Here is a 121896-nt window from a genome sequence, read left to right as displayed (position 1 = left end):
AGTACAGGAAAAACAGCCCAAATTTGCCATTGCTATAAATCTGGCTGTACATCTGTTCATTTTGCTTAAAATAAGGTATAGTAAATTCTCCTAGCAGCCACCAGAAACTGTTCTCCCTTGGCAGGGTAGGAACCCAAATCCCTTTGCTCCAAGTCTGCCATCCCAGCTGGCCACGGGTAAATAAACAGAGTACACTGTGGGTGGGAAGGTGCAGGATGACCCTGTGTGAAAATTCTCCTTTGTGACAGACATAAGATGTTTCAGATCTACATTTGAGCTGCAATGCTAGGAGACACGATGAAGACTGGAGAAAATTTGAGAACTGGGCAGGATCCCATATGCTCAACATTGAGTGATGTGTTTTCATTTGCTAGAGATGGGCATGAAAATTTAAGCTTCCCCTGCTTCACCTTGTCCCCACCCCTATTACTGAACTAAAAGGACATGGTTTCTAGTCTCAGAATTATAGGCATCATGGCCACCTATGCACCTAGGGCATCTGCATTCTCTGTGGACCCCCACAGATCCCTGCACTACCCTCTCCCCTAAGCGGTGACAGCCAACATACCTCCCAACATTGGCTGCTCCCTGGCACTTGGGTCAGGAGCATAGAACAAGAATGTCATGTGGTATCACCAAAAAAGCAATTATTGTTTCAAGAGAAGAAAACAAACACCCTCCGTTCCTCCACTAACTTCTGCCTGTCTCCCTGAGTGTGTGTCAGGAGCCCATATTCTTCTTAGCCTGGTGCTGATGGAAAAGCTGGATCTATATGTCTGGACTGCCTCTCCTCCCTCAATATTAGGTCTAGGCCTATACCCAGGAGGCTTGTTAAAGCCAGCCAGGATGGAACCAAGCCAGTAAGTGACAGCCAGGTGTCCAGGTTCTTCCATCTAGCTGCTGATGCTTCTCGCCAGCACCATGACCTTCTTGAGCTCTATACAGGGCAGTGGGTGGGCTCCACTGTTCAGGTTCCACTCTGGGTACTCTACTTGAACCTGGACCTTCAGAACAACCCCCCACCAAATTTTACATAGGGCAACTTGGAAAGATTACTTTCCAGCCAGGAAGCTGGACCCTCACTACCATGGACAAACATGTGACACTCCTGGGGGGCATGGCATCCCTAGCTGTGGGAGACTGCTCCTGCAGTGTTAGCCCTTTTGTTAGCTTGTGTGTGCCCTGGCCAGATGCCAAGAGCCACTGGAACATGGCATCAAGCTCTGAGTCCTATTGTGTTAATATCTTAACTCTTTCTCATGATTCCTACCCTGAGTCCTGACCAGGTACGAGTTGGTAAGAGGATATCCACCCCTTTCCTTTTGCTGGCCATCTCCAGGACTTCCCAGGCTCCCGATAAGAACCTTGTTAGGCAGTGGCTACAGGACTGTAACCCCAGGGAGAAACAGAAGCCAGAGCTGGGGAGTCACTTCCATATTTTCCTGGATGGTCACCATTGGCCAGATTCCCAAACCTGCTTAACCATGGGTTCCCACCTGCAGAGGAAATGTAACAGCTTTGTCATTCATGTGGCATGCAGTCTTACATTAGAACCACACTGCCCTTTAAAAAGCATAGTCACTTCGAGGGGTGAGCAGGATGTTCCACCCTGGTTTTACAGGCAAGATAACACACACACCTATGGGAACATATATGTAACCCATCCTGACAGAAGCCCTCAGACAACCAGGCTTTTGGGCCTTGCTTGTCAAAGAAGGGTTAATTCTTTTTGGCGTCATGGGCAGTCACTGGCCCCAAGCCCGGGATGGACGCCAGCTGTCTCCACTATTTCCACTCCAATAAACATTGTCCAAACAGACCCTCATAGGAAAGCAGTAGTTACTAGCGAAGAGCAAGTGTCTGTGTTGTGCGTGTATGTTCATGTGAGTACATATGTGGAAGGGTGGAGTGGGGTTAGAATGGGGACTTGGGCTCCGCAAGGGTAAGAACTGTCTGGAGGCCTGGACTGCAGTCAGCATTTTTCCTTTTAGGGGACTTTTGTCCCTTGTGAAGACTGTTTTGCTAAGTAGGCCAGAGGCCAGAAGGGCCTGAGGTTGCAGAGCTGAGAAGCCCTGAACTAGCAGGGATCATGCCTGCTTTTACCTTCAACTCTCAAAGTGTGTACTCAGGACTGAGGTTGCCAGACCTTACACTGGCGGGGGCAATGCACTGAGGGTAGGTCCAGTGGACATGTTCCTATTGTCTAGCTGGACTCTATTGGCTCTATTGGGTCACCAGTTTGTGGAGAACCAATAAATCCTGTGGTTACCAGCCAACCGTCTCCTCTGCCACAAGGTGGACCCATGTCTTGAGGCAGTGTTGAGTGCAAACCTTACTGAGAGACAGACCTCAGTTGAATGGTGGAGGGAAGGTGCCCCACATCCATGCTTGCATTGAGAATGCTAACACCTAGACTCCAACAGAAAAGGCGCCAAGGTGACCAATCTGTGGAACATCTGGCACATCTCCTAAAAAGGATACTACCACAGGCCAGAAAGAGACTCATCCATGTCTCAACAGAGATTAGTGGCAAGAGCTTTGAGGTGTCCTGAGGACTGCATGCATCCCCGATGCTATGGCCAACTGCCTAGCACCATGGCTGACTCCCTCTGGCCATTCTGTTCCCCAGCGACACCCCTTGGGGTAGACAGTCTGGTGGGTGACCGCACAGACCTAGAACATCTTGCTCCTAATCCTAATCCAAGAGTGGATGGCTGACCTTGTCATTCTCAGCCTTCTGGGGGAAGATGTCCTTGCATGGTACTCACAGGGCCTTCCGTAGGACTGTGAACACTTGGCCCTGAAGCCCCAGCTCAGTTCTGCTCAGGCCCTTGCCTCCTGGTTGTCCAGCCTCTCGGGACAGATGGGGACAAGGACCAGAAACAGACACAGACGTTCAGCCATAGGTTCCCATCTTTCCTGGGCTCACTGAGGTGAATACCTGGGCAGGCAGCATTCAAGACTCTGCAGAAGAGACAACGATCACTACAAAAGTGCTGACTTTTGTTCACTGCTGTGCCATCCCCAGGCCTAACAGAGCTTGATACGACTTACGCCACACAAAGGGCTGGAGAAGCTGGGTACCAGTTGGCTTTAATATGCATCACTGTTCAGTGGGTGCTGACACACCTGCTTCTTTCAAACCCAGGATGCATGGGGCACAGATGACAACAGGGCTGACTGTCCTTCTGGCTCCAGTTTCTGCCCTGCTGGGTGCTCATCTCCCAGCTTGCTTCCTCGGTGTCAGCAGAAGCCAGGAAAGGCAGCAATCTGTGACAGGGGCGATTCTGTGTACATCTTGCACTCTGGCACGGAATGCTTCTGGCATCCACCTTCTGGGCCCAGTGAGCTCCTTTCTTACATCTCTTCTGTTTCTCTTATAGGGGTTTGCCCTGATCTTGCAGAATATCAATAGGATGGAGGTGTTATATGAAAATTGTGGGTCATACATCAGGAGAACTGGCAAGTGCACCAGTCCCTGGAGGGTTCTGGGCCACCAGTGTCTTGTCTTCCACAAACACCTGGTCTCTGCAGCTGGCCACTGCTATGCCCAGGGAAGACAGGCAGACCAGCCCCTCCCTCCTGAACAGAACCACCTTTTTATATTTTATGAGGGAAAACACGTAACACTGCATTTTAAAATAAAAGTATTTATTTTATCAAATAAGATAGCAGCTAACAGTTTAAGGAAGCTTGGGAATATATATGCAATTCAGAAAATATTTGGCTAAGTCAAAATTAGAGGTTTTAGTCTGTAAAGTGCTGAGAATTCTGTTTCTGGTGAATACTTGTGTTAGAATACTTGTGTTTTTCTCCTTGTCATACATCCAGTAAGTTAAGCAATGGTGTAGAAATACAGGTGGGGTGAACAGTTCAGTTACTCATGCCCCTCAGCACATGGAGCTGGCTCAACAAGTAAACTCCTTGCCTTCTGCAGGGCAGGCATGGGGACGGGCCACCACGCCAACAGCACCACAGCCTCTCAGAAGGAAAATCCAAATGTGGACAGCGTCCTGTCAGCAGGTGCACAGAATCATACAGGACACACTTTCCCCATGTTCTCTGCAAGACTACACCTATGTACTTCCCACACCAACATTAATATGACACACATGAGAAGGTGGGCACAATTTGGCATTGATGCTGAAGTCCAAATATTGATAGATTTTGAGCATTTTGGTCCAAAGCGAAGATTACCTGCGAAAGGCTATAGATAGCATTCACTAAAATATTAATTATAGCCATTAACTTTAATTAAAATGCAATATAAACATGTTATTTGTTAAGTGTACAGTACATACATCAGACCACTTTGGAAAGCCTGGCTCACTTCCAAACAAACCACCCTGAATGGGATGTGTGACCTGGCTTCCTAAGCTGTTATGAATCTTACTCTGGAATTAAAAAGTACAGGATATAAATAACAGCAGTGAATCTGAGTCAAGTAAAATGATTTTAAGAACTGTTAATAACCTCCTACCCTACTGGATGCTACATTTCCCCATCAATTCCCTAGGAAGACATGGTATTGAGCTGATGAGACAGCGTGCTTTGAATTTTGTGGGCGGGGGGGGGGCGACAGAACAGAGTGGCATCATCACTGGACTTCGCTCCATGACTCAAGAGCTGCAACCTTCCTCTGCTTCCTTAGTATCTCTGGCTGTGGCTGGGCAGGGATGGTCCGACAGGAAAGCTGGGCAGAATACTATGCCTTTCATCCCCAATCTCTATTTTCAGTTAGTCCAAACAACATGGACACAGCCCCGGCCACTCAGCCCACACCCTGCTGAGCATGATGCCTGTCTGCCATCCCAACATTGGGGGAGGCCTCTGGCTATGAGCTCAGCAGTGGGATCTGCCACACCATCACAGAGGACACCAGGTCTTCCTGGGGTGGCTGCCTCGCCTTCCTGTGCACACGCCGGTGGCCCTGGCCCCCGCACACCACCAGCGCCGAGCTGGCCTTAGCTCTCCTGCAGCGCTGAGCTCTGCTCCTTGAGGAGGCGCTGGGGTCCTTCAGAAGGTCACAGAGGCTGCTGTCCACCGACCTGTGCTCTAGCGAGCTGGAGCCATGGGACATGTTCAGCGACCCTGATGATGAAGACAGGTCACTCTTCTGCGCTGTCAGTCCCAGTGAGTCCCCCAACCAGACGGCTGTGTTGGAGTCACCCTGACTTGGACAGGATGTGCCCCCTTCACCAGATAGTGCGTCTTTGGGGTCTTCATCCTGGGACTCAGGGCCGGGAGGTGGGCTCTCCCTAGCTCTGTCCTTGTCACTCTTCTGCAAGGCTGTGGCCATGACAATGAACCTCACAGGCCCATTGTGTGCATGGTATGAGACCATGCCTCTTCCTGAGGGGAACAAATAAACATCTGTAAGAACAGATACTGCTGCAAGGAAACAGGAAGTGCAGGGTCTAGCACCACACCCCACCTAGGCAGCTGCTCTGCAAGCCACTCTAACACTGGGTGATGGTCAACACCAAAACACCTCTGGGTCACCCTCTTGTGGACTTTCAGCAGTCTGTCCTTCTCAGAATGCAGGTCTAGCACATACTGCACTTTTGAACTTTAAAAAAAAAGTTATTTTTCAGCTTTCTACATGAAATACCACCTCGATTATTCTAAGGAAATAAATATGTCTAGTTTTCCCAAGTTGTAATAAAGATAGCAAAGGCTAAAATGCATCTGTCTGAACAGCAAAATGTCTAGCTACCAGCAGTTTCTGTCAGTTCTCATTGAAAAAAAGTTTCTGGGGCTTGAAAAAGAATGAATTCTATAGATTCTATTAAAATTGGAACTTTCAGAGGCTGAAGAGATAGCACAGTTGGTGAAGTGCTTGCCCTGTCAGCATGAGGGCCTGAGTTCAACTCCCAGAACCCATACATGCAAAAGGCAGGCACAGTGGAACACTCTTGATCCCAGTGCTGTGCTGGGAGGTGGAGAGGGGTGGGACTCTGGGGCTCTGCCAACTAATCTAGCCTAATTGGTGAGCTCAGGCCAATGAAAAACCTTGTCTCAAAAAACAAAACAAAACAAAACAAAACAAAACAAAAAACAAAACAAAAACAAACAAACAAAAAAAAAAGGATTGTGTTCCTGAAGAAAGTCATGTTAGGTTTGGCCTCCACATGCATGTACATGTGTACCCACACATATGCAAACATGCACACACATATATGCATGGCACATATAAAACAATCAGGACATCCAAGTGGTGCAAGTCACTCATCATAGATGACAGAGACTCTTGGAGTGCTCCTGGCCTCAGAACCCCCAGTGTGCTACCTTCCATAATTTGGAAGCTCATGGGTGAGGGGTGATGACATATGTTTAGAAAATGACAGAAAGGAGCAGAAACAGGGCCAAGAGAACAATGTTGCTGAGGAAGATGCACATGACAGCCCCTTTGTAGATAAGTACAAAATTGGGAAATTAAAAACTTTCTGAGGTACAGCTTGGTAAAGAATACCAGAGAGGGCTGGAGAGATGGCTTAGCGGTTAAGCGCTTGCCTGTGAAGCCTAAGGACCCCGGTTCGAGGCTCGGTTCCCCAGGTCCCACGTTAGCCAGATGCACAAGGGGGCGCACGTGTCTGGAGTTCGTTTGCAGAGGCTGGAAGCCCTGGCGCGCCCATTCTCTCTCTCTCCCTCTATCTGTCTTTCTCTCTGTGTCTGTCGCTCTCAAATAAATAAATTAATTAATTAAAAAAAAAAAAAAAGAATACCAGAGAGTTTGACCAATGAAAAAAAGTCAATGAGAAGTTCTGTGTGCTGACTTCCTTCCTGTCCCTCCCTGCTAATCATTCTTCCCAGGTGGGCAGTGTAACAAACTTAGGTTCTCTTTTCACCACTCAACGTCTGCCATAGCTTTTCACCGCAACTCATCTCCAGGCTGCATTCTTTTCACAAGCAATAATTTTCTAAACATCTTCCTACCCCTCAGCTGAACATCTGGCTTATCTCCTGTTTCATACCATCCTTCAATCACACTGCTTCTGAATGGGGCTCTTTCCTGGGATGCCTCCTGGGGTGGAAATCCCAATTTTGCATTCCTTAGATTTGTGATCTTGAGCTGCTCCCCACAAGAGCCAACTCAGCATGAACTTCCAACAACCCAGAAGTAATGCACAACCGAGCAGGCTCCTACCAAACCTCCTTCTCTACATCCAAGAAAAACAAGAAAATAGTGCTTTAAGATGCTTAGCCATCCCGCGATGGGGCAGGTATGTGGCAGCATCCACTCACCAGTCACTTTGGGGATCCCTTGCAGACGAGGAACTGGCAGGGCTACAACAACCCCCAGGCTGGTACCCACCATTAGCAAGCCATGGCAGACGAGCAGGCTGGTCACAGACAGACGCTGGTGCCCTGGGTGAGAGAGGGAAGTGCGCTTGTGCCCTGCAGCTAGCTCAAGCAGCAGTGCTGGGTGGGCAGCAGAGCTCAGTGTGCTGTTTGAAAATGCACTGGACATCAAGGCCAGCTTCACACCAACACTGAACCTCCTAACAGGATGAGGGCCCAAAGGTGTTCATACCTGCTCTTTTGAGCCACCCTCCACCAGACAAGGAAGGTGAAGTTCTGGAGGTGTCCCGACTTAACAGCACACATGGCAGATCTGTTGTTGGCCTTGGCAGAGGGGAATCAACCCCCAAAGCATTCACTTAACCTATCTAGTTCTACATAGTGCAGCCAAACTCCCACATAACCACATATGCACAAGCCTATATGCAGGGATACACACATACACAGAGAGCCGTCCTTTACACATGAAAAGTGACCACCTATTGGCAAGGAAAGACTTCTGGGGAAAGTGGCTCTGGGTGGCACATTTCAAATGAGAGACGTTGCTTGTGAAAGAAGCTTCAAAACCTCTATGCAGAACAAGAGGGACAATCAGTCACCTCTGGTTTTCATTCCGACATTCATGTTAGTTCTTCTCCTTTTGAAGCTCCATCCTCTACATGCAGACAGTACATTCAGGAAAATTTCACTTTCACACCTACGTTATCTTAAATGCAGTAAGAATCTGGGCAACATTCCGTTGCCTTTGCAAAGACTCCCTCCCTTCAGAAGTAGATCTTTCCAGAAGAACGCACAGAACATGAAGCTCAGGGTCAGGGATGCCTGTGCCAAGAGGAGTGGCGGTCAGCATGTGGGAAGGACAGATGGCAAGGTGGGTGCTGAGAACTGCAGCTGCTTAGGTGAGTGCCCGCAGGGTCTCTCAGGGGCATCCTGTGAGCCCAAAAATGCTGACCTGAAGATGAGCCATGGGGGCTAAGAGAGAAAATTACTTTTTAAAGAATAATAAAAAGATAGTAACAGAAAGGATGGAAACAGGTGATGCCCAGATGCTACTGTTTTCTCTGCTTTGAAAATATTCATAAATGAAATAAAAACCAGCACTGGTGTCTAGCTCCTTTTTACATGGTTCCTCTTCATGTTCTGTCTCAGCCTCACTCCCCAGCAGCTGAGAGAGATGGTGAGGCCGAAGTACTGGGCCATGTGACTGCTTACCATGTTCCCTCATCTACATGTGGCCATGAGTCCAGCTCCTTATGACAAGATTCATGGTTCTTACGAGGGTCACACTGGGACTTTATTTATTTATTTATTTTTAATTAAAATTCTGGCCATCTTATTTGGCCACATCACAGAAGGGCTAAATGTGACCCACAACCTTTTAACCCTGTATCTCCTGTTTGGGGCATTTGGAATAAGACAGGAAACATCTGTGTGGGGACACTGATGCTTCTCAGGGTCTGGGGAAGTTGAGGGACATTCCCACTCTGCAGCCATGAGCTCATTCCTGTTTCCAGAGTCAAGTCCCTTCTCTAACAAATGCACCCTGTTCTACAAAGGCCCTCAACTTTGGTGTCTGCTACTGGGCCATAGTGCTTGGTGTAGTTTATGGGAGGGAGTCTGTGTAAATGGTCTCAGAACTGAATTCCAAGTGGAGGAAACAGTCCTGCTCCCCAGAAACAGATACACGCATTCCACAGGGAGACTCTGGGACCTCTGGGGAGAAGGGTAGTTTAATCACATTCTGCTGACTTTTATAAAAGCTGTGACTGCATTATCATTTCCTTTTAAAATTCTATTCATTTGGCCCAGTGTGTCTTTATCTGTAGGACCTACTGACATTTAACTCCAACAGCACAAAAAGATACCTCCATGTGTTATAGCCATACATGTGTGTGTATACCTGATACAGTACAAACACTCACCAGAGCATTTAAATTAAAACTTAAGGCAGTAATGCCTGCTGCATCTAAACACTGGCCTGAGACAGATGAGCAGACAAAGACAGAAGATGGAATGACCACTTTTTATTCTCTCTAAGGTACAGCATGTGATCCCACGCTGCACCATCCTGGGATCTCAGGAGTACTGCCAGAATATAACAAACAGAACCTGGTTCCTGGTGCAGCTGAACTTGTAAGTTACTCAGTGTGGTGGTTTGAATACAAAATGACCCTTATAGATTCTTGTGTTTGTGATTAAGCCTCATACTTAATTCCCAGCAGGTGGTGTCTTTGGGAGGTGGAATCTTGAGAAAAAAGCTGTGTCATTGCCCCCAAGGCCAACCCTGCTTGCCACACTTATCTCATTCTGTACTCTGCACCCCCCTAGCTGCACTGATGTGAAGATCTGACACCCAGCTGTCTGTTCCTGCTATGCTTTCCCTGCCAGGATCAAACGTTCCCTTAAAACTGTAAACTGACTGGGCAAGGTGGTGCAGGCCTTTAATCCCAGGCAAAGGTAGGAGGATCACCATGAGTTCAAAGCCATCCTGAGACTGCATAGTGAATTCCAGGTAAGCCTGGACTAGAGAAAGACCCTACCTCAAAAAAAAAAAAAAAAAACATACTGTAAGCTGAATACAAACACCTTCCTTTCATAAGCTCCTTCTGGTCTGGTGTTCTGTCCCAGCAATGAGAACATAACTGCTACAACACCAGGATTCCCCAGTGACCAGACCATGGGGTGGCACATCATCAACGCTACAAGAACACCAGGTATGGATGGAAGCGTGACATTATCTTCTCCAAGTTATTGGTGGGGAAGGTGTTTAAAATGTGGCATGCTGTACTACAGGTGTTCCAGTCCACTGTGGCCTGGCACACCTGACTATCCAGTAGGTCTAAGAAAGACTGAAGACATGCATAGGGCAAGATCAAGAGCCACACAGAGGAACTTGAGGCCATGCCCAGGATAGCCTGCATTAGTCGTCTGTGGCTATGACAAACTGACTGATAAACTGAATGAAGTGTCTTTTACAGGCTCATGTGTTTTGAATACTTGGTCCCCGGCTAGTGGTAATTTGGGAGAGTTGTGGAGTCTTTGGGAGATGGAGCTTTGCTGGAGGAGGTCGTTGCTGGGAAGGTTTTGGGGTATTCTAGCCCATTCCACTCTTGCCAGAGTGCACTCATTCTTGCTATTATCTCCTAGAAGATGTGACAAGATGTGATACCCATCCTCTGTTCTGCTCTGCTTTCCCTGCCATGGTGAAACTTCCCCTTGAGACTGTAAGTAAGCCAAAAGTAACCCCTTCCTATGAGCTGCTTTTGGTTGGATATTTTTTTTTCCTAGTAAAGAGATGGTAACTGCTTCCTTGACCTTACTAACTTAAAAGGATGATTTACTTTGGTAAATTTCAGAGGTTTAGGTCCAGAGTAAGACGACTCCATTGCTTTTAGGCCTGCAGAAAGGCAGATATGGTGGTGGAATGGCATAGTGGAGGAAAGGCAACTAGAAAGGAGAGGTCGGGGAGGAAGTAGAGAGGGAGAGAGAAAGGGCTGAGCACTGTGCATTCCATGGCTTGGTGCAGGGGATGGACATGCTGGAGGGTGTGAGTGCTGCTTATTGCTCTGTTCAGAGACTAGGTACCATTCCACCCTTCTCTGCTACAGGGACAAGTAAGGACAACAGCTGACAGCATAGACCAAAAGTAGCATACAGAATGCCTTTAAGTGCTGGGTAGACTTGGAGGCCACAGGGGTGAACAGTGGAGGGCCATGAGAGTTGACAGGCTAGGGAGCCCCGGGCCACCTGGTATTCCTCAGCATGGGGGGGGGGGAGGGGTGTTCATTGCTTGGTTTCAATTTACCATGCACAAAGATTATTTTTCATAAAAAATCTGAAACCCAAACTCCACACACACTTGCCAGCACCTCCCTTCTCCACTCTGTGACCGCAGGGTGATAAATATGAGGCAGACTAGGACCCCAGCCATAATTCCTGCTATGGCCAGATACATTCTTGTGGCTGGTCTCAGCATTCCAGATCCATGGTAACCACATCTGCCTCCCTAGAGACTGCAGGGCATAGGGTCCAGATTGGAGACCAGAGAGTTTTATCAGAGTAACATCCAGATACTAGTCCTTCACACATGGACAAAGGCTGCAGTACAGAGCACTCTGGCCAGATGCACGCAAGTGTTAGCAATCCATAAGTTTGACTTGGTTTCTACCCAAGGACGAGAAAAATTCCAATAGCAATCATCTGTCCTAGTGGCCAGTACTAGAGAGAAAAGCTTTCAGCTTGCTTTGGAGGGCAGATATAAGCAATTTTGGTTTTCTACACACACACACACACACACACACACACACACACACACTTTTTATTTTCTAAGTAAATAAAATACCCTACAATAAGCAATGACTTGCAACTAGCCTCATAGAACAAACCTAGCCTAGGCTCCAGATGCCTGCTTCCCCGGGTCTCAGTGTGCCACCTTTCTGCCTCAGCCTCCTCAATCCTCTACATATCAAAGGTTAGGTTCATGCATTTTATGCACTATGACCCCGAAAAGATTGTGTTTCTCTGATGCATCTAAAATGATAACTGCATTGGGTTGAAATGTTAGTATCTCCACAAACTCTCATTTTCATATTGTAGGGATGGATTAAGATATGGGGATTGAGGGAGGAGATGAGTTAGGTAAGGCCAGAGTAGGCATGGATGTGGTTCCATGATTGTCCATGAACAAGAAAGTGGTTCCTCCCAGGAACACAAGAAATCTTTATCTTGTAGCCTCCAAAATGGGGTAATTAGCATGTGCTGTCAGAAGCATCCCGCCCCAGCCAAGTTTACTGCACCAGCTGGAAGAGACTCCAGCAGCAGCTTCCCTTAGCACTTTCCCCTCCTCTGACACACCTCCACCAAGACCCAGTTTGGAACCTCCCACCAACCCCACTGTGGCATCAAGATACCTCTGAGGGACCATGTGGCTACCAGTGTGCAGGCTGACAGACACCTGTCCTGAGTTGATGTACAAATAATGCTATTTAACTCAACTCACGGCTTGAACATGGAGCTACATGGACCTTTTGGATTTCCTCTCCAAACTGCTGATCACAAGATATGAAGAGTGTCCAGCAGAGGACACCAACTGATTCTTGACCCTCTCATTCCACTAAACCTCACTCACTTTCCAAGACCATTCACTTTCTTTCTTCACTCTCTTTCCAGTAGCACATTCCTGGGCTCTACACTCCCACCTCTCTCACATTCTCTTTCCACTTCCAAGGTCAGGGCCATGAGGACATGGACACACCCTACCCAGGCCCCTCCCTGCAGTATCTTCCTCCCCAAATCTACTTCAAGCTACTGGCCCCTCTCTGTCCACAGTCTTCTGTGACTCCTGTGGGCAACACAGCTATAGTCAGGCATCACCACAGGCACCTTGGCTCTGGTATCTCCATCTGCTCTGCCATGCTCAGCATATAGGCTTCTTGTTCACAGACAGGTTATACATTTGTGCATTCAGGGTACATCATGCATGGTGCCTACACATTCATCAGCCAGCCATCTGTACATTCATCCACAGTAGCTGCACACCTACATAAATAAGGCAGAGGCGCACAGTCAGGCCATAGGCTTCACTGGCTATATGTGCTGTTCCTCCAACCTTTGTGGCAGCCCTTCCCCCATACCTGTCAGAACACTACTTAGGGGTTGTAATTCTGGGTCCTTCCATCCCATACCCGACAAACAGCACATGGTGCACAGGGGCAGTCCATCTGAGATCTCCCCTTCCCGCCCCATACCTGGCAGCATGCCATGCACTGGGGCAGCAATGTTGACATCCTGCAGGTGCTTCAGGGTTTCTGTGTGGAAGAGGCGAAGGGTGGACCCTGAGGTGAAGGCGATCCAAATGCCAACACCAGCCACAGCCATGTGGGAGATGACCATCCCTTCATCTTGGTGGGCCTCCAGCTGATTCTGGGGAGTCGGAAGGTTGCAAAGGGGCATCAGAGGTGCTGGTAGAGTTGACAACACCATATACAAGTATGCCGAGACCACACAGTAGGGCCTGGCTGAGCTCCTGAGGCCCACCAGTGTCAAGCTGTAACCCAACTCTGTGACTGTACAAGACAGAGGCCTCTGCTTCAGAATGTGGAATGACAGCCACTATCAGTGATTTCCCTGATCAAAGTGCTTCACAGAACTCAACACTATTTTCTCATCATGGAATCTTCAAGAACTGAAAAACCCGTAAATTCAAACAACATGGCCAGGGGTGGGGTGGGGAAGGGGCCGCTGAGGGACTGCCAAGCTGCTCCCCAAGGAACCACAAAGGAGAAGCCACAGCCCACTGGGAGGAGAAAGGGGGTAGGACACTGAGGCAGGATGCTCATCCTTCCCCTGCACTCCAGGTATAGACCATCTGCCTTCTTCAAATGACTCTGTGACAGTCCTGCAGCAACTGTCCTGGGGACCCCAGTGCCTGCAGCACCCTCACACCACCACACAGAATGGGACTGCCAGGACAGTTACTGCTTGGCTCTTAACTCAGCTGTCAACAAAAACCTACTCAGTTGTCCAGACCTAGAGGAGACCAGGAGGCCCAGGCTGAGTTGGCATAGCAGCACTCCAGAAGTTCAGATATCTCAGAGTCAACTTCAACCCTGTGCAGTTCTCTACATTGAAATAATTTAAAAGACTGCTGGGTAAAAAACAAAAATAAAACCAAAAACAACAACAACAACAAAAAAAACCAACAACTTCGATCTGTGTCCTTAGAGAACAAGGAGGCAGAGCAAAACTCTCCCGCACCACCAGACACCCACTGTGGAGACACTGGGCTTGCCAAGGTCACAGAGCCCCACAGCCCCCAAGGACGCCCCCAGAAGAGATGGCTGGGCAAAGCTCCACCCAGGCTCTTATTTCAATAGAAGATTTCCCTGGAAAGTGGCTGGGTCTGTATGCGGAGGGCAAAGCCAGATCAGGGGCTGTTTCCAGATGACACCCTAAAGTTGTCTCATTGGCCTCATTTCTGGCCAATGTGTGTTCTGCCGACACACAGAAGTTAAAATTGATTTGGTTTATCGATCTTGCATTCTGTGACCTTGCTGAATGTTTTAGTAATTCTGGCAGTGTTACTCTGGATTTCTTAGGGATTCTACTCAAGACCATCTCTGATTAGACAGAGGCAATTTACCTTCTTTCAACCTGCACGCTGCTCTGTGCTCCCCCAGGTGCCCCGGGAGAACATCATGCTCTGTGTGGGCCAGGAGTGGTGGGGACTGTGGCTCATGTTCTTACTCATGCTGCTACATGGACACTCCTCTTTTCTCTCCATGCCCTAAGATGCCAGTGCTGACCTCATCCTCAGCCTCCTCTACAGGCTCACGGTGAGCACAGCCTGTCCCCACTCCCACTCCCACACCACCTTCACAGGCTGTTTACTGGAGAACAAAGAGCCTGAGGGAATCAAAAAAGTCCCCACATAGAGAATGCTATGCATTGTTATTACTGACACACCACAGGTGTATTACTACAGACCACTTTGATCCAATTCAGACCACAAACTACAGGACTTTTCAGGACCTGAGGAATGAATATCACAAGTCTAGGATCCAAAAGCTATTCAGCACTTGAGACAGCTGGGGATGCCTTGGGCAGGAGCCAGCATCAGGGACTCTGGGAGGCAGCAGCTCTGAACATCATTGCCCCCACTTCATGAGATTCCACAAGGAGGTCCATGAGACCACGGTGTTAGAGGGAGGGTCTGATTGCTCTGGGTTACAGTTTTTATGGGGCAGTGAATGTTATACCTCCTGCTAGGCTGCCCAGAAACCAGTACCGACTTCTCACAGAGTAGCCTCTCTGCCAAGCCCTGGACCAGAGCAAAGTGCAGGATGTTTTCCCTCCCACAGCCTTGTTTCTCTAAGTGCAAAGGTGCTGCCTTCTGTGTAGCTCACCTTCTTCCTTCTCACTGGGCCCCACTCATGCCTGGGTATGGAATTGTCTGGAGGCAAAGGTGGCATGCTGCCCATTTGTGGCACAAGTCCATGCTACAACAGTCATTCCAGTGAGTATAGAGCCAAGCACTAACTGCCCTGGAAGTCTGTGATGACAAGCTAACGGATGGACGGCGTGTGGGACCCTGGTGTATTGAAGGGCAGGGCTGTGCTGGCTAACGTGTGTGATTCTTCTACACTGGGAAAGAGTTTAATTCTCAGTGTGGGGGAGGGGAGGACATAAACACTGGCAATCACTGTGCTGTTGCTGAGCTGTGTTCATGTCCTGAACATTCATTCTTTCTCTTTTGTGTTATTTTTCTTCTCTTTCCTTCCATCTATTTGTCTTTACTCAAACACACTGCATATTGTAGAAAATCAAGGGCAAGGAATAGCAAGTTTTATAGTTAAGTAGTTATAGTAATGAAGCCATAACCAAGGTCCATGGATCTAAGAAATGAACCTCTGATATCAATACTTGCCCAAAATCCAGAACAACTGGCCTTTTCCTAAATATCAATTACTTTAGATTCATATCAAGACTTGAAAACTTAAAAAGAAAAGGGAATTAAAGGCAAGGCAGAAAGCCATATGAGGTGGGAAAGGGAAAAGATGGTGAGCTCACCTCTGAAAGGTGAGAAGAAATGTTTCTTCATTATGTACCAATCGACTTTCCTACCTGTCCTTCATGCTTGGCAGAAGGCAGGGACACCACCTGGCAGGCAGTCTGCCCAGTGCTGTCCTAGGACACAGAATGCTCTGGCCTATGAATGGTCCTAGCCAGCCCCATAGTAGTACTTTGAGAACACCTGGGCTTCGAAGCCTGAGCGACCTCCTTCCAAAGTCCCTGGCACTCTATGTTCAACCAGGCCCAGGCATGTGCTCACAGCCTCCATGGATCTGCTCCACATGGTACAAGAAGCTGGCTCCTCTAGCAGCTGCGCCTCCGCCCCAGCTGTGAGCACTCACTGGGTCCTGGGCTGCACCCACACCTCAGCTGTGGCCTCCCACAAAACAGGAACTGAATGAATTTTATTTTCCCAGGAGAGAAGCATTTGTTTCTTTCTATAAATGTATTAAGTCATTTTGGTGCTAAAAAAAAATTAGAAAGGAGACTTTTACTTGGATCTGAATGTACTTACTCTGACCTCAGATTCCCAACGACAGACTCTCTGGAACATGACATCATAAAGCCATGATAGGGAGCTCTATGCTATCCTGGAAATATTTGGAGATGGCTATGGAGAACACCCCCCACAGTGCTCTTGGAATTAATTTATGATAAACATATGTATTTTCAGGGAGTGTCTTAAAGAAATATTATTACTTCTTGGTGGAAAAGAAATAAAATTAAAAATGTATCTTGTATTTATTACAGAAAAATCTGGTCTGATAATGACTGCTGTACTCACTCCCTTCCCACAGGGCATAGCACACAGCTCCCCCTATTCTTCCAATGGTCTTTCTTCTGTCAATCTGAAAGACAATACTTTGAAGACCCTAGTCACCACCCAGGGTTATGAAAAGAGAGATGAGGCAGTACAGGAGGGAGGGTTTTCAAGGAGATGAACTCATTATGTATGTTGCTGTGACAGAAATGTGTCATTACAACCTATGAACTGTACCACAGTAAAAGTAAAAGCTGGTGTGCACTATATACGGAATGAGGATAGAATGTCAATTTAAGTCCAATGATGAAAGCAAACACACCTGCTGTGGGGGTGCTGACTGTGGGGAAAGGCTATCCATTGGGGTGATGGGAGGATATTGTCAATCTCTGAATTTTCTACCCAATTCTACTGTGAACTGCTCTAAAAATTAAGTTATTAATAAAGCATGCATCATCAGTGAGGCTAAGGGTGTGTGTGAGTGTGAGAGTATGTAGCAATAAACCATGCAGTCGTCAATGAGGGTAAAGGTGTGTGTCCGTGTGGGTGCGCACACACTGCTTGTTTGTATTTCTGTTCCTGTAAACTGTCTTTCCAGGTCTTCTGAACACTTCCTGTTAGGTTGCTTGTTTCTTCCTTGAAGTTTAGTAAGAACTCTTGACGGATTAAGTACAAAACATTTTAAGTGACTCGGTGGATGGATTAAAATGTTTGCTGTAAGAACACTGGTACCTGAGTTCGGAGCCCCAAAACCCACTCAAAGTTTGTTGCTAAGCCGGGCGTGGTGGTGCATGCCTTTAATCCCAGCACTCGGGAGGCAGAGGTAGGAGGATCGCCATGAGTTCAAAGCCACCCTGAGACGACATAGTGAATTCCAGGTCAGCCTGGACTAGAGTGAGACCCTACCTCAAAAAAACAAAAACAAAACAAAATAAAAAGTTTGATGCTGTCCTGCATGCACCTGTAACCCCAGTACACCTACAGGGAGATGCAAAGGTGACTCAGAAGAATCCCCTGGAGCTCCTGGATAAGCTAGCCTGGCCAACACAGTGGCAACTCTGCCTCAACAAGGTTAAAGGTGAGAACTGACATTGGTCACTGTCCTCTGACCTCCCCACATGTGCTGTGGCACACGTGTGCTCTCACTCAAACACATGAACATTCACATACCCAAGTGAGTAAATAGATAAGTAAATAAACATTTTCATACAACTGGATATAAAAAGGACATTGCTTTACATTTTCTTTCTTTACTGGGACTTTTCTTCACATTGTTTTTTTCTTTATTAAAGCAACTTCTGTGTGTCTGGCATCCCAGAGAGGCTCCCTGCCCTGAAAATCATAAAACATTCTAACACCCCTGCTTTATGTCTTATTATGGTTTCTGTTGTGTTTAGAAGGTGAAGGTGGGCTGGTCTTGTGTATGGCTGGCTAGTCCTCTCCTGACCCCAGCACGATCCCCTGGCTCACTCATGTGAAGTGACACGTCAGTCAAGAGCTAATTTCCTACACGTCCCTGAGGATGGTAAACACCAAACGAGTTTTTTTTTTTTTTTTTTTTTTTTTTATTTTTATTTTTTTTTATTTTTATTAACATTTTCCATGATTATAAAATATATCCCATGGTAATTCCCTCCCTCCCCACCCCCACACTTTCCCGTTTGAAATTCCATTCTCAATCATATTACCTCCCCATTACAATCATTGTAATTACATATATACAATATCAACCTATTAAGTATCCTCCTCCCTTCCTTTCTCCACCCTTTATGTCTCCTTTTCAACTTACTGGCCTCTGCTACTAAGTATTTTCATTCTCACACAGAAGCCCAGTCATCTGTAGCTAGGATCCCCATATGAGGGAGAACATGTGGCGCTTGGCTTTCTGGGCCTGGGTTACCTGACTTAGTATAATACTTTCCAGGTCCATCCATTTTTCTGCAAATTTCATAACTTCATTTTTCTTTACCGCTGAGTAGAACTCCATTGTATAAATGTACCACATCTTCATTATCCACTCATCTGTTGAGGGACATCTAGGCTGGTTCCATTTCCCAGCTATTATAAATTGAGCAGCAATAAACATGGTTGAGCATGTACTTCTAAGGAAATGAGATGAGTCCTTTGGATATATGCCTAGGAGTGCTATAGCTGGGTCATATGGTAGATCAATCTCTAGCTGCTTTAGGAACCTCCACACTGTTTTCCACAATGGCTGGACCAGATTGCATTCCCACCAGCAGTGCAGAAGGGTTCCTTTTTTTCCACATCCCCGCCAACATTTATGATCATTTGTTTTCATGATGGTGGCCAATCTGACAGGAGTGAGATGGAATCTCAATGTAGTTTTAATCTGCATTTCCCTGATGACTAGTGAAGTAGAACATTTTTTTAGGTGCTTATATGCCATTCGTATTTCTTCCTTTGAGAACTCTCTATTTAGCTCCTTAGCCCATTTTTTGATTGGCCTGTTTGATTCCTTATTAGTTAACTTTTTGAGTTCTTTGTATATCCTAGATATTAATCCTTTATCAGATATATAGCTGGCGAAGATTTTTTCCCATTCTGTAGGTTGCCTCTTTGCTTTTTTCACTGTGTCCTTTGCGGTGCAAAATCTTTGTAATTTCATTAGGTCCCAGTGGTTAATCTGTGGTTTTATTGCCTGAGCAATTGGGGTTGTATTTAGAAAGTCTTTGCCAAGACCAATATGTTGGAGGGTTTCCCCTACTTTTTCCTCTAGCAGTTTCAAAGTTTCCGGTCTGATGTTAAGGTCTTTAATCCATTTGGACTTAATTCTTGTGCATGGCGAGAGAGAAGAATCTATTTTCATCCTTCTGCAGATATTTATCCAGTTTTCAAAACACCATTTGTTGAAGAGGCTGTCTCTTCTCCAATGAGTATTTTTGGCATTTTTATCGAATATCAGGTGGCTATAGCTACTTGGGCTTACATCTGGGTCCTCTATTCTGTTCCACTGATCTACATGTCTGTTTTTGTGCCAGTACCATGCTGTTTTTGTTACTATGGCTCTGTAGTATAGGTTAAAATCAGGTATGGTGATACCACCAGCCTCTTTTTTGTTGCTCAGTATTATTTTAGATATTCGAGGTTTTTTATGATTCCAAATGAATTTTTGGATTGTTTTTTCTATTTCCATGAAGAAAGCCTTTGGAATTTTGATAGGGATTGCATTAAATGTGTAGATTGCTTTAGGTAAGATTGCCATTTTCACGATATTGATTCTCCCAAGCCAGGAACAAGGGATGTTTCTCCACTTTCTAGTGTCTTCTGCAATTTCTCGCTTGAGTGTCTTAAAGTTCTCATTGTATAGATTCTTTACTTCCTTAGTTAGGTTTATTCCAAGGTATTTTATTTTTTTTGATGCAATTGTGAATGGGAGTGATTCTCTGATTTCATCCTCTGTGTGTTTGTTGTTAGCATATATGAAGGCTACTGATTTCTGTGTATTTATTTTGTATCCTGCTACATTGCTGTAGGTTTTGATTAGCTCTAACAGCTTGCTAGTAGAGTCTTTAGGGTCCTTTATGTATAGAATCATGTCATCTGCAAATAGTGATAACTTGATTTCTTCCTTTCCAATTTGTATCCCTTTTATGTGTGTCTCTTGCCTTATTGCTATGGCTAGGACTTCCAAAACTATATTAAATAGAAGTGGGGACAGTGGACACCCTTGTCTTGTTCCTGATTTTAGTGGAAAAGCTTCCAGTTTTTCCCCATTTAGTAATATGTTGGCTGTAGGCTTGTCATAAATAGCCTTTATTATATTGAGATATGTTCCTTCTATTCCCAGTCTCTGTAGGACTTTTATCATGAAGGGATGTTGGATTTTGTCAAATGCTTTCTCTGCATCTAATGAGATGATCATGTGATTTTTGTCCTTCAACCCATTTATGTAATGTATTATATTTATAGATTTGCGTATGTTGAACCATCCCTGCATCTCTGGGATAAAGCCTACTTGGTCAGGGTGAATGATCTTTTTGATATACTCTTGTATTCTGTTTGCCAATATTTTGTTGAGAATTTTTGCATCTATGTTCATGAGGGAGATTGGTCTGTAATTTTCTTTTTTTGTTCTATCTTTGCCTGGTTTTGGTATCAGGGTGATGCTGGCCTCATAGAAGGAGTTTGGTAGGATTCCTTCTTTTTCTATTTCCTGGAAAAGCTTAAGAAGCAATGGTGTTAGCTCTTCCTTAAAAGTCTGGTAAAATTCAGCAGTGAATCCATCCGGGCCTGGGCTTTTTTTAGTTGGGAGATTATTGATAACTGCTCGGATCTCCATGTTTGTTATAGGTCTATTTAAGTGATTAATCTCATTTTGATTTAATTTAGGTAGGTCATATAGATCAAGGAAATCATCCATTTCTTTCAGATTTTCATACTTTGTGGAGTATATGCTTTTATAGTATGTCCCTATAATTTTTTGAATTTCTCTGGAATCTGTTGTGATGTTACCTTGTTCATCTCTGATTTTATTAATTTGTGTCTCTTCTCTCTTTCTTTTGGTCAGATTTGCTAAGGGTTTATCAATCTTGTTTATCCTTTCAAAGAACCAACTCTTTGTTTCATTAATTCTTTGGATTGTTCTTTTTGTTTCTATTTCATTAATTTCTGCCCTAATCTTTATTATTTCTTCCCGTCTACTACTTTTTGGTTTGCCTTGTTCTTCTTTTTCCAAGGCTTTAAGGCGAAGCATTAGGTCGTTTACTTGCGACCTTTCTAATTTCTTAATATAGGCACTTAAGGCTATAAATTTACCTCTTAGAACTGCCTTCATTGTGTCCCAGAGATTTTGGTATGTTGTGTTCTCATTATCATTTGACTCTATAAATTTTTTGATTTCCTTTTTGGTTTCTTCATTGACCCACTCATCATTTAGTAGTGTATTGTTTAGCTTCCATGATTTTGTGTATGCTCTATAGCCTTTCTTGCTACTGATTTGTAGTTTAATTCCATTGTGGTCAGATAGAATGCAAGGAATTATTTCAATTTTCCTGAATTTGTTAAGATTTGCTTTGTGTCCTAATATATGGTCTATTTTAGAGAATGTTCCATGTGCTGCTGAAAAGAATGTATATTCTGCAGCCTTTGGATGAAATGTCCTGTATATATCTGTTAGGTCCATATCTTCTATGACCTCATTTAGTCCAGATGCCTCTCTGTTTATTCTTTCCCTGGATGACCTGTCAATTGATGAGAGTGGGGTGTTAAAGTCACCCACCACCACCGTGTTTGGTGTTATCTGTGACCTTAGTTCTAATAGTGTTTGTTTGACGAATTTGGGAGCCCCCATGTTAGGTGCATATATGTTTAGGATTGTAATGTCCTCCTGTTGGAGTGTGCCCTTAATCAAAATAAAGTGACCTTCCTTATCTTTTTTGACTAACTTCGGACTAAAGTCCACCCTGTCTGATATTAGGATAGCAACCCCTGCTTGTTTTCTAGGCCCATTTGCTTGAAACACCGTCTTCCAACCTTTCACCCTAAGATAATGTCTATCCTTTGTAGAAAGGTGAGTTTCTTGAAGACAACAAATTGTAGGATCCTGCTTTTTAACCCAGTCTGCAAATCTATGTCTTTTCGTTGGGGCATTGAGACCGTTGATATTAAGAGATATTATTGAAAGGTGTGTATTTATGTTTGCCATTTGTGTGTGTGTGTGTGTGTTACTTGTTCTACCTGTGCTCTCTTCTGTTAACTGGTATTTGAGTATGGCTGGTTTTTTCTAGGTTCCTTATATGTGTGCTTTTCCTTTTGTTCAGCATGGAGGATTCTATCAAGTATTTTCTGTAGAGCTGGTTTTGTCTTCAGATATTCCTTTAACCTGCTTTTGTCATGGAATGTCTTTATTTCTCCATCTATTTGGATGGATAACTTTGCAGGATAAAGTAACCTTGGTTGACAGTTGTTATCTTTCAGAACTTGGAATATATCACTCCAGGCCCTTCTGGCTTTAAAAGTTTGTGTTGAATAATCTGCTGTAATCCTGATGGGCTTGCTTTTGTAGGTAACTTGATTTTTCTCTCTAACTGCTTTCAATATTTTTTCTTTGGTTTGTGTGTTTGGAAGTTTGAGTATAATGTGGCGAGGAGAGTTTCTTTCTGGGTTTTGTCTGGCTGGGGTTCTAAAGGCTTCCTGTATCTGTATTGGCACCTCTTTCCCAATTTGGGGAAAATTTTCCTCTATGATTTTGTTGAAGATGCCTACTATGCCTCTGGAGTGGAATTCTTCTCCTTCTACTATGCCCTGAATTCTTATATTGGATCTTTTCATAGTGTCCCGAATATCTTGAAATTCCCACTCATACTTTTCTATAAGTTTGTCTTTCTCTTTGTTGGACTGCATTAGGTCTGCCACCTGATCTTCTAGCTTAGATATTCTGTCCTCTCCCTCATCCATCCTACTGGTGAGATTTTCTACAGAGTTTTTTATTTCATTAACTGTGTTCTTCATTGCTAATAATTCTGACTGGTTTTTCTTTATTATTTCTATTTCTCTATTTATGTCTTGTATTGCCTTCTTTATTTCATTAAATTGGTGTCCTGCCTCTTCTTTGATTCCTTTGATTTCCTCTTTGATTTCCTCTTTGATTTCTTCTTTGGTTGTATTCATGTGTTCTTTGACCTCTTTGAACATATTTATAATTATTCTTTTGAACTCTTTCTCAGGCATTTCCTCTAACTCTTTCTCACTGGAGGACATTTCTGATGCATTAATACTTTTAGGTGGATTTATATCGTCTTGCTTTTTAGTGTTTCTTGTGTTATAATGTATATATTTTTGCATCTTGGATTAAGTTAATGCTTGGATTTTCTAGCTAGCTGTGTATTCTTAGCTGTATCAATTGATTTGGTGTAAAATATTTTCAGGGTAGGACCTTAAGGTATTAGGTGTGGCTCTTAAGACTCTCAGAGTATCTACAAAGATGTTCTTAGGGGTTGAGTTTCCCTGCTATAGGAGTATTCAAGCAGGCTGAGTGGAATAATATACTGGTAGATTCTAAAATTTAGCTAAACACTGTACCCATTCCATCAACAACAGCCCCGAGTATGTATGCAAGAGTAGTTATTATAATGACCAGATCCTCTATCAACAAAGAGGTTTAGATTTCTGGTCTGTTGAGGTATCCAAGTCAGCTTGTGACCAGGTGAGACCCTTCCCTGGTGCAATCCCAGTTACCTTGGGTGATTGTGGTCTCAGTCAAGTTGCTGCCTGGGTCGTCGGGCTGCTGTTCTGGTTTCTGGAGCTGGGCACTGGCTTTTCCTACGGGGCAAACTGGGCCGCCTCTGCAGCTGTTGTAGGTGCCTCCGCCGGAGCCCCCACCACTGCTGAAGCTGCCGTTGTCGTGTCCACCGCTGCTGCTCACCCCGAAGCCGCTGCTGTCCTGGGTCCGCTGCTGCTGGGGCCACTGGTACCGGTGCTGGAGCCGCTGAAGTTGCTGCCAAATTCTGCTCCTGCTTGGGTCCCGCCGTCAGCCCAAGTTGGCGTGGCCGGGTCCCGGGCCGCTGCTGTGTTCGCTGGAGCTGGGTTCAGGCGGCAGGGGAGGGGAGGGAGCCGCGGCTGTTCTGGTTGTATCGTGTGCTTTTACCTCGCGGTCTGCTCCTCCCTCCGTTGCTCGCTGCCGCTCTCCCCTCACGTTTCCCGAGTTGCGGAGAGCGCGGTGTGAGGGGAAAATCCCACACCTGGCTTGTCCTGCGGCTCGAGTCGAGAGACCGGCGGTTTTCTGCCGCTCCGCGGTTGCGGCGGGTAGCCGAGCGGCCCGGAGCCGCTGTTCCCGGCTGTGCAGGCTCTGGATGCTCTATAACTCTTCCACTTCTCCGCTGCCGCCTCAACTTCCTATACACCTCACTTTTTAGTAAAAGTGTGTATTTTGCTGAGTTTATTTTGGTCTTTCCCCCCCCAGGCTGTTTTGGCGTGGTACCTACGCCGCCATCTTAACCGGAAGTCCCCAAACGAGTTTTTAAAGCAGTGTTTCCACTACTTAGCAGATGAACCATGAGCAATAATTTCCTGGATACACGGTGAGAAAACAGTTGAACTTTCTAGGTGATCTTGTCTGTCTAAGCGAAATCCTAAAGGATCTTTTTTCACACATAGACCCAGGAAAGTGCCAGTCTCTGCCTGATGCCCTCATCACTGGCAGCCTCAGTTGCTGTAGAAAGGCACCATTTACAGCAGCATGACTCAGCGCTACAGCCTGCATCTTCACGCTGACCATGAACAACTCAGCTGTATGGCCTGGGTCTCCACACTGACCATGAACATGACTCACCTCTATAGTGTGGGTCTCCAGGTTGGCTACAAACACTTGCCCTCCAGAGGCTGCCCACAGTGAGCCATCCACCAGCAATAGGCTTCTGACAGGCAGGACACCCAACTTGATCACTTGCTGAGGTTCTGAGTTCCAGGATCCATCTTAAAAGAAAACACTTTGTTTAGTTCTACTCTACTTGTGGGAACTGTCACAGGGATAGGAAAATGTGGTCACAGTTCACTGTAAACAACAGCCAACCAAAATCCCAACTGTGATTCTGACACGCTTGTGCATGACTGATGTGCCCAGGGTCCCTGGAATCAGGCCTCAATCACAGAACATCTATCGTGATGATAGCACTGGGGACGGCAGGCAGGATGGAGACAGTACAGGCAAGCCTCAAAGCTTGTTCTAAGAACTAAAACATGAGGCATGTGTGTACAGAGCTCATTGCATGTGTTCAATAAATACCACTATGGACAATGACAATACATGAAATGGTTAGAAGGAACTGTATCCAAATTACTAGGTAAATGTTTCAATTCCATGATGTGCTTATATTTTGAAATCATCCTTTGATAATGCACAATCCCATGAGGAAGGTTTGTGTCTTCACTGAATGTGAAAAATAAAGATGGAATCAAAGTAACAAGGATCCTGCTTTCCTCATGGCTTGCTGGCTCCCTTCCCTGAAGCCTAGGAGTGATAGCTAGCTTTAGATTGAAAATCATTTCAGAGCTCTTGGATTCCATCATGCTTTATATGAAGTATGAGTCAATAATGTAGAAACCATGAAGATTTAAGTCAATATTGAATACAAGTGTTAATAATGCTGGTTATGATCATCCTCTAATTAAAATGAATCCTTCAAGTCGGGTGTGGTGGTGCACACTTTTATCCCAGCACTTGGAGGCAGAGGTAGGAGGATCATCATGCATTCAAGGCCACCCTGAGACTACATAGTGAATTCCAGGTCAGCCTGTGCTACAGTGAGACCTTACCTGGAAAAACCAAATAAATAAATAAAAGTAATCCTTCAGTCTTCATCCTACCCATTATTGAGCTCCCACACTTTGAGGAGTAACAAGCCTTGGAGTGCATAGACACTGCCATGTCCCAGCAAAGAAATTCACTTGACTCAAGAAAGCACGAACAGGAAGCCCCAAACCTCTGAACACAAAACCTGTAAGCAAATGGAACTAAGCTGGGCCTTTCCCAGAGGCAACTTGGGAAGATCTGGCTTTGGCATGCTTCTCGTCACAAAGCAGATCTGCTGAGGATGCTACATTGCAATCACCTGAACAATGCTGTAGGACTGTTCTGAGCACTCAAGGACACTGGCCTGCCTACATGGGACTATATATGGTTAAACACACATGCATACAAGCATACACACAGATATGCAGGTACACACACATACGTGCATACATGTACACCCTTAATACACACAGTTTCATGCATATGCATAGCCACACTCTAACATGCCCTCTCATTAGTATGCACAACATTCCCACCTGGTTCACAGGCCTTTACGATGCCACAGCCTGCACGTGGGTTCTGAGTGGAAGCATTTTCTCTCTAACCGCAGGCTGCCAGGACTGCACGGCACTGCCTGACTGACAGCACGGTTCCTTTGAAACAGACACTCAGTGATCAACAGTGGAATTAACCCACTTTGGACCTTTTTCTTAGGTTAATGGTCAACTTCCAACAATCAGCCTCTGTTTTCTGAGCATGGAAGCTACCTTTTCTCCAGACACCGTGCCCTTATATCCCCAGTGGGGTGATGTTCAAAGTCACCACTGAACGTGTGTGAATCTGGGTCAACAGGACTAGGCTGCCTCTCTTGAAGACTACTCCCTGGGCTCATGCTTCAGGCCAAAGAAAAAGCTCCTGGGCAGGGCACTGGCACCACAGTCAGATACCACGTAAAAACTAATGAAATTTAGAACCAAGACTTAACCCAATGCTTCCACAAAATTCAATCCTCCTGTGTGCATTAAGAAACCCCAGGCCCGTCAGATAGTGTCCAAAACAGATGCCTACTGGCTCTGGGAAGGCAGTGGCCTCTGACCATTCATGTCCTCCTCCACTGAAAATAGAAGGGCATGCTATGTGGATATTCAGACTGCCTCACACTCTACCACAAAGGCCCAGCCATGAAACTCAGGAAGAACTCATTAAAGCAGTGGCATCACTCCTGCAAGGCTATAGTTTCTGAAAGTGTGATGGACAGTGAGGACCAGCCAGACAACATTCTGCACCCTTTCATCTGCTGGGAGAAGCAAAGAAGGGACAGTGAGCTTGGCTGGGAGTGGGGTCCACATGGGAGCCACAGTGTGTCTACAGGCAGAGGAGCTCACGGTCCGGATGGCCCTCTTCCTATCTACAGTATGGCCCATCAATATGGCCAGTTCAATGTAGACATGCCACAGAAAAGGCTGGAGGTTGAGGGGCTGCACAACAGGACTAAGGGCATCCAAAGCAGAAAGGGTCAGGGCTCAGGATCTGAGACCTTGCCTGGGTGGGTGAGGCTGATCACTGCAGTGCCACATGGAAAAGTCACAGCCTGGCCAGACTCCCAGTGCAAAGTGGGTTTGAGTGAAGGGTTCAGGAGAGTAGAGCAGAGCACCAGAGTGAAGCTGATAGACAGGTTTGCACCAATTTGAGTTGTTATGGAGTAAGGAGAAGCCCCAGAAGCCAAATTCCCATGTGTATCAATGCCTTCCAGGAAGGAGCAAGACACAGACCTGGGACCAGGGGTGACAAGTACTACTGAGAGGTGAGCCTTACCCTCTCCTCAGGAAGGGTCACAGACCAACGGCAGTTTACCTGGAGCTTTGGTGTAGCTGGCTACTGAACCGTTGACCAGGCCAGCGTACAGGCCCTGTGGCGAGCAGGCCAAGCTCATGACCGTGGACTTGTCGGGAGTGAAAAAGTGCTGAAGTCTCACTTTCTTGGAGCCCTGACTGCTTTTGTAAATGGAAATGCTGCAAAGGAAAATTATAGATGAACAAGTCTGTTCACTCCCTAAGAAAAGTTAACAGGCCCTTCCCTTCCTGTGAGAAGCTGCGGGCATCAGTCGACATCAGCCCACATGCGGCTCCTCTTCATCCTTCCCTCTCTCCCTTCCTTTTCCTGCTCTGGTGTGCTTGGCTATCTATATTTTAAAAATGTTCAGCCACCTCTGCTTTTTCTTTTACACAGAAATTATGGGTTATAAAGAATTATTTCTTCCTATATATCTTGGAACATCATGTTTCAAGATTTATTTGGGTATATTTATGTCTCTCTATATATATGATGATGATGATGTGTGTACAGTCACATGTGTGTCACAACATGCATGTGGAAGTCAGAAGGCAACTTTTAGGCTAGCCCTGGCCTTTTCACCTCATTTGAGACAGGTTTTCTCTCTGGATCTCACTCTGCAGTTGTTTTTTTCTTCCACAGCCACTACTGAGAGCTTAAGAGACATTCTATGTCTCCACCTCCCATCATGCCTTCAGGATGCTGAGATTACAGGAGTCTGCCACAGTTTATGAGGTTTTATGTAGGGTTTGGGGATAAAAGTCAAGTACTCAGGCTTGAGTGCCAAGTGCTTTGTACACTGAACTAACTCCTTAGTCCCAGGAGTGATGTATTTTAAGAAGCTTAACAAACTCATTTTGGAGGCAAAGAGCACATAGCGAATGAAACTTTAACTCTTTGAAAAAAACTACCACAACTGTGGGGGAGTTTCCTAGAATAATTCCCATGGGCTTGTTTCACAGCCATGTATCAGACTGCAATGACCTGGAAATGCCCCACAGCACTGGCAAGGTGCTTGTCCCAGTCAAGGATGATGCCTACGACAAAGTAAGCATGCTCTACCTTCCTTCTTCTGTGCCCAGACAGATCGTGGGCACGTGGGAAGCTCTTACAACTGCGGCCTCAGCATCTATGGCCCCACTGGGTTCTCGGGGCTGCTGTTCTTCTGCGGGAATGTACGCCATGCACAGGATGCGGGACTCCACATTGAAGCACTCAATGACTTTGGGGTTGGAACTTTGGAAGGAGACAATGGCGATCTGACCCATCTGACTGCTACAACTTCCGATCTGAATGGAGGGAGGTTGAGAGGGGATGAGAAAATGAATGAGGGGATGTTCCTGGGATAGGATGAAGACGTTTTCATGTGAGAATCAACATACTCAGAAAAACCAAAGAGTGTGAAATCGTTGTTAGCAAAGCCCCTTTCTCTACTCTGCATTTTAACCTAACTTATTATCATGGATATAACTTTACTTTTAAAATGCAGTTATATACAATAAAACAAGGCACCATCACTACACAATGGCAAAGGCCATTCCCTCACTGAAGAGCAAATAAATCACTGTTAAGTAAGCTGGCACTAATATTCAATAGATCTTAGCCTTTCAAACAGCAAAGCTGAAAAAGTGGTCCAAAGTGGGTCACTGCATTTAGCATATGGTGAGCTGCTGAGCATGGCTCAACCCAGTATTCCTGCAACAGTGCCTGTGAACTTCCTATGCACCTGAGACTACCCTGAGAATACTAGGTAGTGTCAGCTTTCCCAGTGCAAATGAGATTCATTTGTATTTATGTGAGCCGGGGCCTTATCCTTGCTGTCAGCTAACCGCCAGGAGGGAGCCTGAGCCATAATGCATGCTGACAAACACACCAACACTTGGTATGAGCGTGATCCCTGATCTCTGACCTATGCTGATGAACACAGCTAACAGTTAGGAGGGGCCTGAGCCCTGATCGGTGCTTGCAGAAAGCAGAATGGCTCCCTGTGCTCAGCGAACCTCTTTCTTCCCCTCCAATCTGGAGCATGTGGTACTATCCCTGTCCCTGTTCCTCCTGAATTTGTCAGGAAGGATGCTGAGCTGCCAGGCTCTTGATAGCGTTGGGAATGGGTGTAGCCAGGAGAGGACCAAACACCAATAGCCACAGGTACTCTTGGAAGGAAACTGGAACCCCTATGAGGTTGAGTACACCCCGATGTTTAGGTGGGCACAATGCACAAGTGTAACATCAGCTCACCATGCTGCTCTATGCTGGACACGAGGAACAATGCCTGAGTTGAAGCTTGGTCTTCAACAAGACTTAACTTGGAGCAAAGTGTACCCAGGGTGAGTGTCAGACTGAGTGTGGATCTGATATGAGCCAGCATACCCAAGACCTAGGCCTGAGGAATTTCCTCTTTACTGCCACTGAGAATAACCCACGGCTAGTATTTCATTTGAAACAAATTAACTCTAACTACCAACTTTCCAGTGTTAAAAAGCCAACAATGTCTTGGAAGGGAGGAAAAAAGCCCATGAAACTTAACAACCAAGGCAGAAAACATGCTGAAATTATCCTCACAGCAGTTAGATTAGTTTACTTGTAGCTGAATTCAAGCTGTAAATATTTTAGGTAAAAGGGAATATAAGTCAACATTCTAATTTCTTAGAAGGCCAATCTGTCATTCTCCAATGATGACGACCACACCCCCAGTGGCTTCTGTCACCCACCTGTGTACGTCAATTCTTTATGAGCCTGTTTTAAACACAAAGAAACTTACCCACAGGAAGCCGCGGGCAGTGGAAAGTGAATCTGGCTGACTCTCATTACTTAGGTAAGGCTCAGGGTTATAAGCTGCACATTCGATCTAAAATAGACACAACATCGGTTTCTGAATGCTTCCTATCCTTGACTGGCTGAACCCGTGGGCAGGGAACCTGAACATATGTGGGGCCAACTGTGTGACTCTTACAAATTCACTTTCCACAAGTGAACTGTGAGCAGATTTGGTCTTTGATGCAGGCCGGGGCTCTGAGGTTTCCAAAGGTACGCTCCCACGAGCCAGGGAAAGCCAGTCCTTGTGCAGTAGGCAGAGACCAGGACTGAGACATAAAGCATCAGTGTATTTCTTAGAGAAAGACATGTGCCATGTCAGTGGTGTCACAGAAGGCAGGGCTGGGCCCTGAGGTGAGGATGCTGCACATGTCCATAAGACGCTCCTGGAGTTTAGCGAGAGGCGCTGTGCTGCATCCAAGAGACACAGGCTCTGAACACCTGACCCTCTGCAGATATGGCCGTCAGATGAGGCGGGGCACCAGAGGCAGCAGCTGTGAACTGTGCCCCAGGCTGAGCCAGCAGTGCTGTGGCACCGGGATGCTGTGGCCAGTAATGGTTATACCTGGCAGTGGGCAGTATACACCCTGGTGGAGCCTCAGGGTTAGGGGCCAATAAGCAGCAATCTTCAATGTTTCTAACAAATTTCCTCTCAAGAAGCCATAGCTGGGGCCACCTGACCCATCTGTCCATGAGTTAACCCTCCAGAGGCTCTTGTGCCCTCACCTTGAACTCTGGCTGCCTGGCTACCATCACGGGCATGTGTCCCACCAGAAGAGGATGCATTTCCTTCTTGGCTTGGTTGCCATCATCATCCACACAGAACCAGCCCAGGTGGTTCTCCTCCTCTGTGGCACATTCAGAGAGCAGAGTGAGACTGTGGGGAGCAAGGTTAGTGGAGAGATCCCTTGTCGAGTTTCTTTTCAACCCCGGCTTGATCCTCCCAGGTGTGGGCTTCATCATACAAGCTCTCTGAAAACTCTGAAATATGCATCTCTTAGAGAACCCTGCCTCAATTAGCTTGAACCTCACATCTTACCAAGGGCCAGCTTAGCCATCTGCAGGCTGCTAACCCAAGACTCCTTGATGGCAGGTGTAAATGTATTAAACACCGCTGAGAAGAAGGTGGGCCTCCCTGACCTGCCAGAGAGAAGAGAAGCACTCATTTCACTCATTTCATAGAACATGCGGCTCCACTGGGTGTTTAGCCCATCCGACACAATTATCACGCCAAGAAAATAGAAACATGCTAAAGAACCTCTGTGTTTTTCCAGCACTGGACAAGAAGGTCTCATTTTATAGTTACTAACTTGTCCTGCTTCCCTGGGAGCTGCAACTGAATCCTGCAGCGGTCAGCAGCTCTGATTTCTTCTTCTTTCTTCAAAATTAGTCGTTGTAGGCCTGATGTCCATTCATGGGCTACTGACTGGTTTAAGTTCTACAAAGGAAATGTGTGGACATATTTGTTAAGTTTCTGTTTGCTACTTAGTTTTCTTTAGGAGACAGGGCCTTACTCTGTAGCTCAGGCTGATGTAGACTTCACTATATGCCCCATACTGGCCTTAAACTCATGACAATCCTCTTGCCTCAGCCTGCCAAGTGCTAAGGTATGATCCCATTATGCCTAGTTTAACATGCCTTGTTAAAATTTAAAGATAGTAAGGAGGAGAAAAAGCAAAGTTTATAACATGAAAAAGTCAAGGAGACCCAATCGTACTCATGTCTAATTATGAAAACCAGTCCCTTGGAGTGGATCACACGATGCATGGCTGAACTCAGGCAGAAGTGACACTCAAGGGCCTTCACAGACTGAAGGGAAGCTATGCTGGGATGGGTTTGCATCACCCCAAACAAGAGAAAGGCACACTCAGTTCTCACTTCGGCAGAAGTTGGAGGATCACATCACATCACATCAGGGAGCTTATGCTACCTGATAGTTCCCTCGGAGGTTTCCTATCAGCTGAGCAATCTGACCGACCACATTCAGGTCATGCAGCAGGTTCTGCAGATCCTGGTATAGCTGTCCTGGCCCCATGTAAACTTTGTCTGAAAATAAGGACAAAAAGATTATCACTCCAATGCTTGGGCAAGAGGAAATAAATAAGTCCTAGTTTAAAAAAAATTTTTTTTTAAGTTAAGGAAACCACAGAATTTTTAAAAATCATTTTAAGCATTTACTAGTTATTCTGTTCCTGTTACTTCGAAGTAATTATAGTCATACAGAATGATATGCTCTATCCCGCTTCCAGGAGTCAGCATCCCAAAGAATGTTAGCATGGTCCTCAGAATGACATAGCACACACCAGTCAGCCTCATCTAAATGCCACAAGTTTCTACAGTATATGGAATTGTTCTCACCCTGGGTGCAGTCCAAGGCCCCTGCATACCACTGGGCATCTTGCTCCTCACCAGACCCCAATCTGGGACAGAAACTTACAGTCTTCTTTGATGACTTTGACCTTAATAAGGGCACTGCTCAACTGATTTTACAGAATGTTTCACTGGTTGAGTTTGAAAATTTTGTCAGTTCTGGATATATGTATGTATGTGGATTAGGTATCTCATGCTGGCTTTGAATTTACTATGTGGCTGAGGATGACCTTAAACTTCTAACCTTCCTGCCTCTACTTGTATCATAGATGCTAAAATTGTAGGTATGTACCACTACACCTCATTCATGTGGTACTTAGGATGGAACCCAGGCCCCTAAGTAAGGCAAACACTCACTAACTGAGCTACATCCCCAGATCCCTAAAAATATTTGTTAATATAACCACTAATTAGTAAGAAGCACCTAGAAATAATATTTCATCTATATCAAATTTCCAGTACCTAGAGGCACCCAACACCAGAGCTCCTCAGTAAGCTTTCCTAAAATTAAAACATTTTTAAAAGGTACAGAAATAATTGCACTTAATCCAGTCAGTGGGTGATGTGTGTCCCACTGTCTATGTGCCCAACAAGCAACACTTCCTACCAGCTACCTCTCAATAACCAGGCCAGCCATACCATGTACACAGGGCTTCAAGGGGCTACAGGAGGAGATTGCAAACACTGCCTCTTGGAATCCCATAGATGGATGGACCTCAACACCAGCCTGATGAGGAAACTGCCCACCATCACACAGACAGGAAGAATTTGAACCCAGGACTACATTCTTTCCTCTTTCTACTTCACATATAGATAAATCATCACACTGCCAGCCAGAGAGAGAGAGAGAGAGAGCGAGAGCCAGATAGAAGACATTCATATGGATCAAAAACAGCACTGGTGTCTGGGTCTGTGAAGGGCAGCTTCCTGGCTAAGAGGAGGTCACAGTGAGTCCAGGGCTGAGCAGGAACAAGCTGGGTTTGAGGCTCAGTGGCCAACAACTCCAACAACTCCAGATTCTACATGACCCTGAACAGGAGACCTGCATGGTCATTTTTACAAGGCCCTGCAAATTACATAGCTTTTCCCATCCTTTGGTGTATCTATATGCACAGGTCATATGTCAAAACTGACAGCTGGCTACATAATGCCATAATAAATGCTCCATAAATAGAAAGTGTGCACTGCTTTGCTAGAGACAAGGATAAATGCATGCTGCACCACAGATACTTTGCCCAAAAGACACAGTTGTGTGGGCATTCATACAGAGGGCAAACCTCATTTTTATCACCTAACCAGGAAAATGCTTGAGGTGGAGGCCTCTGAAGTCTCTTGAGATTCCACCACAAAGGGGTTGTGCATATGTGCTAGGCAGGCGCGTACACACACACACACACACACACACGCACGCACTACTTTTTCCTTACAATGTGCTTTTAAATCAATTTTTTTTTACCTGATAACACATATCTGCTGTTTTCATTTATAAACTTGTGAGAATAAACTATGACTAGTAACTTTATTAATCTCTCATCTATTTTACATTACCTTTACAATTATTATTCAGTCATACTGACCCTTTGGTTCTGATATACAGCTCTAGGAATTCCAGGACATGTGTAGATTTCTGAAGCACACTCTCCAATTAGGCCACAGACCAGCTCCAGGGCCCACAACACAATTCTATCATTTGTGAAAACCCTCTTCACTCTCTCTTCAGAGTCACAATACCCCCCACCTTGGCTCTGGTTCCACCAGCCTATTCTCCTTCATTATGCTGTCTCAGAACATCCTACATTTTCTTTTAAGCTATAAATAACACACTTACTTGATTTGGGGGATTAGTGTCATTGGTGGTAATAATTTCATGTTGGGCAGCAATTCTGTGACAAGTGTCACACAACAGATATCTGTACAAAGGCAGGGCGCTGCTTGCTTTTCCAAACTCTTCATTCCCCATCTCTGATATGGAAGATGAACAGGAGAGAAGAGATTCTGGCCTTTTGGTGACTGTTTCTAAATTGAGTATGTCAAGAATATGTCATTTGTACTTGAATTTGGAAAGCAAGTTTCTTCATCTCATTAAACTTCCCTTTGAATAAACTGCATATTTAATCAGAAAATACTGTCCAACTTAAGCCAGTGTTTTCTGGGAGGCAGACCCTGTGTTGGGATGATAAACTCAGAACATTATTCAATGGTGATGCTGTATTCTGCCACCAGATTTCTCCCTTATGTGACCAGCCACCCTCTCCAGAGAACACACCAAGACATGGGACATTGTCTACCTTGGTTTCCAAACCTGCAAAGCAGAGACAATACCATCTTCCCTGACTACCCCACAGAGCAGCTTTGATAGTCAAAATAAACTGTACTTTGAAACATTTTGCCAACTACACGTATATGAGGCACATCACTGAAAAGGTGCTTTCTCTCAGCACACACACACCTCATAAAGGTAAGAGTGGCTGCCCTGCTGCCTGTCACAGTTTGGAGCCCTAAAGCACTGTGACCATGACTGGTCTGGTCCATGGTTCATCCCTACATCGTTTTCCCTTTAAGAAAAACAAGTGTTGGGTGGGCACAGAAGGCCCTGCATAGGGAGACCACCCCAAGAGGAGGAGTGAGAATGACAAGACATGGGAGGGATCCAGCGAAGGCTGCTGGGGGCCATAGATACCCAGAGACTCCACATGTACCAGACTTTCCTCAGAAGGGAGTGAACACAGCCTCCAGATATGTGTCCCCTGCTTTTATGAGTCAGGGGATAGATGGTAGGCCTGAAATGTGGCTATACCTTAAGGCTGTGCATGTGATGATGCCTCAGTCTGACTCTACAGTTCATCAGGGATTAAAGGTATAGACATTTCAAGGGGAATGAGTTCAAGAGGCCTAGTGCGCACTGTGGCAAATGGTGAGGAACAGTATACTGTATATTCAAAAATCACAGAAGGAACTCCGTGTTCCCACTACAGACACACAGGAGGTGTGCACTAATGCACTCTACTCAGCCTTTCCCCAGCACATTTCAAAACAGCATGCTCCACGCCAGTGATGAGTTGTCAAATTAAAGTGTGAATGTGTGTGTGTGTGTGTGTGTGTGTGTGTGTGTGTGTGTGTATCATATGACCACTGATGTATAGCTAATACAGGAAGGGAGGATACCTGGATGCTTTTTTTCCTAGGGACTTAAAGATGCATCTATATTGAGACCACAAAGACTGTCTCCACCTCCCCCTAGCAGTAGGAACTGAAGCAAGTGCCACTAGAGCTTGAGCTGGACACTGGGGACATGGAAGAACAAGAAACCACCCAACACACAGGCAGAGTCAGCATTTCTGCCCAAAGTGAAGGCTAAGGAGCATGGATCATAGAGGGTGATTCCTTTTCAAAAGCTACTTTGTTTCATCGAATAATTATTTATTTTTTGTGTTCTGTAAAACACTTATTTATCACCAGAACATATGCAACGGACATCTGTGAGCCGATTTCTGGCACCTCATGGCAAGTTTCCAGTACTTTAGATTCTGTGGGTCGAGTGCTCTGTTGCTGGGCGGGCACACCATTGTTCCACTGCTTTCCTTGGCTTTCTCACAGGCTCTCCCCGTCTCCATGGAAATCCCTGGAACTGGCTAGAAACTTCAGGGTGTCAGCTGAATGGAATCTATGTGACAAACAAGGAACGGGCTGTGTAGCTAAGTCAACATCAATGACACCTTCAACCCCCTGGTGGGAATTTGGGCTCCAGCATGACCCTCAGCAAATCTTGAAGCTAAAGTGTCTCTTCTTCTGGCTGACAAAAGGTCAGGGGCAGATGGTTTCCCAGAACCAGGAGGAGGGTGAGAACGAGGTCTCTGAAGCAGAAACAAACGTATGATCCCTCAGTTTGTTGAAAGGAGGCTGGGAGACCAGGAACAGGTTTAAATCAGGGGTATGTAGGGTACAGATGTGACAGACTCCAATGCCTTGTTCCCTAGAGGTGCCCATCCATCTCCGTTGCCAGAAAAATGATGTTTCCCAGAACTCCAGCTGAGCTTTCCAGTGGTCTCCTGAGAGCTGGGTTGGGCTTCCAGCAGGTCCGTCACCCTCCTGTGGCATAACATCCAGCTCCTATCTGTTTTTCCACCCTCTTTCCCTTGTCCAGCTCTTATGTCTCCACATGGCTCCTGTCCCTGCACTCTCCTGCAGGTTGAGACTTCCTCAGAGAGAAAGGCTGATACACAGAGAAAGTGAAGACAGCCTGAAACCACCCTCTGGGAATGAGAGAGACCAAAACCATCCTCCTTCAGACTGGAAACAAGGTCTGAGTATGCAAAATCCAAAGGTCATCAGTACATAGGGTAATTATGACAAGCAGAGGAGCACACTGGAGGCAGGTATCCAAGGGAAAGGAAGACTCCGGGTGCTGTGAGGCCTGTGGGAGCTTCTCTACACAGTGTAGCTAGAGCAAGTGAGATTCAACACTCATGCAGCTGAATTGCAATGCAGGAGGCCAGCTTCCCAAGGTGTTCTGTTGGAACTTGTTCTGTGCTTCAGTTAACAGGGCAGGATAACTGACTCCTGGCTGCTTACTGTGATCAAAAACCAGGGGACTGTTGTGAATAAGTTTTTGTTCAGGGTGAGATGGGGGTCAGGTCCAATGACTTGCATGTGAATATCTAGTTTTCTCAACATCATTTACAGAGGAATTTTTGGACAAGACCTCAAAAGCACAGGCAGCAAAGGCCAAACTAAAAGAATGGGACAATATCAAATGGAGAAGCTTCTAAATAGCAAAGGGAACCATCAACAGAGAACAGACAAATTATAGAAGACATGAACATACTTGCCAATTCTTCACATGATGGGGATGAATATCCAAAATATACAGGGAACACAAGAATCTCAATAACAAGTAGGCCAATTAATCAAGTTAAAATTGAGCAAATGATCTGAATAGACATTTCTGAAAATAATATCTAAGCAGCCAACAAATACATGAAAGAAATACTGAGCCCCAATCCCCCAGTCATCATAGTGATGCAAATCAAAACCACCGATCACCTGACACCAGCAACAAAACAATGATCAAAAACACTAACAAATGCTGGTGAGGATGTGAAGACAGTACTCTCCTCACTGTTGATGGGGATATAAGTAAGCACAGAAATTATTGAGGCTCTTCAGAAAACCTGAAGCAGAACAACCATATCACCTAGCTATCCTGCCCTGGGTGTATATCTGTCAGTGATTCAGAGACACCTGTACATCCATGCATAGTCAACAGTATTCCCAATAGCCAAGACAGACGTTCATCAACAGATGAATGGTTCAAGAACATGGATAAAACTTGAAGACCTTCTGTTAAATGAAATAAGCCAAGCAGAGACAGAGAGACAAGCACTGTATGTGGATGGTGAAAAGTGAATCTAGATACAGAATAGTGGTTACCAGAGGACAGGAAGAGGAAAGAGAGCACAGAGGGTGCTGAATAACAGGTATCAACACAGACAGAAGTTGTGACCTCTAAGGCACATTAACATGACTATAGTTTTCAACAATCTACTGTATATTTTATAAATAACTAAAGGAGAGGAACTTAGAGGCTCCAGACAGAAAGCCATAGGAGATGGAAACCGATTAACCAGTACATACTGTCTATAAGTATTGAAATCCCACTATAACCCTCAATTTTGTGGAATTATCACATGCTATTCAAAAGTTGAAGGCCAAGGGCTGGAGAGATGGCTCATTGGTTAACAGTACTTCCTGTGCAAGCATGAGAGCATGAGCAGGCCTGAGAGACCACTTAAGTTCAATTCCCAGGATTCATACAAACAGCTGAGCATGGCCACATGTATCTGGAACCCCAGACCCAAGGGCAGAAGAGACAAAAGAGTCACTGTGGCGCACGCGCGTGCACACACAAATACATCAAAAAAAAAAAAAAAAAAAAAAAGGCAAGCTCTGGGATAAGAGGCTCCACTGCTGGGGAGACAAGCACATGGGGCATAGGCACATAAATGTGCATAGAACATATACACAAGCAAAAAAAGGTGAAGGACAATGTTAAAGACAGTGGAAATGCCAGCTACTGTTTGATCATTATATTTTTAAAATATTTTATTTTTATTTATATATTTGAAAGAGAGAGAGAAATGGGTGCACCAGGGCCTCTAGCCACTGCAAACAAATTCCAGATGCATGTGCCACTATATACATCTGGCTTACGTGGGTTCTGGGAAAGTGATACTGGGTCTTTAGGCTTTGCAGGCAAGTGCCTGGAACTGCTAAGCCATCTCTCCAGCCCAATCATTACATTTTGTATACAGCTATCAAATCGTCATATTATTTGATATAAGTGTGTCAAGATGTAGTAACATTTAATAATCATGAACAACACCAGGGGACATGCTGGAGTTCAGATGAGGAGGGACAGGGGTGAGGATGAAGAAGCGGAGACTGGTCAGAGGCACACAGGAAGCCAATGGAGTTCCTCGGGCTACCTGTGGACTATTCAAAAACAGTATTCTAATTTGAGATAAGCCAAAAACAAAGTCACCAGCAGATAAAGATGATAACCACCTGCTTCTGTAGACATTGTCACCAACCCATGGAGAGGCAGGCAGTTTTTACAATACAGTTTCCTAATAGGCGGTACATTATTTTTCTCTTCCCAACCATCAGGCCCAATTTGAGAAGTCAGTGAGTCAACCACAAAAAAAGTACAGACTTTTTTTTTCAACCCAAACTGTGTGTCCCTGGAGGAGCCTCTGTCAGCAGTTCTCAAGCCTCTCTTGAGGAGCAAAGTTTAATGTGGTAACTACAAGCAACACTTGTGGCTTGCACACCTAGAGCCTGCTTCCTGGCCATGGAGCTGTGCAGGGGCAGAGCCTCATCCTTCCCCTGCAGTGGTTGCTTAGCAATGTTGCCCACGCTCTGCCTCAAACCCCAAACAACAGACCAAGCTTCTAAGCCTGAATGTTAGAGTCATTCCAACAGCAGAGAAGTCATATGACCATGCAGCAATAACAAGATCTTCTACCTGGCTTCTCAAAATGATTCCAGGATGACAAGTCCTAAAGGAACAGGAAACAGCACCAAGGGTGATTTGATGCTGTGAGGGTAGCAGGGAGTTCTGAAGGACATTTGGTGGCCCAGCAGGAGTGAGAGTGAGACTTGAGGTGTGTCTGCATCACAAGGGAGCTGACCGCCTTGGCTCAGCCTGATGCTGGTGTGAGCCATACTGTGGAAGAGGGGTAGAGAGCAGCTCATCTTCAGACCCTAAGGGCAGGATGCCAGCCAGTGCAGTGCACTTGGACAGACCAGGATGGATCCTGTACCAGCACACTGTGCTCAATACACCAGCAATCATGCTGTTATCATAGCACTGCAGCACCTCTAAACAAGAGGCAGCACCCTCATTGCCAAAGCCTGGAGCAAGCCTCAGAACTCTGACATACTTCCATCTCCAATAATTAGCAAAATTTAATTAAGCCAACCAACAAAATGCTAAATAAAATTGATTTTGAAATACTTTTTAACCCTACAAGGCCACTTACTGGACTGGATGTGGTGGTTTGAATGTAAAATATCCCCCCTAGCCTCATGTGTTTGTAATTCAGCTTCATACTTAATCCCCAGCTGGTGGAGCCTTTGGGAGATGGAGCCTTGCTGGAGGAGGTGTGTCACTGAGGTTGGGCCTTGGCGTTATGTAGTTCAGCCTCCTCTGTCAATGCTAGACAGTTCACTCTTGCTCCTTTCTCTTAGATGGTATCTCTTAGATGATATCTGTTTTTGCCATGCTTTCCCCATCATGATGAAACCTCCTCTTGAAACTGTAAACCAAAATAAACCCTTGCATTCCATAAGCTGCTTCTGGTCAAATGTTTATTTAGTCCCAGCAGTGAGAAGGTAACTGCTATACCCCGCCTCCTTCTTTCCACAGCTCAAAAGTACAGTAAGCCAGCACAGCAGTATGGAACGTAGATCCTGAGTACCACCCTGCTAATGGCGAACCTGCTGCTACAGAAGGAAACAGCAATGGTTACTGCACTCAAATAAAAATCTGCAGGCTGAACCATGACAGCTAACAATAATCCTACTGTGCAATTTGGAATCATTTTCAAAGTACCCTGCCATCCATCTCTTTCACGTCTCTTTTTTTTGCAGGTCACAGACTGGAGCTAAGTACAGGAAATTGAAGAGTAAAAATGCTTGTCAGGGTAGAGCCAGTCAGCCGCAGAGCTGAGCCCACCCATGCTGGATGCAGATACCACTTGTGAAGTATGGCCAAGTACCATCCGTGCAGTAGGCAATGCAGTGAAGAGCTGGGAGCCAAGGTTAAAGGAACTTCAGATCCAGGGAGGGAGGGAGGCCTGCAGTAGGTGGCACAGTTTCAGACACAGGCGGCACAGATCGGGGCTGCTAACTGAGCTGTGCCAACAGATGGGCCACCTCACCTGTAAGCTGCAGAATGAGAGGCCAGACTATCAGAGCCCATGCTGTCCCCACAGCTCGTAGGAAAGTTGATGAGAGTTACACTTACATGGCTTCACGTTAGCCACCACTGCCAAACTTTCCGGTGAGTGTGTGGTGGGGTGCCTGCCATGCTCCCCTGCACCTGGACTGCTGCCATACTCGATCACGTCCACGTGTCCTAGAGGGACGCTCCACTTGAGCAAGTACCTCTGGCTTGTCACCACGTGGCTTTCATGTGAGGCGCTGAAACAAACAAGGCTGTTACTTTATCAATGACTGTGGGAACCAGTTACAAACCTCCACCCTTCATGTCCCCGAGGTGTATCAGGCTACAGAGTCACAGAGATCCTGGCCCTCCTGAAAACATTGTCCACCAGGGCCTTCCAGATGTGCAAAGGGAGCCCTATCCATGTTCCCATCTGGAGCCCAGGAAAACTCCCCGTGACCACATCTCTGGAAGCTGCTTCCTCACAGAAAGTCAAAGGGAAGGAGCAACACTCAATTGATGACTCTGGCTGGAGAGTCTGGACATTGTTGAAAAAAACAACTGAGAAAAAGCATCCATTCCATGCATACACAGATAACTCTTGCTTTGTCCTGGCTAACCCTAACATGTGGGTTCCTGGGCTCTTGCTCTGGGGTGGCCACAGTTCCCCTGAAGGTATCCCAGGCAACAGGCAACCATAGAGACCAAGGTTATGCATGTGATGAGAGAAAGAATCACTCACTCCTGCGAGTCAGTTTTGGTGAACAGTTCTTAGTTTATTGTCAGAGAAATGGATTTATAAGCATCTGAGGGTGGGAAAAAGACCCTAAGGGAACTGGTGGATTTAAAGATTGCTAGTCTATGGGGACATTTGTTACAGCACGTAGGCAATGGTGGTTCAGGTGATCTAGGGTCTCATGGGGATGGGCTGTGTGAAGGTACAAGAGTTTCCTAGGCAACTGGCCAAAGGCCACAGGGTTATGGACAAAGCCTAAGTCATCTGAAAGTCCAGGTATTCCGTACTTGGAGAGGGAGTGGCCTTACTTCCTGCCAATCTTAGGATCTGAGATTTTGTCCAGCAGGTCCAGGCTCACTGCAAACCTCAAGAACGTGGGGAGGATCCTGGCTCACTGCAACCCCCAAGGGGAGAAACTTCTCTGCCAGTCTGGTCCCCAAGATATGACCAGCAGTTCAGCCTACTGCTATTCCTCCATAGCCTGGAGCCTTTGTGTCAGACAGTTTAGGTTTACTTTAACCCAGGGCCTTGCCAATCTCCGACACTAACATTCCTCTTTATTTCTCCTGTGTGGCTGCATTATAACCACAGCAGTAGATTCAAGTCATATCATCACACCCCATGACTGAAGTACCTGTTGAGTATACAGAAATGAAATGAAGAACATAAGTTTTATTTTTTGAGTGTGTGTATGTGTGTGTGCTGTGCATGTATGTGTATTTTATCCATGTGTGTGTGGGCATATAAATATGTGTGGGTGCACACATGTACTCAGATCTGGAGTCCAAGTGTCAACTGTGGATGTCTTCCTCAATCGCTCTCCTTATTTTCTGTGACAGAGACTTTTGTTGAACCTAGAACACACCAATGTAGTCATACTAGCTGGTCAGTGAAACCCAGGATTCTGTCTCTCCTCAGTGTATAATTACAAGAGATCACCATCACATTTGGCCTTTTACATTGATGCTGGAAACCAAAACTCAGGTCCTTGTGCTTGTGTGGAAAGTATTTTACACACTGAGCCATCTCCTAATTTCTTCTTTTATCATAACATAAAACATGAATATGGAGAAACACACAAAACACATCCCCAAAGCAGGACACCACCTGCTTACTTCTACAGTGACAGAATTACATGACTGTCCCTAGAGGTATGTGATAATGGCTAAGCACTGAGTATGAATCAAAGCAGGAGTCTTCACCACAAAGAGGACAGATCATTAGACTGGCACTCTTTGCAGACCTACTTTGTGGCTGAGAATGCTGGGGAGCAATAGCAGAGCTGATGGCAATACGTGGCACTGGTCTGTGAAGCCAGAGAATGCTCACCCCAACACCTCCCAGCCAGCCAGCATGTCACTATCCTGAACTTCATAATCATTGTCCCTGGGAATGTGAGGTCAAGTGTCCTCCACACTTCCAGCACATCTCCAGGCATGAGAAGTGTCTAGTGACAGAGGTGTGCTGCTATAGGCTTCCAGGCCCATTTGCTAGAAAGAGGAACTTGGCCATCACATCACCCACCTTCCAGTGTGAAAACACTCCCGCTGGACAACTGCAAGCTACCAAAGTTTTAGCAAATAGCTCCTGAACTTCCTAACACATCAGTGGTCAACTCTCACAAACCATTCCTAGCTGGCCCCATGCAAACCTGTGCTATTTTACACAGTACCATAAGCACTGAATTCAGTTTAAGAACAATTCCCTTGGGCTCTATTATGTTTGAAGACCCCCAACCTTCACAGATACCCTTAACTTATTACAATAGCTTTACGCTTGGGGAAAATTCTGTTGTCAAACTATTTTAAGTGAAAGAACCAAAGGGGTACTGCTGGTTTACTCAGTTTATATCATTTGAATTACTCAATTTAAAGATGTAAGGAAAACGCTTCTCACAAATGTATTAACAGGGCTGGAGAGATGGCTTAGTGGTTAAGTTACATGCCTACAAAGTCAAAGGACTCAGGTTCTATCCCCTAGGACCCACATAAGCCAGGTGCCCGAGTTGGCACATGTGTCTAGAGTTTGTTTGCATTGGCTGAAGTCTCTAGCATGCCCATTCTCTCTTTCTGTATCTTTCTCTCAAAGAAATAAGTAAAATAAAAAAATATTTAAAAAAAATATTTACAGAAGCAGCTAAAAGGAGTCTGAACATCAGGGCTGCAGCACGACAGGAGGAGAGGACAGGCACTCACTCAGATTCAAGTTCTAACGCCACCCTACGTGAATGAGTTCACCAAGTTCACCTGCATGTACCTGATTTTTGCCAGAAGAGTTCTTTAAAAATATGCTTGCAGGACTGGGGCTGGAACTCAGTGGTGGCGCTTGCCTAGCATGAGCTTGCTCTAGAAGTCCATGAGTTAAGTTTAGCATGCAGCCCAGTTCCTTTTTGATGAGAAGCTGAATGAGGTTGATGTGAACAGCATGTCACTGTGAGGCTGGTGTGTGAAGCAAGCAAGCCTTACCGGGGGCTGGCCGTGGCACACATCAGCACGTCATTCAGCATGAACAGCCGGCGTTCTTTGGTCTTGATGATTTCTCCTTTGTCATTGTAAACTGTTTCAATCACATCATCAGATCGGATGAGGTACCGATTTCCACTGCTGAGTAGCTGAATTGAAATGACACAAGCATGGTCACCACAAAGGAGTTCACCCAGAGCAGGAGGGATGGGGCACTCTCGCAAAATAGGAGTTCACAGGGTCCAAGTTTCATGGCTCATTCTCTTTAAAGAAACTCCTTGTATACCGACTACTGGGCTCAGGATGTGACATCTTCTGGACATCAGTGTTTGCCATGTCCTAAGCAATGGAATTCTGGCTCTGACTTCCCTGGATCTCCCTACAGCTAAGACTTGGCCTGGCTGCTCCCACCCTGTCCACCCTCTGAACACATGCTGCCGTCCTTCAGTCTCGCTTGGAAACAGTAGCTATCCCTCAATCACAGCACCTTAGCAGCAAGGAAGAATGGAAAAACACGAGTGACCCCTCTGTGATTTTCCTTCCCAATGTGAACATCAGTGTGTAAGAGCATGTGGGCTTCCTGTGGTCAGCGACTCTTTGCCACTGAGCCTATCAGAAAACCCTCAGTACTCTGAAATGGCATGATCAGTGGCATAGTATGTGACTTCATGCCTGTAAACAGAAAATGCAGAGCCCTTGGCCCTGATTGTTGTTGCTACCTGCTGACTCTGCAGCTACCTGACTTGCCAGGGTGTTGGCCATGAGCAAGCTCCAGCCTCACAGCTTGGCCTTTCCTAGCTTGTGCACAGGAGAGTGCCCCCAGGCTGAGCATACCTTCTCTCACAGGCCTGGCCTTACTCTGCACCTATGCGCTCCAATGCCAAGAGCAACGGAAAGCGTGACCTCGCATGCCATTAACTACATCAAGAGCATAACTGACTGCAATTCTCAACTCATAAAGAAACAATTCCACAGTCACCGGGAGAACCAGGGAACTGATGATTAATATGTATGGCCATAAAGTTCTCGTGTGTCCTTATGAAGGAGGAAGTTAACGCTCCTGAGAAGAAAATGTGACATTAGCATGGACCTATAGATGAGCTCCCCCTCTAACGACTGCAGGAAATGAAAGCCTGCATGCAAATCAGCAGGGTAGTGCAGGAAACCCTGCACTGGAAGTCTGGCAGAGGAGGCGCTCTGCCCACTGTGGCACTTTCTCATGACGCACAAGCAGACAGCACAGGTGTGCACAGACAAACCGCATCTACAGCACCACGGGAGATTCTCAAAGTAAAGCTAAGAGCTGCTCTTAACCGGGGGGTGGTCCTTGGAACCATGTAAGAATGTACGAATGCCTTTCCTAAGAACACACAAGGGCAGACAGAACACCAAGGTTTGGCAAAGAAGCCCTGGCCTCCGTGCTCCTACCCAAAGTGCTCTCCCCACCCCGGCACCCTAATGATCAGTAACATGGGTACAATCAGTCAGCACTGGCTTATCAGCATGAAGCAAAAGCATTTGGCACAGGGTTGGAACAGACACCCTTCAACCTTGTTCAGGTATCGCTCATTTATGGCTTTTGCTATCTGTTTGATTTCACATCGTTGGTCAGCATCTCTTTTTCTTTCGTTTAGTTTCTCGGCCAACGTCTCGAGCTCTGTCAGTGCCATCTGAAGAGGCAGTCTGTCAGGATGTCCTCTGGCGGTGTTCTTCAGCATGTCCTGTGAGCAGGAGGTAGAGTGGGGACAATCAGCATGCATGCTTCCACCCCCAGCAGTGAACAGACAAGTTGGTCTGGCAGCAACAGTGATGCATGGATGCCAGCCACCTCTGAGGAAAGAGTCAGGACTTGGGAGAAGAGTGAGCTCAGAAGACCAAGGCTTGGCTGGTTCATCACATGGTACTGATAATGAAAAAAACATACAGCGAAGGTCCCTAATAGAGGAACATGTGGCCAGTTAGGAGGTCTGCTCTGACCACAATGAAACTATTAGACTGCTTTTCTCTACCTGAGTCACAAAAACCCACCCACACATAGAAGAGTCCATCTATTCTAAGTGCCAATGTCTGAGCAGGGTAAGATGTGCAGTGGTGGTATCTGCTGTTAACTCACACAGCACAGTCTGTGTGCCACACTTCCAAAAGCACCACCTATGCTAGACAGAGCAGACCCACTCTGCATGGCACTACATGACAAGCTTAGAGCTCTACCTATTGAGCAGACCCTGTGTCTCCTACAGACTGAGGCTGTTGTACCCTGTCCACCATGTCCACAGGGAGTTTCCCCATCACGCAGATTCCCTGGAGTCTTTATTGTTTCTTTTCAGTAATTCTCACAATATTTCAAACTTTTTCATTATTATACTTTTATGAGGACTTGTGATCAGGGACCTTTGATACCAGTACTGTAATTGCCCTGGGATACTATGGACTGTACCCATGAAAGGCCGTGAACTTAATCCACAAATATGTGTATTCTGACTTCTCTACCACCAGGCTACTCTATGATCTTTCTCCTGGGGTTTCCTTACAACGTGACACAACACTGGGATAGATTAATCAATAATCCTACTTTGAGAGTTCAAGGAAAAGGTGGAGGCACACAGCTCTCACTTTCAAGTACAAACGAGAAATGGAGTCAGAGACCAACTACTCAGAGAGATCAAAATATTACTACTGAATGGCAATGTGCCTCGTCTTCCCAAGTGGAGGAAGTCACTGTGGATGAGGTGGAGACAGCTAGAGAGCTAGGATCAGAAGTGGCGACTGACTTCCTGCACGCATAATGAAAAAAACCTTCACAGAACAGGAGTTTCCTCTTGTAAATGATCAGAGGAAGCAGTTTCCTGAGACGGAATCTCCCTGAGGACCTGCGAGCAGTGTTGAAATGAGAACAAGGGACAAAGAATATGGCAGGCACATAGGTGATGACGCAGGGGCAGAGTTTGGGAGCACTGACTTCAATTTTGGAAGGGTTTTCCCCGTGGATAAAATGCCATCAAATATTATTTAGGATACAGCACTGAACATCCTGTACTTCATGTGGGGCCTTTTGCTTTTCCACCTGCTCTCAGACAGGTGCTGTGACATCCCCTGATGGGCAAGCATGCTGCTGAAACGCTCTCCCAGAGCTGGGCATCACTCTGCATCTTGCTGCCACAGCTTATGGGGTCTTAGCAACAGCACAGCTCAATTGTGACCTGCCTATGAGCTCCAGTGTGGATTATTGATTATCAACCACTGTGCGAGAAAAATCTGTATATGAACAAACAGCATATTGTTAAGTATTTACTAAACCAGAATATTATTTATTTTAAAGATGCACTAAAAGAATTCATCACTTAAAACATGGATTTATTTATTTATTTTTTACTATATCCCTCAATCACAAATTCAAGGTAAAGGAAATCACAAAAGGTCAAGCCTTCTATCTGAACAAATGTTCTCACAGCTTCTCCCACAACATGCTCCTAGGCACTTCTGTAATCTTCTCAGTCTCACAGGACACTACATATTTGTGTCTTTACAACAGCTAACACTTGCTGAGGACTCTGATGACAAGGGACAACCAAGTGACTTAGTGATAATCACTAAAATCAGAACTGGAATTTGTCGACATGTTGCATGGGCTATGAGTGACTGCATCCTGGCTTTAGTCCCAGAGTATAGAGCCTCTCAGCACCCTCTGACTGACCCTAGAGACCACCCAGCAGTCATCAAGGCTCATGAGAAAGAGCAGGATGGGGAGCCGGTGTGGTGACTTAAACCTATAATCCCAACACTGGGGAGGGCTGAGGTAGGAGGGTCAGGATCACTGTGAGTCTGAGGCCAGCCTGGGCTACAGAGTGAGTTGCAGGTCAGTTTAGGCTACATTGAGACCTTACCTCAAAAAAAGAAAAAGAAAGAAAGGGGGGGGTGAAGGAAGAGAGGAAGGGAAAAAGGAAGGAAAGGACAGGCTTAGAAATCAGACCCAGTGGAGGCCAATGTGGACTGCCCTCAAACTGCCATTTTGCCAGAAGTGCTGAAGATTTGAACCCAGGGCTTCATACATGCAAACACCCTATCATTATACCATGTGTCTGGCCATTAAATAGCCTTAACAGCACAAAGTGAGTGCTGAGATGGTGCAGTTTAGGGATCAACCTGGCTTCTGGGAGGCAAGATAGTCAATAAATGAGCCAACAGCATACCTAACTTATTGCATCCTCTCTGCACTGTAGTAGTGAGTGGTGAAGAAGTGTTGGTTTAAGAACACAGAGTCCAGCACAAAATATCTTTATCATCACAGCATATCCTATGCCTCAGGTAGCTTGAATAAAACACATTGGCAGAACTTGTTTAAGTCTTCTTTAGCGGCCCATCCATCTCCTCTGGGCCCAGGGGAATAAATGATTTCCCTATGGTTCTGGACCAGACACTAGTGCAAGAATAAAGGGCTACCTATGTAACTGCTGACAACTGTATCCTGCCATCCCATGAGAGCACTGGACATATGACCACCTCCACATGCAGCCCATCCACCTGTGAGCCAGTGAAGGAGAAGATGCTGCAGGGCCTGCTGCACCCTTGGTCTCTAGCCTTTCACCAGAGGGGCAAGCAGACACACTGCAATGACTGTTGGCCGAGAGGGCCCACAGGGAAAGGCCGTGCAGTACCTGAAGTAGGAGGATGAACTGCGGGAACCTCTGGATGGGCCTCATCATCAGGCTGTGGAGCGTGACTCGGTCTGGACTGGACTCCTGGCTCTGCTGCGGAGGAAAAAATGGCATACTCTCTGTGTGTGGTGGCCCAGCCTGGCTGAGTCCTTGCTACATGGAGGGAGAGGGCAACAGCCTGGACACTGTAGATCTGTATGTCATCTCATCTTTAGCTCCACCAAGAAGAAAGCTTGGTAGAATTTGTGGAAAGTTCTTTCTACCCCCAACTCTAAGAGAACCCACTTTCCCTGGGGAGGAGCTTTGAGTCACTGCCTCAAGCCAGCTGTGTCCCCATGGGTCTGTGCTGGACAGTCTGCCCTAGCAGAGGATCAGTACTCATGGGTCATCTTGGTCTACCTTTCTGAGCCTCCTGGAAGATATCCCTACTGAGCCCCTGACTGCCTGAGGCCGTGGGATGGCCCTGACCCTGGACCTGTGACATCTTTTCAACAGCCAGGAAGGGAACAACAGCACACAACACAACAGCAAGGCTGATCCAGGCCTAGATCCAAGGCCGCCTGGCCCCTGGGGACAGACCAGCAGGGGCTGTGGTCACTAGCACACTAGTTTATGTCATTAGCAAGTTCTTAACAAAATCCTCAGAGGAAGTTAATTTATAACTCGGTCATATTTTCTTTCCCTCAAGAGAAAGAAAGAAACATTGACAGCACAGGACAGACACAGAGATAGAACGTTAACTCTCTGGTCACCTCCATGGCTAAGGATCAGTGAAGAAGGCTCGCTGTGTTCAAAAGATGGGAGGAGGGAAAGCATGCAGCCTGAAATCAAGCAGTGCAGTTGGCAAGAACATTTGTCCTATGTTTGCTCACCCCAGGTAGCAGCACTGTCTAAGAACATAGTCCAAGTAACCAGAACACATGGTGTTCCAAGGTTTTATCATGTAAATGAGATTGGGCAGGGATGCCCTAGGTCCTGGAAGGAGACTTTCATCTGGTTGAGCCTGCAGCAACCCCTCCTGTGTTCATATCCCAGCCTGGGCCTCCACCCAGTGAACAGCTATCTCTGCAGCTTCAGAGGGGCAGTAAAGGCTTGGGGTTCAGTCTACCTGGCATCAGGAGAAGAAGCCCACATCTCAACATGGGTGCTTCCTTAGAAGTCTGCCTTTCCAGGATTGGCTACTGTTCTGTCCTTTGGGTGAATAGGTGGTGGGGTATCATTTTCCAAGCTCAAAACTAGATGCAAGTTATTCATAACACCAAGCTGTGGTTAGGAGGCCAAGGCAACTTTGGTGTCTGGTCACTCTTTTCTTTTGTCTATCCATCTAAGCATATCCTTTTAAGGATAGGCAAATAAAAGTTCTTCAAAAAGCTACGTTAGGGCCTAAAATCCTATAATCCCTCACTAGTCTGTACTGAAACCAAGGGCTCTGCTGAAACTGAATTTTATAGTAAGTAGCATTGTGCATTTTGAGGCAGGGCTTGGTCAAGTTTCATAATGAGGAACTCTTTATGAGAGGGTATTAAAATCCAAGAGAGTGTTAAATTTTAAAACCATTTTACATTGTATTTTAAAGCTCAAAAGCAGTAGCAACATGGATAAATATTCATTGTAATTCTCTGCTTTCTGTCCGTTCATTTAATAAATAATCTTTCCAGTTAAAAAATCGAAAGGGAAAATGCTTACCTTTAAAAAGTCAAGGAAAGCTGGCTTTGTGGCGCATGTTTTCTTGAGGACTGCAACAGCTGTGCTGAAATTGTTCACATACTCGCTGTAAGCATCCAGCACCATGGACTTGGAAAACTGAAACACAGGGGTTGAGAACAAACTGGCATGAAGCATCCACTTACTTTTCTAACCTGATACATAAGGTTTGAGACCTTCATGTGTCCTTCACGGTAGTGTTTCACAGGGTAAGTTACTGTGACTATGGGAGGCCTTCCTTCCTGCATACTTTAGTATGGAACTTACTGCATGCATGGCTGGGTCAATCAACCCCTATGCACCTGCTGTAGTCACTGCTTGAAACTGCAGTTCTTTGGGGTTTGAATGCAAACACTTCTGGCTGCAAACAGTAAAGACGACCAACACAGACATCCTTCTGGAAATTCCCACAAGCCTCTGGTGGAGGGGACAGACTCTAAGAGAACAAGAATCATTATGTGGTGGTCCACGTGGTGGAGGCCCAGGCTTAGCCTTCCGCAGGATCTCAGAGAGAGGCTTGACCCTTCTCAGGTACAGTGCCAGGACCCTGTGTTCATTGTTTATATTTCCTTCCAACACAAAGTATCTAGAGGGAAGATCTGATCCTGGTCTCAACTTTTAAACATAAAAATGGATCAAGGCCAGCCAGCCATATGCACAGTGGGGGTGGCTATGACTGCCACTGATGGGGCCATACTTTCAGCTAGACCTTAGGTTCTTTTCAAAACGATGGTTTTTTTTTTTTTTTCCACTTTAAAGCATGTTCCCAAGGTAATTTACTTAACACTAAAGTGCATCATAGGAATTAATGTAAAACAAAACAAATATTCAATACTTCTCCTCTGCTTCTCATAGGGATCGATGGAGGATGTTATATAAATTCTGTGTGAACACTCTATGTCTACATTAGCTTTGAAGCATACTTCATTAAGTACTCCTTCAAGCCATATAGGGAAAAGGATACAGGAGCATACACTTTAATCCCAGCACTCGTACTCAGGAGGATGGGGAAGGATATCTTGAGTCTGAGGCAGCCTGGGATACATGGCAAGAGCTTGTCACAAAAACAATATTTTCTATGCCATTAATGTAACAGTCATTGAAGCACATGAGTACTTTTTAGCAAATGTTCATTTGTACACCTCTAAATTATCCTAAGTAATTACAAACCAACCTGCTTTGCCGTAGCATGCTTCATATAGACAGAAAGTTAATCAATGCCCAATGTGTTTGATCTATTAATGCAGCAAAAATGAAATGAATCCAAATGGATGACATGCAAGAGTAGTGCCTGTGGCTTCTAGAAAGCTGTTTCTGCTGCCAGGAAACACTAGGGCAAACTGTCCCAACATCATATTCCTGTGTCAACATGCAGGACTGAAGTCTGGATCCACACAGAGCTTCAGATCAAAGAGTAAATCAGGGAAAACATCCAGACATGTTTCCACCATAGGTTTTCCATTGTTCCCAGGCAAAAAGAATTCTGCATACACAGTGAGACCTATGTCAGGATTAGCAGAACTGAATGGAAATCTGGTGGTATCACTAAGCAAGCAGAGCTCTCACTTAACAGCAAAAACATTCATATGATGGTGCAGCCAAAATTTGATGAAGCTCATCTTTAAAATTTCTGGATATGCCTTTTGTCCTGAGCCTCTATATGTTTCCCTTAGTATCCCCAGAAAGTGTCCCCCAATCCTTCCTCAAGGGTGCACACTGGCCAGTGGACTGTCACTTTCGAATGCAGAATGCTAGTGGGGTTGTTAGTGCTCTGGGAAATGGACCTGATCCTATGTGGAGACCTACGCACAACAAAACATCTGTGAGAAAGGGGTATAAGTAGCATGCAGTAAGAGGCCACAGAGCTCAGGGGGTGGGGAGGGAGGTAGGCTGAGTTACCGAAGCCACAAAGACATCACCAATTGTTTCCACAGTGTCCCACTCGGACACGCGGCTGGCCAGCGCAATCTGGAACAGGGAGTGGCACTGCAGGATCTCCTTGATGCGGTAGAAGACCATGCGGAGCTTCCTCTCACTCAGAAGCCGGGGCTCCATCTCAGACAGAGGCTTCTCATACTGCTGCAGCAGAAACAAGTGCACAGGGTTCAACCCTCAAGGAAAGCAAGAGTGTCTGTCGGCAAATCAAGTGACTTTCAATGCCAATCTACAGGCATAACACATTGTCAAGAATTTTTCAAATTTGCATATTTTAGGTCATAAATACATAGACACATAAAACATATAGGACAATATGTAAAAAGATAACAAAAAGTTTATAATATAATAGGTAGCATGATGTTCAAAGTACCTCCAAAATCCTTTTAAGAGCATCTACATAGTTCTTTTCACTTTCAACAATGGAACCCAGAATGTATCTTCTTACAACCTATTGGAAAATTGAAAATAAGATGGTAGAAAACTGATTCAAGATATATACAGGTAAATCTTACTTCTATATTGAAGCTTGCTGATAAAGGATTTTTTAAAAATAGCATGTAAAGGAACTGTGTATGGAAATATTTAAATAATATAAATACAATAACAGGTGTGAAATGTACTTCCCTGTTAATATAATTATATGATCTTCTAAACCTCAAATTGTATATTTTAAAACAAATTTAATCACTCCTGAACAACACTGAAATGAATCAGTACTATTTTATGAACCTAATGTTACATATTAGATGATATTTCATGTGTAAGTCTAAAAAGTTTTAGTCTTGATCAAAAATGTTACTAGCAATAGTGATCTAAAATCACTATTCTCAAGTTAATAGAAAACCAGAGACCTTGTGGAAGGTGAAGGAATAGACTTTGTCTCTTAACAAAGATCTTGTGACCATACAAAGATCCTCCTATGAGGCTTACACAGCAGGGTGATAAGTCTCCTATGTCACTTAGCAAAAACTTCTATATATGAGATGGTTGCACTTAAAAACACAGTGCCTTGGGGCTGGAGAGATGGCTTAGCAGTTAAGGACTTGCCTCTGAAGCCTAAATACTCATGTTTAACTCACCAGGTCCCACATAAGCTAGACGACGCACAGGGACACAAGCACACAAGGTTGCACAAGGGCGCACACATCTGGAGTTCAATTGAACCCCAGCAGTGGCTAGAGGCCCTGGTCGCCAATTCTCTCTCTCTCACTTTCACACTCACATGAAAAAAAAAGGCAGTCTGTTGGGCTTGCCTCAAAAAGAAAACAAAACAAACAAACAAAAAACACAGTGCCTTCTAATTTAGTTTCTTCAATGAAGAATGTGATGAATTAACATGTGGCCATAAGTGCCTATGACAGGCCTACAATGACATTTTCCATTTTCATTACTCTTTGTAAATTCCAGCAGTGTCATCTGCCATTAACTGGAAAATGAGGCATACTGTCACAGTAAAGTTACTCTTAAGCCATCACACATACATAGACACATGTGGGTACACACACACACACACACACACACACACACACACACACACACACACATGCACATACCCACACATACATACACAGGCATACAAAACACCACATGCATCATCAATACTAAATAAGACTTTTACATACCCTCCAAGGCTCAGTGAACACTGGGGAAGAGGAGGCATAACAAATGTAAGAGTCACAGGGTGGAAAGATGTACTATGAGGCATTGTTCTCCCCACAGAACTGAGTGGTGCATTTGAGGCCTCACTGAGGAGGCCCCTCAGGGGAATGTGGATGGGGAAGAGGGTACATAAGAGGGTAGCACAATGGGAATGCAACCAATTTACAATATGTTCACATATTAAAGTTTCCAATAAAATTAACATGCACACACCACAATACTTCTAAGACAAATCACCTAGTGATATTATCTGAAGATACTGTAATGCCACCTAGTGGACAAACAAAAAGACTATTTTTCCACACAAATTCATGTAGCTGAAATTTCAGAGCAACCAAGACTTAGAAAACCACCAACCTGCACTGTAAATATTTATGGCTTAGGTTTTTGCCCATATATTAATGTTACTCTCACTTTTTGTTAGAGAATATTCTCTATTTAGATGTCTGTGACTACTGCGAAGACTCAAAATTCATCAAAGTGCTAAAACATGGCAGTGGAGTGTTCAGCACTGAGACATCTCTATCACACCCTCCAAGGATCAGGAACCACTATGAAAGAGATGGCAGAAACAACATAAAAGCCAAAGGATGGTGAGGAATGCTTGCAAATGCTGTCTTCCTGGCACAAAGTGGTCATTGCACTCATGACACACAGTGGCTGTCACTATCTATATGAGACCTGCATAATATGAGGGGGAGAAAAAGAATGACATCCAAGTAGAAAAGGGACTAGTTGGGGAAAAAGGGGGATTCAGTGGAGGGGGGATAAAAGATAAGGGAAAAGAGGGATACTGGGAGGGGATTAGGAAAGGGTACATTGTGCATATGTATGGGGAGTATTCATGAAAAGTTTAAAAAATACTTGGGAAACAAGACTATCATTCTCTTAGCTATATAGCCAATTCACAAAACATACAACAATAAGCCCTTCCAGGATGCCTAGAGGAAGCAGGCAGTTTAAAAACATGTAGATGTGGATGCTCAGCATGGTGGCTCAAATCTGTAATTCCAGCAGAGGCAGGGTGACTGGGATGAATATTAAAGCCTCAAAAAAAAGTCAGATAAGCTAGGATTAGAAACGAAACAAATGCTTAGGACTAGAACAGAGCAAGAAGACCTTGACACATCTAGAGTCCCAGTCGGTATCCTGGCATTCCTGGATAACATTATTCAGGGATCAACCTGAAAACTCAGACAATTCTATCATAAAGCCTTCAGATGACAAAAAGCAGGTCAAGGGGACCAGAAGTGGTGTGAGAGAGAACACAAAATCAAAACCAACCGTCTAGATGTTACGGCTCCTGCATGTGGTACAGCCCCTTTAGGCAGGGAAAATCGGCTATCAAATGGCCTACCCAGAGAGGAAGAGAGTCCAGTGATGTTAAAATTGTCCCATGAATTACAAATCCAAAGTGTCACAGAGCAAGGTCATTGAAGGGCATTCAACACTGATGCTGCTTTTTCTGTGAAAGCCCAGGGAACAGATGAGGAGAGACAGACAACCAGCTTGAAGGTAACAGGAGAACCAGTTTTCACTGAGGTCTGATACAGCAAAGGTTCCAGACTGTTCCATGGCCATTCCTATTTGACAGCAAATGCATGGGCTCCAATGCATTGACAGGCAAGATTCTTTGTCTTTAGGAACCAAGTGCTTTTCAAGCAAATGCCAATCTCAAAAAATAAATGGGTTGTCCTACTCTTTCTCAAAATAGGACATGAAAAGAATATTCAGCACAATCTTTCTGGTTGCTCATTTTACTTTCTTACCATTTTAGAAGGAAAAAAATAATTCAAAAGCATCAACACCCCCAGTTTAACCTTTAAAGATAGGACTCCCAAGGAGAACAGCTGGGAAGAAAAATAACAGATATGAATCATGACTGCATGAAGACAAGCTGAGTGGAAAAATACAGAAATTCTAAATGTGTTTGAAGTTAGGACTCCAGCTCCGTGAGAAAAATCACTCAAATCCCTTCATATGTATTGTTTCTTTAAAAAAGAATTTTTTAAATTACACTGGAGAGATAGCTTAGTGGTTAAGGCATTTGCCTGCAAAGCCCAAGGATCCATGTTTGACTCACCAGATCCCATGTAAGCCAGACTCACAAGGTGATGCATGTGCAAGGTAAGGTAGCACATGTGCACAAGATGGCACACACATCTGGAGTTTGATTACAGTGGCTGGAGGTCCTGGTATGCCAATTGTCTCTCTCTTATAAAAAGGCCAGTCTGCTGAGCTTGCCTCAACTTTTTTTTAATTTATTTGAGACAGAAAGAGAGCGCGAACATACATGCTTGTGTCTACGGGCATATCAGGGCCTCTTACCCCCAGATATATGCACCACTTTGTGCATCTGGCTTTACATGGGGATTAGGGAATATAATCGGGGACCGGCAAGCTTTACAAGAAAGTGCCTTTTACCACTGAGCCATCTCCTAGCCCCATATGTATTATTTCTAAATTGTTAGTAGTGTGTGGAAATGAGACCTCCTAAACTATGTCACACAGAGGGGAAAATGGGAGCTAATAATACCATGTAGTTAACTTGATCAGTAGGATGAAGCTACAGGTCTATAGGCATCCTTTCTGAAGAGCTGTCTGCACCTCACCCAAGGGCCACCATCTCTACTTCCTGTCCTACTCAGCCAAAATGTATCCCCCAAGGGCAGAAGGGATCATAAAGCTGTTATTACCTTCTCTTCAAAACCCTGTCAGATGGGCTGGAGAGATGGCTTAGTGGTTAAGCGCTTGCCTGTGAAGCCTAAGAACCCCAGTTTGAGGCTCAATTCCCCAGGACCCACGTTAGCCAGATGCACAAGGGGGCGCACGCATCTAGAGTTCGTTTGCAGTGGCTGGAAGCCCTGGCGTGCCCATTCTCTCTCTCTCTCTAACTGCATCTCTCTCTCTCTCTCTCTCTCTCTCTCTCTGTCTGTCACTCTCAAATAAATAAGTAAAAATGAGGAAAAAAATTTTTTTTAATCCTGTCAGAGACTGTCTGTAATAAACACCAACATAATCTACAGTTTATCCCTTTTCGGGCTCTAATATCTCCTCACATACACTACACCTTTACCTTCTATTTCCTTATACATCCAACACCCCTCCGGTCTCCACACACACCTACTGTCATGACATCCCATATTCTACTACTCACTGTCCTCACACAGCTCACATCCCTGGTCACTGTCTCCTCTCATATTCCATATTCCTACTCACTGGCTCCTCACACCGCTGGTACAACCGCTCACTGTCCCCTACATATTCACATCCCCCAATTTTCTCACTATTTCCTTGAATACACCCCCTTAGTCTGACATATCCTACTTCCCTACCCAGTGTTGCAACAACCCCTCACATCTTGTAACTGTCTCCACATACCCTACCCCTGATAACTGGACAACTCACTCTCTCCTCTCATCAATGGACCTAGTCCAGCCTGTTTACTTAGTTTTTTTGTTTGTTTGTTTTTCTGCTGTGAGGTCATGTTCACTCCACTCATCCATTTCCAGGAATCCATGCCTAGTCCTACCTACTTTGTGAAGCTTCCCTTCCTCCTGCCATGGACAGCATTTCTTCTGTGCATCTTGCTTTGCATAGGAAAACTAACAGAAAAGAGAATCTGCATCTCTTTCATATCTTTTGTTCTCAGTATCTTGCAGAGATTTTATACATGGCTAAGTGTAAAACTTGTCAAGGAGTGGGTCAACATATTATTTCTCCACAGAGCCTTGTAAATACAAGCATAAGAGCAGTTTCCCTTTTTTATAACTCATGTGGCTACAATGAGGTTGGTGAGCCAGACAGTAACACGGAAAGGAAGTGCTAGATTCTTTGTTCCTGTGACAATCTGTCAACAATACTCTGGCCAACAGCTCAGGTCACATTTGCCTAGTTGGGCACAAGAAGGGTTAGAATGGCATGTGACCAGAGACTGAGATACAAAATCAGACTTCCACATGTGGCTGTATGACTGTTAAGATTAACCTCCTCTGAGTGTCCAGCTTGTTCATTTGTAAAATGCGCATTGGCAGCAGGGGTTTTTGAGGACTCTAAGAGATGAGGTACATCAAGGGATCAGCATGGGCAGGTGACTATGTGCAGGTAGCGTAGTTGTTAGACATACCCTCAGGCTGTCTGCATCACAACACCACATACATATAATGACGATAATGTATCAGATGACTTACTTATCTCCACCATTGACTCTGGAACCTCAACTCCCTGGTCCCCTCTTTCATTCTAAGGCCAGGTGACCAATCATTAACATTTTTTTAGAGATCCCCTTCAAGTTTTTTTCTAAAATCTGGGCATTTTATGAGTTTTCCCTTTGTGTCTATAGTCTATCTATCATCTATAGATCTGTGTCTAACATCAGTCTGTCCACCTATCTACAGATGTGTCCCCCATTCACCATTGATCTTTATTTCTCCCATCTATCTATCTATCTATCTATCTATCTATCTATCCATCCATCTATCTATCATCTATCTATGTCCATCTATGTCCACCCATCTATGTCATTCACCATGATTTGCACCACACTATTCACATGGTATGAAAAGGACTCAAGTCCCAATCAAATCCAACTTCCTTAAAGTCCTACAAACTCTATGGGGAACTGTTCATATTGCTTTTATTTTATCCTCCTTCTACCAAAAATTGATAGTCAAATGGAAACCACTGGGGTATGCCCTCCTGTTAGATTTTAATAAATTTCTGATATTCAGATAACTCCATTAGTTATTGAAAATATAATTTTTCTCAATTTTAGGCAACTATGTATTCATATTTTACATATACCTACATACTTTCTCTGAGTTTTTTGTTTTGTTTTAAATTATTTCATTTTTATTACTATTATATTATTATTGACAGAAAGAGGGAGGGAGAGAAGCAGGGAGGGAAGGAGGGAAAGAGAGAAGGGGTAGAGAATGGGTGCACCAGGGCCTCCAGCCACTGCAAACAAACTCTAAACACATGTGCCACTTTGTACATCTGTCTTACATAGGTCCTGGGGAATTGAACCTGGGTCCTTTGCTTTACAGGCATATGCCTTAACTTCTAAGCCATTTCTCCAGGGCTTGGTTTCTGTTTGTTTGTTTTTTTAAAGACAGAGTCTTGCCACATTGCTCAGACTGGCCTTAAACTAATGGCAAGCCTCCTGCTTCAGGTTCTCTAGTGCTAGTATTACAGGAATGCACCACCATGCCCAGTCACACTGTATCTTTATAAAACGCATCATATAGGGCTGGAGAGATGGCTTAGCAGTTAAGCGCTTGCCTGTGAAGCCTAAGGACCCCAGTTCAAGGCTAGAATTCCCCAGGACCCACGTTAGCCAGATGCACAAGGGGGCGCACGTGTCTGGAGTTTGTTTGCAGTGGCTGGAGGCCCTGGTGTGCCCATTCTCTATCTCTCTCTATCTACCTCTTTCTCTCTCTGTCTGTCACTCTCAAATAAATAAATAAAAAATAAACAAAAAAAATTTTTAATGCATCATATCAACACAAACTAGTATAAGCAACTGTCACAAAGAAACTAAGTTTCACATGCTTCTCATAGTTACATTGGGGATGATATTTCAAACACTTTAAGGACCAAGACAGCCTGAGGTAAGGCCAGCAGCCAAAGCCTACTGCCGTGCCTAATATTAACCATCTTAACTGTTGAACTGGAAGTAGACCAGGGCAGCTCAAGTGGACCGGGGGGAGTTAGAGGTACCAAGTGTTGACACGCAGCAGCAGGTCCCCGAGTGCGAGCACTGCCCCCAAAACCTGGGCGCCCCATTGTTTACCCACCTGCTGCTGAGACAAGCCTTCGGGCATTGGTGTTAGGACGGCCTCTGGGTGCTTGCAGTCCACATCTATGAACAAATTCTGCTCTTCTTCAAAACAAGACCTATGGTCTTTTAAAAAGTAAAAAAAAAAAAAAAAAAAAAAAAAAAAAATGAGTTCATTTTGAAATGACATTATAGCATGGTAAAGCAAATTATCAAATACACCTTTTGTATAAGCATTTCAGTTTCACATACCTACTTTGCACTGAGCGTTTTTTTCTTTTTTTCAGTTTTTCAAGGTAAGTCTCACTCTAGCCCCAGGCCGGCCTGGAATTAGTCTCAGGCTGGTCTAGAACTCACAGAAGTTCTCCTATCCTAGCCAGCCAAGTGCTGGGATTGCAGGCATGTGCCACCATGCCTGCCAAAGACTTCTTTTTTTGACCTCTAAGCTATTCTTAAACTGAAAGTTTAACAACTCTATAAAATATCCTTCCCACAAGGGTAATATAATATAGTGTCAGCATTTTAAATTTTCAAGTTTAACTTCAAAGTCAGGGATATCATTTGATAGCCACATGGTAAACTGATAATAGATATTTCACTTTTTTTTTTTATCTTACATAACACCATACTCAGAAACAAAGATAGCACTGGGGAATGGCTAAACACTAATACTTAATAATCAAGAGAAACAGTGTATTTATTAATTTTCAAACCCTCTCTTTCTCATTAATCTGAAAAGCTTTCCAAACATCAAGAAATTCAAAGCAGGGCTGGGAATGTAGCTGAGTGGCAGAACGCTTGCCTAACATGTATAAGGCTCTGGGTTCCATCCCAAGTCTTGAAAATAAAATAAATAAAATAAAATGGTTTAAACTAAAACTCAGCTGACTTATAGAAACAAGACACAACTACTTACACTAGAATCCAGCCCAAGGCTGGAAGGCGGGACGACACGGGAGCTGTATGCAACGGAAACCTGAGCTGTACAAATAGTAGCTTGGGGCTGTGCAAACCCACCAACCCCAGGCTCCTCCAGGTGGAGGGGTCTGTCCAGGCACATGGTTCCTGAGGACTTCACGAGCGCACAGATCCCAGCTGTAGCCTAGGAAGGGACTCAAGTGGGCATTTGTGACCCATTCCCAGAACTAGACTTTAGCATGTCCAAACATGTCAGGCCAGGCACTTCTGCTGATGTGAAATGACCCTGTGCCCAAGGCTTGTTGAAAACATGCAATGTCCCCAGACTAGATCTCCTCTTTACATATGAGCTGCATAGGTTACACCCCTTCATGACATCCAGGCAAACCTCAATACCCTGATGCCACAGCAGGCCCTCCCTCATCATTGAGGTGTCTAAGCTCCCTGTGGTGATGGCTACCTCAGGCTAACACAGATAGGGACAGCCAATGCATGGTCACAATAATACACCAGTCTGGCTTTGTACGAGTGAAGTAGCTATTGGCAGGGTCCTTGCACCTGAGACCTGTAAGGAAGGGGTGTAAAGTTGGGGCACTAACAGCGCTCAGCTAAGAGGTCACAGTGGGAGAGTAAGTTGCCCACATGGACTTCCTTCATTTTCTGTTTTTACTACGTGTGCCTTTTTATAACTTTGACCATGAGTCTCAGCACTCCATAGCTACTTCAGGACATAAAACATTGCGACTCCCTCCTCCATTTAGGAAAGGTATGCCTGGGTCAGCTGGGTGGAGCCAAAGCCTCTCCACCAGGAAGTAAAGTAACTTTCCACAATGACTCCCCACCACAAGCATGCATCACCATGGAAAGGAAGCATGGACCAGATGCCATATGCAAACACGTATCCCAGACCTTGAGAAATAAAAGACTTGGTCCTAATGAATGAGCGGCCTCTCTTCACAGCAGCTTTGGTCTTTTCAAGCCCATCTTTGGTGCCCTCCTTGGCTGCCTTCATGAGCTTCTGCATCTGCAAAACATAGGTAAGCACATGAGAAGCAGAGTGGTTTGGCACAATGCTACTTGCTTTTATTTTAAAAGAATACTGTCAAGTAGTGTGGGCTTAAAGCATTACCTGAAAATGGTTTTTCAGTTTGGGAGAGTATGTGTATATTTATATATCTGTAGCTTGGGACTACCTAGGGCTTTGTTTTCATTTGTTTAAAAGCAATGGACTTTAAAAATACAGTATTTCCTTGATATGTACTTAAGTCTTTAATTTTTATTGTGATCACTTCCAAGCACAGGGAGCTTTGTAGAGGCAACCAGCAGTCAGGTGCTCAGACTTCCAACAGCTTGGCCAGAAGCAAATGCAGAACAGTTAGCTGTCCTAAGCCTCTGAACGTTCTCTGCAGGGGCTCTTCCGGGCATGGCCCTGGTATGGGTATGACTAACTCTTTACAAGGCCCTCTTCTACTAATGGTCACCAGATCTAGTCCAGAACATAGAAGGAGAGTGGCAAGATGGAGACAGGCCTGGAGAATGGGCAGAGATGAGCACATGTGGAAACCAGGCAGCCACCCCTCTCCAGAGTTTCACGTTGGAAAGACAGCATCCCATGTGGGTTGAGTTTACTGGTCCTGGTTTCTTATAGTCAGGAATCTCAGCACATGCCAGCATCTTATTCTTCTAACAACTAACATCTGAGGTATGGGCAGTGGGCACTAAATGTCCTCTTTCAGAGAAAACTAAAAATGGCTGGTAAAGAGACAAGCCAGCATCCCTTCACACTAACCTCTCGGTGTATGCACTCAGACTCATAGCCTGACTTTGCAGCCCACAACCTCTGCTCCTTCCTCTGTGGTACAGGGATCCTGAGTGATGGGCTTTGGGAGCCTCCATGATAAAAAGTCTCTTACTTCCCAACATGTACACACTGCCAAAGCATAGCCCCTCCACGTAACGGAATTTAAACCCTGCCCCACAACTCCCTTCCTAGCATTCCCATTCTGATTTCCATCTCTTTCATGAAGATTCTCTCCTACAACATTAAAAATGGCAAAGCTACCCTTGTCCCCTGTCCCTACCCCTATGCTCCTCAAATGACTCTGGTCTTGGAGTCACTCTCAGCTTCTCACACTTCATCATTTGCACCTCACCATCAGCTCGCTGTGGGCATCCAGTTCCCTGCCTCAAACCCTTCCAGGTCCTGTTCCTCCTCATCCCAGCAGGAGCAGCTGCATCTCAGCCCCACTAGACCCTGTCAGGATAATCAAAAGACTGCAGACAATGGCAGGAGGGGCCCTTAGGCCCCAAAGCTCATCCCCACATGAGGCAGATGATGACCTCAAGATCCAGAGGACCACGTGACTCACCCTAGTGACTTGTCCTGACTGCAAAGCTCTTACTGCTGAAGCTCCTGGCACCTTCCTGCATCTCTTGGTCCACACTACTGGCTGCTGCCAACACACTTCTCAACTGGACTGAGCAGACCTTCTACAGCACAGTGCCACACTCACAGAGAACCCATGGCTCCCAGGACCATCCCACAGGCAGCTAGCTGCCCCATGGACCTGTCCTCATCCCCTCACTGTCCTGCAGGGAAGCAATCAGATGCTGAATGAATAGTAACATGATCTGGGAAGGGTGCTGCGTCTTTGGGCAGGCCTGAAGTGTGAACACGATGGAGTATAGCTGCTCCAGAGCAGAGCCAGCTCCATGTATACATCGAGCTTGGGTGACAACCCACCCAACATATATGACTAACATCACACAGTACCAGAGGAATAGAGATCAGATTGAAGAGAAAATACTTGACAGTGCCCTTTTAAAACACATCTCAAAAAACTGCCCATCATGACATCCAAAACCAATAGTTCTCAAATTTTGCCCAGGAGCCCCTTACATTCTTCAAAATCATTTTTACTAGTCTTTTGTAGCAATGCAGGGAATGGCAACCAGGGCCTTGAATGTGCCAGGCACATCCATTACCTCTCCCAGCCCGTCAAAGCCACTGGACACCCCAAGAGTTTCAGTTCATCTGTATTTTATTAATCCAGACTGACTGTATTAAGAGTTAAGTTGATAATTTTGAATGTTTTTATTAATACCCATTTAAAGCAATAAACCTATTGCATTTTATGTTAAATAAAATAATTATGAAAAATTACTATGTTTCCCCAAACAAAATCCATGCTGGCATTTTACAAGTTTAGAAACCCTTCAGACAGAGCTGGATGCTTCAATCCATCAACTGTGACATTACACATCACAAGCATCTAGAAACTTCCTCCATTCACTTGTATGAGAACAAGTGTGCCGAAGGTAATTAGCAATGGATCAGAATTAAGGACAGCCCTGGAAATGCCTGAATGACCCCGGGAGCCCCTGAGCCCCACTTTGAGAACCGCTGTCTATTTTGGGCTGCTGAGCCCTGCAGTGGTCAGGGAGGCTCCACACTACCTTCCGCTCCTGCCTGTGCTTTGCCTGCTGCACCTCCACGGCTCCCACCGTGCTGGCCACCAGGCCTCTCATCTTTTCCTCACAGTGCGCCTTTAAGCGGGTTAGGTCATGAGACAGCTGTGGCACAAAGAGACAAGCTTTTCAGAATGGGCTTTGGGTGCCCTGAGGCAATCCTGCATAAAGGATGTGGTCCCTCCTGGTGGGGCACTATGGTCAGCCTCACAGACCCAAGATCATCTCATCTGTAAGTGAAAGGCCAGGCCCAGCTTTGGTCAGCAGGCCACACGTGCTATAGAACAAAGCAGGGCCAATAAGCACCCAAAAAGATCCGTGTAAAATCAACTGGTTACATCTCGGTGGTTACATCTCGGTGGGATCAGAATTATCACATATGCAAAATACATTTAACATTGTTCTGCATGGGCACCTGGGGAAGACACTGGCTGCTCAAGGAATGGCAGTCTCCAAGCAGGCATGATTTCCTAACAGATGGGCTGGCTGGGATCTCCTGGACCAGTTTCTACAGCTACCACCCTTGCAAATGCAGACAGCTATCTGTCATGCCAACCAGGATGTGGAAACTTTAAACAGCATTTAGAAAAATTCATTGTTACTTTTGAGATGACTCTTCAACAAGTAGTTTCTAGAACATGGAGTCTTTAAGTAGAAAACTTGTACTTTTTGTGGTGCTTCTCTGTTGATTAGGCCTAGCCCATGAGCAGCCCTGCCAAAAGCTCCTGTCCTCCCAACAGACACATGGTTCAGTGCCCTTTCTAACAACCCCATGTTCACAGGCCAAGTCACACTGGTCTCTCTAGTGCTTCTCCTAACAGAAAATGGCTAACCAACATTTGTAGTTCTGAGGGCCTAACAGGAGTAAGAGCTCACTCTGAGGCAAAGAGGGTGGGAATGCTGGTCATCACCTCACTTGGCCCCGTCTGTCCGGATCAATTAAGAGGATGGACCTGAGGAGTATTGTGATACATGTTCCTGTGTACCCTGAATACAGTCTCTCAAACTACTCTTTAACATTCTTGCTTTAGGTCAGCAGTGTCTGGCACCTTTTTATGGAGCAAAATATCAACATAGACTCTGCTAGCTGCAAGTGCAGCTCCTGGACACAGGGGGAAAAAAATCTATGTTTCTGCAGAGACGCTGTTAACACTGAGTAGTCAAGCTGACCAGTGTAAGATGAAGCAAGTTCAGACGACATGACAATTCTAAGCAACTAGTGAGAAGTTGCTGACCACAGGGAGATGGAAACCAGGTCAGAAGCACTGCCTCTGGCTTGCAGAGTTTACCAAGGACAGCAGGGAAATCTGGATGTGGCAGTCACAATGGGAGGCACCATGTCTCAGACAGGCACCCTTACAGGACTGAATGGGGCTGTCACAAAGGAAGTGTCTGACACTTCTGAGACTGGACATGTGGCTACCAGTCAACCCTTCTACATCCAGCCAGATGGAACCCCACCAACAAGAACACAGAGCCCAGCCAGCCTCACTGAGAGAATCCCATAATAGTATGTGCCTCAGTGAGTCCATGCTAGGACCAGGCCCATCGCACAGCAGTCGATCTAAAATCTACTCTTCAAGGCTTCCATCCGTGTACCTCCCTGCCTCACTTCAGAAGCTTTTCCACCAAGACACAGAAGTTCTCTGTAGGGACAGATAATCCTGGGTGGTTGTAATGGTGCTCCTCAGTTCTCAACCCTTCTTGTGTTTATATCGTCCAGCTTACCTGCAGGTGCTCAAGGGTAGGACAGCACACGATGGAGACAGGACTACACTGGTCCTAGACAGGCTACATGTATCTGCTGCATGTGCAGTGCACAGGAACTGCACAGAGTCTGCAATGATTGCTCTGTAGCCCTGACTGGCCTTAAACTAGCAGCTATCCTTTGTCTCCCGAGGGCTGGGATGATAAGTATGTACCGCCATGGCTGGCTTTCATTGCTTTCTCAGAGGCCAGACAGTAAGACTGCTTGGGGCCACCTATGTGACTTTTTGAGTTTCCCAGCCCAATCCTCCTATGGTCATACTCTAAGAGACAAGTATTCCTTTATGTGACACTCCCTAAACTACAAACTGACATCTGAGAAATAACCATCTAAGTGTTAAGTGAATCAAATCACATTTCACAGTCCCATTCCCAGCTGAACGATGAACACTCATCCCTCACAGAGACCAAGCACGTACTTGTTTTTTGTGGCTGCCACGCAGGAAGGACCTGGGGATTCCATTCTTGCACTCTGAGTCGCTTTGCTCCTCATAGCTTTCAAACTCACTGGAACTCCATCCATATTCCAATGAGCTGTTTCCACCTTCATCTCCATTCTCCACATCATCATAAATCATTTCATCTGAGTGCACAAATGCCAACGTGAAATTGCAGAGTTTGCTAGGGTGCTGTTTAACCCCATTATCTACAGCCAGGGCGGAGGCATTTCAGCGGGGACAGTGACTCAAAACACTCTTCATGTAATTGGAACACACCACCCAGCCCTACCCCTCTCATAAAGACCAGTTTTCTATAAAATAATTTGTCACAATTATACCAAATAATATATTATCAATAGTAAATATCCTATGAAGAAAAATGTTTTCAAACATGTAGATTAGATAGACAGATAATGGAACTGTACACAGATACAGATGGGGAACTGATGAATCAATAATAGGTGGGAAGGCAGAGAGATGCAGGCAACAGCTAATGGGTGAATGGATCTAGGGATGATGAATGGCCTCTAAATGGCTAGTAGAGGAGAGAGATGCTGAAATACTAACAGAGATAAAGCTCACATCTCCCCGGAACACTGTGCAGTGGAGAACAGCTGCCCTTGGAGGCTGAATAATCCTGCAGGCTTCAGAGTGTGTCAGTGAAGCCACTTGGATGATTACAGACATTTTGATATTTTCCATTTCAGGTGTAGTTGACTCTTACAGTTTGGGGATCTATACATTGCAGATACTTCCCCAGCTCCCTTCCCTACCTCTGCCTACTCTTCTTGGTCTCCCCTCTTTTGAGTGTCTCAGGAGGAGTCTAATTCCAAAGCTTATCAAAGACATGCCTTTGGGCTTTCCTGACTCTATCCTTTTTTTGGTTTTCCAAGGTAGGGTCTCACTCCAGCCCAGGCTGACCTGGAATTCACTATGGAGTCTCAGGGTGGCCTCGAACTCATAGCGATCCTCCCACCTCTGCCTCCCAAGTGCTGCGATTAAAGGCGTGTGCCACCATGCCTGGCCTATCATTTTGTTTTCTGTGTTATCATTTTACCTTCTTCCTGCCACCTTCCTCTGCTGTCCTCTTATGAAACTGACTTGAATATGATCTTTATTTTTCAATCTTTTTTAAACATATGCCATCATGTTTGTAACTTTATTATAAATGTATCATGCACATTTTAAAGAATATTCAAGTCAAAATATTTTGATTCCCAGTCTGTTTCATTCTGACCATGAGTACACAGAGTAATGCTTAATTCCAAAATATCTGTATCTTTGCTTTTTATTACTGCTGGAGGGGAGGGGGATTAAAGCAGGGCCTCACATGTGTTAAGCAAATTTTATCACTAGTTTTTTTCTATTTTTAAATGTTGGGGTCTCCTTAAGTTCCACAGACTACTTTAAGTTCACTCAGTAGTTCAGGCAAGCCTTGAATCTGTGATCCTCCCACCTCAGACTTCAAGATAGCTGGGAGGAGCCTGGACATCTTATCCTCCTGAATCACAGACTCTGCCTGTGCAGAGGAACCTGATTGTCCCATCCTCCTCCTGAATCAGACTCTGCATTGAAAAGCCTGGGTATCCATCACAGTGACCACATCCCTAGGGTTCAGCCTGCTTTCAGACCAACCAACCAAGTGCCTGTAGCCATGGTTTATGCTTGCATAGTTTACTCACAAGTGTGCCAGTTGGCTTGCCCACTGCTCTCTCTTACTGCCCATTACTTCCTTCTGGTTCTGTACTGTTTCCTTGGAGTAGAACATTAAGTATTTCTCCAGAATCTGTGAGGACTCTGTCAGTCTTCTGCTCTTTAAAAGACCACACTTGGATGGATATGAAATTTGAGGCTGGGGGATCTCCCTGGCTCTTCCTCATAAATGTTACCCACCATCTCCTAAATAGCCATCTTTCTACCACAGCCCATCTATTCCCTCTCTTGCTGCCATAAGATTTTCACTGGCTTCTGGCACTCTGCGGTTTTACTTGTGCTTTCCAAGTGTTAGATCGATGTTCAATGAATCCTGTTTGGGCTATATATCTGAGAAATAATGTCTTCTTTTAGATCTAGAAATGCTTTGTTGTTCTTTATTTGGATATAACCTTATCCCAGTTCTTAGTACCTTTCTATTTATGGTGTTTCTTAGGCATGTACTGGTACTTGATGTTTTCTACTTCATTGTTCCAATTTCCAGTATCTTTCACTATTTCTGCTCTAAGTTGTAAAAGAGCATGGCAAACTTCAACCACACAACAGCCAGAGTGAAAAACATCAAGACAGAAAGCAGGTATGCTGAACACTCAATGATCACATTCACACCACATCTCCTAGAACTCCACTCCAGACAACATCAAACCTGGTTCAGAGTCCGAATTTTCCCTTGGAACATCATCATAGATTGCTTCCTCTGGATCTGCAATGCAAAGGAGACATTGTTAAAACCTGACCAGAGCCTACAAGTGCAATTAAAATATCACAAGGCCGTGGGGCTGTAACTATCCCAAAGGTGAGCATGGATGGGTGGCTAATAGCATCTCACTAAACAAAAGAATCATCTCATCTGGAATGAGCTGTCACTCTACACGCACAAGCTCTGTGAAGTCACCAACAGGGAGTTCATTGTTTCCAGGCCAATCCATTACATGGCTTTGCGTTCAACCACACATCTCTACATGGCTCTCTCATACGCACTTTTAAGTTTATGAGGTTTTTATGTTCTGATGTATCAAAAAAATGCAAAGGTGACATGGAAAGCTTTGTAAACAGAGGAAGCACCGACTGGTACTAAAATAAACTGATGCCTCTTATGTTTGCACCCTGAAGGTAAGAAGTAGCCTTGACCAGAATAAGAATGTCAACTCAGTAGGACCACTGTTCTATGGCAGTTTGAATGTAAAATTTCCCCCCAAAGCTTTTGTGTTTGAATATTTAATTCCCAGCCCCAGGTGGTACTGTTTGTGAAGTTTGTGGAGCACTCAGGAAGTGGAGCCTTGCTGGAAGAAGAACGTCGCTGGGGCAAGCCTTGAGTATCATAATCCAGCTGCACTTGCCATTCTCTTTCACTGCTTCCTCCCTGCTGATGTGAGAATGTGATGGTAGTTGTCTGCTCCTGCCTTGCTTTTCCTGCCATGGTGGACTCTACCATCTGGAAGAACTGTAAACTAAAATGAAACTTTTCTTCCACAGTCTGCTATACGTTCTCACCCTGTGTTATGAGAAACACAAGTGCTCTATGAAAGTTCAAGTTTTCTTCAAAAGTATGTGATGGAGGAGGGCAGTGGCAAAATGGTACACACACAGTATAAGATGACCATAGGCAAGCAGCAATGAGCCTGAACTGACTTGGATATGATAACTGTGGTCTGATTTACTTGGAAATTTTCTTAGAGGAATCCTTTGTGAAAGGTAGAACCAGCTTCCCTGCCTTTAATTGTTGAATATCTCCTGGAAGATTTCCTTCCTATTTTAACCATGACTTTGACACAGGACCTAGCACAATTAGATGGCTCTGCTGGGGACTATTGAATCAGAACTACTACAAGAATGAATTATCATCTATTTGTTTGCTAACAATTGTAATTCCAATAAAATACAGAAATTATCAGTATCAAAACACTAATTTATTGGTATCATCTTCTCTGAGAAAGAATACCCAAACTACAGTAAGTTACAATACTGAAAATCACAAGGACACTCATTGTATACCAAGCCAGCACACCATGCTACATAACAGAGAAAATGAGAAAACAGAGTTGAGTGTCTCCCCCACATCATTGTCACCCTATCTCCAGGGATAGTGTGTCCAGGAAATCCCACCTCCAAGGCAGTGGCTGTGAGCCACTTGCTTCTGAGCAACTGTGGTACTATGAAGATGTCTCCCTCCTCCAGAGACAGGGCTGGGGACTATGAAAATAGCAGTGTTTGCTTCCAAGCACAGTTATTATAATTAACTGGATTATAAAAATGCATAATGGGAGAAATTGAAACAAATTTTCCATTGGAAATAAAACTGTTCACAAATGAGATGATAATTTAGTTTTAGTTGTCCCGATTTAACAGGCCCTGGCAGAGCCATCTAATTACACTCAGACCTGTGTCAAAAGTTACAGTTAAAATCAGAAGGAAATCTTCCAGGAGATAATCAACAATTAAAAGCATCTAAACTGATTCTATCTTTAGGCCAATCATTGAAACAATCACACAGAAATTACTGAGCTAGTGGGTAATAAAAGGCATAATTAGAAGGTAATCTTACTTCCTTAAAAATTGAAAACCAAACTCAGTAGCAAAGGCTAGTAAGCTAGAAAGGAGATATGAAGGGAACAGAAAGGAAGGGATTGTGTATATGTAAGTAAAAAAATAGATATAATCAGGATGAAAAGGCCTAAGTGAGATCAGAAGAGACTAAGTAAAGGAAAGATGGAGGGAGGCTAATCAAAACCCAAGAGCATATAAATAAATCATATGGAAACCTACTTTTTGGAACAATGGAATACACAGGAGCCATAGATTGTTACTAGAAAATTTTCAGTGCCAGGGATGAGATACCGTCTAGTGAGTTGTTGGCCAGGGAGGTCCCTGATTACCCCAAAACAATACAGGCCATTTCCAAGGCCCTTGGTTTCCCACCAGGAAGAGATGGTAAGACCGTATTGCTGAAGATTCCACATACTTGAACTGCAAGATCACTGAGAAATCCTGCTGGAACTGAGCTGATAACCTCTTCCGTGTAGACCAGCTGACAGAAAGCTGATAAAAGACACACTGCATGCAGCTCAATGGGAGAGAGAGAAATCAACAATGAAGATACTCCACAGTGGACACTGCAAGCCTCATGTTTGGCCAAATAGGCCAAATGAGCCAATGGGTACAATAGTGGCACATCTGTTTGGGGGAAACCAACTGCCCTCTAATTTTGACTGGAGGCCCGCTCCATGGGAGGGAATACATCCCTGACACTGAAAACCTACAACAGAGGTAGTCATGAGCACTTGGGGTGTATCATCTGCTGCTGTCTGGCTAAATGTATATACTATGCTCATCAAACTGCCCAGTAAGCACTTCTCTTAATGTTCATACCCATATATTAATGCTACTCTCACTTTTTCATTAGAGAACTTTCTCCTTTCAGATGGCAGTGACCTTGGGATGACTCAGAAGGCATCACGGTGCTGAGGAGAAGTGACAGAAGAGCACTCAGCACTATAATATCTCTATCACACCTTCCAAGGCTCAGGGTCTCTTGCAGAAGAGGTGGCAAAAAAAAAAATGTGAGAGCCAAAGGTACGGTAAGACTCCTTACAACATGCTCCTCCAGACACAAAATGGCCTCGATAACCATGTCCTCACAGTGCCTGACACTACCTACACAAGACCATCAAATTAGGAGGAAAAGATGATGACATCAAAATAAAAGAGAGATCGACTGAAAGGGGGAGGGGACATGATGGAGAGTGAAGTTTCAAAGGGGAAAGTGGGGGGGGGGGAGGGAGGGAATTACTATGGGATGTTGTTCATAATCATGGAATTTGTTAATTATAAAATAAATAAATAAATAAATTGAAAACAAAATCTATCTAGTTGGAAACATCCAAGCCTCTTTTTTCTTTTTCTTTTTTTTTTAATTCTTTTTCTTTATTTATTTTAGAGAAAGAAATAGGCAGGTAGAGAGAGAGAGAAAAAAAAAAAATGGGTGCGCCAGGGCCTCCAGCAGCTGCAAACAAACTCTAGATCTATGTTCCCCCTTATGCAACTGGCTTATGTGGGTCCTGGGGAATCAAACCTGGGTCCTTTGGCTTTGCAGGCAAGCACCTTAACCACTAAGCCATTTCTTCAACCCAACACTTCAGCCTCTTAGGCCACATGTAGAATCCAAGATCTGACAGTGCAGCAGTAGGCTGGCTGACCCACCCATTCTCCATAGTTAGTTATGGTCACTGGGCATCAGGAACAAAAAGCTTTGTAGGGGTCTGGAGATGGAGAGATGGCTCAGTGGTTAAGGCACTTGCCTGCAAAACCCAAGAACCCAGGCTCAACTCCCTACCTAAGACAGATGTACATGATGGTGCATGTGTCTGGAGTTTATTTACAGTAGCTACAGGGCCTGGCATGCTCATTCTCTATTTCTCTCTCAAATAAACAAACAATTTTTTTAAATGCTCTGTTGGTGTCTATAGGCCACAAGTCAATTATTAGTCCCCCAGTTTATAACCTACAATGAAACCAATCTGAATTGGGAAGAAACAGGAGGGATCATGTGCTCGGGTACAGGGTTGCAAACACCTAGCAGAGTTCTAGGGAAACTTTTAATCATCTCTTGTTAATACTTAAGTAAATGAATGCATTGTAAAGCTTCCATTGGTCTAGGACAGAAAAGAAAGCATGGTGCCACCTGGCAAGGTCTGTGGATACTCGCTCGAGGAGATCCAGGGCGCCCCTCCCCATTGGTACTTACTTTCCATCCATGCAGTGTTAGCAGGGTCGGCTGCCCATCTGGCCAGGGCACTCCCTTCTCGGTTGCTTTGATCACCACTGGAAGGAAACACATCATGAAGTGGGAACATGGAGTACACGTCAACCTCTGGGGCAGGGGCAGGTGTTCCACAGTGTGTGCATGTACTATCTATCTTCCTAGGTGCTATTTCAGAATTCCAAGTTCAATTTTCACTCGTAACTATATCAGCAAGTGCTTTAGACTGCCACTGCCTACACAGCATGGTTCAAGTGGCATCCGAGTCAAAGGCTGCATTTGTATTGTCTCCTGGTTCCCCTGGGGGCTGCATGGATGCTGGGCTGAACAATCGAGGCCTTGCTTAGTCCTCTCTTCCTCTAGCACAGGCTGGTGGAGGAACGCACACGAGGCCATGTATGCCCACAGGGACAGTCACAGCCAAACAGGGACTTGAAGTCTGCCTAGGCAATAGGACTCCATTGTGACTTTCTTCAAAAGAAATATAATATAAGAAAGGATTCACTGGACAACTTGTACAACAACTCTGAGGTCTCAGCAGGCTGACAAAAGAAAAAGCAAAAAGAGACACTGGGTGATGGATGGGGGATACCTGCCTCTAGCAGGGTTTTTTTTTTTTTTTTTTTTTTTTTGAGGCAAGCCCAACTAGACTGGCTTTTCTTTTTTTGTCATAATTCTAGAGTAGAACATTCAAGATCAGGATATGTCACTTAGTTTACAGAGAAATGACTTCTGTTTTAACAGATATACAGAGGGAGGGAGGGAGGGAAAGAGGGAGGAGGGAAGAATGGGCATGCCAGGGCCTCCAAATACTGCAAACAAACTCTAGACCTTGGGCATATGACTTACATGGGTCCAGGGAAATTGAACCTGGGTACCTTGGCTTTGCAGGCAAGCACCTTAACTGCTAAGCCATCCCTCCAGCCCAGACTGGCTTTTTTTATGCAAAAGAACAAGAGGGAGAGAAAGAGAGGATTGGTGGGCCTCCAGCCACTGTTATCAAACTCCAGACACATATGCCACCTTGTGAACATGCGCGACCTTACACTTGTGTCACCTTGTGCATCTAGCTTATGTGGGATCTGAATGTCGAACATGAGTCCTTAGGCTTCGCAGGCAAGTGACTAACCTGCTAAGCCATCTCTCCAGCCCCAGTGGGGCATTTTTTTTTATTTTATTTATTTATTTATTTGAGAGTGACAGAGAGAGAGAGAAAGAGACAGAGAGAGAGAGAGAGAGAGAGAGAGAGAGATAGATTGAGAACGGGCCCCCTTGTGCATCTGGCTAATGTGTGTCCTGGGGAACCAAGCCTTGAACCGGGGTCCTTAGGCTTCACAGGCAAGCGCTTAACTGCTAAGCCATCTCTCCAGCCCCATTTTTAAAGCAAGCTGTAGAGCAAAACAGAAGAATGAGAGAAAGAAGTAGAAGAATGAGAGGATGAGCAACCAGAAATTCACAGAAGCTCTGAGAAGCCTGTCGGTGGAAAGCACAGTTTGTTCCCAGTCACTGGTGAAACAAAACAACCTTGTAGGATAAGGCCACTGCTGGGTATTTTGGCACTCATACGCTGACAGTTCTAACAGGCTGTGGAAGATGAGGGGGAAAGTGTGAAGGTTTTCCTTACAGACTGTCACTCCTTCTCTGAGAGAACATGCTCCAAGAGCCATGGATGCCTCACACCACAGACAGCATCAATCCACTGTGAATCATTGTTTCCTACCAAGTGATCAGTGGGTAGTAGGTAGGGCTACATGAATTCATATTCACGTCTCTGAAGGATATGGCAGCTCACCCTACTCAGAAGAATACACAATGTACTCTTACAAACAGATAAATTTGGGATGCTCCATTAGTATTTTTGAACCAGGATTAACCATGGGGAACTAAAACAGCAGAAAGGAAGATCACGTGAGGGGTACTGCAGCACATCACATCCAACAGTATGCACACAGGCACAGGTCCTATGTTCAGGTGATGGATGGGCACACAGAGAAGGGAGGACTCTCCTACTTCTTTTCTTTTTTTTTTCCTCCAACTTCTTAGCCTGATGTTATATTGTATATCTGAATAACTACATTTAAAAAAAGAAAAGAAAAGAAGCTGCAGATATAGCTCAGTTAGTAGTGCAGTTGTCTAGTATGAACAAAGCCATGAGTTCAATCCCCAGCATCACATAGACTAAGTACAGTGGTACAATACCTCTAATCCCAGAACTGAGACAGTGGAGACAGGAGGAGCAGAAGTTCAAAGTCACCCTCAGCTACACAGTGAGTTCTAGGCCAGGCTGGTCTACATGAAACTCTATTTAAAAATAAATATATAAATGGGGCTGGAGAGATGGATCAGCAGATAAAGCCACGTGTTTGCAAACACTGGTCCAGGTTCAATTCCCCAGTACCCATAAAGCCAGATACACAAAGCAGTACATGCATCTGGAGTTCATTTGTAGTGGCAGAAGCCCATATTCTCTCTCTCTCTTTCTCTCTCTCATTTGCCCTGCATCCTTCTCTCTCAAACAAATAAAAGTTAAAAGTAAGTGAATACCTGGAAGAAAGATGAAGAGTATTTTAAATTGTTGCTGGATGTTCCTATATGTTTATTCTAACAACCACTGAGACTACCAGCACACTGCATTTTATTTTCTTCAAAAAGCCCATCCCTTCCATGGACATATTTCTCACAATTTTAGTGACAGTAGTAACATTCCAGCACCTATTTTTTATTTCATTTTTTTAATTTTGGTTTTTGAAACAAGGTCACTATCACTGAGACTCCCCTAGAACTCATGATCCTCTTGTCTCAGCCTTCTGAGTGAGGTTACAGTACCTCCATACCTGGCTAACACTAACTCTTAATTATGCACCGAACTGCAGTTTCTATAATAGGCCTTAGTGGATCTGTTCTGTGCTGTTATTCTTTTTAGTAGGGAGCATGTCTCAAGTGAGGACTTCTTCCAGAAATCCCACTGATTTTTCTGGAGGTTTCAAGTCTGAGATGCTTTATACTAAACAGAAGACACAAATGAGTGTGAAGAACAGACATAGCCATGCTCAGGAGACACAGCCTGATACACAACTGGAAGAGGACCCAGTTCCCATCACCCTTCCCCAGCTGGCACTGACACCCACGCAAAGGGGACACCTGACGACCCAGCTGGATAAAAGAAAAGCCATGTGAGGGATTTGAACAACTGGGGCCCAGGACAGTAGCACTGAGAGGGCCAAAGGAAGGACACCTGGGACAGGTGTGAGAGCACAATGGGGTGAGTTCAGCACCAAAGGAAAAAGACGCTTAGAAGACAGATACTTGTAGAGTTAGCAGAGATACCTGGGTGGAGGGTCCTCGGAGCTTAAAGAATTAAGTGGGCCATCTTCCACAACTTCTGGTGTTTCTGACAAGAGAAAAGAACTGACATTGTCTTACCACTGACAAATTATGTGTTCAACTTTTTATCCTTAAATGACGTCCTATCACTTTCTCACCAGCTGATGCTACCATAAAGATAAGCTAACAGATTAGAAATGTCCAGCCTTTGAGCACAGGGTATTCAGAGCAGGATGATGACAGAAAGTGAAGTTTTTAGGTCTTAAGAAAGACAACAAAACACACAGAGGCGCAGATGCATCAACCAGAGATAGAAAGCAGCGTGGCGCTTGCTATGGCTTGATATGATGAGTCCCCTGAAGGCTCGCAAGCTGAAGGCATGGACCCAGCTCGGTAGATCCAGTCATTGAGGTGACTGGGCTACAAGGGCTCTGACCCCATCAGCGGGTTAATCTGTTGATAGATTCATAATTGAAGGCATTATTGGAAGGTACAAGAGACTGGAAGGTAGGGTCTACTTTGAGTACGTAGACCATTGAGGGCATGTCCTTGGCAGCTATGCCTTGTCCCTCTCTGTCTCTCCATCTGTCTACATGTCTCCCCTCCACATCCTCTCCCTCTTCTCCTCCTCTTCTTCTTCTCACTCCTCCTCTTCCTCCTCCTCCTCCTCCTCCTCCTCCTCCTCCTCCTCCTTCTTTCTTTCCCCCCCCTCCCCCTCTCTCTCTCTCTCTCTCTCTCTCTCTCTCTCCACTTCTGCTTCCTGGCTGCCATGAACCTAGAATCTCTGCTCTGCCACATACCAAGATCTGACGTTCTGCCAACCACAGGCCTGCAGCAGTGGTGCCCGTGACCATGGGCTATCAAACCACGAGCCACAATAAATACTTCCTTTTAAAAATTACATGTTAGGTATTTTGTCACAGCAACAGAAAGCTAACATGGCATTTTCCATTTTTGTGTTTCTAGCTTTATTTATTTATTTGAGAGTGACAGACAGAGAAAGAGGCAGAGAGAGAGACAGAGAGAGAATGGGTGCACCAGGGTCTCCAGCCACTGCAAATGAACTCCAAATGCATGCGTCACCTTGTGCATCTGGCTTACACGGGCACTGGGGAATCAAGAACAGGGGTCCTTAGGCTTCATAAGCAAGCACTTAACCACTAAGCCATCTCTCCAGCCCCCATTTTTGTGTTTCTACTGGAATTTATTATCTAACTTACTTGCAGATAAACCCAAATGATAGTGAAGGGAGACACAATGATGTGTGACAACCAAACACTGATACACACCCCTTCACACATGCACATATCCCCTCACACACACACATATACTCTCAGACATGCACATGCACAATCAGTCTCAGGCATTCTCAGATGTGATTGGAATTTTCTTCCCATCTCCTGTTGGAGCTTACACGTGCTAAAAAAAAAAAAAATTTAAAAAGTCCAACAAGCTCCTGGGTGTGCTCTAGGAGCTCAGAGAAGGTTCCAGGCATGCTCCTGACCTGACTACAAACCCACCATCAGGAATTTGCTCTGAGTTCAGATTCCTACTTTCAGGAAGTTATGCGCAATCTTGCTATTCTCCAAACCAATACCTCTGAGGTGGAGGAGGGAGCAGGTGAGCATATTAGGAAGTTGGAGCCCCTGAGTTCTCTAGCCAGGAACACACTAGAACTGCTGTATAGGAACATTCTAGACTGAAGATAAATAGCACAGCATGGCTCTCCTCTAGCCCTAGCCTTACGTGGTCAGGCTGCCAGCATGATGGTGGGGGACTGGGCTGTGAGGATGTCCGTGGAGCACAGTGGCTTCTCCTGCAAAGGAGGACACAGGCAGCAAGTGCTGACACACCAACAGCTTTGAACCCAAGTTCTCACAAGAACATTTTGCCTGAGAGCTCCTTGTCTGTTTCACAAGTTTCTCAGTCATATGTCCAGGGCACACTATAGAAATTCCCCAGAAGAAGACAATCTTACTCTGGAAGAGCAGCAGGCAAGAAGGCATAGAAGTAGACTCTGGCTTTACACCTAGGTGAAAATTTCAGTAAAGGATTCTTTCCTTTCCACTGAATAACAACTGAAATAACAAGCTTTAAAGATTTGACTTTGAATACTGGAACCCATAAACTTGAAAGGGTTCTGAGGATAGGGGTTTTCTCACTCTTTTTCCTGTAGAAATTGACCATAACCTTGAGATTTCACCATGGCCCATACGGTGATCTTATTCTGAAAACACAGAACAGAGACTACCTAGAAATGACAGCCTGTACATCCCAAAGATTTTGCATTCAAGGAAAATGTACCAATACTCTAGGCATAGTGACAACAAGCCTATAATCCAAGCTACTAGGGAAACTGAGGCAGGAGGATCATGATGTCAAGTTTGCGTACATTATAAAGTGAGTTCAAGGCCAACAACTTAGTAAGACCCTGTCTCGAAACAAAACTTTACAGTAGGGTGTGGGTACAGCTCACTGGTAGGGCATTTGTCTAGCATGCACAAAGTCACAGGTTCACTCCCCAGTACTGAGTGAAAAGAAAAGTCTACTCACTTTTAAACAATTTGTTTCTCTACATCATTGGTCATTTAAAATAAATGAGTATCATTCAAAGTACTTTATTTCAAAAGTCATCCAATGTGATTTGAAACAATATGCTTCTTTAATTGTCAACTGAGAGCCAATAATAGACACTGTCATAATAAACAGTGTTCCAAGTCCTAGAATAGAGGAACAAGTGTGTCTTCTGTTGTTTTTTTGTTTTTCATGGTGGGGTCTCACTCTAGCCCAGGCTGACCTGGAATTCACTGTGTAGTCTTAGGCTGGCCTTGGACTCATGGCGATCCTCGTACCTCTGCCTCCTGAGGGCTGGGTAAAGACATGTGCCAACACGCTCGGCTCTGTGTTTGTCTTTTGACTCCTTGCAACTGAAATGAGCACAAGAACCTCTTTCTGGGGTTCTGAAGTTAGTGATGACAGGACACATGCAGGCACATCCGCACTGCAGGACCTAAGTGACAATGAATGCAGTAGTTAACCCGAGGCTCATTTTCTAATTCTGCAGACTGACACTCACAATGGGGAAAGGAAAGACAAGACAAAGATTTCCTGACCAGTGTGCTATCACTGCACCGGCCCCCAGTGTGTACCTTCCTCCTCCACCGACTCAGCACGGATGATAACGGGGCTGGAGTAGGCAGGCAGCAGCAGGGGCAAGTTGGAGGGGACAGCGTAGCCACAAGGCACAGGCACCGAGTACCCGCTGGGCACACGCAGGCTCACTCCTTCTTCTTCCATGTTTGTGTCTGGGGAAGGCGGCTGGTCCTCTTGGAATGGTGTGATGTCGATGACAGAATATGGGTTCACTTTTGTTGGGACTAACAGCTTGGCAGGTTCAGCCACTGCAGTGGTTTCTACAGTGGTTTCTGTTCCCATTCCATTTCCACCTCCTAGAGGACAGAGGACATTTGTCAGCAATACGGCATCAAGGTCACAAGGTCTCTTGGCTGCAGCAGCATTCCCAGATTGCTGAAAAGGGCCTTGTAGCACAGGTTCACAGGAAAGGGGAGGTTTGATGAGGTACAAAGAAGGGGGAGGCTGGGCCTTGATCATAGTGACCCAGACAGACCATAGTTGGGTCTAAGCAGGCTACCTGGCTAGCGAGTAGAAGGCCGAGATCCCCATAAAGGCTTAAAAATATAAACCTATGCTTTCACCTTATCCCAAAGGGAATTAAACTATAAATATTCATGTGGTGTGGTGATAAAATAACAGAGTAATTTCTACTAGAAAATAGCAACACCTTTTGTCTCTAAAATATAAACAAGAAGTAGGATGACAAGATTCAAATTTGTGGTAAATGTGCAAAATAACAAAAGAAACTCAGCCAAAGTCAACCCAATACAGTTGGTACAGCACAAAGAAGAAAGGACTCTGTATGAAGTTTCCCCAAACAGAGCTCATGTACTGAAGGTTTGGTCTTCAGCAGGTGGCGCTATAAGGGGTGAGTGTGGATCCTGCGGCACTAACCTCAGGCATGAACTAACCCATGGGTGAGCTCAGAACTGAATGGGCTACTGGGGGGTGGGGCCTGGTTGAAAGATGGATTATTGAGGGAGGGCTTTCTTTTTTTCTTTCTTTTCTTTTTCTTTTTCTTTTTCTTTTTTTTGACTTTTCAGGGTAGGGTCTCACTCTGGCCTAGGCTGACCTGGAATTGTCATCTCAGGGTGGCATCAAATGCATACGGATCCTACCTCTGCCTCCTGGTTGCTGGGATTAAAGGCTTGCGCCACCACACCCACCCAGCTACAGAGGGTATGCTTTTGATGTGGCTGTCTGCTTTCCCTCCACTTTTCCTTTTCTTCTCTTGCTCTGTTTCTTGACTGCCAAGAGGTAAGCAACTTTGTTTTGCTAAAATAAGGCCCTCTTCCTCATCCCAGGCCCAGAAAAAAGATTAATGGCCCTGAACTGGAGCCTCTGAGTGTGAGCCTTCCCTCTCTCTGGTCAGTAACAAACCAGTCACAGGGTAGAGGTCAGGGAGTTTCCTGCAAGACACCAGAGGACTGTGGCCAGTGGGACTCACCTGCAGGCAAAGTGGCTTCACCTATGTCACCGTCACCTGCTTCAGCACCTCTCTCCATGGGAGCAGATGGGGCTTGCCGATCTGCTTCCGGAACCTCATCTCCACTATCAAAGTCAAATGGCTCTCCCTCCTCCTCCTCCTCGTTGTTATTGGTATCATATTTCACTTCATTTTCTAAAAGTGTAAAATAGTACAAATCATACATTTGTTCTTCCCGGTGCGAGACAAACCCAAGAGAAACACTGGGAAAGGAAGAGAGGCTGAGCCCCCGGCAGACTGGCATGCAGCCTCCACTCTGAGACACACAAAGGCAGAAGGCTGGGCTGGGTTAGAACTTTGATTTCCTATAGCAAGACTTCAACACTCAGGCTGAAAAGAGAACAAAGGGAAGAAAGGGAAGGAAGATAAAACAACCAACGGGGGTAATGCAAAGATGCGAAGCTGGTAAAACTGCTCAGAATAAGTGACTACTGTCTGCTCAGCCTCAAACAGCACATCTAAACCACCCCTCCAAGGCTCAGGGAACCTCATGGAAGAGGGGATGGAAAGAATGTAAGAACAAGAGAATGGGAAGGAGGGATGGAAAATCCTGTCTTCTGGATGTAACATGGCCGTTACACTTATGAATATTCACAGCAGTCCTGCACAAGACCAAGCCTGTCAATATGTGAGACTTGGGCATCTACATTACTCCCCAGGACCTCATGCTCAGGGTAGCTGGGAACCTGGGATCCATTCTTGTGCTCCAACCCAAGAATGGCCAGACACCTATTTCTAGGTGAGGTGCAGAGTGGAAGGTAGAGAGAGAGGGAGAGACACAGAGAAGGTGGGGCTCACAGGAATGGAGCTCATAGTGACATTCACTCTACTCCCAGAAGCCTTTGAGTGGCCTCAGAATGATTGGATGAGAATAGGGAGACACTGGGGCCTTTACGAGTGTTGAAGTAGGGTGAGGCCAATGGGACAAGAGGTTGAACAAAACTCCCATATCGGACTGACTGAGGCGAAAGGCTTCCAACCATGGGATCTAGGTTCCTTTCATAATTCTTTCTCAATCTCTCTTCCTCCCTTTCCTCTTTATCTTTGGACTCCTGGCCATCTGTGATCTCTGAGATGGGTGTTTCTATCTAGTCACTCGGCACAAGCCAGAGCTCTCCCTCTGGCCAGGTCTTCCCACTCTAGGCCTGCCTGCTGTGCTCCAGGAGAGTGTGGGACACACCACAGAGTCATGAGGCATCTGGACATGGATTTTCATGACTTTTCATTAATATAATGCAGTATAGCTATTACCTTTGAACTGAAACATTCCCTTCTAGAGAGACGCTCATAAAACTCAAGAAATAAACCACTTCCAAGAGCCAGTAAGCTCCTGAAATGTAGAGTACGCACAAGGTCCCTCTCCAAGGTTATAGAAGCATTAATGGTTGCCAGGGGTAGGGGAAAAAGACTCTTATGACCCATCAGCTGAGCTGCCTTCACATTGTACAGGGAGCTCCAGGGATGCAGCCCTTAGGAGCTGTCACTCAGGCTAGGGTGGGCTTTTCAGTGACGCGGCTGCTTTTGTCAGACATACTCCTGTAAATAACCCCACTGATTCACTAAGCTAGGCTTGGGTGGAATCATTTCTTTGGTTTGTTGTCAGTGCCCTAGCAGGAATAAAAAGACATTTGTTCATGTCGCTTCAGGAAAAGTCACACAAAACAATCGGCACCTGAATGAGGACAGGCATAACCAAGGGTGAGCTAGGGAGGAGTGGTCACGTGGCCCCAACAATGGATGCTGAGACATGTAGCTGATGCTGATCCAGGTGAGGTGGAGTGTCTGAAGGGGCAATCCTAATACAGCTACCTTTCTCCATGTAGTGTGGGATGTGTTCCAGTGTTCCATGCCTCTTGGCTGTACTGGTGGTTACATGCTCCCTGTGATTTTTTTAAAAAAAGATTTATTTATTTAGTAGAGATAGAGAGAGGGGGAGAGAGGGAGAATGGGCATGCCAGGGCCTCTAGCCACTGCAAACAAACTCCAGATGCATGTGCCACCATGTGCATCTGGCTTACATGGGACCTGGAGAGTAGAACCTGGGTCCTTAGGCTGTGTAGGCAAACACTTTAACCACTAAGCCATCTCTCCAGCCCTCCCTGCGATGGTTTAAAGGACATTCCATCAAGTCTAGACCATCTGATACTGGAAATCCTCAGAAGAAATTCCAGGGTGTCCATCTTCCTTTACATGCTATGATGTGGAATACCTCCTTGATGAACGCTGTAGATGGGAATGCCCTCCGCCGAGCCAGCTGAAGAACTAGAGACTATATTGCAATTGCTCAAAGTAGTATGCATGGGAAAAGAGTATCAGCACACTAGTATGGCTGTTGTGTGGCTTTTGCAGTGGACAATGAGTCAAGTAACTGAGTCTGCCAAAAGAAGTTACCTGTATAAGGGAGGAATTATAGTGTGGAAAAAAAAGGCTATGATGTGTGTGCAAATGTACATGCCAGTGTATTTGTATGCAGAGGCCAGGGGTGGTATGGTTGTCTTCTGTCACTCATCTGTATATTTCCTTCATATAGTCTCTCACTCACCAGAATTGTCATTTTTGGTCAGTGAGCTCCACCAATTCCACCAGTCTCTGCTTCCCTAATGACTGGAGTTACAGATGTGTATGCATGGCCACACCTAGCTTTTTATATGGGTGCTGGGAAATGTAACTCAGGTGGTCTCAAGCCCTCTTAGACCCTCACACATGCATGGCAAGCACTCTTACCCGTTGAGCCTTCTCCCCAGCCCATGGATTACCATGTCTTACAGCTGCCAGGATTCAAAGGAAAGGGATTCCAAGTTAGGACTATAGTAAAGAGCCCTTCCTAAGATCCAAAGGCAGGAAATGAAAGAAAGACTCAGACAGTGATGAGAGAGTGAGGCAGAAGTCATCAAAGTTCTGATCCTTAATACAGAAGAGGAGTAAATCTGACTCAGCATACAAATGGGGGGGGGAGGTCTGAGTAATGACCCCCAAATAAGAAACTGTGATAAACAAGGAATACTTAGCACCTGAACCATCCGAATTAAGAGACATTTAAACAAGCCCCTCACAGCCTTGCTTGTGAAGCTCTGGCACATGTGGGTAGCTGTAACTAGTGTGAGTGCTGTGGAAGTGTGGAAGCTGAGGACTATAACTACCCCTCCCTCTTTGAGACAAAGACTGAATAACCAGCTCCTATGAACCATCAGGGACACTTGGTTATCTCTGACTGAGGTCCCCATGAGTATCAGGAACTAAAAGACCATAGGGGAATGGCAGGCATTACTGAGAGAACTGAACATATGAGAGGTAATGATTGATGTCCAGTTCCCAGAGAGGACTGTGTTCACAGGAGAGGTTCACTCCCAAATGGGAAAAAGCACCTGCCACCAGCTTGAAATTGAGCATTGTTGCCTGTATCTACAATCTTCCTGCAGAAAGTGTGCCTGGGCCTTTGACCATCCCGTTCTCCCCAGCACCAAATCTCTCTCCTCAGCACTTGAAATCTCTGTAATTACTTTTCTCATGTTATGTTTAACCTACAACCAGAATATGTATCGTGGCTGAAAAGACACAGGTGAGGGGGCTGCCCCAAGCCACTATGCAGCAGCAAAAAGCACAAAAGAACCATGGCTTAGCTTCTGGCCCTCACATCCCATGTTTCCCAGGTCTAGAAAATCACAGAGGCTGGGCTTCCTACTTGAGCCCTCACTGATACAGGAGTCTCCTTACAGTGGCAGTAACTCTGTGGATGATCTCCTGCCCTCACTGGAGTTTTCAATCTGCCTAGCTCAGCATGCCCAAGCCATTAATGGTGTCTCTAGGTCCCTGATTTACTTTAAAAATGGCTAAACTGTAGCTGCTGCTTTGTGGTCCAGGAGGACCTGAGCCAAGGGTCACAAAGGTTTAGCCCCTTCTATCACATACCTGCTGGTATAGAGGAGAATGCCCAGCCCCATGCAGGTCAGCTGCCCACACAACTGCTGCCCACCCTGCACCATAGTCCTCTTTTGTGGAGACCTTACCATCCACTTCTTTCTTTACCTGTGGCATAGGAGCCATCCTCCCTGACATAGTCTTCTGGAAAATGACATAACACTAGGGAGGTGACAATAGGAAACTAGCCAGTAGCTGCTCCCTTCGTGCCTCTCTATCTGTGCAGCAGATTGATAAAGAAGCCCAGCTTGACCCTGAGCTGCCCACAGGGGAAGGAAGCAGGAAAGACACTGCTCCAGCCCATTCCCGGTACTCAAGAGGCTGTGGGTTCCAGAGGGAACATAGCATTGGTGGGCAGGGCTTATACCCGGATATGAGTCCCATACTCCCTCCGGTATGAGGCTCATTACATCAGGAAAAAGAAACCTCACGGAATCCAATATACTGAGGTTAAGTCAGTCATGGGACTCAGGAGGTTTTACATGCATCAGGGCACACTCAGAATCCTAGGACACCTCTAAGGAGGCAGAACTCTACCTGCAGGAGCGGGTGGTGGCACCCCTTGCTGGTCCATACTCAGCCTTGCAGCTTCTCTCCTCACTCAGTCAAGGCACAGGAGCCCCTGCTAACAGGGCCATGGTCCGTTAAGTTTGCAGGGGGCACCTTTCCATGGCACACAAGTCAGGGCTCTCAAGAGAAAGTCTGCAAGAAAGAAAAAGGTTACTGTCACTCCTGGCTACAGGGAAGAACTCACCCTATTTGTTGCACACACTTGCCGTTCTCCCTTGCAAAGACATTCAGGGGCAAAACACAACTAAGAGTTCTCAGTGTGGGCTGGGCTTCACCTTGAATCACAGCCAGGAGTTTATTTTGGAGTCTGAGTCCTCAGCCATAGCCCTCTCAGTCCAACACCCTAGCAAGGCTTTGCTAACTTCACACCATATTTTACTGGGAGAAGTCAACACATAAACCAGGAAAATGGCTTGCTTTCCCTTCCCAATTATTAGACTTTTAACCATTTGGATAAAGAATGGTTGCAGATCATGAACAATGCTGACCACTTTCTTAGCTCACTTGGAAGCAGCAAGAAAACTCAGCAGGGACATCTCCACATTCCTGGTTTTCTGTTTGCTTGTTGTTATTATTTTTTTCTTTCCCTTTGTACCCTTTATTGTCTACATGTACCAGAAACACAGCTTGAGAAAAAGGAATTCATGAGGAAGGTAGTTTCTAGCTCTCAAGGCCATCTGGGGGCTGAAGAGATGGCATAGTGGTTAAGGTGCTTGCCTGCAAATCCAAAACACAAGGACCCACGTAAGCCAGATGCACAGGGTGGCACATGCATCTAGAGTTCATTTGCAACAGCTGGAGGTCCTGCTGTGCCCATTTTTTGCTATCTCTCTCTCTCATAAATAAATAAAAATAAAATATTTGAAAAAGAAGGCATTTTGGATAACTAAATTTTCCCTTGTCTGACTCATGCTAAGACCTCCAATACCTCCCAGGATCGTGCCTGGGACCACCCAACACCCAGACCAAATTTTACCAGGACAATGGAAAGAAAAGCCAACTGCTCAGGGAACTTTTCCAGCTGCTTCTGTTCCAGTATCAGGGACATGTAGATGCGATGCCACCCATGAATGGCATCCCCACACACCACCTCCACCACATGCTCCCCACACAGGATCATCACGTGCTGCCCAGTGAGAAGACAGAGCCCAACTTTTGAACTTCACAACACACCAAACGTGGCAGCCCTGCCCAGCACATTCTTTTACCCCAATTAACAGAACTGATGCTGGCTTTGGCACTTTCAGGAAGCCAAACTGTTCTCATTAAGATGAGCCTGCCATGTGTGCCAGCCCCATCATATGCTGGTATCTAGAGTTCCAGTCTGCCAATCTCATGTGTACCCTCTGATGTGAGCCTCCCACAATGTCCCCATGGAACCTTTGCCCAGCTTGTATGGTTATGAGACTACATCTCACCCTGATGGGCACTGGGAGATGCTCTAAAATCCACCCTGAGCAGCAGGGCTTCCTCAATGGGCACCTTGTGGCATCAAAGCCTGAGTTCATGCCACTTCACCAACACAGATATACTGGTGCTGGCTCTGTCCCACAAGTGTAACAAGCAACAGGGCAGGCTGTGACTGCTTTACTCCCTGATAGTCCAACTCATCACAGCTCCAAGAGGGGTCCTGTTTTTTTTGTTTGTTTGTTATTATGTTAGATGAACAAAGTAAGGCTTGGGCTGGAGAGATGGCTTAGTGATTAAGGCACTTGCCTACAAAGCTAAAGAACCCAGGTTTGATTTGCCAGAACCCACATAAGCCTGATACACAAGGTGGTGCATGTGTCTGGAGTTTGTTTGCAGAGGCTGGATGCCCTGGCATGCCTATTCTCTCTTTCTCTCTACCTGCCTCTCTCTCTCTCTCTCTTTCATAAATAAATAAAAATAAAAACAAATAAAGCTCCAGAATCTTTTTTGTAATAAAGTAAGGCTTGAGGGCTTTTAGTGTCCACTCAAGGTTGGAGTAAAGGCAGAGGTCTGGAGTGGACTACAGCCAAATCATGGGCTAAAGTCTCGGCCCTTCCACCTGCCAGCAAGACCTGGGCAAGTACCGGGATCTCTGTGTAGCAGTCGCTTGCCCGTGGGTGGTGACAGTATCCATCTGAGAGCTGTTGCAGGTGAGCCATCTCATGCAGGTGTCAAGAACAAGCACAGGGTACACAATGCAGTGCAAAGCTCCTGGGCAGTGTGCCCATACACCAGCCAACTCTGCTGCTTGCTGGGCAGTAGCTATGACTGAGCTCTGCTCCCACTGCTCTGCACCACATCCTCTGCCTCGCCTGCAGTTTACCTGGGGGCATTCAAAGACAACAACAGAAAGAGAAAATGAGTTCCTCCTAAAAGCAGAAAGTTGAGGTTTTGATTGATCCCCTTAGGGAGCAACACAGTCAGAAGGAGCACTTGGAGAGAAACCACAGACCCGATGTCTCCAACAGCCCGACCCAACGGGAACAGGAGATGACAAAACAGAGGAGTGTTCACTGTTCAGACAGCAAATGAGTGTGCAAATGTGTGGTGCAGAGGGCAGAGCCTAGGGCAGAATGTGATGTCCTCTGTACAGTGAAGGCATGCACACACGTGCACACGCACTCAAATGAAAACACAACACGCTGAGAGAGCCTGGAGTCTCTGCCAAAGGAAATATGAAGGTGGGGAGCAGGAAAGGGTTCCTGGTGGTGACTGAAGCCAGCAGGTAGGGCTCAGAAATCTCCACTTTTGCCGTCTACTTTTGATAGTCAGCAGCAGGCAGATCAGAACTAGTAGCAGGCAGAAGGCCCTGGGGCACCAACCGCTTTGCTGCTGCCAGCTCAGCTTTCCTCCTGATTACCATTACATGCCAACAGGGAACTCCCACTGTCACGCCAAACTCTGCCGCTTCATGCTCTACCATTTATTATTATTATATATACATATAAATTTTATTTGTGAGAGAGAAAAAAATGGGCATGCCAGGGTCTCCAACCACTGCAAACCAACTCCAGACACATGTACCACCTTGTACATCTGGCTTATGTGGGTCCTGAGGAATCAAACCTGGGTTCTTTGGCTGTGCAGGCAAATGTACTCCTCCAGCCCTCCGCCATTTTTTTAAAGCTGAGCACAGCTTGGTGGTTGTCATGGTGACACGAGGAGGGAGCACTCATGAACGTTTGGACTTGTGAAAAGCTAACGGTCTATACTGATTAATCCCTGTGATTTTCACATAATTTGCACAAGCAGTAGCCCACATAGAGATATACAAAGCCTATGCTTGCTCCTCAGAGGACTGAGATTCCCTGGACTCCCAAGAGAAAAAAAAAGCAGAGACATTGGAGATCACTGGGAAGATGAATTCCTGCTCTGGGCTTGGGGACAGACTGGCTACCAGACCCTGCCTGTGAGACCCACTGTTCCCGACTGTGGCTCCTGCTTTGACAAGACCCCTTGGATGGGTCTCCTCTGGCCTGCCAAGAGTTAGAGCTGTTGCATTCTCTTGGCAACAACCTGCTGCCACCAAGTATGCAGTTTCCACTCACATAGCTGTATTCCCCTGTAAATAAGTTCTTTATCCAGGCTTCACTGGCTGTTCATTCCTCTGGAGGACAGACAAGTACCCAGAAGAAGTGACCACTTCCGAAAGAAGGCTTTTTAATAGTGGGTTGGGGGAGACCACATAAAGGAAAGGACAGGACTGTGAGGAGGCTTCAACCTCTAACACTCGCTATCCGCTTCCATGCCATCTCCCAAGTGCACACACCTACTGGAGTGCACCCTTGCCAGCCCCATCTGGAGCCATGCTGACTGGAGACTCAGATTGCTGAGGGCTCAGTGGTACCATGCGAGAAAACAACATGGACCAGCTCCTTAGCAGGCCTAGACCCTCATCAGTTTGTCAAGAAGTATAACACCTTGGAGAAAGATGAGGACAATCACTAAAGTCTTTGAACTCTGCCATCCTTCAGCAGCTGGACATTACTGACCAGCAGTACCATGAGGTAAACCAAGGATGATGCAATCCCTTGCTGGTGCCAGTAAGGAACAGAAGCCAGAGAAGAGGCCAGCATGGCCAGTGATATCTGCAGGCTCCAGAAGAGAGCAGAACTATTCTACACTTACTTGGTGTGTCTTCAATTCTGCTGGCCTGTGAGATGAGTGATGGCAGATGGCCAACACCCTTAATAAAAGCAGGCAGTGTCGTCACATTTCTGCAGGGAATTTGATGGAGAATAGGCACACACCTGTAGGCACATCTCTCATACAGTTACAGCTCTGTTTCTTTCTGTGTTCTGAGTGCAGAGATGTTTACTTATTGCATACATCCCCAAAACACTTAAAGTAAACAGAGTCAGACTGTCTTCCTGTTGACAAGACCCACAATAAATAAAAGAAGGGGCAGGTTAAGGTCTCCAGCAATGCCTGCCCTGAGATCACACTGGCGCAGTCACACAGCATATATCAGCTGTACTGGCCTAGGATTAAAACCCACCGAAACTCACACAGTAATTTCAGGAGAAAGATCCTCACTATTCCTCTTTTCGGGACCAGGAGCTGAGACCCAGGTAGGGCCCTAATGCCTGTGGCTCCACAGTTGGAAAATGACAGTAGGATCTTTTTCCGATTGGTACATTGCCAACTGGAATGCCTCAGGCCAGTAAGAAAGCACTCTGGAATATCTCCTCCCAATATAAATGCCCCTGGGAGACAGCAATCCCTAGCAGGGAACTTTCTAGGGCTGATACACAACATGTGTATTTCATCCCACAGAGGAAGCAAATCCACTCCTGCCTCACCCTTCCACTATGGAGGTGGTAAGGGCCAAGGGCAGGGATTAGACAATCCTGCACCACTGAGCCTTCAGACAGCACCCTCCCTGACCGTGTGGATTCTGCAGACCCAGGTCTGGCAGCAGAGGCTGGGGCAGCAGGCCTCCTCCCCACAACTACAGTGGACACTAGTTGGGGCAAGGCCAAGAGTCCACCTTCAGAAGTCACCGCCACCGACCCACAGCATGAAGTCATCTCGGCCTGCACACTCTGTTTTTATTGCTGCTGTCATCCTGCAATTTAAGCCTCTTAATGAAAGATGCCATTGTGCACTGGATTGTGGTTTTAAACAAAAGAGGACACATTCGATCAAGGGAGTCCAGAGACGGTACTGAAGGCTGCTTCAGGCATGTGAGTGGACACTGTATCCATATCTTGCACTAGCTACCAGGCACAGCATTGCCACCTGACTCCCACGACCACTTTTTCTAAGGAAACACTCCTAAAGCTTCACTGTGGAGATGTTTGTTGGCATCTTTCACCATATGACTGGATTTGCTAGGAGAGCTCAGAGCAGATGAGGGAAGGAAGTTCCTCGAGTAGAATGTGCCACCTTTTCACAGCATGTTTTTCAGAGACTCATGGGCTCCCTGACTCCTGAATGAAGGAGACAGAGATTCATGCAAAGGTTCTTCATGCTAAGAAGCGTAGAGAACAAGAGGCTGGAGTATTGGACTCAGAGCCTGTCTGCCCAGAACCCTCTCTGTCTGCCACCCCATGTTGGATGAAGTTCTACACTGTCTTGTCTCCATGTCTCTTACTGTCACTATAAAGATGAAAATGATGACAGTTCCTACAACAATGTCTGCTCTGGGGTGGTGGATGTGGTTCACAGGAACCTCTGGGCAGGAGAGGCATTCCTCTCTGTTCCATGTTTTGCTCAGATGCATTTGTGTGAAGCATAGGAATCTCTGGTGTGTGGCCCTTGTGGAGGTTTCTTGATGCCCACCCCTCTTTAGCCTCTAAGTCCTGCAGAGTTGAGGCAGCTGGGGCCCATCCTTGCTCTGCACCACAAATCTGGCCAGTGTCAGAGAAATCCCAAATCCCAATCAGCACCAGCACTCCCTGGTTGGAAGGCTGGCTCAGAATGGCAGTAAGGACCCACTTAAAGCTCAGAATCTGTTTCCCTCGAGGCCTAAGGTTGCAGTGCCCCAGAGTGCAGCTCTGGGGCTAAGGCAGGAGCAGGCACCAATTGGAGCCTGCGGCTGTACTGCCTCAAGAATTCCTAGGTATGCATCAGACTGCAACAGGTGCTCAGGAAAGTTAAAGTCACTAGGCTCTAAACAACACGGTGTCTCAAGAGCAAGAGTAGGATACAAAATACACAGCCTGCATCCCTGTAAAAGTAGAGCTTTAGGCCCCTCCTGAATTTCCCACAGTTCACAAGCAGACAAGATGCCTACAGACGAGCACCTTCTCTGTGATGATGGAAAGAGACACCTTGGGGCTCGCTTCCTAACTATCTGGACTTGACCCCACGGGCACAACAGGGTCCAGGCTGTCAAGAGATCACTTGGAGTGCTAGAGCAGCTTCTGAGATGGAACTGCGTGTGAGTGTCGTTGTGACGCTCTGCTCAGGTCATGTAGTGACACCTGTGACTTAGTACTCAAAGGAAAAAACTAGTAGAGGACTGGAGAGATGGCTTAGTGGTTAAGGCACTTGCCTGCAAAGCCAAAGGACCCAGGATCAATTCCCCAGGACCCACGTAAGCCAAGGAGTCGCATGCGTCTGGAGTTCATCTACAGTGGCTGGAGGCCCTGGTGAGCCCATTCTCTATCTCCTCTCTCTCTCTGTGTGTTTGCAAATCAATGAATAGAAAAACTTTTAAAAAACCTAGTAGATCACCATCTCACAGCTGGGAATAGCCAGTCCCCAGCTATCAGCCAGCTCATATGCTAATAGCCAGCAGTGGGCTGGATCAAGTCAACTGTACTGCTCATGTGGTGACAAGTAGCCCGTAGACCTGCCCACTAACCCAGCTATCTGGCACTGCCCCTGCTGTACCTCTGTACAACCATGTGTGCTCCCGCATAATCCTTTCCAGAACCTTATCACCCTGCGGAATGTACTCCCAGGTATGCTTTCATTGTCTCGTTCTCTCCTTTCTTTCTATCCTTCTCCAAGCCCAGGGATGGTGGCTGTACATTCTCAAGAAGGAGCTTACCTGGGCTATGGACATGAAATTTGCTGTTAGGTAATTCCCAAGAACAAGGCCACATTCATGGGCTGATGAGATAAATCCCTGGACACTCTCCAGGTGAAGCACACGCTGCAAAAGCCACCAGGGAGAAGGGACAAGAATGGCAGGTGTGAATGCAGGTGGCTCTGGCCAGCACAAGCTGGTGTGGGACCGGAGGAGCACAGCTGGTGAGGATTCTAACGTGGTGTAAGTTTGAGGAAACAGCCTCAGCCCCAGAGGGAAGTGAAGGACCAGGATGTGCCAGGAAGGCAACCCCACCAGCCTTGGTCTTCCCTACTGCAGCTTACAGAGGACCCAAAGCCATCCCACACCACTGCACCCATTGTGCTTCCAGGATGCCCTGCCCTAGCTCTCAGGGATGGGCCCTGAGTATCCTTCAAAGCTCAGCTAGCTGTATGAGTCACTTACATGTGCTCTTTAAATGGCTCAGGCCATCCAAGACAAGCTGTGTTTGTCTGCCTGCTCCTTGCAGCTTCCACAAGAACTCCATGAGGGCAGAGAATGATAAGGAACAGGTCTCCCTCCTTGTTGTTCCCTCCTCAGGAGCAGATGCCATCCAGGCAGTAAGCACTCACCTAAGGCACAATACTCCCTAAAATGTTTCAGGCTGCACCTTAATGCAAGGGAGCTCTGGTGATGGCCCAGCCACAATGGGCATGCCCACAGAGATGGCCTATGCAAGGAACAAAAGGCCAGAAATGCAACTGGAACCTACATGCCATCACAAATTCCAACTGGAGGGAAGACAGGAAGGGAGAAGTCAGTTCAGCTGCAGACAGAGCCCAACCCATGCCAGGCCCCACACCTGTGCTGTGCTTGCTGACTGGTCTGTATTAGCTCTCTCACTGAATTCAACAGTGCACATTTTACACACAGGCCCCAGAAGTCACTAACTGAGGTGGAAGGAAACAAGTGGAGGGAGGCAAAGTCCCACTGCCACTTCTAGGTGAACATTCTAGGACAGCACTATATCACCAAAATAGCATCCAAAACACCACCAAAATAGCTGGAGCTCAATTTGGGGCCTCTGCCCAGACGCACACCCCAAGCCCTGGCCACAATTAACACAGACCAAGAATTTCTCAGACTCACACTGAGGGCTGAGGCAATTGAGGAAAACACCTGGTTAGTCAATTTCTTGTTGCAGGGACAAAATACCAGACAAAAATTAGCTTAAGGGAGGAAAAGTTTATTTCAGCTTACAGTTCATCATGGCAGGAAGGCATCGCGCAGCCAGGAGTGAGAAGTCGACAGGAATATATTTAACTAGAGAAGCAGCTAGAAATCAAACCACCCCAAAAGGTCAGAGAGAATGACAGGAGTGAGGACCAGGGTAGAGAAGGCAAGAAAGATGGTCCCATTCCTGCCGACTCTGGCCCTGCCTGCTTGTCACACCCATGAAGTTCAAATGTCCAAAAATCACGGACAGGACATCAAGCCTCTGGGAATTTAAATGATGAAGAAATGCTCGGGGCTATGATCTGTTCCTGAAATTTATGTGAGAGGGAAGGGGGGTTACACTTGTCAAATACTTGGGAGACCTCACTCCTGACTGCATGACAAGCTGAGGCACAGAGTCTTGCTAAGACTCCCTTCCAACAGAGGGGGAACAGAGGGTAGGGATGGGTGGACCTCGTACTGCTCATGATGAGAAGCTAGGAAAGCTTCCTGTAAGAGAGTAAGGTGCCTAGCTCTGTGGGACACTCCAGGTTAAGAACTGGAGAGAAAGCAGGGTGCTGGCTGCTGAGACTTGGGAAGGGCCTGCCCAGAACACGGGTGGGCTTTTTAGAGCAAAGGGGGTCCATGCATGGTGTAGGATTGGGGGTTGGGGTTGAGGGGAAGTCAGAGGACAACAGTGTCCCCAGAAGGTTTCTGCGGCTGGTGACGGGACAGAAGCAGTAGGTGAGAGGGGCTATGCTGCGCCTGTAGTCCTTGGGCTGGCCTTTGTAAGGGCACAGGTGTCCCTTGGCATGGTTTGCAGTGGTGCTTACCCTCCATGATATCGCAGATTCAGTTCTGCATTTCCTTGGGAACATTGCCCCTCTGGTGACCACTCAGCAAGGGCCCAGGGGAACCCCCACATGTGGATTAAGTCCATCCTGGTTGACCACCACTTTTCTTCCTCAACAGTCACAAAGAAGCCCCACATTATAGAGACTTGAGTAAGATACCCATTTCCTCGCCCTTGGTGTATGTGTCTCCACTAGCAGGACTCTTGTAGGTAGGGTTTGCACCTCTGACCTTGTTATACTGGGAAAGGAGCTCCAGGACATCCCTCTTCTGCTACTTCTGCCCACACTGGAGGATCAGTTCACATGGCCTCTCACGTAGAAGTCCACAACTACAAGGTGCAGGCCTTATGAGCAGACCTATGTGCCCTTCCTGCCTGTTCCTCTCTGTGGGGGCCTTGGATGCCACACTCTTTCGACCTTCCTTCACCATCCTGTAAGCCCAGAGCAGTCCTGACCAGGTTCCTTCTCTCCTTGATGACCCCATGGGCCAGCAGCTTCAATGCCAGCTGTAAACCCATGACCACTTGGTGCCATGCTTCTGAATACAGCTGTTCCACATCCCACTCAGGTGTACAACAAACACCTGGAGACTCAGTCTGAGCAGCTGGCCCCCTGACTAATTTCTTTCTTCCTCTACCTGCAAATAAAACAAAACAGGCTCTGGGGCTCATCTGCAATTCTCTTCTCTCAGGCCCAGGGCAGAATCAATCCATCAGCAAAGCTGATGTAGGCTCAACTTCCCAAGGCTAGCCAATGGTGGCTGTACCATGGTCACCACCCTCACCTGCCCAGATTGACACTGACCCCTCCCTGCCTCCACCTTCACCTCTGCCGGATCCACGCTATCCTGTGAAAGCATGGGCAAACCTGCTCAGTGCCCACCCTGGTTCTGTCATCCTGAAACTCTAGGCCTTTCTATAACTGACCTTTAAAAAAAAAAAAACTATTTTATTTCCTTGACAGAAAGAGAGAACCAGATAAATAGATAGGTAGAGAGAGAGAGAGAGAGGGAGAGAGAGAGAGAAATGGGCATGCCAGGGCCTCCAGCTACTGCAAACCAACTCCGGTTGCATGTGTCTCCTTGTGCAGCTGGCTTACATGGGTCCTGCAGAATTGAACCTGGGTCCTTTAGCTTTGCAGGCAAGTGCCTTAACCACTAAGCCATCTCTCCAGCCCTCTGTAACTGACCCTTAACAACTGTCACCCTTAATCCCCATGGTTCTGTGTCATTCTGACCCTGCACACGTCACTCAGCCCACTTCCACATCTCTGTCCTCCTGCACCTCTCCGGACCTCTGTCATCCTCTACTGCTGGGCTGGGATGAAGTCTACACAGCCCTTCCTTAATTGCACTCTGCACCCTGGCTTCCTGCTGTTCCTTGGCCATTATGACAGACATCATCTTGAGGCCTTAGCTCCCGTCCTTGAGCTCCTCACACCTATGCCCTGGTGTAGCTCATCCTGACTCCTTACTTAACACTCTAAGTGTCTTCCTTGGCTGCTGTCTTTCCATGTTTCTACTTCTCTTCCTGGTACTTCTCATCTTTAAAGGTACCCTGAATTTTATTATCATTTCTCAACAGAAGCACCTCAACCCCTGGGGGGCAATGGGTCATTCCTGTCTCACCTTGGGATATAAGTACACTCACACTTGATGGGTGTTCAGGAAACACCTCTCCGATTACTGGGTCCAGATTGTCAAGATGGCTGTCACTGCTGGTCCTGTGACCACAGATAAACCTCCTACTTATGGAAAGGCTTTTCCTTGATATTACAGTGACCATAAAGACACCTGAGAACAAGATGACAATAAATCAATTTCAACATGGGAGAAAGTCAGGTCTCAAGTGAACAAAGCAAGGCTCTATACATTTCCACCCCACAAGGCTCCACACAGCCATGCTGAGAAAGCGAACCCACCAAAGAAGGCCACCCAAGCTGCCCAGGAAGACAGCCACATGTGAAATGCAATCTCCAGAAGTGACTGGGAAGTACAGGCAGTTTCCTTCCCTTTCCTGGGGTCTAGGAGGTCACCAGGAGTCCAGCCTGCAACTAGACACAATGGAGGGCTGGAGGGCGGAAACAGCTCTTTACAGTGACACTGTGAGCCAATCCCGTTTTCTCACTGCCACAATCACTTTGGAGGCTGCAGAGCCTGGAAAAGCTAAATCTCTCCTCTCCACAGCCACTTATGATTGGTTTCCCACTTACTTTCATTGCCTGGAAAAATGTGATACTTTTCATTCCTTCCTATTAAATCATCCAGAGCCCAGCATGTCTAGACACTTCCAGGAAAGGGCTCGCTTGGTCCCAGAAGGTGCACCAAGCTTTGCTGCACTCTTCCACTCAGGCTCTGTGTTCTGGACCTTAAGTGGAGAGTCTCGTCTCTGCCATTCTCAGAACAAATTACAGGAATTCCAATTTTCACTGAGACTGAAAAGCAGCCTGCTCAACACAACACAGGTCAGCGGCTCCTCCTCGGTGTACGTTTGCAACTGAATCCCAAACCCATGCTCACACCATCCACCATCTAGCTCTGGCAAAGCTAGTGAGTGTGGAACAGTGCTTGCTGTGGACGCCTCCCACCCACCTGCTGAGTCAAGTGCTTGAGAGCAAAGCATGAATCAATGGTCTTAACACTCCTGTAGCAAGAGGCGGGCCAGGGCCAGGGCTAGGCCCTGCAGTGAAAAGGAAGCAAGCTGGCCAGCCCACACAGTGTAGGAAGCCTTCAATAGGGCCTCGACAACACTGCTCCTGTGTGAGCCCACAAGGCATTGGCCTGCCCACACCATCAAGACACACTCTGACAGGGTCTCACACACAAACTCAGGCCTTCTGAAATGCAGTCACTTCAGCTCTGGAACCCTCTTGGTGGCACATATACTGGTCCTTTCCCATCCCATCAGGACCATCCAGTGGCTATCTGACATGTTCAGGCTCCTTTGGAGTCTGCCACCTTGACATAACTCAGAGAAAGCCAATGCCACACCATGCTAATTAATACCCGGCGGCTCATCTTCTCCAAAGACTAGGCCTTCAACTCTGAGCTTTGAACTGTTCACATGAGCACTGCGGACCACATTACATGTATCTACTGCAACTTCTATTCACTTTCATGCTCTTTAAAGAAAAAAAAAAAAAGGTTGGAGAGATGGCTCAGTGGTGAGATGTGAAAGCATGAGACTGTCCCATGTTCAAAGCTCCAGAACTCATATAACAGCAGGGAGAGACCACACATATCTATCACCCTAATGCTGGGGAGAGAGAACAGAGAGCACAGGCAAGTGACCAGTAAAAGACTGATCAATAAAAGACCAGTAAGATCTAGAATCAGTAGTATAATCCATCCCAAATAGAAACAGATGGCTGAGTGGTAGAGGGGGTTATTAGAGTCTTAAGAGCTCTCTACTCATCCCCTCCTCCAACCCTCCCCTACCATCCTGGCCATGTTAACCCTGGGATTCCTCCAGCACTGCCTCCTGGTGTAAGTGAGTATAACTCTGGGCTAAGAGAAGGGAAGGTACCCTTTTCCCAGCCACTACCTCTGAATACCACTGAAGTTCCTCCCTCACAGAGCAGATTCTCAAGTCTTCCTATGAAAACCACGCCTGACCTGCTTTCACAGGTGTGTGCATCCTCCTTTTCTTCCCTTCTCTCCTTCCTTTCTCTGTGGTGCATGAATGCACCCCCTTTCTCTCCCTTCTCTTTATCTCTCTCTGTCCCTCCTTCTCTCCCTCCCCTATTACAGTAAGTTCTTAGATCCAAGAAGCTGTCAGTTTGGGTTCTCCATTGTGAATCCCAAAATCTAACAGGGAGCATGTGTAGGCAAGCACACAGGGTGCCACATTAGCAGATACACATGCATACACCACACACACACACACACACACACACACCTCACCTACCATGCACACACACAATACCAGAAAACAAATGAGATAGTAAGTGAGGGTGCCAGTCAGTGGTAGACCAGTTGGGTGACTGACACAAGTCCTTGGGTTTGAGCCTCATCATCAACAAAATCAATACATTTATTTCCTTAGTGTCTGTGTGTAGTCTTTTTTTTTATTGTTGTTTATTTTTATTTTTTTTATTTATTTGACAGTGACAGACAAAGACAGAAAGAGGTAGAGAGAAAGACGGAGAGAATGGGCACGCCAGGGCTTCCAGCCACTGCAAACGAACTCCAGACACATGCGACACCTTATGCATTTGGCTAACATGGGTCCTGGGGAAATCGAGCCTCAAAACAGGGTCCTTAGACTTCACAGGCAAGTGCTTAACTGCTAACCCATCTCTCCAGCCCTCTGTGTATAGTCTTTTTGTTTTTATTTGGTTGTGTTGTTTGTTTGACGGGGCCTCACCCTTTAACCCAGGTTGGCTTAGAATTCATTATAGAGCTCAGACTCAAACCTATAGTCTCAGCCTCCTGAATGCAGCATTAGAATTATAGGCGTGGGACTGGAGAGATGGCTTAGCAGTTAAGGCACTGTCTGTGAAGCCTGGGGACTCTTTAGAACCCATGTTAAGCCAGACACACAGTGACACAGCACACAAGGTTGCACATGCTCACAAGGGGCTGTCTGGCCCTGGCATGCCAATTCCCTCCCCTCTTCTTCCTTCCCCTCCCCTCCCCTCCCCTCCCCTCCCCTCTCTTCCTCCTCTTCCTCCTCCTCCTCTTCTTCCCTCCCTCCCTCCCTCACCCCCCCCTTCTCTCCTTTTCTCTCATAAAAAGAAAGGTCCGTCTGTTGGGCTTGGTTAGAACAAAAAAAAAGAATTATAGGTATGAGCCACCATGCCCAACTTCCTATACAGTAACATAGGCTCAAAAATCAGCTATACACATGTCTTTAAAGCTTTCTCTTTGGTGCTATATACTTCAAAGTAAATGTTCATATTTTCTTTTAAAAAATGACATGTGGGCTGAGGCTGTAGCTCAGTGGCAAGAGTGCTTGCCTAGTGTGAGCAAAGTCAATCCTCCCACCACAAAAAGAGAAAATAAGCCAAAAATGACATCCAAGAGTAAGGGCTGTTTTCCAACAGCTTGACAGCATGGCCTGGCCACACTCAGAACAAAGAACAGGATGGCAGTGGCTCTTGTCTTGAGTGCGCGCTCTGAAGCAGGAGCAGGGGAGGGGCACCGTCCCAGCAGGCCCACTACTCCTCCCGACTGGAGCCTGCCACAGGTGAGCAGCCCTTCCCCCCTTTGTGGGGCACGGCTGCAGCCAGGCCTATGTCCACACTAGATCTGTACTTGAAAACATAGCCAGCATATTTGACCAAGTCTCCCTCACAAGTGCCCCACATGACTGTCACAGCTCTTATTTGATTTGAGACAGGGACTCGTAATGTAGCCCAGGCTAGCTTCAAACTCACTACCCTCTTGCCTCAACCTAACCAGTGATGGGATTACTGATGTGTGCTCTTATGGCTTTGGTCAGAGCTTTTGCTGACATATTTTTCAGCCCCAAATCATTTCCCATATCAGAAGGTGACATGTGGAAGACAAAAACATTAAATCTATGAATTTTGATATATTAATTATTTAATAACATATTCTAATACATATGTTATATATTTATATTTAAATGTTACATTTTCCCCATTGTTTAACAAAAGTATAACAATTCACAGACAACACTATATTAACACCAAAAGGAAGAGCAAGAGTACCAAAGGTGAAAAGAACACATCCACTATGAAAAATGAGCACTTCATTTTATGGTAAAGATTTTAAATTTGGCACACATACAGAAAAAGAGTCAAAAGCAAGCATCTAGGCCCAGCAACTGTGGAAAGCTGAGCCAAGGTGGGGCAGGAGACCCTGAGGAGGGTGTATTTAGGGTGAGGGCTGGTGGAAAGACACTTTCCTACTTCTTCCCAGAGATGCCAGGTCTCTCCAGATAGACCTGCAGCTGCAGCCCATACCCCATCCGCAGACCAGCAGGGCACCCTCAGGATCAGTACTGCCTGCTTAATCACATAGGCACTTGTGGCTCACTTGCCTTCTACTCTAGAGTCATCCCAGGCCCCTGCCCATCCCAGAAACCCTTCTTACTGCACTATTTCCAAATCACCTCCCCACAAGGTGTGGCTAATGAAAGGTATAGTATCTCAACAGTAATTAGCAGGTATGTCTCCCTCTCTCTAACATGGCCCTGCTTACCTCTCCATCCAGACAAACTGTACTTAGCAATGATCATTAACGTGCTCTATTTCCAGACCAAACCTTCCTTGCATCCTTTCTACCACGAGTTGTGCAATTAAAGGCTGCTGTATCATACAGCAGGAGTTTCTTGCTTTTCGATGTGAAAATAGTTCCGTGCTATTATTTGCAGACTTCTACAGCCATGGCTGCTTCATTTGCAGTTTGCTCTGGGGAATGTAGACCATTTTTAAGTTAAAAATCATTTTCGTACACACTGACTCCAAACAACTTTACATGTGAGAGATCCCAGGCCTGGAGTGGTCCACCAACAAGCTCTCAGACAACTCCATAAGACAACCAGCCTGTGGGTGCCATGACCCTTCCCACCAGGAACATCTCCATCTGGAACAGCCACCCCAAAGAGCTCACAGAAGAGGCAGCAAGTCCAAATATGAAGAGGATATACCTGTAAGTCTAGCAAACCAACAACCAGCTTTTCAAAGATTTTTTTTTAAAAAAGGCTAGGGATACAGCTCAATGGTAAGTACATTCAAGCCTGAGTCCACAGTTATATTCCCAGTAACTCCAGCCCTCAAACAAAAGCTATTTTAATTGAATTTAACCTCATCTCTGGCATATTCTTGAAAATACTAAGTTTGGGCTAGAGAAATGGCTCAATGGTTAATGGCACTTGGTTGCAAAGCCTGATGACCTGGGTTCAATTCCCCAGTACTCACATAAAGCCAAAGTGGAGTGTGCATCTGGAGTTTGGAGGGGCAAGAGGGCCCAGTGTGCCCAACCTCTCTCTCTCTCCTTGCAAATAAATAATAAAAAAATTAAAAATACTAAGTTTAAGCCTTAATAACATTTTCTAATAAAAATTATTTTTATAAAATAGGTGTTCAAGTCATAATATGTGTTTCTTATGGTTCAATTTACAAGCATATGAAACTAAGATTTATTTCTGTTATTAGAGATCAAATGTGCCAGGGAATCAGTCTACTACTAAACTACACCACAGCCCTGCTTGCTTGCTTATTTGTAGACAGGTTCTCAAACTGGCCTCAAGCTCAAGAAAGATACTTGTGCTTCAGGTTCCCAACTGCCAAGATATATACTTTTAAAGATCTACTTATTTTGCATGTATGTATGGTGTGTATATGGTATATGCACAAATGTTCTCCAATATGAATGTCCCATGTGTACAGTGTGGAGGACAGAGGAATATTAGGTCCTCTCTATTTTGGTCATCTACACGTTTTCATGAGATGGAGTCTCTCACTAAACAGAAAGCTGCTGTTTTCAGCCAAAATGGCTGACCAACGAGCTCCAGCACTTCTCTGGTCTCCCTTACCCAAAGAACCGGGGTTATAAGCTGGCATGGGCCACACCTAGCTTTTTACATGGATACTAGGGATGGAACTCAAGGCTAATCAGGCCCTCTTGGGCCTTCAAGCTTGCATGGCAAGCACTCCCATCTGCTGAGCCATTTCTCTAGCCCCAAGACATATTTTTAACAGTAAGTGAGGCTGGGGATATAGCTCAGTGGTAGAGCACTGGCCCAGCATGCACAAGGCCCTAGATTTGATCCCAGCAATACAAAAATGAAGAAAGAAAAGTCAGTGAACAATGAAAATGTTGTCCCCTGACATGTTCTACTTGTAGGGAAACCAAGAAACTCTTGCCTAGAATCTTCAGACAACTACTACACAGCACACTGTGAAGCCCAGCCAGACTGAGAATCAGCTGCCATTTGAGTTAATGAGACTCCACCTCCAACAAAAACTACCATTCTGCACTGGAGTGGCCCAGGCATATCTACCGCCCTCTGGGAACGCGATGCTCTTAAAAACCCAGATATTTACTCAGACTTCTTCATTAAAACCTGGGGTTCCACAGAAGTTGGAGGGACAAGCAACACACCTGTAGGCCAGCTCAAGACCTACCTCTGTCTTTCAGTAATGGTGGGCTGCCAAAACCAGCAGTTACCCTCATCATGGTGGCCAAGGCTCCTCCACACCTCCATACAAACACCCGCCTCTGTTTTTATGTAAGGGCATGGGTTCACCCCAAGTCTCCAGGCCCAGGCCCAGAGCTGCACATTCCTTAGGGTGTCCTGGGGTTTTGGTCCCTTGGATACTCAGAATGGGGTACGGATGAATCTGAGAGATACAAGCTGCTATCTGTGCCTTTTAAGTGGACACCGGCTGAGTTTGAGAGCTACCTACTGTTCTGTCCAGGGATACCTACAGAAATGCCCACTCCCTGCCTGTGCCTGGGGACACGGGCTGATGTTAAGGGGCTCTTATCTCTGCCTAGGAGGACATCTGCTGAAGTCGGGCATCTGCTTTCTGCTGAGCCTACAATGGGGACTCCGCCGAATTTAGGGGTGGCCAAAGTTGGGGACTCCTCGCTGTCCCATGCTGGGGATATCCGCTGAAGTCGGAACTGTCCTCTGCTGTCTGAGCCCTTGGCGGGGGAGACCATTGAATTTCGGGAGCTGTTCACTGGGGTCTGTGCAACTCCTCCCGCGGGTCCTGCACACCGAGGGTGGGATTTAGCTACTTCGGAGCTGGGCAGAAGTGCAACTTTCAAAGAAAAGAAACCCTCATGAGCCTCCAGGGGCCTAGGGAGCGCCGTGCTCACTCACCGAGGGGCCGAGCGCCATCCGCCGTCCGCGTCCGCCGGCCGTCCCGCGCCCCCCGCCCGGGATGCGCGCCAGCCCCGCCCCCTGGGAGAGGTCCCCGCCCACCTCTCTGTGATTGGCTAGCGCGAGTCGTGCCTGGTGTCCACTGGCCTGCACACCTGCCCGTTTCTCGGCCGCGCCCCGCCTTCGCGCCCGCGCATTCCTCCGAGGCCACGTGGCTACCCGCGTCCCCGCCTGTCCAACGCCCCGCCCGGCCGCGCGCGTGGGAGGGAACCCTGCCCGCCCCGAGCCCCCTTCGGATGGGGAGGACACCTCAATGCGCCGTAACTGAGCTCGTCGTCCGTCGCAGTGGACGTTTGTTGACGGTCAGGTGGCGCTGAGCCAGTGTGCTGCTCCGCCCGGAGCATCCGCCCTCGGTGCGGACGCCTAGTGCCGGCGTCCCGCGCTGAAGCCCACAGGATATGAGGGACAGACTCTCGGCCCATCGTTCACAGTACCCGCTGCTCCCTGCAGACGTCCGAGGGCAGGATCGTGGGACAGACCATCACCCCTTCTCTGACCCCCGTCTTCCTATTACGACTGGGTCTGGGCTCCGGTGAGCAGAGGGCACGGGGTGGACCCATTGCTGATTCTCGAAACCTGCTGCTATCTGTACATTATGGGTCTGGGTTCCTGAGGGCAATGGATGCAGGATGGACACCCTACCCAACGCCTGCCCCAGCGTCCATCTGATTCTCCCTGCAAACCCCAGTTTGGGCTCCTGTGAGCGGTGCGAAACACAACCCCCCCGCAACCCATTGCTGACCTCATCATCTGTTTACTCCTGCACACCCAAGGTCTGGGCTTCTGCGAGCAGGGACACAGGGCGGACCATCTCTGACCCCAGCATCCATGCTTCTCCCAGCACATTCATCCCCTCTTAGCTACGGTGGTGGGGGTGGTGGGGAGATGTCATACAGTTAACCCTCCACCAGCCCTGCCCGCGGGGACTGTCCTGGCTGGTCTGTATCAGCTCTAGCAAACTGCCTCCAAGTGCAGACTACGGAAATCCAGAGTGTGACCTCATCCCCTCTCCAGGAAGTTTTACAGCTTGCCTGTCATCAGGAAACTCTGTTTTCTGGACCTGAATTCCAGACTTACACAGCTTCTGAAAGCGGGACATAAAGCTGGACGAATACCTGGCCTCCTCCCCTAACTGTGCCTGGAGGAGTGTCAGTGTAAAAGCCCAGGAGCACCACAGCAGTGGGGTTCTGACCATGTGAAAATGACTAGGTGGCTGTCAGCATAGACGAGTACTGGGACTTCCAGAAAGGCCCTTCTGGGACGCTTGGAATTGCTCGCCATGAACATTTTGTTTTGTTTTGTTTTGTAATTGTACATGGAGAGAAAATTATTATAACTACCACTACTAACTAAATCAAAGGACCACAGAAGAATGTCATCGACCCAGTCAGCACATATAGCAAACATGTTTTCCATGCTAGTTACTGCTATGACTGCTCCCAGAAGCACACCCTAGGAGCAAAGTCAGTTTTGGAAGGGCCAGACTTCTTAGAGATTTCCAGAATCAATTATAGAATAAGTTCAAAGAGCTGTTTGCTATGCCAAAAGTCCCATTAAACATTAAGTGACCTTAAAGCTCAGTGTGCTCTGCAATAAGTGACTATAATAGCTGGGAATGAAATAATAGTAGTAAGGTGACATTTCAGCCATGTTTATTAGGAGCACTTACTAATCTTATAGGAATGTACAGGGTGATTTCCAAATGCTGTCTTGGATCTGACTCTAGCACATGAAGATGTGGCATAAACCAAATAAGGAAGGCATTTCCTCTCAGAGACTTTATTAGAAAACTTACTTCAGGATTCCGTCAGAGTTCTCCGAGTATTTCATCCAAAGTTCTTCTACACAGACATTTGCAGTCCCAGTCAGCAGAATCCATGTTTGTTCCTGACACAAGAGTATCTTCTGATGTTTTCTGACCAAGTAAACCAGGAAACAGAGGAAAACAGCACTGTGTATGAAGCAAATAACTTTCCCTCCTGGCTCTGAACAAGCCCACGGGCTTGAGGCTAGAGATGCCACCCAGAAAAACCACCAGACAAGGCCTCTGTTGAGGCTGGGCAGAAGGGAGGTGTATTGATGTTGTTTGGTCTGTTGTAGTGTCAGACACATGGCCTCATTTGTAAGCCTGGAGATGGGAAAATGGGACTGTCCATTGTTCTTCCTTCTGCCACCCATGGGGCCCTTAGGAAGTCAGGCTTAATTGTCAAACATTTAGGGACTTTTGTTTTTTTTTTAAATAAGTAAAGCCTAATTCCAATGCCCTAGAAATAGATAATCTAAATGACTTCAATGTTTTCAGACTTGTAGAGACACTATTTTGGTAAATGTTCCAGGAGCACTGCCCTGCATCTGTCATGCAGTGAAAACACCAAATTCTGCACTCACTCAGGTAATGTTCTGTCCATATCAATTAGCCCCTAGCCATTAATGATTGTTTCATCTGCTCTTCCTGTCAGATACTGAGAAAGGTCTGTCACAGCCTTCAGTTATCTCTACCCATTCAACACTACACTAAACAGAACCAGTGTCGCAAACTAAGAAAACTAAAAACAATTAAGAATTGGAAAGGGATGCTGGGTATTCAAAGACAACAGGGTTGTGAACGTATAACAAAAAAGAAAAAGAAAACAGTCAGAAAATATGAAATTTAGGAATTTCAAAAATGAAATTTAGGAATTTCAAAAATGAAATTTAGGAATTTGAAATGGATCATAGGCTTAAATACAACAATCTATAAATTTTCTTAAACATAGGGCAAGATTGCACTGGGTATACTAATCATGATTTAATAGCATGCATTAAAATGATTAAATAGCCGGGCATGGTGTCACACACCTTTAATCCCAGCACTCAGGAGGCACAGGTAGGCCAGAGGAGGACATCAGGTATCTTCCACTGTCATCCTTCCACTTTACTTCCCTGAAATAGAGTCTTTCTCTGAACCTACAACTCACCATCTTTCAGTTATACTGGCTGACCAATGAATCCCAAGGATCCTCCTTTCTCTGCCCCTCAGTGCTAAGGTTCAGCCTGTATGACCATGTCTCTTTACATGGGGTCCTTGGGGTGGAGGGACTGACCTCAAGTCCTCAATACTTGCATGGAAAGTGCTCTTATTCATGAAGGCATCTCCCAGCCAACTACCACTAAATTTTTTTTATGTGTGTGAGGAGATATGATTCACACATTGTTATGATTTGGACTCCATGAACTGCACTGCCCCTATCTCCCAACCACACTATATTAAGGATCAAGTCTCCAATGAAGAATTTCCAGGTATGCATTCAAATGAGAGCCCTTACCAAAAAAAAAAAAAAAAAAAAGGCCTCTTGCAAATCAAGATGGGGAGATGACTCAGCCATTAAAGGCATTTGCTTGCAAAGCCTGTCAACTTCCTCTGCATCCACCTAAATCTGGACACAAAGTGGCCTAAACATCTGTGATCCCAACTGGCCTACAACAATGGAGGTGGAACCAAAAAGAGTTTAAACTCCCTGACCAGCTAGATTGGCATTTTATTGCAGCAGCAAGAGACCATCTCAAAGAAGGTGGAAGAAGAGTACAGACACATTTAAGCTTGACCTGTGACCTCCACGTATACTCCATGACATGTGTGTGCACATGCATATGCACACAAATATTTTCTTTTAAAAGGACAATTCACATAAAAATGAGCAAAAGACATAAACAAATTCTTCACAAAAGATTTGGCCAATACAAACAGGAACTCTTGCTGTAAGGTGTTTTTTTCCTCCCAAGAAAACCCAAATTAAACCCACAGTACTGGCAAAGGAGAATGGCAAAATAGGTGATTGAGGTTGTTAGCATTGGCAAGGACATGGAGACCTGATACTCTGTGCAGTGTGATGAGGTGGGCCATGGTATAGCCACTCAGAACAGTATGTGTGGCAGTTAGTCCATAACTTTGCAATCATGAATTTACCCAAGACTAGTGAAAACATAAGCAGACTTGGAAGTGCACACCTGCTATCTCAGCACTTGGAGGATTTAGAGTTCCAGGAAATCCTGGGATTTTTATATATATTGAGTTCAAAGCTAACCAGAGCTACATCCATGATCTTGTAGGAAAACAAACAATAAATCAAAAAAAAAAAAAAGTATAAACCACTAAGAGGGGTTTTATAAGAAGTTCTTATCCATAACAGTTTGAAATGCTCAAAATGGTTCAAGTAATTCAAAACTGGAAACCACTTTGTTCCACAGTCAGAGGGAGGCATAAACCGAGTGTGGTACATCCATGCAATAGAATAGTACGTGAAGAAAGAACACAGTGATGGACTTGATTAATGTACTTTAGAGTATTTTGGCGCTGCCTGGGTATGTCCAAAGAACACACACACATACACACACACACATATGTATACACACACATATACATATACACACATACCACAAACATATATTGGGATTTTTGAAGCAAGGTCTCACTTTTGCCTAGCCTGACCTGGCAATCACTCTAGTCCCAGGCTGGCCTTGAACTCATGGAAATTCTCCTACATCTGCCCCCAAGTGCTGGGATTAAAGATGTGTACCACCATGCCTGGCACAAAATATATTTTATTACTATGTGTTTCCCAATCTTTGTCCATTAAAACTTAATCACTAGTGTGATAATTGTGGGTCTTTAGGATGAGCCCACTTTGCTTTGCATTAAAGGAATTAGCATTTCTCTAACCTTTGTATCCTTCCTTTCAATGTGACATCTTAGAGGCAGACATGGGTCCTCAACCCACAATACACCCCTGGTGCCTTCACCTTGGTCTTCAAGAATTATGAGGAAGAAGCTGGGCATGGTGGCACACACCTTTAATCCTAGCACTTGGGAAGCAGAGGTAGGAGGATGGAGTTCAAGACCATTCTGAGACTACATAGTGAATTCCAGGTCAGCCTGAGCTAGAGTGAGATCCTACCTCAGAAAACCAAAAAAAAAAAAAAAAAAAAGAATTATGAGAAAGAAATGTCTGTTGTTAATGCTGCTCATGAGGTATTTACTATAGAAGCAACAATAGGCTCAGAAAGATAAAGTCAATATAAGAAGGGTTGGGGGGGCTGGAGAGATGGCTTTGCAGTTAAGCTGTTGTCTGTGAAGCCTAAGGACCCCAGTTCGAGGCTCAATTCCCCAGGACCCACGTTAGCCAGATGCACAAGGAGGTGCACATGTCTGGAGTTCGTTTGCAGTGGCTGGAAGCCCTGGCGCACCCATTCTCTCTCTCTCTCACTCTCTCTCTCTGTCGCTCTCAAATAAATAAACAACAACAACAAAAAAAAGAAGGGTTGGGGGGTTTGTTTTATTTTTGTTTCTGAGGCAAGATCTCATTTATCCCAGGATGACTTCAAACTCTATATAAACTAAGAACAATCTTGAACTCTTGATCCACCTGCCAAGTACTGAGATTACAGGTCTGTGTGTTACCATGCCTAGCCATTTAAAAAAATGTCTTGAGGGCAAGTATTACATTAAAAGAAAAACAATGATTCTCTTCATCAATTACATATAAAATATCCCTTTATTCATTGTAAAGTTTAAGACCTGTGCACAGGATAGGAGGTAATTTTTACTCTGGTTAGGACATTCTAGAAACAAGTGCAGCCCAGCCTTGCTGGCTCCCTCTCATGTGTGGTCATCCCCCTGCTCTGGGAAGAGTGGCCACTGTGGAGACTAAGAAGAGCTAAGGATTTGCCTCTTGTCAAAATAGACTCTGGTGACCACCTCTTCATTCACTAGCCAGTGAACTCTGCTGATATTTTCTCCCCTGGGCTTTTCTCCTTGCTGTCAACAGGGGTAATGGTGCCCGGCTCATAGCCTGAAGATGAATGAAGAGCTTCACACTTGACACTTGAGGCATTCAAAGGAGTCTCAGAGGCAAAATCAGAAAGCAGAGCCAACAATGAAGTCTGAGCCACTTCCTGGATTCCAACCCTCCCTCATGAGCTGCATGGACAGTTTCCTTAGTAAAGAAATGGACAGAGGTAGGTCTGTATGTGACCATGACTGGCCTCCCATCCCTCCACCAGACTGTTGTAGGGTGCAGGTGTGGTTAATAGCTCAGGTAACTGTAAATGAGGGAGATAATTCTAGACAGTGGGTGACCAAGGCTTCCTGTGGGAGTGGGTCCTGGGGATGGCAGTCAGCTTCTGCCAGGACCCCACATTCTAGCTTCCCCAGGGGCTCTACCACCAGTCCCTGTGCCAGCCCAAGGAAACTGTCATGGCTATGACATTCTTCACATGTCTCCTGGGTTTCTGTGCCCTGGAAGATAGACATGGTCCCATAACTTTATCACTGAAGTCATCTCATAGTAAGCCAACATATGTCAGTGGGTATAAATGGGGTTGGGGAAGAAAAACTGGCTTTGCGATCAGTTCCTCGGCAGTCACTACATTGTCTACCCTGGGCATCTCCCATGTAAAGCAGGGCTGACTCAGAAGCCTGCTGTGAAAAAGAGGTGTGCCTGGGGCTTTGCCTATAGCACGGCACCATGGTGCATGTGTTAGATCTAGGGCCACGTGGACTTGTATGTGGCAGCTATGCAAGAATGGTAAAGCTTGGAGTGGACAAGCTTCCCACCACAGGTAATCCTCACCATGGGACAATGTCCTGGTTTATGGGGGATGTGGCCTTGTGCTCATTCTGCTATTCTGAATTGGCCTTGGAGGCCCCATGTTTCTGTGGAGCATGGTACCACTGGAACCAGCCTGGGCCTCAGATATCTAGGCCTCTCTATGCCCAGGGCTGGGTTGGTGGGATACACTGGGTGAAGGCCAGAAGAAGCCCCATCCTCGCCATTGCAAATCTTGTCCTTGCCTCTGACCTATTCATTGGCCCTGAGGCCCAGCTTGGCCTCTTTCTCTGCACAGCTGACCCAGGAGCACTTTACCAGAGCCCTATGGATGTAGTCTCTCAACTGTGAGCCTGTGCCTGTGCATACAGACAGGGTTCTTGCAGTGGGCATCTCAGTGTCTGTCTCCACACCTATGGGACAGCACGATCAACAGGATGGGGTTGCAGGTGGAGCTGACAGACCACCAAAGAAGACATAATCTACTACCTGAGAGCAGAGCTACAGATACTATGGGAGACCACAGCTCTGCAGACCACACAGCTCATTCTATGGTATGAGGTTTTACCAAACTTCTAGGTAAGCAGATAATCCTAAGGGGGTGGGAGATGAAAATGGGTTTACTAAGGAGGATTAAATTCTGATTCTAAAGGTTATATCACAGGGGCAGTATTGCCCACGGGAAAGGCAGGTTTTGCTCTCCTGGTTGTGATGTAGGCTTTACACAGACCTTTAAACTGACTACAATGTACACTGTGATGAACCATGGTCCATCCTGTGTCAGTTGCACTACAAGGCTTTTAAACTATAGACATGAATATGGTGAGCAGCCCTGACCAAGAGCATGTCTTTTTTTTTCTGAAACCTTTGGTAAATCACCTTTGGCTTAAACTGAGCAGGACATAACACCACTGTCACTTGAATTGAATGGTTGCCCTACTCATGGGAAATAGAGCTGATGTTCTCAAGTGGGGATGGAGTTACATCCTAGGGCCAGATGGTGATGATCAGCAGTGCGTCCAGGAGGGGCTAATGAGCAGTAAAGGAAGTGTGCAGTGGCTGGCTGTCCTGGATGAGGCTAGGAATAGCTGGACCATAGGACCCAAGTGTCCTTGGCTGCCACCTGTCAGATGCCCCTGCTGATAACCTCCAAACCCTATCCCCCTCCCTTCATCTAGCTCACAGAAGTTACCTCTGTCTTAGCTGAGGGTGATTCACCAAAGGTTTCAGACAAAAAGACATACTCTGGTCAGGGCTGCTCGCCATCTTCATGTCTGTAGTTTAACAGCCTTGTTGAGGTATTACTGACATAGGCTGGACCACAGCTGATCACAGTATGCAAACAGCCTGGCTACTCTCATGGGGCTGTCCAGGCCAGGGAACTGGGTCTAAACATAGCATCCAGTTCATTCTTCCACAAATCATGGGGCCTGCACCCTTTCACAGTGAGGGTAGACTTGAGATTTGGCACAGTGTATTTGCCTTCCTTTCACTGGAATTGTCTCTGGGTGTACCACCAGCCCAAGATCTGATCTACTGATGAATAGAAGCACATTGGTGAGCTTCAGAATTAGATATTGTCCAGGTCCTAGGCACAAACTTCAGTTTTGCAGGCCCTACCCTTGGGATTTCTAGCTCCAGAATCTCTGATTTGTTCCCTGCCTATACCAAATCCCTCTTGGATGGTTGCAAGCCAAAGGGAAAAGGAGGGTGATTAAAAAATATGAAACAGAGAGGAGTCTTTGGGACCCTGCAAAGATAAGGCTGGCTTTCACTAAGGCTCTTTCAAGGGCTCACAATGCAGAGGAGAAGGCCTCATTGTTCTCTCAGGGAACAGTGACTTTTTGTTCCCAGAGCTTCTGTGACAACTATGCCTGTTTTCTTGCTTTGCTTGCTCCAACTCCTGGGAAAGGCAGAGGAGAAGTCTAAGAGGAGAAAACCACTCTCCAGATAAACAGAAGATCACTTGCTGAGGAGGAGGGTTGTACAAAACACACCATCCAGACATGGCAACCTGTGGACCAGTGAGGCTGGGGGACTGCACCCTCTTCACACAAATGTCACAAATGCCTCAGCCCTCCACACCTTTGTAGTGCCCTATGGCCCTTTCTGTTCAGCTAGCCTGTGGCAGCACAGTTCAAGAACTGGGCAGCTGGAGGGAACAGGAATCCCAATGAAGGAAGGGAGAGACTACATGATGTCCCTGCCAGAGCATGGCAAGTCAAGTCCTCGGTGGCACACACCATCAGAGCTAGCACAGAGAAGATAGGTGGCTTGTGACTCAAGGCACACAGATGGAGGACCTTCATCCAGCATGAGCATGGAGAGATGGCTGATTTTCCTGCCCCATTGCCCTGAAGTTCTCTGTGGCCCATAGTGAGGCAATTCATCCCACTTGTACTGCAGGAATGTGTTCTGGTGATGTCCTCTGAAGCAGTGTGTCTTTATGAAAGATACAGTAGATGGGCTGGAGAGATGGATTAACAGTTACATCACTTGCCTGGGAAGCCTAAGGGTCCAGGTACCATTCCCCAGTAACCATGTAAGCCAGATACAGAAAGTGGCACATGTGTCTGAAGTTCATCTGTAATGGCTAGAGGCCCTGGCATACCCATTCTCTCTCTTTCTCTTTCTCAAAATAAATAAGATAAGATCCAGTAGTGGAAGAGTGACCAGAACTTCTTGATTGTGGAGAGCTGGAATGTTGGAGACCAGAAGCCAGGATTATAAGGTTATTAAAAGCAAGATTATGACCTAAGTTTGATAGAGACACTAGAGTGGACTTCTTTAAAGACAAAAAAGAGGAAAAGGTTATCAGGCCATGGAAGGGCATGATCCCAAGGCCAGAGAGAGAAAGAGAGAAAGATAAAGACAGAGACAGGGATAGGGTGCTTTGGTTCTAGGTACAAAGTGAGGTGCCCTTTTATAGATTTTATAGGGTAGGGGAAAGTTCCACAGCATATGATCCAGCCTCCATACTAGGAGCCATGGCGGCACTGCACAGGGGTTGGGGAAGTCAGTAAGGCACTAGATGGGACCTAAGGCCATAACTCAAGTGGCCTTGAAATTACTGGCAATAGAGTCTTGAGGTCCCTTGCTTTCCTGCCCCGCCTTGGACCCCAGATAGCAGGGGAAGGGTTGGGCCTGCTGTTAGTGGTCTCGCAGCAGTGGCAGGGAGCCTGCTGGACGCATTGCTGGCGAGTTTAGCTAGCAGCACCATCACCTGACAAAAATTACTGTGGGCCATCGTTAGTCCCCTTAATAGCCACTTACTACCAACCTCTGCCTCTGACTTAACATCTTTGGCTATTAGGTAAAATGGTTGTATTGTATGGCTTTTCCTGAGGAGATGTGAACAAATGTCTATTCACCCCAGATGGGGCAAAATCCAAAGAAACAATCACATCCATGTCTAGCCTGGTGAGCCAATGAGTATTACCAGCATGGGTGAGAGGTTATTGGCAGTAGCACCTAGGTGATTTGGAGGCAGATGCATCACAGAGAAACCCACCCTAGCATGGCATCCTTAGAGATCTTTGCCCATTTTGCTGGCAGCTCCACCTGACAGTAGCCTTTCCCCAGCAACTGTTCACTGCTTATATAACTTTGGGGAGGGTCTTGTGAATCTTGTGACCTCTAATCCCTTGAGAAAGCTGTGTTTTGCTCTACGCAGACACAGATAACACCCCCAATGATTCAGCAGTTGTCAGATTCACACTAGTCATTCAGGACCTTTTAAGAGGCCCAAGGAAAGGTGGGCTTCCAGGAGGAGAAGGAAGAAAAGATGGAGGATGTGGGAATATTCAGAGAAGGGCTCTGGGAATTCAGGAAGCACTAGTCACTGAGTTCCACAGGGGATGAAGGAGAGGAAGAGGCGTAGAGGGAACTTAACACAAAAGACTTATCCCCACACTTCACCCTGGAAGACGGAAACTGAGATGTGGGCCTGTCTTAGTGCACATAAGACAGCAGGTCTTCATGAGCTCTGGCTCTAGGGAGCAAATGGCATGCCCAGCCTGACTCAGCACCCTCCTGTACTGTACTGAGTTCAGTCTCAAACTACACCACTATGTCATTACAACACACATGCACATCTGCACTCACACTCATGTCTTATCATTTCCCTCAGAGGCCCACTGCAACTTTCAAAAGACAAGTCAGTGATTGCTGGTGCTCCTCCATGTTCACTAGAATCTCACAGGTCTTCCTGTTCCTTCTCCAATGGGTGTCCCTGCTCTACTCTAGGCGCTCCTCAGTCTATGTTCTCATGCTAGCAGGGTAGCCCTGGTGGCACTTTCATTCCTCACATGATTCAACATCTGTGTTTTTAATATACATGGCCAAAATTTAAAACAAGGATTTTCACTGGCTTACTTAAAGAATTATTAGTTGGGTTTGGAAGCACATGCCTATAATCTCACCACTGGGAGGCTAAGGCAAAAAAAAAAAAAAAAAAAAAAGGTCCGACTGCTCTAAAGTATAAAACAGAGGAAGTGGTTCTTATTTTTAACTTTACATAATGTTTAAACCACATTTCATTTTATTGTAAAATGAGACACAGAAACATTCATAAACATAAATCCTATAAAGCCACAGTATGCAACCAGGTCACACTGGAATCTAAGTTTCCTTGGTTACTGCGCTAGGTTAAAACCAGGAGACAGGAAGCGGTGGAAGGAAATGCGTTTATTTACAGTTTTGGCCAGAACAGGAGAGAGAAGTTCTCAATCCCTCTTTACCTTGTACATAGCAATGTTATAATTTTAGTTTTGAAAATCTAGGGGAAAGCATGTATGGGGATAATCTTGCGCCCAGGGGAGCCAGTGCTCCTGTGAGTGGCTTATCTCACCCCAGCATTGGAATTTCCAGGGATGTCTTCACACAATGTCAATGCGAGAGCCTATGGGCATCGTAACCCCAGCTGTCCCTTGTGGAAGTCAGCCTGATTTTATGTATAAGCCAACCCAAGAACTCAACTCACTTTCTGAGAATGTCCTAAAATGAGAAAAGACATACCTTTTCCACTCCATGTTTAGGAATTCTTTACAGCTTTCCCCAAACTACTTGCTATCTCAGTTCTCCAGTCATGATCCCAGCTCTTGCCAGCACAGGGCTCCTCATAGGGCTGCTATTCTGGTTACTGAGAAATCATTTCATTAAAGAATGAAGTTACATCATTTATCCACTTAATAATCATAGTTAGTATCTGGGAAAAGAACATAAAATGTTCAAGTTGTCACTTTTATGAAAAAAAAAAAAAAAGAATCAGAAGCCCTAACAAAAGTATTAAAGGACTTATCACATTGGGCACTGGTTTATGTCACTTTGTCAGAATATTTTTAAAGGAGGGAGGGACGAAGGGAGAGAGAGATAAAAACCTCAAGCAACAAGAGAGCCAAAGGTCTCCACAACAAGGTGGCTCAGGCACCTCTAAAGCCTGGCTGGGACTGAGGACAGAAGGGCTAACAGGGCACAGGATCTACAGTCCTCCAGGTCCTCTTTCACAAGCTGGGGAACAGGCAGAGGTCCACCCCAAGTTGAAGAAGCTGGAGATGGATCTAGAAGATGGGATGCAGGCTGTGAGGTGGAGCAGATGCAGTGAATGGGCAGTGACCTGCAGACAGATTCATCCATCTCAGGGACCTGGGGATCACCACCCTGGGGAGCACAGGCACACAAGGACATCATCATGGTGACATCACACTGCTGTGAGTCCAAACCTGGGATACAATACTAGGCCTCTGGCTTTCAAACCTTGTCATGTGCTGAACTGGTAACTCTGACTTGGAGGACAGAGTTGCCTTCCCATCTCCAATGGTTTTTCACATGAAGGAAAGTGCCCAGGGGCTGATCTGTTAGCACCTGGATGCATGCTCCTATTTGCTGGATAGCACACTTGTTTTAAAAACCTTTTAAAAATTATTTTATTTATTTATTTGAGAGTGACAGAGAGAGAGAGAAAAAAAAGGCAGAGAGAGAGAGAGAGATAGAGAGAGGGAGAGGGAGAGGGAGAGAAACGGGCACACCATGGCTTCCAGCCACTGCAAATGAACTCCAGATGCATGCGCCCCCTTGTGCATCTGGCTAACATGGGTCCTGGGAAATCGAGCCTCAAACCAGAGTTCTTAGGCTTCACAGGCAAGCTCTTAACCGCTAAACCATCTCTCCAGCCCTGGATAGCACACTTTTAAAGAAAGTCCCTGAACTCAGTCCTGGACCAGGAGGAAGTGGTATAAAGGAAACTGTCAGCCAGAGTATAGATTACATAAATAGTATTGACTCTATGTTCAGTGTAACTGATAAGGTTACATAAGAGATTGGTTTTTTAATTTATTTTTTAGTCTTTTTTAATTGAAAACTTCCATAATTATAGACAATGAACCATGATAATTCTCTCCCCCTGACTTTCCCCTTCTATTTTTTTATGGGGGGGGATTGGCACATCAAGGCCTCCAACCATTGCAGTCAAATGCCAAACACGTGTGTCACCTTGTACACATGTGTAACCTTGCACGCTTGTGTCTCTTTGTGTGTCTGGATTAAATGGGAACTGGAGAGTAAAGCATGGGTCCTTAGGCTTCACAAGCAAGCGCCTTAACTGCTAAGCCATCTCTCCTGCCCAAGAGATTTTTTTTTTTAATATTTATTTATTTATTTATTTATTTGAGAGAGACAGACACAGAGAGAAAGACAGATAGAGGGAGAGAGAGAGAATGGGCGCGCCAGGGCTTCCAGCCTCTGCAAACGAACTCCAGACGCGTGTGCCCCCTTGTGCATCTGGCTAACGTGGGACCTGGGGAACCGAGCCTCGAACCGGGGTCCTTAGGCTTCACAGGCAAGCGCTTAACCGCTAAGCCATCTCTCCAGCCCGAGATTTTTTTTTTTTTGAGATTGTTTTTATTCTTGGGAAATCACTAAGTATTAAGAGGTAAAGGGATATAAAGCCAAGTGCATGTACTCCCTGAAGTTGGGAGCATGAGACAAGGAGGCTCATTTGAGCCCAATCTAGGACCAGTGCAGGCAATCCCCAACTCTTTTAGGGAAACCTATCTAGAAAAAGGGGGAAGGGAGATTAGGCAGAAAAGAAAGAAAAAGAAGGGAAGAAGGAATAAAAAAATGGGGGAGGAACTGGGCATGGTGGTGCACAAGCCTTTAATCTCAGTACGCTGGAGACTGAGGCAGGACTGCTGTGAGTTCAAGGCCAGCCTGAGACAACATAGTGAATTCCAGGTCATCCTGAGCTAGAGTGAATCCCTACCTCAAAAAAGAAAATGGGGGAGGTTTAGGAGAAACTGATTTTACTCCATGTGATGGATGTTAGGAATCAGTAAATTTGGACAAAGAATATATAGATTTTGTGACTTTTGTATTTTCCCAGCTTGTAAGTTTGAAATTAGTTCAAAATAAAAGATTAAAAATAAAAATGAAATGCAACAGAGTAACTTAAGCTCTTTAAACCCAGACCCTTGGCTTCTATGACCCATCCCATCGTTTTCTAAAGACAGCTCATCATTCACACTGCAATGGTAAGCCCTGCTCATTTCATGAGCGTCTCAGTCTCCCCCCACTGGGGAGAGGGAGCATCTGCAAGTGGCCTGCCTAACGGAGCCTCCAGTTACTCTTCTCAGGTAACAGTGCCCTGGCCTTCACCCTCTGTTCTGCCATCCCTGTAACTGAATTAGGCAAAGGAAGAAGGAAATGGGGAGGCGCTCTGCACTCCAGGCTAGTCTTTCTGTGATGGAAAATGCATCACCCAGAAGCTCCTCCACACTGACATGTGAACAAGAAACCACTGTAAAGGGTCAACTGGCTAGATGGCTGGGCCAAACAGAGAGCCCAGGAGTATATAAAAAGCCATTTTAGTGAATGAGTTTCTTCCTGAGCTTCACTTTTTTGTTTCATGACTAGTGCTCTTTAAGTACGTTAGCCATGAGTCAGTAGACAATGTACACTGGGAGGAGTTTAGGTGGGGCAGTCTCCATCAGCCTGAGCTCTGGCAAGCTTTCCTAGAAGTCCCTGTGGCCCAGGTCCCTCCTCTGTGTTTGTTTTGCATAGAAACAGTCTCTGGGTGGAATGAGTGTGCTGGGCTCTTCGTGACAGAAGACAACTATGGCTGAGATGGCCTGAGTTCCTACTGGGATCATGCCTGTCACACAGCAGTTTTGAAAAACAACACAATATTGTGAAAGTTATAAGGACTGACCCATGTAACGTTTGGCAAGGGCTTTTCAGACTGACAGACTTTCAGTAATAACTGAGCATTTTAACTTTGGGTTGGTTTTTAGAATCTTCTGACTTCTATGGGGTCACTGGCTTAAAATAGTGGAGTAACAGGAAGAAGCCTCAGACAGACTGGAGTGTATAATGTACAGTGGTAGAAGGCTCCCTGAATACTGCAGTTAAAGAAATGAATTTACAACATGGGCTCCAAATCACAAGCTGGAGCCCTCCATCCATGTCTCTGGGTTTCATGGAACCCCTAGGCTCTCTTCAGGAGAGTCCAGGTTCTTCCCTCTCAACCCAGGGCTCAAGCTACACTGCAAGAAAGGCTACTGGTCTCTGGATGTGACAGTCAAGTCCACACATTTGGAACTGAATTATCAGAGAAAGGAAAACAAGTTTTTAATATTTATTTTTTAAATCAATGTATTTCATATATGACTAGGCAAGTATATTTTGTTATAGAAATAAGAGTACACAAAGTACACATCAGTAACTGAAAAGGGGGGAAAGTGTTATTTTGCTTTTCAGCAAGAGGAATATTGAATTAGTAATCTCTCACAAAACAGCAAAACAAAGATATTTAGAGATGGAGTTGAACTCAAAGCATCAAGTAGTAATGACAATGGAGTCTCATTTGTGCTATTGACTTTTAGGTGAGTTGAGATCACATCTCATGAGGGCCTCTGAGTAGAGCTCAGGTGGTGGGGGCCGGGCATTCAAGCCACCTACATTACTGGTCTCTAGACCAGGCTCTCAGGAGGCTTATGTCTCAGGAGAGGTAAAAATGGCCTTCTAAAGGACCAGAGCAGGGCCTGCAGCATGAAATAGGTTCGCAGGGAGCCCAAGGACAGAGTTGGTGGCCTGGAGCGTCTTTGTATGTTGACCCTAGGGGCAGCTTTGCACCACACCACCAACCAGTCTCAAGGAGTCCTGCCCAACCATCTCACTTATCTGCATGGCAAGATAGACACAGAAGAATCAACACAAGGCTTCTTACTTTGTAAAATACCTTATCTATTTAATACAGACAATGTTTCATAGCCATATTCTCGGGTTAGACATACACTTGTGTCCACACCTTCAGTGTGAAAGGAAAGGTTGGTCCCACTAGAGGTCTCAGGCCTGCTGAGTTTTCTCCCCAGGCCTCCTCTGGTTGTATGGGATAGAGCTGGCCTCCTGATTTCCTACACTGCCTTACCTAGTTGAATATACCCTTGGCAAGTGTCATCCCTTTGGGTTGGCACATACTCTGTCAGGTGTTGGGCAGATGTGGACCATCACTTGTCAGTTAATTCACTTCACTCATTTGCTGGGTGTTAAGCAGTAACCTTGTTAGTCATGGCTGGATCTGGAATCAGTCAAGGAATGAAAGAAACACCAACTGTATGTGGAGTTCAAGAAATCCTACTGATACAGGGTGTTAAGTTTGAGTGTGTCCTTCCAAAATCACCTTGACCATTACTGCCAAAGTGGGGTGCTGAGCAGGCCTCCTCCCAGCTGTAATCAGCTGCTGGGAGTAGCAACAGCCTTGTCTGGGGGAACCCTCACAGCACTTTGTGCCCAACCACAGTGACTCAGTATCCTACAAAAGTCTGTAGGTTATTAGTTTAGGCTTCTGTCCTTCTAGCACTACTGAAGACACAGCCTCCCTCCCTCCCTCTCAGGATGTAGCACTGTGTGTCCTGGAAGCAGAGGCTGGGCTCCTTCCTGACAATGAATCTGCTGGCACCTTGGCCCTGGCCTTATGTCCTCCATAGCAAGGAGCAGTCTCTAATCTTCATCTGAGACCCAGTGTCAGGTGTTGTCTCTGCTCAGAGGACTTAGGCCCTATTAGGAAGGTCACCACAGGAAGTGTAAAACCTGCTTCATAGCCCAGGTGCAGGCGTGGCCCCTTACTAGCTGTATCAACATAAGCAGTCAACAGGTCTCAGGGCCTTGGCTTCCCGTCATACAGTGAAAACAAGTGACTACTGCAGAGTTCAATGCACAGAAGGCCCAAGATTGTGTCCTTTGGCACCATGCCTTGCAAAAGACTACAGTCACTAGCTGTGATGTACTAATTTCAGCACTCCATTGGGAAGCCTGTGGCATACAGGGAGAAATAAGCAGTTTGGTGGTAAAAGGGGCAAAGGCAAGCCAGTGGATGGGGGCAGGATCATTCATCCTGTTCATGGAGAAAGGAAAGGCACACTCCCTTCTCCAGTTTGGAACAAGGAACATGGGTGCAGATATATTTCTCTACTGAAAGAGAAACACAGTTTCACAGGCCCACCAGTTAAGCAGTAGAGAGTTGGAGAGAGGGAGAAAGGTGGGGGGATAAAGAGAGTGTATATGAGTGTGTGAGTGTGTGTGTGTGTGTGTGTGTGTGTGTGTGTGTGCTAGGTATGGTGGTTTGATTCAGGTGTCCCCCATACATTTATGTGTTCTGAATGCTTAGGTCTCCAGCTGATTGTAATCTGGGAATTGAATCCTCCTGGAGGCAGTGTATTATTGGGGGAGGGCTTACGGATGTTATAGCCAGCTTCCTCTTGCCATTGTTGGGCACACTCTCCTGCTGTTCTTGTCCATCTGATGTTGTCCAGGAGGTGATGTCCACCCTCTGCTCATGCCATCATTTTTCCCTGCCATCATGGAGCTTCCCCTTAAGTCTCTAAGCCAAAATAAACCTTTGTTTTTCCCCCACAAGCTGCTCTTGGTTGTTTTCTGCCAGTAATGAATGTGAACCTGACTGCAACACTAGGCAAGCACTCTACCACTGAGCTGTACCTCAGCCCTGCAATAAGTCCTAACACACGATGCAGGAGTGAGGTAGAGAACATGGCAAATAGAAGCCAGCATGGGCTGCAGAGCAGGCCAAGTTCATGAATGTATCAGCACCAGAAATCTTTGGCTCCTGAATTTCACTTGCATTGTGCCTGACTCCTAGATATGTTCACCACATGGATGGTGTGGGGTGACAGGCTAGAAGGTAAGTCTAGTCCCCAGACAATAAAGGCAAGGATTACTGGATCACAGGGTCACCAGAGCCTCCTCACCTGACACTCTTGTCTCTAAGGACCTCACAGAGAAGTCCTATGGGAAACCCAACAAATAGCACTCGGACTACATGTGTGAAGACAAAGGACGTAAAGTGTGAGCCCCTGGGGAGGTCACAGTTCTAGTGAAGATGAGATACAAATTGGCTAAATCCCAGGCTGTGAACACATGACAATTTGCTATCTCATTGTCTATCTCCAACGTCCAACATTCTCAAGCAGCAAGACAGGCTTGCTTTAGGAGACAAGAACTGCAGGTGCTTGAGTTCTGTAAACAGCAGTGACTTTATTCAAATTCTGCCCAGTTGGAAACCTCCAGCTACTGCTGGTTCCTCATGAACAGATTCATCAAAGCAGCCACAAGAGCTACAGGCTTTTCAGTTTGAGTGTCTTAGGGA

General features: G+C 45.9%; 2 protein-coding genes across 9 annotated transcripts in view; both read right to left on the bottom strand.

The window, feature by feature from the left end:
* Positions 1-4231: 4231 nt before the first annotated feature.
* Arhgef10 (Rho guanine nucleotide exchange factor 10) lies at positions 4232-104488 on the bottom strand. Of its 7 annotated transcripts, none has more exons than XM_045130738.1 (29): positions 104399-104488; positions 85748-85912; positions 81254-81427; positions 79821-80120; positions 76675-76738; positions 73333-73409; positions 69235-69291; positions 66855-67018; positions 64657-64773; positions 62110-62224; positions 60302-60408; positions 53215-53292; positions 52806-52985; positions 50889-51005; positions 49203-49295; positions 46098-46268; positions 44551-44696; positions 41431-41606; positions 32464-32579; positions 31844-31971; positions 31573-31673; positions 31260-31381; positions 30481-30567; positions 28782-29008; positions 27741-27898; positions 24927-25069; positions 13050-13224; positions 7246-7368; positions 4232-5352 (listed from the first exon to the last, which is right to left on the bottom strand). In XM_045130738.1, the coding sequence occupies exons 2-29, from the start codon at positions 85782-85784 to the stop codon at positions 4835-4837; spliced, it is 4071 nt and encodes a 1356-aa protein (XP_044986673.1). In that variant the 5' UTR covers positions 85785-85912; positions 104399-104488; the 3' UTR covers positions 4232-4834. The 7 variants fall into 7 exon arrangements, with proteins under 7 accessions (XP_044986673.1, XP_044986671.1, XP_044986672.1 ...); XM_045130736.1 differs by lacking the exon at positions 104399-104488 and adding an exon at positions 103597-103642; XM_045130737.1 differs by lacking the exon at positions 104399-104488 and adding an exon at positions 100965-101070.
* A 17276-nt stretch (positions 104489-121764) lies between these two features.
* Cln8 (CLN8 transmembrane ER and ERGIC protein) overlaps positions 121765-121896 on the bottom strand; it is a 12655-nt gene continuing 12523 nt past the window's right edge. For both annotated transcript variants that reach the window (XM_045131786.1, XM_004663085.2), the window contains one exon: positions 121765-121896. This exon is cut by the window's right edge and continues 1768 nt beyond it. The gene's annotated coding sequence lies outside the window, so the exon portion shown is untranslated.

Source organism: Jaculus jaculus, chromosome 12 (genome assembly GCF_020740685.1).
Source record: "Jaculus jaculus isolate mJacJac1 chromosome 12, mJacJac1.mat.Y.cur, whole genome shotgun sequence".
Taxonomy (NCBI): domain Eukaryota; kingdom Metazoa; phylum Chordata; class Mammalia; order Rodentia; family Dipodidae; genus Jaculus; species Jaculus jaculus.
The sequence above is the reverse complement of the archived record's forward strand: the minus strand, read 5'-3'. Positions and strand labels throughout refer to the sequence as shown.

What these genes read in the sequence shown, in the direction of transcription:
- Arhgef10 (XM_045130738.1), bottom strand. Translation starts at nt 85,784, where the DNA reads ATGGACCAGCAAGGGGTGCCACCACCCGCTCCTGCAG. An exon ending in CTTTCCTTGACTTTTTAAAG is followed by an intron (nt 49,296 to 50,888) that starts GTAAGCATTTTC and finishes TTTCCTCCGCAG; the next exon opens with CAGAGCCAGGAGTCCAGTCC. An exon ending in CTGCCCGCGGCTTCCTGTGG is followed by an intron (nt 29,009 to 30,480) that starts GTAAGTTTCTTT and finishes CCCTCCATTCAG; the next exon opens with ATCGGAAGTTGTAGCAGTCA.